Source organism: Pithys albifrons, chromosome 14 (genome assembly GCF_047495875.1).
Source record: "Pithys albifrons albifrons isolate INPA30051 chromosome 14, PitAlb_v1, whole genome shotgun sequence".
NCBI classification, from domain to species: domain Eukaryota; kingdom Metazoa; phylum Chordata; class Aves; order Passeriformes; family Thamnophilidae; genus Pithys; species Pithys albifrons.
This window is the reverse complement of record NC_092471.1, coordinates 254929-396372: the sequence shown is the minus strand read 5'-3', so window position 1 is coordinate 396372 and position 141444 is coordinate 254929. Positions and strand designations below refer to the sequence as shown.

General features: G+C 46.7%; 5 protein-coding genes and 1 long non-coding RNA gene across 17 annotated transcripts in view; 3 read left to right on the top strand and 3 right to left on the bottom strand.

Annotated features, from left to right (window-relative positions):
- LOC139678624 (V-set and immunoglobulin domain-containing protein 4-like) overlaps positions 1–3165 on the top strand; it is a 9591-nt gene extending 6426 nt beyond the window's left edge. For all 3 annotated transcript variants that reach the window (XM_071569592.1, XM_071569590.1, XM_071569591.1), the window contains 2 exons: position 1; positions 1121–3165. The exon at position 1 is cut by the window's left edge and continues 21 nt beyond it. In XM_071569592.1, the coding sequence (XP_071425693.1) occupies position 1; positions 1121–1313 (194 nt within the window). In that variant the 3' untranslated portion in view covers positions 1314–3165. The remainder of the gene's footprint in view (positions 2–1120) is intronic.
- A 4065-nt stretch (positions 3166–7230) lies between these two features.
- Positions 7231–16057, top strand: LOC139678614 (V-set and immunoglobulin domain-containing protein 4-like). 6 transcript variants are annotated; one of them, XR_011699055.1, is made up of 10 exons: positions 7231–7420; positions 8736–9092; positions 9734–10033; positions 10849–10917; positions 11576–11644; positions 12207–12320; positions 12694–12715; positions 13493–13693; positions 13806–14136; positions 15393–16057. XR_011699055.1 is itself a non-coding variant. In XM_071569566.1 (9 exons), exons 1-8 carry the CDS (start codon positions 7366–7368, stop codon positions 13656–13658), a joined length of 1152 nt encoding a protein of 383 aa, XP_071425667.1. In that variant the 5' UTR covers positions 7231–7365; the 3' UTR covers positions 13659–13693; positions 13806–14842. The 6 variants fall into 6 exon arrangements, 4 of the variants coding, with proteins under 4 accessions (XP_071425667.1, XP_071425668.1, XP_071425670.1 ...); XR_011699056.1 differs by lacking the exon at positions 15393–16057 and adding an exon at positions 15356–15370; XM_071569566.1 differs by lacking the exon at positions 15393–16057 and having other exon boundaries at positions 13806–14842.
- Positions 16058–55525: 39468 nt separating this feature from the next.
- On the bottom strand, positions 55526–62246 carry LOC139678581 (uncharacterized). Its single transcript, XR_011699051.1, has 3 exons — positions 62043–62246; positions 61732–61906; positions 55526–56134 (listed from the first exon to the last, which is right to left on the bottom strand). It is a non-coding gene; the product is annotated as an uncharacterized lncRNA (long non-coding RNA).
- LOC139678579 (rho GTPase-activating protein 20-like) lies at positions 57077–74386 on the top strand. Of its 2 annotated transcripts, XM_071569503.1 has the most exons (14): positions 57077–57156; positions 59865–60035; positions 60549–60698; positions 62270–62311; positions 63008–63092; positions 63949–64026; positions 64210–64276; positions 65335–65517; positions 66223–66398; positions 66912–67073; positions 68229–68338; positions 69243–69432; positions 70024–70141; positions 70695–74386. In XM_071569503.1, exons 1-14 carry the CDS (start codon positions 57077–57079, stop codon positions 72437–72439), a joined length of 3357 nt encoding a protein of 1118 aa, XP_071425604.1. In that variant the 3' UTR covers positions 72440–74386. The 2 variants fall into 2 exon arrangements, with proteins under 2 accessions (XP_071425604.1, XP_071425605.1); XM_071569504.1 differs by lacking the exons at positions 57077–57156; positions 59865–60035 and having other exon boundaries at positions 60629–60698; positions 62152–62311.
- Positions 74387–77062: 2676 nt separating this feature from the next.
- On the bottom strand, positions 77063–81233 carry LOC139678435 (adrenodoxin-like). The gene is made up of 4 exons (XM_071569266.1): positions 80797–81233; positions 78614–78738; positions 78068–78197; positions 77063–77807 (listed from the first exon to the last, which is right to left on the bottom strand). Exons 1-4 carry the CDS (start codon positions 80973–80975, stop codon positions 77687–77689), a joined length of 555 nt encoding a protein of 184 aa, XP_071425367.1. The 5' UTR covers positions 80976–81233; the 3' UTR covers positions 77063–77686.
- A 9713-nt stretch (positions 81234–90946) lies between these two features.
- MSN (moesin) lies at positions 90947–129418 on the bottom strand. Of its 4 annotated transcripts, none has more exons than XM_071569810.1 (13): positions 129342–129418; positions 107807–107890; positions 98505–98600; positions 97707–97981; positions 97153–97236; positions 96652–96798; positions 96087–96183; positions 94920–95083; positions 94331–94461; positions 93510–93670; positions 92913–93005; positions 92281–92514; positions 90947–91269 (listed from the first exon to the last, which is right to left on the bottom strand). In XM_071569810.1, exons 2-13 carry the CDS (start codon positions 107867–107869, stop codon positions 91105–91107), a joined length of 1710 nt encoding a protein of 569 aa, XP_071425911.1. In that variant the 5' UTR covers positions 107870–107890; positions 129342–129418; the 3' UTR covers positions 90947–91104. The 4 variants fall into 4 exon arrangements, with proteins under 4 accessions (XP_071425911.1, XP_071425909.1, XP_071425910.1 ...); XM_071569808.1 differs by lacking the exon at positions 129342–129418 and adding an exon at positions 128148–128266; XM_071569809.1 differs by lacking the exon at positions 129342–129418 and adding an exon at positions 113491–113512.
- Between the last annotated feature and the right edge of the window lie 12026 nt (positions 129419–141444).

The window sequence follows — 141444 nt, the reverse complement described above, 5'->3', positions numbered from 1 at the left end:
TGTGAGTATAACTCTTTATCTGACACATTGATGAGTCCCGGGGGGCTGTATCAGAGTGGAAATAAAAAGCACTGCCATGAGCTGTAAGGATGCAAAGCCCCTTAAGCAATCTAGGTGAAGAGATTCACAGGTAGCTCAGTGGCACGTTATAGGATGGCCTGTGGGCTTTCCACAGCAACACAGAATGTGGGAAGAAAGATCTTTTTCTTGGCAATATCAGAATTGTAAAAGTGAGCAGGAGCTGTTTATTAACTCCTTAGCCCAACGAGGGCTATTGAAGAAGATTGCCAAGGATAAACTCCCAGTGCTGTTTCAAATGCAAAGAACAGGAGCTCCCCTTCTAGAGAGCAGAGGCTCCTGATGCACTGCTTATACCTTGATTTATCCCCAAAATATCTTTGGCTGAACAGGCTTCTTCTAACCATATCTGTGGCAGGAAGTTATGGCTATTTCTAAACTCAGGTTTCACATCCTGATCTACCTGTGGGAGTTGCACTGAAAAGCCTGATAATGCAGCCAGGACATACAAGGACAACCACGTCTCTAGATATAAATTAAAGTGCTGCTGACTTGAATGGCACAGTGGGATGTGCAGCAGCATCTGCCTCGGTGCTGGCCTTGTGTGTAAGGCAGCAGGTTAAATAACAGCTGAATCCTGAGCCATGGAACAAATGCTGTGGTGGTATTTCTCCTCAGAGGACTTATCTTCATTTTAAAAATATTAGATATTGTAAACTGTGGGTGTGGGCTACTTTCTGTTCTCAATTTACCATTCCTTTATAATTATATACACACATGTGTATTTTTCCTGCAAAGAGCAGTTGTCTGGTTGTGGCATTGCAAGAAATGGTGGGGTAACCCTTGCGTTGCTTACACAGCTTTGCTGCCTCTCTCTGGAAATTCTCCCTGGGCTGGAAGTTATGCTGCTACAATGCCCAAGGTTCTCCTGCCACAGAAAGCAAAGGACAGAATTCTCTCCTTCAGAATACTGCCATAATCTAATGGCTCAGGTTTACTTGGGTTTGAGTCAGACCACTGTCTTGATCAAAATCCTTATGGCTGGGAGAAGGTTTGTCTGCTTTGGTTGCTATTCTTCTTTCATCTTGCATTTTGATTTCAGCCATAACTCGAGAGCAGCAACTTCTTCAAGACAAGAAAACACAGGGCACTATGAGGAGCCCATCTGCTTCACTGAAAACAGCTACGTGATGGAGCCCATGGAAAACAAAAGCTGTGAAGAAGTACATAAGAATGTGTCTGACTGTGTTGGGAACCCCCAGGAATCTGAGTATGAAGTAGGGGACACTTCCTGAGAACCAAGAGTGCTCTGCAGGTACCTGAAGAGCACCTTCAGCCAGGGAGAATTTATCTTTCTTTTATCTTTGCCTCTGAAAAATAGGTTGGACAAGCAGTGGCTGCTCTTCCTTCACAAAGCCTGCAGTGAAAATGCACACCTCTTCAGGAACTTCAGTTACACACTGCTGTGTAGAACTTCTGATTTTGCTTTCCTTGGTTCCCTTTTGTCACACCTGTCCAAGAAAGTTTTTGAAAGCTGGGGAATGCAGGTCCCAAGCTGGGAGCACTGGGTTAAACTTACTGCTTTATATGGCCAAAAGGACCAGCATTCCCAGCCTTCTTGTGGTGGGAGCAGAGCCAGCACCAAGGATGGCTCAGCACCCATCCCTGTGGGTGAGCAGGGCAGGATGTGGCTGGCCTGGGAATGAAGGTCCTTCTGCCCACCCGATGCTGCACAGGTGATAGAATGTCCTTTTCATGTAACAAAGCCCTTAGAGAACTGCTGAAAAGCAGATTAAAGGCAGGAGAAAGCAGGAATGTGCCACAGCAGGAGCAGCAGTGCCAGTGGTGGGCACGCTCCTGCCCAGCCCCTGTGCTGCCCTCGTGCCCCTGCACAACGAGGCACAGACACAGACACAGCTCGGGGCACTTCTGACACTGCAGCCAAGCACAGTCTTCCTGAGCTCACCTCTCATCTCTCCTTAAATGGAGATTTGGTGTTTGAAAGAAATTAGATACTTTTCCATAAGTTTGTCATGGGATTGTTTATATGTGCCTCACGTATTTTGATGTGTGGACTTCTGCACAACCAGCTCATCTTTAAAGACCAAGAAGCTTTCACAGCTCCTCAGTAGATACTCAGGAGGTACCTGCCTCCCACCTTAAAAGACCTGAAGGGTAGGTTATGAATAATTTCTACTGCCCTGAGAAAAGCTCTCATGGGGGTAGTGCAGAGTTATGGAAGGATCTTTTTATAATGAACAGGTCTCCTGTCCTGTTAAAAGCCATGTGGACAGGTGTAAAACAGGAGGAGTGATGTGAGGGGGAAATTGGTGGCACAGGATGAGTGGGGCCTCAGAAGTGCTGCTCACACCTGGCACAGGTCTCTGCACATCCGCTGAAAAATCAGCAACGTTCAAAGAGAGTGTGAGGTGCTAATGGAAAGATTCCAGACACAAACCAGGATTGCAATACTGTAAATCCCACCATGGAATGCTGCCACTTTATGTATGCATATTGGTCTCACCTTGGAAGAGTTTAGCAGGGCAAGAAAAGTTACAGGAAAAGATTAAGGAGGATAATTATTGGCACAAAACCACATCTGTGCAAATGTGGTCTCTTGGTTAGCTTGGAAAAAAAGAGTAAAAGGACCAAATGAGCAAAGTGTGCTCATGGTGACCAGTGCCAAGAAGGTGAAGGGGATGTTTGTTACAGCTTCTCTGAAAAGAATGCAGAAATTAGTGCAAATTGTCTGGTAACACTTTCAAAAGGCAAGGACAAGCACAGCTTGTATACAACAGAGAAATAAGTGTGGAACATGGTGCTACTCACTCCGGGCTGAGAGACAGAGATCCAATGGAAAACTAGCAGAGTGAATGATACAAAAGTTCTTCAAAATGCACAAACTGCCAGGCACTTATCAGTGACCTTATACTTTCTCCCTGCATTTCCTGTGCAACAAGTTTTATTTCTCCGTGTTAAGAATGTGCTTAAAAATCAAGCACTGGGAAACTTTGACTTCCAAATGGAAAGAGAGGAACATGCGGCAGCTGCTGGGGGTGTCACAGAGGAAACTGCCAACATGTTCTTACTGCAGATGTGGAGCAGCAAATGAAAATCATTAAACTTCAGGACTGCAAAGTTTGCAGATTTTGTTGTACTTCTCTTTGTTTTGCCTATAAAGGTGGTGGAGGGGAGGGTGTGTGTGTGTGAACATCTGTGTGTGTCCGGGAGTGATGGTCCCAGAAGCGTGGAGGTCCCTCTGCAGAGGAATTGCAGAAATCTGCTTGAGTGTAGGGCTGTGCTCTGCCTGTTGTGTCAGGTGAGGTTTGTAGGCTGTAGTCAGCCACAGTGCAGGGAATGGGAGATGGGAGAGTTGCTGGTAAGCCCAGTCTAAGGTTCTGAGCTAATGAAATGGAATGTTGGTGTGTAAAAGCAAATGAGTTCTGTTACAGAGGTTGTAAAAAGCCTGTAGAGACTGACAGTCTGTCTTTCTAAGCAGGAAGATGAGTAGGAGAAGAAAACTTGCAATTGTATTGCAGAGAATTTTCACTGAAAGGGTTTTCCAGAGAACAGTAAAAAGTCACACCTGGGTCAGCATTAATGAGATGATAAATCAACAGTGTTGAAAGTGTCAGGTAAATTGTCTTGTTTTCCTTTAACTGGAGGTGAGACTGAAGGCTTTGGAGCCCTGAAGAAATATTCTTATCCTTTAAAAAAATTTTTAAAATAGGTGTGAGTGTGTGTGCATGTGTTAGGTCAGAGGAGTTGGGAAGGGTATGTGGCTGGTGGTGGAGCACAGCCTGCCCATCTGAGCTCAACCTGATTGTTGTGGCCACACAAGGAGGGACACGGCTCTGGCCACTTGAAATGACTGGGAGTGTTCTTTGTCTGAGGTGTCATGACATGCCCAGAGCTCCAGCATGAGGAGGAGGGAGAGCTGAGGTGAGGTAGAGGTAGAGTTAGAGACAAAGAGCTTCCCCCTGAGGGACAGGGTGGTCAAACCACAGCCCACACACCCCAGGCACTCTTGCTGCTGACACTCCATGGGTGATGGCTCCATGATCCCACAGCTTGCCACAAACTCACTCCATTCCAGCTGCGCTGCAGAGCCGTGGGCAATGCAGCCCTATCCTTGTGAATACACAGCAATGTTACCCTGGCTGGACAGACAGCACCAGGAGCTGGGGGTGTTGAATAGAACTGGTTTAAGGCAAACTTAGGAAACTGAGCAAAAATCCATGAAGTATGGTCTCCATGTGTTCTGTGTCTGCAGGCACTGTGGGACAGCTGGACAGTGCTGGACAGGGGCCAGACCCTGATCAGCAAGGGCTGTCCCTGGGCAGCTGCTGTGCTCCCTGTCCAGCACCTCAGGGCCAGAGGACGAGCTGAAGTCACAGCACATCAGCCTAGACCAGCACTTGTGTTTACCAAACCTGGAGCTCAACCAGCCTCCATGGAGCACTGGGAAGAGCAGCTGGATGCCCTGCAAGGAGCCAGCACTGTGACAGGGATGAGGGAGAGAGAGCACCAGCAGCTGGTACATGTGGCAACTGCAGGGAAAGCACATCTGAATTGCTTTGACAGCTGAGCGTGTGCAGCCCACCTGTGGGACCAGGTAGGAAAGAAGTACTCAAAGGACACCATATATACGGGTCCCTTTCTGGTGTCAGGAAGTGTTTACAAGGATTTGGGTGAGCTAATGGGTAACCCAGAACTGATGTCATTCACCTGGGAATTCCTAGGAAAGAAAGTGATTTTTTTTTCAGAAGGAGTACTTGTACATCATGTTTCTGTCACACAGGCCTTGAGGGTTAATGCTCATTTACACTAATTTCTGTTCCTTCACAAGGTTATGTTTTCATGAATGGTGTGTGTGAAAGAGCTGTAATGTGAATGGCTGGGGATGGTCACACAATCAGCTTCTGTAGGACATCCAAAAAGTACTTACTAAATCACAGTCTGATGAGTCATATTGTGATTTGGCTATGGCTGGACCAAACAAGAATGTCTCAAGTAAAAATTTCATTATTTTTGAGTGCATGTGGTTCAAAAAGAGCACTTTGAGATATTTCTCTTTCAGTTACCTACTTTTTGGGGATTGTCTTAAAGCTGGTACTGAATTTCACCCCCTTGAATGCTATGAATCTCATTTCATCACCAGAAAAATGGTAGCAAACTTCTCTAGCTCCTGGCAGACTTTGTCAGAACCCAAGTGTAAGATGCAGGCTCAGCAGAGGTGGTCCCTATGAGCAGAGTCTGAGGGTCCATCTGTGCTCAGGTTTGGGGACGTGGGGACTTCACTGTGTAACCTCTAATTAGCCCAAGATGGAGTAGCAGAAATTACAGAACAAGGAGTGCCTGAGATGTGACAGTTGAAGAAATGGTACTTGGAGGAGTGTGCTGTCCTCCTGTGTGCGCAGGAAGGTGGGTGCCTGGGGGACAGGGTGCCTTACCCATGGCCCTGCGTGGGACAAACAGCAGGTTCAACCCAGAACAGAGGCACTGGAAGAAAATACTGCATTTTAATAAACCAAGCTGTAATGTCTGAGACACTGAAGGCTTTTTCTTCATGTGTTCAGATTCAAAGCTATGAGGAGTCCCTCTGGAAGGGAAGAAATGGATTGACTGTGTGACTCAGCAAACTAGAAGACTAGCAGCTACATCTCTGTCCAGGGAGAGAAAGATGTAATGTACAGCACATTTGAGGAACTACAGCACTTCATGTCTATTTTAGTTAAATAGTCTTCCTTTTTTATTTTTAATTCTGTATAATTACAGCATCAGGAAGTGTTGCATGTCCGGTTCAGAAATTAGTCCTATCAGCAGTTTTAACTTGGGTTTTCGGTTTGTTCCAAGGCATGTTCCCCAAAATCCAGCTTCTCTTACAGTATTTTGTGTAGGAGACTGTTTCTCAATCATAGCCAGGGTGTGCAAAAGTTGGTTTTAAATCATCTCTATAAAAACAGACTCATACTTCCTTTTTGACTGACATAGCTTGAATTTTAACAAGTGCTTTTTTCTCTGTTTGCTTTTAGGCCCAACTCAAACATTGCTAAAGGCTCCTTGAGGGCAGCGTGGACAGACAGATAGAGGCCATGTGCACTGGTGCTATACCAGGGGCTGCAGCAAAGATGTCAACAAAAGTCAGCAAAAATCAAGTTTCAATGTCTTACACAGACCTGCTCTGCAAGAGTAGGTGCTGCTGTCTTCCTTGGCAGGATGGCAGCTGGTGGTGGCTCTCAGCCTGGAGCTTTGGATGAATTTGTTGTACCAGGTCTTGCTACACCACATTCAGCTTTTTGCTCCAGGTTGCCTCTGCTCACTCCAGGCAACTTCCACTGAAGTCAGCAAGTGCCCCCTGGGTAGGCATGTCTCCACCTGGGACTGAAATGAGCTTACTGACTTCAGGAAAATGAAGATAATCTTCAACTTTCACTGTCACAGCAGAGAGGGAACAAGCCATCACAGACAGACAGGAGCACTTCAGAGGTGGGTCTGAGCTCAGCTGCAAAGTAAATGCTTCAGCCCAAGCAAACAGGTATGTCTTGTGATGGGACAAGGCTGTGGAAAGGCTACCCCACTTACCTTTCCCTCTCAGCTCCAGCAGAAAATTGTTCTCTGTTCTTCAGACACATCTCCTTCCTGCTCAAGGATACTCTTCTCCTGGTGCAGTTGTCAGAACTATAGGCTAAGGTATGACTATTGAACAAATCTCAAAAAGCTGCTCTAGTGACTGATCAAACACCTGTAACAGAATTCCCTAAGTCAGTAGATTTGCTTTTATACATGGTTCTTATCCTCTGTAAATCCTTCTCTTTTTGATAATAATTAGCAAGCCCAGATTAATCCTGTGCATCACACCTATTAGCAGCTCTTGGAAGTACTTCTAAAGGTACCCACAGAACACACTCAGAATGTCCCCTGGATCAAAGTCCCTTGGACACTAGTCAAACGTTACCCCCTTGGCAAACATGATATGAGCTTGCAGAGCATGAAACGTGATCATTTTGCCCATGGACTATTGCAGTAGAAATGTGTGCTGAGATAGTCTGTGATGCTCAAGATGACCCAGCAATGGGCACTTGCAGCACAGAAAGCCAACCGTGTCCTGGGCTGCATGAAAAGAAGCGGGTGGAGACAGGGAGTGGGGCTGGAAAGATCCACATGGCCTTTCTCCTTCCTTTACCCTCCACCTAACTCAGCAGTGAAATGGACTCGTGATGTTTAAGAAAGAGGATCCTAGATGACAAAGGACAGAAGAAAGGGAAGTGTTCTTCATTTGCAGTCTGGTCCCAGGAGCCTGGGGGTCTCTCAGGGAAAGGAAGACAGACCTGCCGTGCTGGGAGAATGGGAGAAGTTGGGCAGATAGTGGTGTTCATGATGACTTTCAGCAGCTGCAACAGTGAGTAAATGTTTCAGTGGATAAGAACAAAAACCAGAGTACTAAGACGGTAGGGAAAATCTTTTGATTTGTAGTGTCTTAATTTTTTTAAATTGAAAGTGTGGAAAGTCTTTAGTTTATTGTAGTAACAATAGAGCCTGAGAATTCACAAGAGTCTCCTTTGGTATTGGATACAACAAGGTGCTTTAGAAATGGAGCAAACGGCATAGTATTGGGTAAGTCAGGTCCCTTGCCCCAAGGCAAGAACGGGACACAATTATTCAGGACTCTTAGAGAGGACTCTCTTGGGTGTGCCAGTTTCCAAAACAGTCCTAGGGAAGCTGGAATATGTATTCTAGTAGAATTTAACAACACATCCCTATCGTTATGCTAGCGTGGCCCTGGGAAGAAGAGGAGCTGTAATTGTGAGACCAGGTGATTCCCCTTTGTCTCTCCTATCTGCTGGCTCTCTGGTTCCATGAGGAGAGCTGAAATAGGAGCCTTGGCTTCAGTTCCCTCTGTCAGTACACCCTCTCTCAGGACTTGTATGACACTGGCAGCAGCAGAGGAAGGTTCTGGAAGACAGGAGAAAGTTGCTTTAACAAGCTGTATTACAGAAGCATAGGGTGGCTCCTGACATATAGAAAAACAGGTTGAAGTACATTCCCCATTTCACCCTCAAAAACCAGTTATGTGGATTTCTGGGATCAGCCTCTCAAGCAACTTCTTGTGAGTTAAAGCTGCTGAACATAACCAGTGCCTTTCTAGGGAGGGGAACAGGGAAAGGGATGAGGGGGTATGAGGAGAGGTGAGCTAAGTCCAATTCGGGTGATTTGCTACTTATAAGAGGCACTTCCCAGAGTTGCTGTGGGATCCATGGGCAGACCACTGTAGAGTCTGGGAGAACGAACAGAGAAAATCTGCCCCCTCTTCTCCTGTACCCACATGAGTGCTTGGCAGGGTGCTGATCTGGTCAGGAACTTTTCTAAGGCAAAAGCAAAAGGATTGGCTTCAGTCCACCATTCCCATTCCAGGTCCAGTACTGCAGAGAATATCCTTAAATGCTCCTACCTGCAAGGAGCCCCTCTGTACCAAGAAGGAATTGAGAAATGGCGAGTGTCCAGAGAGGGACACAATAAAAACAGCCTTGAGGTCAGGGCAGCCATTCACCTCCCCGTGCTTGACGATGTGGGCTGGCTTAGTGGCTCTTGTCTCCAGCTCATCTAAGACACAGCTGCAGGCTGGCTTCCATCTCTGGTGAGTCCAGCCTGTCCTGAGGACAATCCCCTCTTCTGCTGCATTCTGATTTCTTCCCTTCCACTGCTGTTCCCTGCAGCCCTCCTGGATCTGTCTGGTGTCCACTACATCGAGGGCACGTGGATGGGATCCACCACTTTACCATGTACCTACATACCTTCAGAAGGTTTCACAGAGCAAACACTCAGCTGGAGCATAGACCGAGACTCCAGCACCTCCACCATCTTTCGGAGGGATGGTTCTGGTGACCATATCTTGCTGTCTAAGTTCAGAGATCGAGTCAGTGTCCCAAAGCACAGCACAGGAAATGCCTCACTCTTAATTGAGAACCTTGAAATGCCTGACAGCGGACACTACACCTGCCAAGTCACCTGGAGGTCTACAAACAACACCTTCATAACAAGGGAGGTGACCACTACAGTTAAAGTAGTCAAAGGTAAACACCATGGCAAACCCCTGCTCTTGTGGAGTCAGTTAATCCAAAAGCAGGTAGGAGAAGTACTGTCGGTGGGAACAGACTTCCCACCATGCTGTCTACCCCATCCAGGTTGGGGGTTGAGGCGTTCGCCTCCCTTGCTGTGTTAGTTAGCACGTCTCCACTCATGGAGCTGTAGGGATGTGCTGGGGAAGGGGGTCAGTTAATGTACAGCCTCATCTGGGTCTGCTGATGGGCCACTTGAACCAGTGGTGCTTGAGATAAAATCCAGCTCTGGTTTGGGTTCTCTGCAGGCAGCCAGCCAATGTCTCTGTGGTTCTTGTACCAAGTGGGTGTTGTGTGAGCCAAGTTTGCCTTCTCCCCTTCCTGAGCATCCTCAGTATGTGCTACAAATAAGTGCTTTTCTGCAAGGAAGGCACCCACTCAAAAGAGCAGGACTTCGTGAATAGGGCTGCAGGAACGTGGGACAGCTGATGGAGCCTGGTTTAAGGCACAGATGGCTTAAACTCAGTCTGTGCAGGGAAAGAGCCGCTTCCTCCTGAGGAGGCACTGACAGCCAAAGCAAGAACTGCTCTGGTGGGGGGACCTTCCCCAGGACAGCCAGGGCAGCGTGACCTGGGCCTCTCTGCTCTGTCTTCCAGTGGCAGCCACCAAGCCCACCATCAGGGCTGGCCAGCGGGGGCTGACGGTCCCGGCCGGGGCCAGCACCAGCCTGACCTGCGAGGCCAGCGGGTCCCCCCCCATCAGCTACCGCTGGTTCCGCGGCAGCCCGGGCGGCAAAGCCCTGCTCTTGAGCAGCAGCGCCGAGCTGGCGTGGGACAGCCTGCGACCGTCCGACAGCGGCACGTACTTCTGTGAGGCAGCCAACAGGGCTGGGGCCGGAGCAGCGCAGCAGAGCGATGCCGTGGAGCTGACAGTGACAGGGACAGGGACAGGGACAGGTGAGTGTCTGAGCCACAGCGCAGCCAGCACGGCTGGAGCCCTTCTGCAGGGCAGAGGAACAGCATCCCTCTGCTCTGCCCGAAAGGGGGAAACCACAAACACCGGCAGTGCTCCTATCGCTGGCTCCACCTCGTGTCCTTCTTTATTTCCTCTATTCCGTTTCCTCCTCCTCTTGGAGGAACTGCTCTTGCCTGATGCAAAAGAGGGTTTGTATTTCAAACACTTTTTAATTCCTCCGTGGGGTTTTTGAAGTTCTCACTGGCTGGGTAATGCTGCCCACTGCGGTTCAGCGACTTTAGACAAGGAGTCAGGGCTTGGTTTTGAGAACGAGGAATGAGTGCGTGGTAATTCAGGGAGGGAACAAACCAACCTGGCCTTTGCCAGGCAGGCTGCGCTTCACACGTGCCGTGCTCGGACGTGTCCAGGCTCCACACAGTGGTGCCTGATAGGCTGGACTCCACAAGCAATGCCATGATGGATGTGGAGTGGAAAACTTGCAGCTCTCCTTGTCTGGTGAGTTGCCAGCAGAGCTGTGAAGGCCGTGATGGCACAGCCAAGCACAGCAACCACGCAGTGGCCTATGAAAGAGGCAAAGCCTGCTGAGCTGCCGGGGGATGAAGCTCCGGCTGGCACGGGAGCAGGGATCGATGCTGGCCACAGTGGCTGACACTGCTGGCGAGGCAGCCCCGTCCTGTCCGCGGGATGGCGCTCGTTGCTCCCGCTCCTGTCCTGCCTTTGGAGAGATCTGCACCACAGCAGCATCACCAACACGGGCAAACCCTGTGTGAGCCTCTCCCTTTCCCTCCCTTTGCAGATCTGCCCACAACAACAGTGGCCTCGTGGAGAGATGTGGGAACCCCGGGAAGACGCCACCCAACCACAGGTCAGGGAGAGAGGGGTAACATAGATCTGATAGTGACAGGTGAGTCCCCAGGACAGGGCTCCTCATCTCCACGTCAGAAGACCACCAAGGAAGGAGTTCCCTCTTCGATAGCAGGATCAGACACATCCGCTGTATGTGAGCTGTGTCTTGATGGTTACTCAGAGAGCACACACCAGGGGCTGGCAGCCTCCCTGCTTCAGAGTGTGCCTGATAATGGCAGGGGACAAGCAAATGTCCTCTGTGTCTCTCTAGGGACAGAACTGATGGGGTTACAGAGCTTCAGCGGGAGGTCACTTGAGGCAAGAGGCACCACACCTCAGAGTACTTGCGGAGTAGCTGTCGATGGGAAAGCCCCCATGCAGGGGTTTCCCACCTGGGAAGTCACCATAGGAGAGAGGGAGTGAAAGTCTCCTGTGAAAATCTGGCTGAGAGCCAGCAGGACAAAGCCAAGGGGTTCCCAGGCTATGCTGTAGTCAGGCATGAGGCTGCAAGGGACCCCTGGGGCGAGGGCCAGGGAGGAGGGACACATATTGCCCCAGGCTGGTTGGCAGGACGCACAGGATGACTGTGAGTGCAGTGCTGCCAGAGCAGACTCCACTCTCCTGATGTCCAAGGCAGCTCCCAACAAGGTTGCGATGCATCCACCGTTCTCCATTAGCAGATCTGCTCCCAACAATGCTGGTCTCCAGGATGGATACTGCTTCAGAAGGCCCTGCCACGGACACAGGTGAGTGGAGTCTCATGCTGGAAAACACCAGATTTGCACTGCAAGAGTGGGCTGACTAACACCATCCCAGACCAGCGCCAAACACAGCTACTGTGCTTGTGGAGGATCCAGTCACAGGGAACAAACAGCTGGCATGCCAAACACCGGGCATTGTCCAGGCAGGACATACCCTTCTGGCTCCTGCCCACAGGCCTGTTGAGGGGTGTTTGCTGCCTGAACTTTGCTTTGTGTTTCCATCCAGAGATGCCCCATCACTGAAATATTGAAAGACGGGTTGGACTGGGCTTGAAAAAACCTGGTCTAATGGAAGGTGTCCCTGCCCATGGTTGGGGGTGGAGCCGGGTGGGTTTTAAGATCCCTCCCAACCCAAACCATTCTGGGATTCTCTGACTCCGCTGGGAAGTGACTGAGCCCTAAAATGGCCTCGGTCCCACCTTCGGCTCCGCCGCGGGTTTCTTTCGGGTTTAACGCCCGACCGAAGCAGCGGCGGGCAATGCCCGTTCCGTGCCCGCGGATGGGCTGGGCCGTGTCCGCGGCCGCGCCCACAGCGCTGTCCCCGCAGGTGCCGCTCCGGCCGCGCTGCTGGTCGGACCCGCGGCCGCGCTGGCTGGGGCCGCGCTCGGGGCTCTCGGGGCGGCCGCGCTGGGCTGGAGGCGGCGGCGGCGCAGGAAGGACGGTGAGTGGTGGGCACAGCCCCTGCGAGGGCACGGGCGGGGGGGGACACAGACCCTGCAAGGGCACGGGCGGGGGGGACACAGACCCTGCAAGGGCATGGGCGGCGGGGGGACACAGTCCCGAACTGAGGGGACGGGCGGGCGGTGGGCACAGCCCCGGGCCGGGGGCACGGACGGGCGGGCGGTGGGCACAGCCCCGGGCCGAGGGGAAGGGTGGGCAGGCAGAACGGCCCCATTCCCTCATCCCCAACTGGTCCATTCCAGAGAGACCTGTGGTAGACTCACTCCTGAGTGTGGGAACACCTGGAAGCCAGGGTTTGTTTTGTGATACATGAAACAAGTCGATTCACATCTTTGACTTTTTTTTCCTTTCAGAACCACTCTATGAAGTTGCTTTGTGAGTGTAACTTTCTACCTGGCATGTTAAGACTAAGGACTGTACTGGTGTCTGCTCCCGGAAAGCCTCTGTGACCAGTGAAAAGCCAGAGATTTCTTTGCCTTGCAGGGGAAGGATCTGAACCCCTCGGCAGTTTAAATAGGCAGCATGAGGACATTAACACTTGAGCACAGGAGATAGTCAGACTCTGTTCTTTAATGTGATAGGAAAACAGCAGGATACTCTGGGTTCTTTGTCTCTTCTATTCCCACCATTATTTAACAAAGCAAAGGTCAAGAATTCTCATCTCTTCCCTTGCAATAATACATGCCTTTCTCTGTAAGAAACATGCCCCAGTGCTTGGTGGACTACTGCTTCATGCAGTTCCTGTTTGCTTATGATTAAACAAACACATCTTCTGCCCTGTCCTCATCTTAGCCCTCAAACCCTTCATACTGCTTTCCTACTCAAAGGCACGCTTTAACCATCTGTAGCAATTTTTCCCAATTACTCCTGGTAATTACTTTCCAAAGACTAGACTGTCTGCTGGTAAGGTTAGAGTATAACATGATAATGTCATGAGAATTTGTGGTACCAGTGCTAACTCTTTAATGCTTCTGTTTGTGTATGTCATTTTTAGTGTCACTTTCTAGTGTCTTTCAGAGCCTCCCAATCTGTAATATGAATTTTGCTATTCTGCAGATTATGTGGTAGATCTTGTCTCTGACTAAGCTGTAGATGCAGTGCCATCTGCTCCAGTCATCCTGCTCACTCATGTCTGTCCTGTCCCCGTCACAGCACTGCAGGTGTCATGGCGCTGGAGTCTGAGGTGGAAGCCCCTGTTAAGTGTCTACACAAGGAGACATGTTCTAATGCTGAAATATCCAGTGACACTCTCACCATGAAAGACAGGAAAAGCCCTGAGTATGAGAACCTTGTGACTGCAATGGAATCAGAATATTAAATAGAAGGAATTTAGCAGAGTACCAGCTTTTCCATGTGAGTAGCCATTCAGGACTCCTGATACTGAATGATGAACATAACAGGATGAAATCCTTCTTCCTGTTGCTCTTCTGCTCTGATAAATGTTTCATTGCTTTCTTTAACCCAGAGGGGCTGCATAATCTTCTTGAGTTTTGCAAATGAGGCCACCCCTGCTGGAGCAGAAACCCTCAGCTGAGCATTATACCCACTTCTCTATAGCAAGTAATTTCTGAGCAGCCTGAAGGACTGTGGTCAGGAAGAGAGGATCTGAAGGAATGGGAACATGAACATCTTTAGCCTGCAGATCCAGGAGCAGCTGGTGCAATGCTGCCAGCCAGTAACACTGGCAACGGGGTACTTTTCAGTGCATGTTCCTGTTAGGACATCCCAGGCTGCAAGGAACCAGGGACTGTTCTGGAGATGGACATCCTCTGGCTTGTGCAGTTCAGCAAATACTGGTTTGTACATCCTGCTTGTCCTTGAGTCTTTTTTTGTTAGAGCACAGCAAAGGGACCACAGAGGGGAGGTTGATGTTCCAGAAATGTCATTTTTGCTATTAGACTGGAACTCAGTGTGCAGAGGGAGAGGGAATGACTCTCCAAACTGCCACCATAGGTTTTCTCCTGGAAAACCACAACTGATATTGAAGGAAATAATGGCATTTAGTTTTTACAGCGGGGTGGGGGGAGGCAGGGGCATAATAAAAAAATAGAAATTTGAGGCATTTGGATAATGATTAAGGGATCTCTCTGGTTATAACAGTCTGACACCAATTCACTCTCTGGGATGCAAATCAATCTTTATGAGTACTAATGCTGACCTACATTACAGGAATGCTGTGGGTGCTCATGATTGTAAAATGCTATTCCCACCTTCAGCTTCAGCCCATTACCCACAATACACTGTCACTCAGCAGCCTGGTTTGCCTCTTCCTTGTTAATCGTTTGTACCTTGCCTGTGCTGGGATGCTGCTGGCAGAGCTTTGTCCTCCCTGTCTGTCCCTCCAGCCAGCATCCTTCTGTCCTCCAGGCTTGTCAGGGAGTGGGGATGCCACCTGGCTTTACAAAGCAAATGTGTAAGAAGACTTACTGGCTTTCATTAAACCAGTGGGTGCAGCAGAGGGAGCATGAGGAGGCAGCTGAGCTCAGGTCACACACACCCTCCTGCTTGGCCCTGACTTCACCCACATGGCTCTTGTCTCTGCTGCTATGGGTCGCCCCTTCACAGGTCAGCAGCCTGACAGCAGGGTCATGTCACTGTTTGTGGCCTGAGCACTGCAAAAAGCCACACTTTTACCTTTACAGTTCTGAATTACAATGATGGTTCTTCTTCAGGACGTGAGGTGATTATTGGGAATGATCAAAGAGAAAAGTCTACTGTCTTGTGAGGGTTTCACAAACAGTGATGGCTGCACAGGGAGGGCTGTGTGGGGTGCCAGGCTGCTGCACCCTGTGAGGCAGGCAGGGTCCAGCCTGTCCCAGTGGGGCCACAGTAGCCCCCTCCATGCACTGGTCCCTGAGCTCATACATGGGTGCTACTCTCTCAGACCCACCAGCTCCCCTGCCCCAGCTGGTGAGGAGGAGAGCTGAGCAAGGGCAAGAAGCGTGGGGACATTTGGAATGTGTGTGTGGGTCTCTCATGCTTTGCCCCTGGGCTAAGGCAAGTCCCCCCTCGCAGGGGCGTGTTTCCTTTAGCCTCATGTACAACCCCACAGGCAGGCCTGGAGACCCCGCACTGGAGAAGCTGCTGGCATCGCTGATTCCAGGGATAGTGTGGAACAGAGGAACCAGTGGCATGGGCAGCTGCAGCCACACTCATTCAGGGCAGAAGTATGTGGTGCTAGATCAACACTGTGTGGAAAGGGAACTGAAAACTTCTCAGCTTCCCCATCCTCTCCTCAACAGATCCAGGCCAAAACACATGATGGGGCACTCTCTTCCCCCCACCAAGTGCTATCCTCATTCACTTTCAATTAGCCTGATGTTTTGGGCAAGTTTTCATGCTGTTATAAGCTCTGAGCTGCACTCATTGACTATGTAAAAACACAACCTTTCCAACCTGTGATTCCTCCCAGCACTGATCTCCTCTGAGGAGGTCCAGACACCTTCCTCAGAAGACCCAAAGCCTGAGAGAAGCTGCAGAGGAAGAAGGCAGCAGGAGTTAAGAATGGGGGAGCAGATACTCCAGTTGGAGCAGTCCCCATGCACTCCATGTTGTCACTGCCTCTAGTTTGGACAGCAAAAGGCCTTTGGTCACAGCAACAGAACACTGGAAACACAAAAATCTGTCTTCAGTGCTGAGGTGGTTGTCTTTCCCTGCACAGCAAGTGCATGATTATTTTCTTATTTATATTTTTTGCATGTTTGGTAGTAAAACCTGTTGGAAATTAACATTTTTCTTCTGGAAGTCACAGAGTGATTTGCTGTGTTGCATCACCATCAAACCAGAGAACTTCTTTCCTTGCACTGGTCACTCACCCAGTGAGGAGACTCATCTGCTGAGCCCCAGCTCTGTTCCAGCACAGAAGGAAAACCTCAGCTTCTGCTGTGAAACAACACTGCCTCCAAAACACACTGTCTTGAGTGGCCAGCATAGCACCATGAGACTCAGTTCCCTTGGCCTCAGAGCAACTGTAGTGCCATCCCATAGAGGTGACCTGTTGGCTTTGACACCTGCTGGGTTTGCCCCATACTTCAGAGCAGGGAGATGGGAGATGAAGTCCCAGAGAAGTTTGTTCCACTCTAATTTAGTCCTTGTTCTTGTAAGAGAGGAAGAGGTTAACTTTCTTCCTCTTCCCCCCAGCCCCAGAAGGAACTGGGGAGTGGAGGGGAGAGTTATTTAAAAAGCAGAGGGGCAAATTCTACTGAAAGCAAAAACTGGAAATGCACAAGAAAACAAGAATGAAGGACATAAACAAACACTTTGCCAGCTGTGGTGCAGGGGTTTTAGGTCTCTTGAAACCTTGAGGTCTATGTGGCAGCAGGGATTAGGGCTGAGAGATCTGTCTGCTCCATTAGGGATCCACTGGGGACAAAGCAAAGCCTGAAATAATAGACTTTGTTCCCTTTTGATGCTGAGCTCAGTGATAAAGATCAGGGTGATGTCTGAGTCATGAGTAGGTGCTGGAGACCATGGGAGTATGAGTCATAAGGAGTAGGACTGGCTTTGTCCAGAAGTGCACGAGCTATTCAAAAAGCAAAACACAATTTGCTTAGACAATGATATACATCCGTGGGTCCCAGCTTCATATGAACTCCAACTTCTACAAAATATTTACTCACAAATAGTTGCAACAAAAAGCCCCAAAACTTAGGATTCAAGTTTATTAATATTCTCAAATATTGCATGTTTTGTTGGTAGTATTGTCCTAAAAAAAGGCAGCAGGGTCTTGGGAATTTTTATTCATTTCTGAAGTTTCCATGTCAGATACTTTCAGAGTTTGATTTGTCAAACTGGGCTGGGTGCTGCCCACACTCTGACATACCTGAAGCTGCAGATCTGATGTGCTACAAGCCAGTCATTAAAAATACTTGCCAATCATGACATCTTCCAGTGGGATGATTAAATAACAGAAATAGGCAACCTTGCTGCAAGGGCTGACTGGGAATAACCATCCAAAGATAAGGAGTCTTCTCCAAACAGCAATGGACTCCATGGCCTAATTTAAAACAGATTCAGCAAACATGCATTTTTCACTGGCTAATGGGCCAGAGGGAAGTTAATCAGCAGCCTCATTAGTTTGTACTCCAAATAAAAAACGATTCATACATGTGGAAAGAGAAGATTGTTTTATAAGTAGTGCTGCCTTTACCCAAGATGTGACTATGGTTGCCACACAACAGAATGACTAATTAACAGCTGGCTAGTTAATGCTGTGTAGAAGAGCAGAGCATTGTCTTTGGATGCAAAGAACAAGGACCCAGGGCCCAATTCTCTTACTTCACAGTGCAGAGCAGCTGCACCAGCACCTCTTCTGCAGAGATGTACTGGTGGGAGGGATACCCCAACAGACACTTCCAAAACTGGGGCTGAACGGAAACCTGGCAGCACAGGGTCAGTCAGGTGTTCTGGAACAATGGAAGGGGCTGTTCATTACCTCGGTGGGTTTCTGGAGAGGCACAGAGCCTGCAGAGGAAGATCCTGCCCAAGCAGGAGGCTGGACCCTCCCAGGCACGTCGCTCGGCAGTGCCTCACTTGGGGTATTTGACAAACTGACACTCTCACACTGAGTGTCGGACTCAGCTTGTCAAATACACGCAGTGCCACACTGCAGGTCCCAGGGCTCACAGGGTCTTCGCTGGGCGCCAGCCTAAGGGCACAGAGAGGAAAAGAAGCACAGGAGCTGGTGTCAACTTCAGAGGCTTTTTCCAGTTAGCAAAAAACATCATTAACCCTCCCATATTTCCCCCTCTTGGACTCTTCTTTGAGTGAGAGAAAACCACACCAGCAGACGCTGCCTTCTGCTGAGGAAAATATCCACTGAATTAATTGAAAGGTCTGAAAAAGAGATACAGCTCTGCCCTTGGGCATGCACAGAGCGTTTCATCACTGAATCTGTTGGAGGCTCTTCCATTCAGCAAAATACTGTAAGGATTATGACGCTAAAAGAAAACCAAGCTCCACACGAGGAAACAATGAACTTCTTTGGGTGTGAAGAAGAGCTTTCTCTTCTGTTGACAAACTATCCCCCTTCTGCTTCATTTCCAGCAGACATAAAAAGCCTCTTCTGCAATAAGTAGAGCTTTCCACTCTGATAGCTGGCATAATCCAGCCTTTAAGGATGAACAAACATCATATCCACCCCACACACCCCACCTGAACAAAGATCAAAGATGCACAAAATGCAGAAATACACTTAAAGAAAACTAAATAACAAAACATACACAAGAGAAGATGCTGCACAGTATTACTGCATCCTATGTCTTTCTCACATGTTGACTGTTCAGAATTTCAGCCTAAAACCAGATTTTACATTCTGACACAACTCTCTCAGAGAAATCCATCCTGACTCCTGAGCCACACAGCCATTCCGCACAACAGTATTTATCTCCTTTCCTACTCTCCATGGACATGCCCAGATACAGATTTTTAAGCAAGATGTTTTTAGCTTCCTTACCAGTCCCTGGATTTTAATTTCACATGATCAGCAGCACCAGTTTGTGAGAAAGTAGTCACGCTATTTTTTATATCAAAATAAAAACTAAAATGTTACTAATTGTATTTCTGAAGGTAGACCATTAAAGACACAAAAGTAGAATTGGGTGAAGTATATTAACAGCATCATACAGTGGGCAATTCATCAACCACTTCTGCCCCTAGCTTCTTTGACTCTGTTTTATGCAGATGACCATCTAATATCACACACACAGAAACATACCTGGAAAGAGAAAAGTTGTTTCCAGGTGAAAGCACAAAATAAACAACAGTAATGTCAAACGCATTCTCCAAAGCCAGAAGAGTTTAAGAGCAAGGTAACAGCTACAGCTTTAAAGATAAAATCAGTTTCTAGACTGAGTCACTACCTGAGCTTTGCAATTCTTGTATGTCCCCTGTCTTCACCTTCGTCTTCAGTGTGATGTAGACAGGGAGCAGTTCTTTATTCTGACTCCTCATTCCAAATGGAATTCAGCCACGGTAGATAAAAGTACATTGCAATGGGTAAAAGCAACACGTGCATTTCACAAACATAAGAAAATAGTGTTAATGAGCTAATTTAAGATCAGCCTACCAGAGTACAAGTGAACCTGTCATGCCCAAAAGGACTTTCAGCCATATCAAAGAAAGACTGAGCAGGCTCTTCAGCAGGTATCAGTGACCAGACTACCCTCAGCTTCAGTACTGATGTCTACCAGGCAGATCTGGCCTTGAAGGGGAAAGAAGAAAAGAAGACAGCACTGCTTCTGCAATTGCAGCTTAAAACATTCCCCCATTGTGGCTTTCGACGGAGGGGGGACAAACAGCCACTTGAAATGTTGCTGTGAGGGACAGATAAGGGGAGGGAACACAGTGGAGATAATTCTATCAGCAGATGGGAATGGAACTTGCTACTCTACCCATATCAGATCTGAATGAATTTGTCATTGTCAGAGCTTTGGGTTTCAAGCTGAAGTGGGTATTTCCATGTAAAAGCTGTGTTATAAAACTAAGCAATCTACTGTATACCTTGAGGGGAAAACAGAAAGAGTTTTTCTTCCTGCATTCTTCAGTCAGTCCCTTACTGAAGTCAGAAAAGGTCCCCTCCAGGCTGCATATCATCACTCAGGTATTTTTACAAGGCTGTCAGACTGCTCTGCAACTTGTGATGAGAAGAAATGAACAGTAAAATCACTGGACAGATTGAACACTAAACCTAGTAACAGCACACATCAAAGTATGTTTTCACATGCTGAGTAGCAGAGCCCCAGCATGCAGGCTGCAGCCATTTCAAGGCATGCACTTACTGTGCAGGGTTTGAACTGGAATCAAGGCCCTCTCCATTCTCCTCTCAGTGAAAGCCAAATCACAGCCTGAATTGAAAGCAAGAATCTCCATGGATCTGTGGGCAACAGGGTCTGCTGAACCCCTGGTCAGCTGAAGGTTGGGGTGTGCTTCTCTCTGGATCCGGGAGCCTGCAGGCTGTGCTGCTCCATTGCAGGACCTCCCTGTGCACCCAGGGAGCTTTGTCACACACACATCGAAATATCTGCCTCAGGAAGGTCAGTCTCATCTATTTGCTCCAGAAAGTGCAAACCGTAATTCAGCACTTTTCCTCCCAGAGAAATATGCCCCCTTCTAACAAATAAACACGTACTTCCATATCTCGTACCTTGACACCTACCCAGCCCTCCTGCTCTGGCACCACTGAGTCCCTGGTGAGCCCAGCTCTGGGAGCAGCCAAGCTCTCCCTCCCTCTACCCTGCACCACAAGCAATGCCAACACTCTGCATCGTCTCCAGAGGCATGTGGCTCCCACTTGCAGAGCCATTCCCCTCCCCAGGGCTCAAGACCCCAGTCCTGCAGAAGTTTTCCAGAAACAAACCATCCCCTTGGGAGGGCTGGGAAATAGCCCAGCACTGCATTTCTGTGGGAGCAGCTGGACCCACCCCAGCAGCAGACAAGCTCCTGAGGCTCAGGGCTTCCCAGAGTCAGTTCTGTCAGGAGCAGAGGCACTGGCTGGGATCCTGGCTGCCCCACACTGGGGGCACAGAGCCCACTGCACACCCAAGGGCCTGCTGTTCCAACAGCCAGCAAACACATCAGCAAGAGGGTTTCAGGCACAGTTGTGGGACAGCCTTGCAAGGCCAGGAATCAGAAACATTGCAACCAGCACTTCATGGCTCACATCAAAGCCCCCTGGAAGGGCCTGATAAACCCCCCCACGACCTGGTGGCCACCAGCTGCACATGCTCCCTCAGCCCCTGCACTCACCTCAGCCCTGTGGCCCCCACCCCAGCACCCTGAACTCTGCCCCCATGGCTGTTCGTGCACCAGATGCTCAAGGAGGGGAAGAGGGTAAACATTTGTCTGCTGTACTGAAGCCATCGGAACTGAGAACTGGAGCTGAAGAGCGTGCTTGCCCCTGGCTGGAGCAGGATCTCTTCCTGGTTACACTCTCCTCCATCCCACACCTTCCTCTGCTCTTGGTGTGCTGCCTCATCTGTGACTAATTTAGATCCAAATCTCCCACTGCCAGCAGCTCACAGGCAGCACGTGTGTGTGTGAGAGAGGTGGGACAGCAACACACATGCACCCTGGTACCCAGCAGGGCCACAAGGCACTGCCAGTCGTAACTCATCCTCATCAAGGAACTGAGGTCCAGAGCACTGTGCTCCCTGGCTGGGACCAGTGGCATTTACCCCTGAGCTTGCCCTTCCCAAAGCACACCCAGCCAAACACTACTGCATCCCTGAAAGGAGACACCAAAAAGCTCTTCTGGCTCAGGCAGATGCACCCCCAGCACAGAAGGGAGGCAACCCAAACCCGGATGGGACTCAGACCCCCTGAAACACTAAGTGTGACATGGGGTGGCAGGACAGCTTTCTGCATTACCAGGAAAATGGACACCCCATGGGCTTCGGTGCCCCAAAACCCATGGTCCTTAAGGACCTCCTGACTGAGAAACAGCAGGTCACCACTGAAGGATGGAGCCTCCTCTGTCCCCAGCCACCCCTTCCACCCGACGGACATGGAGCTGGCACCTACCATAGTGGCCATCCTGACCTGCTGTGGGCAAGCCCCGGGGGCCGTGCAGGAGCGCGGTGGGGACACAGCCCAGGCACACAGCTCGGTTTTGAAGGGGCTGCTCCTCCTTCGAGAGGAAGCTGCGAATGGGGAAGATAAGGCTGAGGTTAGATAACAGGAAATGTCTGGATGTGAGTGACAACACATCCAGGTTGTGAAAGCAGCCCTCCCCATCCTGCTGTGGGGCACGAGGCTCACGAGCCAGGCGAGAGGAGGCTGGGGGAGGGCGAGCACAGCAGCCTTTGCCCTGTGCAGCCATGGCAGGCTGCTCATGCAGGGTCAGCAGCCACCCCAGCCCGAGGCCACGCAGGGCAGGTCACCAGTGAAGCTGTGAGGAGCCACACCACCTGTTCAAGTCCAGCCACCTCAGGCCACTCATTCCTGGGTCAGGCCCTGCTGCCCCGGCTGCTGAGGGGCCATGCAGAGGGCTGGGAAGGAAAAAACAGCCAGAAGGGCTCTGTCAAGAGACAGGCTCATGCCTGTGCTATGCCCAGAGGGCTGGGTCTCCTACCCTTCTATCTGAGTGAGGGTCAGGGAAGCAGAGCTCTGCTCACAGGGTTGCCATTGCAGGCAGTTGTTCTCCAAAAGCTTCCTTGAAAGGCTTACCTCCCTTTTGCACTCCTGGGGGCAGATGGTCATGCCTCAATTCCCTGGCACATGCAAGGGCAGACAGGCTTTGCTTTTCCAAGGATCCAGCACTGGTTCTGTGCCCCTGCCTGTCCCTCCACACACCCACTGGTATCTGCCAAGGTCCCTGTCCCTCTCTCTGGAGCAGCTCAGCATCCACAATGCCTGTGCAGAAAAATAAACACCAGTGTTTAGTTTAGAGCTGTAACCAAAGCAAGTCCCACTGTTTCTTCCCTTCTGTCCCCACCTGGACAGCCCACAGTATGAGGTGTTCTCAAGTAGCACCCAACATCTCAGTGCTGTTTTCATCCAGCCTGGCAGAAGCCCAAGTGGCCAGAACAGCTCTGGGAACAGAGGCAAGCAAGCTGCCTGTGCCCAGGCCAGAGGCACAGCTGGCCATGCACAAGCCACACTGATTCAAGCAAACAGAGGAATTTTAGAGACATTCCTCATCTCTCTAGGCCAGGATGGTACACAGTGTATTTTGAAAGGCCAGAACTCAAGAAAAATATATCACTCACTGTCTGCACTATCCCAAGCCATCAGAAGTTTACCATCAGCTAGCCATGTAGTACGATGAACACTTGTGAATGTTTTTGTAGGATTGATTTTACCACTCCCAGCACTCAGCTGCTGCCCTTCCTTTCCAGTTTTGCCTCCCTGCTGCTGTCTGGCTCTGCAGCCAAACTCCACGGAGACCCCTCAGCGCTGGTGGCCGGGGCCTGCCCTAGTCCAGCAACTTTCAGTTGCATTATCAGCATGCCTGGGCTGCAGCCACAGACTTTATGTTCTGCAGCTCTGTCCAAATCCCTGATATGGAAAACACTTACTTATGCCTCCAAGTAACTGTGCCCACCGAGTTTCCTGGGAGCGCTCACAAGGTGCTCCAGAGCCTGTGTGCAGACACAGTGAGATCAGCCATCCTGCTACAGTCAAACCCATACCCAGTGCCAGAGGGAGAGTTAGGTAATGAGGAATACAGTTACTATCCAGTTCCTCTTTCATCTGCATGTGTTTTAAAATATGCAGTAAAAGAGGAATAGAAAGGTCTGGGTGGTTTTGCTTTGTTTTTACTTTGGTTTTAATTGGAGGAGAGAAGTAAGTCTGCTCATGTAGCCCATATTTTTTTAATGTATGCCAGCACAAGCTTCAGTCCATGAAGGCTTCCTAGCCAACATGCCACCAGAAACCTGAGACTCGTCAGCTGGAGCAGTGGGAGATCAAGCATAGTCCCCCAGCCAGGACACAGGACACCCTGCTGTGCCCATACCCGATCATGGCCCAGTCCTGTGGGCCCATAGTGATGTCCAGGGTGGATGTATCTCAGGGAAGCTGATTTCCCCTGTACTTTGCAGATGTCACCACACTACCCCACTCTGTGCAACAGCCTTGAAATTACACTCAACATTTCCTAATGAAGCAAGTGTTTTCAGTGCCCTTGCAGGACACAGCTCTGTAGCTTGCTCTGGCAAGAGGAAAAGGGAGGTAGAAGGGGTCACAGACTGCCATCAAATACTGTCTCAGAGACTTCTGCATACTGTTCCCCAAACCATGAAATTTTCTTGGAAAACAACTTGAAAAATAGTGACTAAAATGAGTCACATGGTCCATTTGATTAGCACACATCAAATTCTCTCATATGGTAATTTCAAAATCTTGTATTAGTTACTTGCCCTGAAGGATTAGCAGGTTGGTACTAGACACAGAAAGACCAGGGCTCCTTTAAATACCAGTGCTGCTCTGTGCAGATCTATCAACACAGACATGGAATAAAGAAGGACATGGAACAAAACAGGACATAGAACTGTTGGAACAAGTCCAGAGCAGGGCCACAAAGTTGATAAGAGGACTGGAATACCTCCCCTACAAAGACAGACTGAGAAAGTGGGGGCTGTTCAGCCTGGAGGAGAGAAGGTTGCATGGAGATCTCATAGCACCTTCCAGCATCTGAAGGGGCTACAGGGAAGCTGGAGAGACACTCTTCACCAGGAACTGTAGTGATAGGATAAGGAGTAATGGGTACAAACTGAAAGAGAGGAAATTTAAACTGGATATTAGGAAGAAACTATTTACTGTGAGGGTGGTGAGATACTGGAACAAGTTGCCCAGGGATGTTGTGGGTGCCCCAACCCTGGCAGTGTTCAAGGTCAGGCTGGATAAGGGTTTGAACAACCTGGTCTAGTGGCAAGTGTCCTTGTCCATGGCAGGAGGGGTTGGGACCAGGTGATCTTTAAGGTCCCTTCCAATTCATAACATTCCATGATTCCATGATCCAAACCATCTTAGCCAAGGCCAGGTGATTGCAGCATCTGGCCCTTGGGATGTCAGGAGATTTCACCTTGGGACAGCTCCTTGCACAAATACATTCAAAGCCAATATACTCCTCTTGATGAAGGAATTAAAGCATTATGTTACCAAGTCAGGTCCAACTCTGGTCATCGGTGATTGTCTAAAACTGCCACAACTGGCCAACCTGGGATTTGAGTTGTGTGAACACCTTGCTCTCATTTCCATTGTTTACCTCATTCAGAAAAGAAAAACCAAATCAACACACCACACGGACCTCCCAGTTTTGCTGTCTGTGCCAATGTCCCTTCCTGCCCCCTTTTCAGGCAGGTGTGCAGCAGCAACAGTCGGGGCTGGGCTCCAGCAAACAGAGCTGTTCTGTTCATGGCTGATTATGCATTTGTCACTTTTAGACCTCTGGGTAAGAAAAAAAGAAGTAAAGAGAAACAGAGGAGGGGGGAAAAAAAAGACACCAACCAGGAGCTTCAAAGCTGGTTTTCAGATGGACAGCGGGAGATAAGAAAACCCCACTAACTGTCACAACCACTGAATGACCCCAAAGACATCCTGTACAGCACCCACTATTAATAACAGCATACAGGGAACAGTAGTAGTGTTGGTATTGTAATCCTAAAGAAGCAGCAAAATAGCACCAGCCAAAGGTCAAGCAGCTTCAGGGAGCTCAGATTTATTTTTAATTTTAATGATTATATCTAGATTTTTATATGAGTAGTAGAAAACCACTTATGTTTCTTTCCCAAGTCTGCCATCCCTTTTCAGTCACCTCGTTCACAGGTGCTGAGTAAGAAACCTCGCCTAGAAGTTTTGCCTCAAAATAAGGTTGTATTGCAGTCACATATTTTCTTAATTCCAATCCATCAGTGAAAAATAAAGCCATATTTTCCCGTATTTTCTCCCTCAAAGAACTATCTTTTCTCTCACAGTAATCTTATTATTTGGCTAGACAAAGAGTAAAGCCTTACTCGGGGTGTGAAAGATTGATAGATGTTAGCTAAGAAGGAAATCAGAGGCTATGGAGCTGCTTAATTCCCTGCTGCTATCAATACAGTTATTCCACACCCATTATCCCTGAGAACAGACTCCAACCCTGGATTCATACCCCTTTTTTAACAAGCATTTAAATTATCAAAGAGAGGATTGTGCCAATTCTTTTTCACAGACAACGAAGGCAGAGAGCAACTGCATTGTTGATGTCCATAGCTGTCTTTTACTGAACGAGGTAAATTTCTTTCCTCTGCACATTACTTTCAGAAAACATGTATTAGCCAAGTTTCTCTGCTGCCACTTTCTGGAGATCTTAGCAAGTGAATATCCTGGGTACAAAGCACTCCTGCTCTGCAACTACCCTCTCTGTGCTGTGCTAGGCTCTCTCCTGCATGGGGATAGAGCAGGAAAAGCAACTTTGCAACGGTGCTGCCCGCCCATTGCCCAAGGGGCCAGTGCTGGCAAAAGTAATTGGCAGTCAGGGAAGAAAACCACATACAGCCTTTTGTGTTCAGATACCACTTTTGAAGGCTCCTGAGTCACAGATAAGTAGAAACTGGAACTGCACTAGAGAGATACCCATTGCCCAGTTCTTCCATTCTTCCCTCAGCATCTGCTGCTGGTGAACCCCAAGTGATAGGGTGCCGGGTCAGCCACCCTCTTGTTTGACCCTGGGCAGATGTTCTGCTCTTCAGTTAAGCCTCAGAAACAACTGCAGAAACAACATGGGACCAACAGTACCAGGAACATCTATATACCAAGTCAGTGTGTTTATCAGTCCTCCACTCCACAGGCATCCGCCACAGTGTTGCAGAGAGGTCCCTCAAGCATTGGCTGCTCTCAGACCCTTTGCTTTGCCCTTCTGGGAGGACACAGATGGGCAGTTGTCACTCACCCCCCTTTTAGCACACAGAGGGCATTTCGACAGCACTGCCTCTGCTTGCAGAGTCACTGTGAAAGGGAAGTACGTGACCGCGGGCTCTGGCTCACAGCTCTCCTTCTCTGTTGCTCAACAGTGACAGTTGGGTTTACATCAGCCACCCTCCTCTGTGGCAATGAAGTGTTTCCCCAAGACCACTGTAACAGAACAAAAGGGGTTTGCTGTACAACACACCTCTGCCTCTCAGTCTGTGAGGTACCACCTGCTGGGCCACCCTGTAACCATTGCACCAAATCTCTCCTGTTTGGACACAGAAGACATTGTCCCCAAAAAACACGTGCCATAGCAGGATCACCTTCTTCATCAGACTCCTTCACGGTGGCACAAGAAAAGCCCAAACAGAATTATGTGGGTTGGTACAACTGCCAGCAAATTTGCGAAAGTGGGAACCCTGGTTTTTGTAAGCATTGTCTTGGCTGCTGCAAGGCTTCTCACTCTTCCAAGGAGGAAAACTGTACTTTGAAAGACCACAGTCCTCACAACCTGGGCAGTCTTTTCTCTTCTTCTAGACTCTTAAGAGCTTAGTCAGTAAATCATATGCCTCCACACTACAGCTGAACTGGGACAGATCCAGCAAACAGACCAGAATCTCTCCAATGCCCAGGATCTATTGCCAGCACACCTTTCCTCTTGTATTGGAGCTCCTGAGACATTTTTACACTGGTGAAATCCCACCAGCACACCTCTTCCCTCGGCAGAGCCTCATGTGACATTGCCCAGCAATGCAAACTGAAAGGCCAGTACGTAGAAATTGGGGATTTCTCCCCCCTTCCCAAAGCAGCTGAGTTGCTTGAAATGCCCTACTCAGTCATGTATGAAGCAGAGATTCCTTCAGGCAAGAGCATGGATAAACAAGGAAAGGGACAGGTTTTATTGACCCCGATGGTTTAATTTTATCCCAGGGTATGAATGAGCTTTGAAAACCCCCAGACTAAAGAGTTCAAATGCATAAACAAATGTCTTTTTCCAAAGCAGCTTATGTAACATTGCACAAATCCAACAAGGCATATAAACTATCTTAAGCAGCACTCTAGCCTTATATCCCGCTGGTGAGCTTACACTTGGCACCAAGAGAGAAGAAACTGCCCATCAGAACGCACAGCCCCAGGGAGGTGCAGTGTCAGAGCACTGATTATCTGCTGAGCAGCCCGAAATACCCGCAGGGAAGGGCTCAGGCCACTCATCTGCCTGCCAGGCTGGCAGGGAGAGCTGGCACGTCCCAGCCCTTCCCGCGGCTTCCTGCCCAAGGCCGAGCAAAAGCTGACTCTCAAACCGGAGCAGACAGGACAGCACGAGGCTGAGTCCCTTCTGCAGGCAGGAGCTCCCGGCGCGGAGGGCGGAATGTGCTCCCAGGGCTGCTCCAGCCGCTGTGCGGGGCCGGACACGAGCTCGGGGACTACCCTGCTGGGTCCCATCCTGCCTAGCAGCGCGTTACCTACGCATTTGCAACTTTTACAAAGCCACATTTACAGCTACTGATGCAAGGGAGGGTAGAGGGGCACGAGCGGGAGAGACGTTGTGCTCTCCAAATCACCGGCACGGCGGGGACAGCGAGGCGAGCCCTGGCGCCTACAGCGGGCACCGCGCCGTGCCCGGGGCCGGGCTCGGCACAGTCGGAACGAGCGGAGCGACCCGGCTGCAGCCCTGCCCTGCCCTGCCACCGCCAGGGCCGGGGAACTCTGCCCTGCCCTGCCATCGCCCGGGCCGGGGGACACTGTCCTGCCCTCCCCTGCCACCGCCCGGGCCGGGGGACTCTGCCCTGCCCTCCCCTGCCACCGCCCGGGCCGGGGGACTCTGCCCTGCCCTCCCCTGCCACCGCCCGGGCCGGGGGAACACTGCCCTGCCCTCCCCTGCCACCGCCCGGGCCGGGGGACTCTGCCCTGCCCTCCCCTGCCACCGCCAGGGCCGGGGGACACTGTCCTGCCCTCCCCTGCCACCGCCCAGGGGCGCTGTCGCGCCGCTCCCGCCCTGCACAGCCCGGCCCGACCCAAGGGAGCCCCCGCACGGCCCAGCCCGGCCCGGCCCGGGTTCCGCCGCGGGCGCTGCCGGGGGAGCCGCGTGGGAACATTCCTGCCGGTGCTGGGCTCGCGACCTCTCCGGGGAGAGAGGGCTGCTGGTCAGAACGGGACGAGAACGACTTTCAGGCAGGGGCCTGGGATTTATTTTTAATGGAATTGCCTTCCTGCCAGCCCTGCTGGTACTCGGTATCGCTGTGGCAGCCGCAGCTTTCTGCCCGCAGCCGGTTACGAAAAGAGAACCTCGCAGGGCCTGCCAGAGTCAGAACTGGCGAGAGCAGCCATTGGTTCTTGCCAGCCCCCAAACCACAACTGGCCACACCCGCGTCGCCTTCACCTGCCCCCTGTCACCTGTCCCGCACAGCTCGCAGACACAGCGGGCTCGGGGACTGTCACCTGCCCCCTGTCCCGCACCGCTCCCAGGCTCAGCGGGGCCGGAGCTGGCGCTCCCGGGGCTGTGTGCGCAGGGTGGCAGCCCCTCCATGGCCATCCATGCCCGGGCACAGGCACCGCGTGCTCCTCCTGCACAGGCTCGCAGGGACAACACTTCCCCCCGGCACAACTTGGCATCCTCCAGCCTGACACTCGCCAAGTCCCTCCTGGCTACTTAGCAGTTGCAGTTCCTCAGGTTTTGCAGGTGTTTCCAGCTGGGATGAGCCCTGGGCGGGTTCGAGAGGAGGTGAGGACTGAGCCGAGCCATGGGCAGCTCCCACCCCGGGCAGCGGAGCCAGCCCTGGGACAGCAGCGCTGCGTTTGGCACTGTAAGAGAGTAGGCAGAGGTGCTTGGGCTGGGCTGGGCTGGGCTGGGCTGGGCTGGGAAGCGCCATGGCAGCTGCAAACCACAGTGGGTCAGGGGCAAAAAAAGAGACATCATTACTCTCCGAGGACACCTGAGCTGAATCATCAAGAGCACCTGTACTTCGCAGTGGGAACTGTAGTTCCTATGAGCGGGTGGCCGGGAGAGCCAAGGCTAATGCAGACAGAATGGCAGTGCCTGCTCTGCAGCTGTGTCGCTGTGCCAATGCACTGGCTCCTCCAGCAGACCTGGAGCTCCCTTCGGGGCTCTGGCTCCCACCTCTGAGGTCCCACAAACTTTCCTGCTCACAGCTGCCGAGAGGCTGTTCATCTCCTTTGAGAGGCTCCCAAGTCACACTGCTGGTGGTGCAATTTGCCCATGAAAATGTGATTTGCAGTGTCATTTTCTCAGGGACTGAAATATTTTGTTTCTCTACTCAGGGACACATTTTGTCACTGTAATAAGTTTTGGGCAGATAAATGAAAGTATATTTGCATACCGAGTGGGGCACAGTCCTCCTCAAATTTCCTTTCACTTATTTGATAAAGTTGAAAGGGTTCTTCAGTTTCTTTCCATATGTAACATTTTTCCCTTGCAAAAACATGGGAAGAATAAAACAAATGCATATTTCAGTTACTTTTTTCTTTCAGCTCTTGCATCATGTTCCCATGAGAAAGATAAAAAACATTTCTTACTTCATGTGACCTGACAGTCTGGCATATTTTGTCTTTTAAACCTTTTCACACCTTACACACACAAACACACACTTTACACTTACAGTGTGATCATAGCTTGGGAGAAAGTTTATCTTCCCCTGGTTTTTAGCATTTCACTTCTGATGAAGTCCTGGTTTTAGCCTTTCTTGAGCTTGCCACATGCCAACAGCTTTGGCCAACAGCTTTCCAGACCTGCCACTTGGGTGGACACCTCTCAGCAGCCCTGACCATCAGGCCTTGGCACTAACACAGCACTCTCCTCTCCCTTCCTTTGTGCAGTTCAGCAGACAGATGCAGGGCTGAGGAAGACAGCATGTCTGAAAGGGTCTGCAGTCCTGCAGCCCTGAGAGGCCAGGCAGGGAGCAGGAACCATGGCAGCCATGGGAGCTGCCACCAGGGTGAGCAGGGAGCCCTGCCAGCTCTGGCCAGAGCACAGCCTGCCACTGCTGCTGGCAGCCTGCCCACACTGTGAGAACAGAGGTCTTGGGGACCACTGCAGTGAAAACTCTTTCTAGCAGGAAGAACTTGAAAGACAGACGCTCATAAAACCTTATGTATTTCAGCTGTGTGCCCAATTTAAATGTATTAGCAACAGTCTGACAAGGTCCAGTAAAGGCTGAAGGGGCACAGTGGGACTGCTTCCCATTTTCTTTGGTTCCTGGCTTTAAAGAATGGGTTTTCTTCCAAAGGAAAAGCTTCTTCCCTCCTAACTTGCAGCCCACAGCATGGCACAGCAATGCTCTGAGAAACCTGAATCACAGAGTCAGCTGGACAGCCTGGTACCCACAGCTGGCCACGGTTCAGCTGGTGCTGCCCAGCATGAACAGGTGAGTGGCAATGTGCCTCCATCCCACCTGGCAGCTGGAGAAGGGCAGGGGAGGGCAGCGGTGCCCACCCATCTCAGGCCTGTCCACAGCATGGAGCTGCTCACACAGAGCTGGACATGGCCCGTCCCCATCCCGTGGCTCTCCAGGATCAAACCCAGGCCCTGTGGGGAGCCCCCAGCTCTGCCCACAGCTCCACACAGAACAGGCCATCCCCATTAGGGTCAAACAGCATGAGCTTGGTGGTGTCCACAACGCCCTTGTCTCCAGCATGTGAAGCCTATGTGGTTCTAAGGCATGACTTAATTTTTCATGTGTTATTTTTTCAGTTCAAAGCACATGAAAGAAAACATGTCCTGTGCTGCAATTCTTTCAAGCAGTGTTTGCATAGCATAAAACTGTATGCTTGCCTATGCTGACTATTGGTAATTGTTCCTGATTTATGATACTGTCCAAACAATGTTCAGGCATTATTTAGGAGAGTATTATTAGCAAAGTAAAATAGTGCCAGGGTGCAAGCTAATAATTAAGCAGGACAGACAATGACCATTTCAGTGCTGAAGATCTTAAGCTGGGAATGTTTTGTTCCACAGCGTAGCCATAACGTGGGAATCAATGGAAGCTGGAGGGACATGATTTGGGATCAGTTTATACACTGCTCTGCCAACTGGGATATCCCACAGCATCAGGACTCTTCGTCCTTCCAACACTGCTCTGTTTCTTCCTTTTCAGTGACCATCAGCTGCTATACTGTAATTCAAGCACTGTAATATTTATATCCTTATCTAAAACATCACAAAATCAGTTGTACTATGAAGGTTGTTTTGATACAAAGGAGCAAGAACATTCATGAAGTGTTGCACACTGAGCAGGCATTCAGGCAGGAATGGGATGCAATGAGTGTTCTTGGTCTGCAACAAGCAGAGGATTGTCACGTGGAGAGCAGGAGGCTTTTCTCCAGGGAGAGTGAGAGCATTCAAGCATCACAGGTAGCACTGGTGGTGCCATGCTCAGGGACTGTGGATACTAAAGCATCTCAGGTCAGAGCTGGAGTCACTAACAACTTGAATGTCCTTTTGCATAGTTGCTAGAAGGAGATTGGGACTGTTCTAAACCGCTGTCATTTTCTGCAAGGGGTTTTTACCACCCCAATAAGTGACTGTCCAAGGCAGAAGCCTGTTGAGGGAAACACTTTGATCCCACTTTGGCTGATCCAGTCCCAGTGATGCTTCTAAGGGTGAGACAGTTTTGCAAAACTCCCCCATCCAGTTCGGAGCACTGTGACTAACTCCCCTGCATATAGCCCATTTCCTCACAAGAGCAATCACAGGCTGCAGACAGCAGCCTGGTCTTGGCCCGGTGATGCCCTCAGCACAGCCAGCTCGGTGCAGCAGGTCTGAGGGAGCATTACCATGGGTGTGATACCCTGCCCAGGAATCCTAGTGTCATGAAGTAATTATTTGTAATAACTCAGAGTAACAATTTCCATATGTAGGACTCAAAAACAAGAACTACAGGTCAGGAGATGTTTTTTCCAGCTTGTTAGATGAGAGCAGGTTTTCCATGTCCTTTAAAATAAGATCTGCCCTGTTTTCTAATCCAGTCTCCATCACCCCACCAAAATAAAATCAGCTGCAGACAGATGTGTCAGTGAGCAGAGCTGGAATTTTTGCTAGTGGTTTGGGGTGGATGTGATTTGGCATGAACTGAACTCTCAACACCATGATCATACTTTACTGATTAAGGAACCTGGACAGATGCACTTTTCACTTCCAGTTTAGATGAAAACTTTTACTGTCTCCTCCAGGTTGGCAAGTTTGATGTTCAGGCACTTTCAGGACTGTCCAGAATGTGGAAATTCGTAAACAGAGTGAAACCAAGAGGCAGAAAGAAACTGAGGGCTCCCTAAGAACTTCCATGGAAGAGGTCTGTGTGCTTCCCTGCATGGAGGAACGAGGTCTTTCTTTGCCCATCCCTCAGAGGGCATCTTTGTCCAGCTGGGCAGAAAAAGCCAGGAAGGATAATGCCAAGGAGGTTATTTAGTTGAATGGTGGTATTTTTATTCCTCCACCCCCCCATTCCACCACACACACACACAGGGTCTGGCACACACATATCCTGACGCGAGAAGAAAAGAATTCCCTGCAGGATGTCAGGTCACAGGGTAGGACCTCCAGTGACACCAGGAGCCGGTGTGTCCTTGCCCCCCAGCAGCACCTTCAGCCCTTCCCAGTGCACAGAGCTGTGTCGCCTGCCCCATGCACACACCTCTGTGCCTCAGCACAGCATCACCCTGGCTGTGGCTGGCACAAGTCCTCTGGACCCCAGCCAGTCCACAGGGTTTCTTTCCCCCTCTCTCTGCTGGTGCAAATTGACTTCTGACACCTCCCCCTATGCTTTCATCCTTTAAAGGGTGGAAAGCTGAAGGCCGAAAATCTGGCTTCCATGTGTTCACTTCCATGCCTCCTCTGTGCTCTCCTGCCTGAATAATAAATCAGCTCTGTCAGGGAGGAGTGGGCACTGCATGCAGGCAGGGCAGTGTGTGCGAGCACCTGCACACTCCTGCGTGCCCGGGGTGCCCACCCTGAGCCCAGGGGGAGCAGTGCTGCCCCGGGACTGTGTCCCAGCTCTCTTGGCTCCCCCTCAGCATTTCAGCTCCCTGGGCCTCAGCCATCTTTCTCTGTGGAGGGTTGGTGACAATCCCTGTACCTTGTCACTACCTAGCCCTATGTCTGCAGGAGGCAGCACAAGGAGGAAGGTGACCTGCACGTGCTCCCTTTCCCCCAAGGAAACCAGTGGGTTTCAGTTCTTGTGCTTGGGCTTTTAGTGACAATCCAGATGTGATGGACACAAACACAGCCCCTGACTGACAGAGCTGGATCAGTAACAACTGTGGAACCGGTCACGTATCCAAAGATGCCCCAGTTTCACTACAGCAATATATTTCACTACAGCCACTTCCCAGTGAGTACCAAGGCATCATTTATCCTTTCCATGCCAGAGTGTCATCACTTTGGAATCAAGGTTATGTTTCACTAAAAGCCCCTGACATACTGCAGCACTGATTTCAGTGGATCCTTCAACCTTGGGCAGCATCCCGGATCCTTCTGGGGCAAGGTGCATCTTGTTAACAAAATAAACCAACGCTAAAGGTAAAGAAGGGAGCACTAGGTCTTATGTGCCTTGCAACACATTCCCCTGGCCCTGTATAGAGCTGCCAGCACAGTGGTGAGGGCTGGAGTTGTTGGGGATGAGGAGGAGTAAGGGAAAAACATGGATTTGCTGCAAGGGGACTGAAGAGATCTGTTTTAAACAGTGGACCCCAAATTCTCTTTGGCTTCTCATGAGTGGATGGTGGTGGGGAGCCAAAGTGTTCCCAGCTAATGAGTGGCAGAGGAGCTCCTCATGGGGAAGTTGTGAGTAAAGAGCTTAGAGACACTGCTGGAAATCTCCTCTAGTGCAGCGTGGTCCTGTAAGCTGCAGCTTATCGCCATACAGAAATGCTCTGTGCCTCCAAGTTTGCTTTTCTAAGGAAGAAATTGATTATATGGGCAGGATCTTGCATATGATCTTATTTCTGTGGATTTGTTTGTTTGTTTTTTCATATACCCCTCCGAAGATTTACTTTTTGGGGGTCAGTTCCTTGAAATCCAAAAGCTGGTGTTGTTTCTCTGATTGCGCTGGAGCTGTTCTGCCTGTGACTTGTGTAACACAAGCTGGTGGTCTCAGATGGCCACCACTGGTCCTCTCCAGCCCTTTTGCCATCACCCTTAACAAGGAGATAATGAGTATTATCACCCATGAAGACACTCCCATTTCATTCTGATCCCCATTATACTTACAGAGTTTTTCAGACAAGATGGATGTCACAGGAAAGTGTGTGCTGGAATACTCCTTGTTGAAGCTGCTGTGCCAGGTTTGTTCTGGCAGGGCAGAGCTGAGCACAGCAGAGCAGAGAGGGGCTTTTTCACAGCCCTTGAGCAGCAAAGGGCAACTTGCTACCACATTTCCAAGCCCGAGTGTGCCTCTTCCTCTGGGACCACAGGCAGGGGCAGCACTCTACAAGCAGGAGCAATTTTGGGTGAAGACTTGGCTCTCCCACACTGTCCATGTGGCTGCTCCCAGCAGGACCACTTCCACTACAAATGTGCTATTGCAGGGAACAGACGGCAGCTGGGTGGGGCTGCAGAGGCTGTCTGGGCAATCAAAGGCAATGCCTCTGTTCTGCATATGCTCTGAGAGGGGGAAAGTGTCTGTGCACAGGGGAGGGAATGCTGTGCGAGACAGGGTCTGGAGGGCATGAAAACCAGAGCAAAAGAAAGTATTTGAGAGAGAGTGGGTGGGTGGATGGTGTCAAGGGAGTGAGAATGAGACAAAAGAGGCTGTATATGGCCATGTGAGAGGATTACAAAGAGGAAATGGGAGGCAGAATGTCTGTGGGTGGCATGGAGAAGGGTGCACTGCGCTGTCCAACAGAACACCCCATCCCAGATGCTCTGACCACCTTTCCAACCCCATTGACTACACCCTTATTTTATGCTGTTAACACTTTATATCCGATGTCCTTTCCTGAAGCACAAAATTTGTGGCATTGGAGTCTGGGTAGGGTGCCAAGGTTCAGCAAGAGCTGTCCATCACTTCAAGCAAATAAACAGTGCATCTTTTCAAAGCTCCCTTGAGCACACACAGAGGCTTCAGAGTTGCTGTAACACTGGGCTTGAGAGTCATTAGACAATAACATCTACAGAAATATTTCTCCTGATTTTTGGTTCAATCCTGAGCCATTTTCTTCTTACCAAATGTATTCATACATACCAGTGTTACCACAGGGAAAAAAGCTTTGTCCTTCATTGCAGTAGTCTTCCACCCATACTCCTCCCTAGAAGTTTGACACTTTGCAGGTCAAAGTTTTATTCTTCTGCATTAAAAACAAACAAACAAAAACAAACAAACAAAAAAACAAAAACAAAACCAAAACACCAACAAAATGCTTGGTTTAGAGACTGCCTGACGCATGTGGCTTAGACCAACCTGCAGCTGACCTGCAATACCCTGACGTTTGAGACTGGACCCCACTCTAAGCCAGCTTCCTGAAAAGCAGTTAACATAGGTCAAAGAGACTGATAAATAAAATTAACCTCTTTGAAGACAAAACAGAGAAAAAAAATCAAACTTGTTAATAAATACCCTGGTTTGCAAAGGATTTCAGTTTGTTCCTTTGATGGATTATAATTGCCCTGGATCAGCTTCAAATAGGAAGCAAAATGGTAAAAAAAGACAGAAGGAGCCTTCAAAAATCCTGAACACTGAGCCTAGGTGGGGATCTCACGGCATTAATGACCTCAGAGGTGTGTTTGGCTTGGTTCAGATCCACAGAACTGCCTCTTGCCAAGGATATTTTAAGCAGGCCAGAACCAACTGCAAACACACCCATCCAAAAGCACACACTGCAGCTGCGCAGTCACAAACACACATGATGTGTCTCATGGACATTCCTCATGGCAAAGATGGGCTCTGCAGCCACAGTCAGCCTGTTGTTGCTGTTCATCACACAGCTCAGGTGCCCCCAGCCACAGCTCACAGGTGAGTGAACTCAGTGGAGACAAGCCCACCAGTTGTAACCTGTGCAGTGCAATACACCTGTCTCCTGTGGAGGTCCTGGATTCCAGAGGGGGGTTTGACTTTAAATCAGTTTTGAGTAAGTCATCTGAATTTTGCTGTGCTCCTCATAATTAATCCACTTTAAATGGGAAAGAAGGTGCTTGTGAGGGTCCACTTTTCCAGGATGAACATTGTGCAGCCATGGCTGTTTGATGGATGTTGCTCAGAACTGCTCCCAGCAATGACTGCAAGGAGCACACAGGTTGCTCTTATAGGAAGCCCTCAGTGCTCTGCCTGCCCAACATTCTTGGTGCTCAACACAGGCACTAAATCTTTTCACAAGCCACTGTGCATTCCTCTCCAAACACACACAGGATGCACTGACCATCTCCTTTTCCAAAAGCTAAATCATGTACTCAGGATCAAGACTGGAAGCTGACAAGAAGAACGGCCCTGTCTGCGTAGGCAGATTGCTGCCATGGCAAAAACTCACACTCTCAAAAGCACATATTTTCCCATAGATGGTCAGTCACTAAGAACCAGCAATCACGAGCTGATAGAGGCATAGGGAAGAGCTCTAATGTTCATTAGTGAAGAGGGAGCAGCTCTGTGACATGCTTGGACTGCAGGACAAAATTATGGGTGACTTGGGGTCCACAGCCAGCATGCAGGGCTTGGGACTTACACCTGCCCTTGAAGGACACTGAGCAAGAAAAGACCATTTTTAGCACATTCAGGTTTTCACCAGTTCCTGAATGTCCAGACTAAGCAGTGCACACCTCTGACTCCAGCCTCTCTTGGGCACTGACAGCATCTGACAGGATCCCCTGAGCTAAATAAACCACCTCTGAGGAGCTAGAACGTACCAGCATACTCTAACAACCACAGCAATTCCTTTCTAAACTATTTTAGAAAATGCACAGCTCTAATGACCTGTTTAAACTATTTTTCAAAAGCTCTGGACATAGTGTGTGTTGAAAAGGCTCCCTGAGCCTGCCAACATTCAGAGTGTATTCTCTCAAAATGACCCTGTTCCAGTGTACTGTGACAGCAGATACCAGACACCACCAAGGTCAGGTTGCACAGCAACATCCACTGTCATCCTGAGTTTGCTTCCATTCAGTATTTGACCTCAAATTTCCCATGATTGGTCTCTCTTAAAAGAGGTTGTTTTGTTTCAAACCTGGGAAGAGAATCCCAGCAGATATCTTCAAGTTCAAGGAAAGTGAAAAGAAACAAACTTGAGTCCCCAGTATGCAATCTTCCCCTCTGTACAAATACCTTTTTCAACAGGCCTCCATCAAGGTGAGCTGAAAGGCAGAGCTCAGTACCAGGTCTGGAACAAGTACTGAATCCAAGGCCACTAAATCTCTGGCTGCAATGATATTACATTGCAGTGAGACAGGAGGATAGTGGAACCCTGAGGTAAATTGTGCTCAACAGTTTCCCCTGAGCGTGCTTTGGGGCTCTGCTCGAGTTTTGTGATGGATGTTACCAAGGCTTACTCTCCTCCATTATAAAGGGGGAGTCATTGCCGCTTCAGCAATTCTGCTGGGATAGTTTGCATGAAGAAGACTTCAATGTCAGCTCACAAAGCAGAATCCTCAGAAGACCCGGCCTTTTTTTCAGGAAAAAAGGAAGTCACAAGTCTCCCAGCACCCCTGGAACTCCTGCCTTTCGGCTGCCTCAACTAGACCCAGTGTGTGAGAGCAGAGTGCTGGGGAGGTGCTCCTTTCATCTGGAAATCAAGCGTTGAGCCATAATCTTCTATTCTACCTGAGACAGAGCAGTGCCAATGTAAAGAGACGTTCCTGCCCTTTCAAACCAGATTTGTGTTGAGCTCTTTCCAGGCAGCCCATGACAAGAACTGGCACAGGAAGAGAGCCTTCTTCACGCCATCATTGTTAAAGTTCTAAATACCTGTTCTCCAGCTCTTTCCTTTTCCTTTTTCTCACATCTCTGAAAAACTGTTTAGAAAATACAGCTTTGCTAATCCAGTGGCTTTCTCCTCTGAGTCTCCAGGACTCTAAGTAAAAAACAGAAGGAAGGCAAAACCTAATTATCACATTGATTAAAATCATGGCCTAGTCTCACTGGGCTTACTCATGTGATCAAAGTTTTATTGAACGAGGGGAACAGGGGGCAACCAAGGAGTTATACCCCACCAATTTCAGTGCATCATGGATTTTTGCATGGGTATTTACAGCTACCCTTACAATTACATGAAGGTTTAACACCACTGGAACTGTCTGGTTTAGTGTGCATGGAAATGCAAAAATGAGATTCCAAAAGCAGCAACATCTTGGCCAAATAGCAGGAGTGAGGTGTATTTGTAATCCTGCTTGCTTGATGAATAGCATGGCAAAACACGCCGGGTGTTTGTATTGCAAACAGGAGCACAACCCGAGCTAGAGGTGGCTTTAAAAGATCTTTATATTCTCTGCTTGTGTCCACACTAGGAAGAGGGTTGGGAGGTTGGGGTAGTGTACTTGTGAGAGAACATTGTGTTGTAAACACATTTTTCTCCTGGCCTAGCAGCAAAACTATGTGCCACCCCACTCTAATGAATACAAGCAGTGAAGGAACCTGTTTCTGACTGGGAAAAAAACCTTTCACAAAGAAGCAAGTCAACTATGAGAGGTGAAAACTCCTCAGGCTGAGGGTAAGAAAGGGCAGTGACTGGCAACAGTGGTATGGGAAGTGCACACCTGACCTAGTGATTTAGAGGACTGTGGCAAGAATTGCTGTTACAAAACTGACTTTTTGCCCTGAGGAAGGAAAGAAAAAGAAGTATCTGTCATTTAGAAACATATTCCTTGTAGTAGCCATCATAGTCTTCAGACATGTCAAATCATTGTGTAGAAATCCTTCTGGTATTTTCAGCCCAGAATGAAGCTACAGCAGACAAAGGAACCAGGCAAACAGGATGTCAGTGAGTCTTGGTCAAAGGAAGCACCATGTAAATCAGGCAAAGGAGGACACAGTGCCTGTGGAATGTATTCCTTCTATAGCAGGGGCTCGTTCAACCTTTGCTTGAGAACAAGATCCAGCCTGGGCAACGGTGTGAAATGACATTATGTAGGGAGGATGTGATGGGATAGCCTTCACACATCAAAGGTTATCTGCTGAATTCATGGCAGAGGAACACAGATTTTTTTTTACAGATCTGATCCATGTCCCAGCTAACCTAATTTCCTGCTCTCAGACACAGCCCATGACTTAATGCTTGAAAGGAAGGAGGGTCCTCCCTGGCCTCAGCTTACTGACAGAACAGTGCCAGACTTGTTGAAGTATCATAGCTGATCCTTACACTTGTTCAACAAATGTCTAATTAGAGCTTCTGTACATCAGAGCTTTACAAGAGCAGGTAGCAGTGTCAGCAGCATGGCAAGCCCTGAGTCATGCTGACTGTCTGCAGTTCTGCAGCACAGAAAACAAACCCAGGTTCACGTGAAGTATTTGTTGCTCCCATGTGTTGGATCTTTCAAATAGTTTCTCTGCACTATCAAATAACAACTCCAAAAAGTAAAACAAGCTGTCCTGTTGAAAAATTTCCTCCTGTTGAGCCCTGGCCTGTCTGTTTGAGTGGCTCTGTTGGATGGAGACCTTATTACTGCTGCTCGTTCAAGGGCGTCATGGAGATCTGACAGCAGCAAAGCTTCCAGCCCTGTCCCATAAATAAGGGGAGTCTTTCAAGTCCTTCTCTACCTGCACAGGAGGATGAGGACTGCACTATGGTCCGGAACAAACCCACAACCAGCAAAGGAAGCAAGTGCATCGGGGCAGATTCCTTGGCCTATTCTTCATCCTTTAATGTAGATGGAGCCAGAGGTGTGGAATTGAGTCCCTCTGTGATGCATCTCATGGGACAATACACAGTTTGAATTTCTCCAAAGCACAGTGATTTGGAATAACAGTTGTAAAGGAATTTATCCTGAATGCCCTTTTAAAAACAAATTCCAAAAGATGCAGCTTTTTTTCTTTTTTTTGGGGGGGGGTGCTGGTTTTTTGGGTTGTTTTATTTTTATTAAGAGCCTTTAAGGGCTACGGTTGGAACAAGTTGGTTTTGATCTGCTTACAAATGGGCTTCCCTGTCAGAAAAAGCTGTTTCGGGGGAGCACTGACATTCAGTGCCCCCTTGAAAGACAGCAGGGACCTAAAGACCATTGATGCTGTCAAATTTCCAAGACTCAATTCCTCCCTATAATATCCAGGCTTGCAGCCAATTTGGCTGACTCGGAGCAGTTGTAGCTTTACAACATGCTTGATGTGTATTCACATTTCAAAAAGGAAAAAACAACAAACCCAGCATTGCAGAGTGATTCAGAAAGATACACAGATGACGGAGTGGAGTAACAAAGTCACAAGCAAAGCCAACACAAGCAGAGATGACCTTTCCAAATCCCATATTGCTAATTCTGCTCCTTGGAAAGAGTGCCTGGACATTTGTACCCCAGCCCAATACAACTATTTCCTTTTTCCATCTCTGATCCCCCACATGGCTGCTGTGATACCATAAAACAAACTAGTTTGAGAACAAAGCAGGCTATTTATGATTCCTTTCTCATGAAGATTCACTGTTCTGAAACTGATCGGCGTGGGTGTTTCTTGCACAGGACGCAAAGGGGAGGGAAGAGGATCCTCTGCCTAAGTTCACTTAAAAACTTAGGGGAAATGTTCCCTTTGTTACTGACACATTTTGCTGATCTATAACACACAGATATCCTAAAATCCCTTGACCATGCAGTGGACATAAAGGAAAACAGCTGAACTCCACCAAACTACCAGTGGGTGTGTAATAAACTTAGAGGCTCTAAAGAACTTTTATTTAGTATAATAAGTGTTGTTAAATTCAGAGGAACTTGCAACTGCAGAGGAATTTTTTTTCCTCATAGATTAGGAAAGAGGTACTTTGGAAAGAAAAGATTAAGGAATTTCATCTGGGGAGTTCCTTTGGAAAAGGCTGTGCCATTTTAATTATTGTATTGTTGCTGCAACAGTGAGCAGATTGTGGACATGAGACATGGAAAAATAGGGGTGAAAAGCACTAATAAGCACCAGTCTTGTCTCCAGTCTTAAATTTGTCTGTCCCGTTGATACCTTTTTGCTCACAGGAAATGCCTCCTGAGGGTATATCCCAGGAGAATGAGAGCTGATGGGAAGGGGCTGCATAGTTTGTAAATACTCCATGACTACGTGTGGGGAGGCGAGGGAGACTGTCTGCTTTACTTTGTCTTCTCAAAGACAAACCACACACACACGGGTACAGGGGCTGCTCTTTAATTTCCCCAAAGCATCTCTTGGGTATCTTATATTCAAAAGCATTATTAAGGGTTTTATAGAGACAGAGGAGAGGAGATATAATTCCTGAAATATCACAACTTGTCAAATCTTGTGTGCAGGGAGAAAAGAGAGATCAAACCACAGAGTACTTGGTGGCAAATACCACATTTGTCATATTTCTTTATAGTTTTTTAAAATCTGTTGACACTCCAAGACAGTCTGTGTGACTGACATGTGGTGCACTTTTGTTTCTTTAATGTTTCCATTTATTTAATGCTTTAACTACTTGTTTGCAGGACTGAACCTATAACATGAATGGGAACGAAATATCTTAGCATGGATTAGAGTACATATTTCTTCATCTATTCCTTTCAAGACAGGATTTTATAGGACACATATTTCTCAAAGTGACAGAACGGTGAGAGTCTGTCCCTGGTATTCATGTTGGAACAGCCTCCCAAGGGGATTCTTTGTCAACACAAACAGACTTCCCAAGGACACAAAATTTCCCTGCCATGCAGATGGAGTATTTTTTAAAAGAAACTTCCTACACAACAACAACTAAAACCTATAAATGAGGGGGGGCAGGGAAGGGATGCACTTGGGCCACTATTGCTTTTCCTATCTTTTCCATGATAACTGGTCCCAGAAGCCTCAGCCCCCCGCAGAGCCGTGCGGGCAGACCCCACTTTCGGCAGCCTCAGTAGTGGGGCACACCAGGCGCTCGGGCACTCTCGGAGGGCACTCACACACCACTCCGCTCTGGCAGGGAAGGCATAAATTCCCATCACGGGAGCCTTCAAAGTCTGGGAGAGCGAAACAGTGCTCAGGCGCCCTGGCGAGCAGGAACAGCAGCCTTACGGAACACGCGGGCCAGGCTGTTCCGAGTGCCGCCAGTGCGGGCTCTGCCACCGCATAGCCCGGGGAATCCATCGTGTCTTCCAGCGCTGCTTTCCGGGTGGCTCTTCCGGTCCGCCTTCTGGGCTTTGCTCTCGGGCAGCGCCCACCGTGCCGTGGGGACACCGTGAGCTGGGGCCGCTCAGCCTGGAGCGCAGGCGGCCCCGGGAGTCCCCGGAGCCCCCTCGGCTGCTCGAAGCGGCTCTTGGGCGGCTCTGTCGCTCCGTCCGCCGCCGCCAAGCTCGGGGCGGCGACACCGACGGCGACGGCGACACCGACAGACAGACACCGACACCGACACCGACACCGACACCGACACCGACACCGACACCGCCCAGCCCCACCCCGCCCCGACACCGCCCCGACACCGCCCCGCGCCCCGCCCCGCCCCGACACCGCCCCGCGGCCGCTCTGCTGCCAGCTCCGAGCGCTGCGGACGCTGCCGTCCGGGGCCACCACGAGCCACTGGCCACGGGCCACCAGTCACCTGCCACGGGCCACTGACCACTGGCCATGGGCCGCGCCGCGCCCCGGCCATGACCGCGCCTCGAGCTGCGCCGCGGGCTCCGCGCTGGGCCAGGCAAGTACCGAGCGCGGAGGGCTCGCCGCTCTCCGGGGTGGCGGCTCCGAGGGCCGCGGCTCTTGGCGCCGGGACCGCGGGAGGGTTCGTGGGGGCGGATCGGGGGGCACCGGACGGTCCCCTCCTGCGGGGCCCGGTGTGTGCGGGTTCGGACGGGAATCGCCGGCGGCTCGGGGAGCGCCGGCGCTGAGGCGTGTTTGCAGAGTCGCTGCTGGTCCAGCAGAGCTGTCGGGGGCGTGTTACCGCGCGCTTGTGTCGGGACAGAGCGACCGGCGCGGGACCCATCGCAGCCCCTTTGGCCCCCGGAGCAGCCGCGGCCGCCGCTGGGCGCGGGTCGCGGCCGGGCAGGGGTGCCAGGGCTGCACGGAACTGCAGCTGCCTCTCGGTGCCCAACCAACCAAACAGCAGAATGTCGTATTAACATAGGGTTAGCCCGAAATAATGGAAAATAAGAGCGACAACTGTGAACAGTATTCAAAACGCCAGTTGAAATTCCCAAATGAATCATCCAATACAAACAGTAGATGAGTGGAAAAATTTTCTTTGCAGGGAGTTTCCACTGGAATAAATAGCAACTTCTGTTAAAAAAATAACTTGAAGCTGGTTGTAGTATTACAGTGCTTGCCGGGGGGTGGAGGGTACCACAGGCAGCGTGACGGTTCGTGACAGCTTTTGCTGACTGTTCTTTAGAACCACTTGCAGTTTTTACCTGCGGTCCCTACCTCAGACAGAGGTGGCTGGTTTTCCCTTTACCTTCTCACCTTCTTCTATATTTAGGACATTCCTTAATGTTCTTTTTCCTAGGCAGACCCCGGCCTGCCGATGCCTTTGTGTAACCCAGACAGAGTGTTGCTGCGATGTGCCAACTCCATGTTACCTGCAGAGATGGAGAATGAGGGCCTTTAACAGTATGTTCTTTGTCGCAGCATCACAGCCAGTTGCTCGCTCACACTGCCAGGGCAGCAGGGCCATGGACTCCTGCTTCTGCAGGAGCATGGAGCTCTAAGTGGATTGTGTTCCCCAGGATGCACAAAGCATGACCAGGCACTGCACCTCAGCCTTTCAGTGACATCTTTGAGTACCTGGTAATCAGTTTGTCCAGCATGACTTTCAACTAATTAAGCCACTGGTACTTATGTATAAATGGCAGTGTTCCTGGTCATGGCACAGCTGCCAGTGACTTGGTGAGACCTGGCACAGCTCATGCCCAGCCACAGGGGCCCCTGGGCTGGTGCTTTACAGTGAACAGCTAAAGAGAATTAAAGTATTTAGTCTGTGAGCAAGAGAAATGGTGGTCAGGAGGTAGTTTTGATATGCATAGACCTTTTAAACCTGCCCCTGAGCCTGCAGCTAAGCAGTTTTCTGTAAGATCTCACTGCCTGCACAGGCAGTAGCTTGGCTACAGCCTATTTATTTAACGCCCTCTAGTGAGGTTTTAAAAATTAACAGAGATTTCTTTCATGAGAAAAATAGTAGATTTCATTGGTTTAAAAAGATACACATTTTCTAAGACTCATCTACTTCAGGGAATCCCTCTCAAACGCAATACTGTACTTTGGATGGGTGCATAGCCTAATTTTGGATAGGCATCTCTGCCCATGGATACATACTGATAGTCTCTGCCTCCCCTGCAGACTCTGGATGCTCAGTGAAGGTATTTGCATCAACAGCACTGCACACAGTTCTTTTCCTCTGACCTGTCTTTAAGTGCTCCTGTATTTAGGGTTTTGGCTGAACCTGTGTGTAGATTGCTTGCCATGGCTCTGGTCTAGGCAAGTGTGGCATTCACAGAAGTGATCGTTTATGCTTCTTGGTGCTCCACCTTTGCTCATAATAACTCATCTGGGCTGGCCTCAGACTTGGGAAGTGGCCTTGTCTTTGCAGAGGAACTCACTCCAGGAGCTGGAACTCTTCTGTTGTAACCAAGGGATGCGACTCGATCATCTGTGTGGTCAGACTCATTTTTACTTCATAGGTGTGGGCAATGATGAGGGATGGACCATGGATATGGTTTGTCTTAATTAGCCAGAAGATGTAGTGGATGCCTTTTCTTCATGACCAGCCATTAGGGATCTCAGATCCTCTCCTACTTGTAGTACATAAGATTCTGATTTGCAGCCCCATTGCAGAGAGGCTTCTTGTGGACTCTTTCCTTGTCCCTCATGGACAGCATTATATCAGCACACCATCCTCCATCCCTCTGTCTGCCAGAGGGTCACCACCTCTCTGTCACATCAGCACCCTCACAAACACCCATGAACTCCTGTGTTTGTTCTGTTCACCTTCATTCATGTACTACTCACTCCTCCAGCCTTGCCGGTGACACTGTCACAGCAAGAGCCCCCAGCAGATCTGAATATAGGCACCTCTGAGGACATCCACAGCAGCACTCGGCCACTCAGGCTGTTGCTCACTTGCATCCTGCATCACCTGTGAATGGTCACACTCATGTCACACTGTACCTGTCTCACATGAAAACCCCCAGCCACCTCCAGAGCACTGGCAGTGTCACCCATTTGGCAGCGCTGCTCAGGGGACAGCCTGTGGTGTCTGACTGGGAGCTGCATGCAGAGGTCACCCAGGGGTGGTACTAAAGCATGGTGCACGCCTCATCTACATGGATTTCCTGTCTTTCCTAAGACAGGAAATCTGCCTTGCCACCTCCCCACCTCTTGGTGTGCTGCTGGTGAGGGACTGGCATCCCTTCAAGGTGTTATCTGTCTGGTCTGTGGCAGCAATATGATTGCTGACACCTCATAGAGCAAACAGCAAATCTGCTAACAGCATCTTCTCCATTTCAGAGGTTGGGGGTGTGGCAGTCACTGTGGTTTAAAACAAAACTAAAAAGCAATAAAACCCACTTCTTCCACTTCTTCCTGAGAGATCTTAGAGCTGTGGGAAGAAGGACTGGCACAGGGATGGGTGCTCAGTGCCCATGCACTGGGGATCAGCCCCTCTTTGCTGGTCTGCACAGTGCTGCCCTCCTCGTGTTCCCTCAAAGCAAATGACACAACAGATAAGGACATGAAAGTTTCCAAAATCAGGCACTCAGTTAGCACCTCCGAAAACAGGCAGGGTGGAGTCCAGTTTGTAAGCTGAGAGAGAAACTGAAGCAAAACAGAATGTTTTTGTGATTTAAAACTTATTTTTCATAGTTCCTGTTGACAGTTTATTTTGGTTAGAAGGTATGTGCCACATTTATTCAGAAATTTATAACCCGAAGAGCTTTGTGCGTGTGTGTGTGTATGCAGATAGGTATGTGCACGTGTCCTTGTCTAGGAATTGCACGTGAAGAGCTACTATGCAGCCTCAGGAAAATTTTCTACTTGAAAATTAGTAAAACTAGTAGGGGCTAACAGCTAAATAATGGCAAATATAAATTCCATCTATGTAACTATTCTGTAAATGTTACTGGACAATTGTTTTCTGCTCTGAACACCTCAAAACTGGAAAAATTCTATCAACTTATAAAGTAATTTACTAAAGACTCAGAAAAATACTCATAATTGCAGGTATTAGTTTACACATAAATGTGTATTAAGCCCAAATGATGCATTAGGGACAGATTAGGAAGCCTTTGGGGTTGCCTGTACTCCACAGTATCTCCTGTATTTGGCCTAGTTTCAGCTGATAGAGTTTTCACACTAGTTCCTATAGAGTTAAGACAAAAGTGAAAAAGAAATACCAGGAGAAATGAAGGCAGGGAATAATATATAAATCAGAACAAATGTCTTTAAATGGAATGTTTCTCGGAGTTTCCCATCGCCTGCCCCTTCAGGCTGCACCAGAAATGGAGGCACAGAGAACAGCATCTCCAAAAAGCCCTGTGGCCACTCGCCAGGGGCCTCTGGGGCAGGTGAACCTCTGTGTGTCTGTGCTGCCCCTCTGCCATGCAGATCCAACCTCTGTGGCCCAGCCTGTGCCCTTGCATGGGGCATGAGGGGTGGTTGTGCTGCTTCAGCCTTTGTCCAGTTCCCAGGGGATGACATACCCACTCTCACCACCCCCATCCTTTGCAGAGCACTGATACTTTTTTCCTGCCTTCAGGGGAGCAAGGATTTCTGCCTTCCTTGTTTCTTTTTCTTGGCTCTGAATTTCTGCAGTGGCTTGCAGCAGTTGCTCCTGTGGAACAATTACAACATCCTTGTGTAAGAACTTTACATGCATAGTTTGATACCACTGCTGGCCTTTTTCCACCTCTCAGGCCGTCAGAGAACTGGGACATATTCCTTAAGGCCACACAGCTTGACTTACATTGGTTTATAGCGAGAGCTTTTTCGTATAACAATGTGCACATTTCTGTTAGCATTACTTGGGAAACTATGCCCTGGCCTTCAGGTTATTTGAGCTCCTCATCCTCCATGACAGCTTCCCTTCTCTTTCACAGCCCACTGGCAGGTCTTCAGTCTGTTTTTTCAGACCCCTCCTTTGCACCTCCTGTTTCACAGGGGTTCAGCTCACATAATGCTGCGCCCTCCTACCTTCCCTTTCTTGACCTTTGCTCAACTGCTGAGCAATGTGTCTCCCTTGGCCTCTGTCACTGCTTAACCCTTAACGTTTTCCTGCAACTCCAAAAACTGACAAAAAAGTGGAATTGTTTAAGCCAAAATCTACTTTTATTTGCCAAACTTTAGACTTTCAGCTCCCTTGAAATTCATTGTGTTTTGATCCTTATTTGAAGCTGGGATGTCTATTTTTCATTTAAATCAACTGCAGAATTCTGTGGAATTGAATCCTGCAATTCAGCACAAACCTACTCTGGGTTTTGAGGAGTTTGACAGTGAATGCTACTATGAGTGTGCCTGTGCTAACACTGACAGGCAGATGAGCAGGCAGCAGAAAGAGGAAAATGCCTTTCATGGTGTGAGTGCTAGCAGAGATGCTCTTGATTAACTCATTTTTCAGCCAGCCAGCTCTGAGAATACCATTTAACAACCCCGAGTCTGTATAATGCTAACAGGATGCTTCTAAGGCATAAAGGGATTAATGTTCAGCTCTAATGAAATCCAGATGCACAGAGCTGTCTTTTTTCAAAGTTCTTCCCATGGCCAAGCTGCAAATAAAATGATTTAATCATTGTAAATAGTTGAAAAACACCATCACTCATCATGAAGCATCTGTTCACTTGGTACTTAAGCTCACAGGCACAGGAGGCTGCTGGCAGTGGTCTGGTGGCAGGGCCAGTGTCACCCTCTGCCTGTGACAGCATCAGTCACATGTGGTAACACAGCACTCTCTGGGGAGCACAATTTATGCACATGTTTGCATTAGGGCTGGGGGAAGCTGGCAGGGAAACAAGCCTCCTTCTATGCCTGAGCAAAAGCCAAGGCAGGTCTAAAGGTCGTGAGTCTCTGGTCAGTCTCCCAGGGTGTTTGGGCCACTGGCACCTTGGCAGCTCAGCCCTGGGTGTGTGTCCAGGAGAGCCAAGGACTTGTACCAGTGTCAGTGGAGCTGTGCAGGCTGCTCAGGGGACCTGGAGGGGACAGTAAGCAGGTCTGCAGATGACACAACACTCAGAGGAGCTGTTGACTCCCTCAAAGGCAGGGAGGCCCTGAAGAGGGAGCTCAACAAAACAGAGGGCTGGGAAATCACCACCCATATGAAGTTCAACAAGGGAAAGTGCTGGATTCTGCCCCTGGGGTGGGGCAATCCCAGATGCACAAACAGACTGGGAATGAGATGCTGGAAAGCAGTGCCAGGAAAGGGACCTGGGGGTCCTGGTACATGGCCAGTTGGACATGAGTCAGCAGTGCCCTGGCAGCCAGGAGGGACATCCCTGCCCTGGGGGGCATCAGGCCCAGCATCACAGGCAAGGGTTGTCCTGCTCGGCTTTGCTCTGCACTGGGGCAGCCTCACCTGCAATGTTGGTGGCAATATTGGGGCACAATATAAGGAAGATATTGAGCCATTAGAGAGTATCAAAGGAGGGCAACAAGGATGGGGAAGGGCCTTGAAGAGAAGCGTGTGAGGAGCAGCTGAGGGCACTTGGTGTATTCAGTGGGAGAAGAGGTGACTGGGGGGTACCTCACTGCAGGTACAACTTCCTCATGGGGGGAAGAGGAAGAGGAGACACTGATCTCTTTTCTGTGGTGACCAGTGACAGAATCTGAGGCAATGGCCTGAAGTTGTGCCAGGGAAGATTTAGATTAGATATCAGGAAAAGGTTCATCCCCCAGAGGCTGGCTGGGCACTGAACAGGCTCCCCAGGGCAGTGGGCATGGCCCCAAGGCTGCCAGAGGAACATTTGGATGATAATCTCAGGCACAAGGAGTGACTCTTGGGGTTGGTCCTCTGCAGGGCTGGAAGTTGGACTAGATGATCCTTGTGGGTCCCTTCCAACTTGGCGTGTTTTGTGATTCTGTGATTTCTGCCTCAGAAACTGTGGTTTGTACTTGCTCGTGCAGTTTATATTTCCCTATATTGCACAGCAAGCGTGGGTGTTCTGCAGCTCAGGCACTGGGTGTTAATCTGGGCCCCAGCAGGGGCTGGACCACCCTACACCTGCTCAGAGGCCCCACGTGGAAAGGCTGAAGTAATTCTGCAGCTGAGCAGACCCAGCTGTCTACAAGTTTTTAATTTTTAATATGGTACAAGGAGGGGGTTTGAACCAAGAGTGGGATGGGAAAGGGGTTATTTTAAAGACACTAAGGAATGTGTTACATTTTTCTGTTCCTCAGGCTTGGCTGCTCTGCAAGTTTTTCATTTTGCCAAAGCTCAATTCAGTGAACTCTTTATTTGCATTTTTAAAGGAAGAGCATGATTCTTAATTTACTTTGGCCTCCATTATGAATTTTGATACTGTGAAACCCAGCAAGTTCCCTTCCAATGTTATATATACAACTTCACAACAGAAACTTCTACCCCAAAGTACGAGCCTAAATTAAATGGATTAAAGGGCTTTATAAAAGTGTGCCCCCACTGATTTCCCATGTGAGTAATAATCTATAGCTGTGTCATGGATGCAGTGCTCATCATTGGAGCTTGCTGCAGCTTGAGGCCAGAGGTCAGAGATGTGTAGAGGTTTTCTTTAGAGCAATAAAGGCAAGAATTCCCTGTGAGACATTTCTAGGGTAGCTTTCAGCCTTGGCTCAAAGGAAGGCAAGGAATGAGGAAGGAGTCCTGCTCCAAAATTGTATCAAAACATGTAGGGGGAATCTGTTGCAGTGGTTTTTCATCATGGGAAGAAGCACTGCAGGAAAATCCCAAGAGATGACAGCTGTATGGTCTAATCAATTGTTAGCAGATATTTCAAATTTACTTGGTTGCAACAAAACCTCTGGACCTCAAAGAAAAGGTCAGGAAATTTTACAAAACAAGGTTTTGGTTTTTCCCACTGCTTTCGACCTCCCTTGTCAGTAACTAGAAAGGGTGAAGGAAGCACTTCTTTCTACAGCTGTTTGTGTCTTGACAGGTCAAATGCATGAAGTACAGAAGTATTTATGAATAAAGACCCATATTTTTTGATCTCTTCAGTTTCCATCTATTAGTGATATGCTATGCTGACAACAGAGAAGAAACTTGCATTTGTGTTGCTCAAAAGTTTTTCTGATTGATATTAATACAAAAAATACTTTGTCCAAATGTACCCTTCAGATGCTCAGAGCCTGATTCTGCTGCAGATGATGGCTAAGAATCATCCTCACCAGTAGTAAACATTTTTCTTGCAGTGCTTTTTTTCGCTTGTCTCAGAATACATAAACAACCCCCTCCTGCTGAACCTTAAGATCTGTAGAGAAAAGAATACCTGTGGATGTTCTCAGCATCAGCTGCCTACAATTTTCACAGATTCTGTCCACCAACACCATGTCAGGAATGAGGCTTAGAAATAGCAGATTTTTTTTTTATTCTTATGCTCAAGTTTTCACTTCTCTGTCCAGTACTGGGGCTGCAGTGAGGGAGCACAGAGCTGCAGGTGGCACTTTGTTTCTTACAGAAGCACAGCTGATGGATGAGAGCTGTGGCCTTGTCTTCCTGCTTAAAGCTCTTGGGCCCCTTTTCAGGTGAGTGACAGCTGAGAGTTCCTCTCTGCTCTGGAACCCCAGGCAGTGCCGTGGCATGGGACCAAACCCTCGTTCTGGTCTCCAGGGCATGGGCATTGCTGGGGGAGGACAAGGCAAGGCTGTGTTCAGTAGCCAGAAACACAGTCCCAAGCCATGGTAAGTTCCAAATGTCCTTATTTGGGTTCCAGCCCAGTGCCACTGAAGAACATCCCCATCACATCAGCTGTCCAGAAAGGCTTCTGGCAGGAAGGCTGGTGCTCTGTGCAGTGGCTGTCCCCTCCGTGCTTTGCAGGACATCCTCCCTTGTTGCTGTTGACTATTGGCCTTGCTCCCTGCTTCCATGGAAGGTGCAGGTAATCCATGGAAGCAGGGAGAAAAAGTGGTATGGAACGGAACAGTGTGAATCAGGCTAATCCCCATCTGCCTTGCTTTCCACCAAGTGGAAAATGCACTTGGCCTTTGGCAGATGAGAATTGTTTCTCCCAATCCTGTTTATATGGAACACTTTAAAATAAACCGGCAGGGCTACATTTCTTGGAAGGAAAAGGAAATGTTTCAAAGTGTGTCCTTGCAAACTGATTTACTGCCACCAGGCTTTGCATATTTTAAGAAATGTTTTTTAGTTAGATTGGAGCTGCGTTTTAGCAGTAAGGGAGAGGGAAGCAGATAGTGAAACATGACAGGAAGATGAAGCTGTGTAAAATGGCTCAGATAAATATTTACACCTATTTCTTAGCTCTGAGTTCACATCAAACCATGGTTCATACAGAGCATGGTTTTTGGAGGGCCTACTGCATTTTGGAGCCTTGTCTCTGTTGGGTCATGCTGGCCTGCCCACCTGGCAGTGATCTGGAAGGAAACAGGTTAGCAATGCCTAGTGCCAGTCACCGTCACAGCAGCATCTCCTGCTGTAGAAAGCTTCTTCATAGAATCACAGAATGGGTAAATCAGGAAGGGACCTCAGTAGGTCATCTGGTCATTCTCCTTGCTCAAGAAAGGTCATCCCAGAACTCATTGCACAGGATTGTGTACAGACAGTTCTGGAATATGTCCACTGAGGGACACTTCATTAAGAAACTTCTGTAGGAATGCCTCTGCTAATGTAAACTCATTATGGTATTGAACTGCAGTAGTTGTTTTCACATGGATGGATCCAAGCTCAAGCAATCAGTTAATTGTTTCTGTATTCTCAGCTGAGCTCTGAAGTATTTTTTTGAATGTTGCCTGAGAGCTAAATGTGTCACATTTATTCAGTAACTTTTGCCCTGTTCCAGTAGACCACTGAAAACTGCCCAGTTAATTAATAGCAGTTGATAAGCTATCTGCTCTGACACCACACACTGATATGTGATCAGAATATTTGTAGGAAGAGAGTGTTTCACAAGATCCATCTGAGAATGAGAACAATGTTGATGTTACTGGCTCTGAACAATCTGGGATGCTTCAAATAATCGAAGATAGTGTGGCCCATGTTTAACTCTGACTGTGTCTTTGGCAACATAAGCCTCCCTAACAGATGAGGATGTCATTATGGAATGGACACAGAGTCCACATTTATAAAAATTGGGGTGTTTTTTTTAGAGAGATGTACCCTTTCACCATCTTTGCAGCTAGAGTGAACTGGTTGTCTAACAAGGGGAGACTGGCACTGACGGCCAAATGTTCCACATCATAAAAGAGTAACAGAACCTGGCAGCTAAGAACACTGGGAGCAACAACTTTCTCCTGTAGGTGTGAGGTGGTGCGGCAGCCCCACCCTGACTTCTGCGGTGGAAGAAAGCTCAGCGTGGTTTTAAAGAAACAACGTATCAGTGTTTCTGAAACAAATATTTCAGTTTAGGTTTTGCAGAAAAATAGCACTATTAACCAATTTTGTTTTCGTTTCTGAATGGGAAGTAAACTAAACAGCAGCATTCCAGTGCCATGGGCATTGCAAACTTTGACCAGCTATTGGCAGAAGGAAAATCCACCATGTGCTAAGCAGGTGCCATTATTTTTCAACTCCATCCCACCTTAACTATCTCAAGAATAACATTCAAGTGCAGAAGTCAGTGGGGGGAAAACAATCCACTGCTGCTGGCCAGCTGAGCCAGTAGCATAGACCATACATGGTTTTGGAATGAGGGGCATTAGACTTACAACATCCCCAGTGCCAAGAAATACACAGCTAAAATCAGCAGCTCAGAGATGAGTAACGCACAAACATGATCCAGAGCATTGCAAGTGTTCAAGCACTTCCAGAGTACGCTGGGTGAGTGAGCATCTGTTTCCATGGCACCAAAACAGCACAGAGATCATGCCATGTCCTTTGGTGGTTCTCCAATTCCATGCCCAATGAATGTGAGCAGAGCTGACCTTCACCAACAGCACTCCCTGGCTCCAGCATGGGGGAAGCCCCATGAGGTCCCCTCCTTCATCCAGAAGCAATGCTCATGGGCAAGAGCTGCCCGGTGCTGGTGGCAGACAGGTGAGACTGACTGAGTGCCACCAGCCACCCCCCCAGAGCCAGCGAGCTCTGCTCGAGCCCAGCCCTCAGGCAGGAGGACGAGAGGGACCAGCGTCAGACAGAGGTCTTGTGGTGCTTCTTCTGTGTAGTGAGATGGGAGGGGGTTTTGCAAGAAACCATAAAACTGTGGAGCGTAGAAACAGGCAGGATTCAGAGTGCCTTTACATGACACTGGAAGACTCTTCTTGTCCAGCAGTCTCTTAAGGAAATATCACTTACATGAGCTGGCCCAGACACACTGAAATTGTTTAAAATAGGGTACACAGTTAGGTTCTCCCAAGCAGGGAGGGAGCACATGAGCAACTGTTTTACTTTGAATGGCTACTGAAACCAAAAGTGGAACAACTTATTATTCATCTATTAAATATGCAAATTAAGTATGTGAACTGTGAAATTGTGCCAATTAGTTGTGTCATGTTCCCCCAATAAGATGATAGTTTTAGAATGGCCAAAATGATTGCCTTAACTACAGTGATGGGATTTTACCATCTCAGTAATGTTCTGCTGAAGGAATGTGACAAACTGCTGTCAAAGAGACTTTGTCTGAGGGCTTGGAAAGCCATTTTTTGGTTTGCTTGGAGTCTGTTTGTGGTCAGGCTGGACCTCTGGACAGCCCATGATCTCAGCATTTTATTTGGAGAGAGAAAGTATGGGGAGTACCTTGTGTCCTGTAGTCACAGCATTTCACTGGAAACCCCTAGTTCTGTCTTTCTGAGACTTCCAGGAGTAGCCCAATGCCTGCTGGAAGCAGTGCTGGGGAACAGGCCCTCAGATCCCTAAGGAAAGGTACAGTGTGTGGGCAAAGGCAAGGTTTGGAAGGTATCACTGCCACCATTCAGATGCAGTCTGAAACTCTTCCCAGTGGTCAGAAGAAATCTACCAGCACCAACTCCCTGAAATTTACTCTGGGTAAAATGTCCTCCCACACTACACTTCTGTAATGTATGTCATTGGTACCACTTTGTACCACAGAAGAGAGGAGTTCTGGAGTGGCCAAAATGATTGCCTTACCTGGAGTAAGGTATTATGTGCTGTGGGATTCTTTGGCACAGAAGGTACCATGAGTTTATTCCAATGCCATTCCAGCAGTTGCTGCAGTGCCCCTGACACTGAGGTGCCTCACCTGCTCTCTCCATCAGTGCCCTTTGCTGTTCACACCCAGGCCACACCACCCTCACTTCCCACCCTGAGATACCACATGACCGGTACTAGGCTGCATGATGTTTGTAGGAACATTTTATCCTATTAGGGCACTCTGAAAGCCAGATGTTCTGTTTTAGTAGGGACTCTCCTTTTTTTCAAACAAGCATTTTAGGGCTGATGTTATTTTTACTCAGTTCTCCTTGTGAAGACAGACTTTTGCTTGGCAATGTCATATTAGGGCATGAGGGAGAGACTGCATCCATCTGTCTCTGTCTATGGATAAACCCATACCCAAGGAACCTGCTCAGGGAGTGCTACTGACGTTGCAAAGCTGAATGTTCATACATTAGAAAATTGCTTTATTAAATTACACTTGCAAGCCCACTCTAGCTTTGAGTTACATAATCATACACCCTTTTTCACAAGGTCGTCTGTGCTTTGAAGGGCTCTGTTGGACCTGATCAGGCAAGAGTCAGGAGTCTGCCTTGTAGAACACTCTTGCTGTAGGATTGCCACATCTTTTGTTGCAGAAGTCAAAAGGCATTTTGTAGACTAAGTGGAAGGTGATGAGAGTGACTCTTTCCTGGCAGCTGGACTCCATGCCAGAGTCTGCCATGGATTTCCTTTCTTAACTGTTTTAAATCACTTACATCAACTTTTAAGTGGTTGGTAATGCCCACTTTGTAACTTCTGGGCTTTCTCACACAACTCCCTGCAGGCAGACCTGCAGCCATGCTGAGACTCTGCAGATCCAAGGAGGGTTGGCAGGAGCAGGTGCTTCAAACTGGCCCCAGCCAGCTTTCCAGGCTGCTCTGTACGCTCAGTACAATGTGGTGACCACCTGTCATGTAAATTCATTTATATCACTTTATTCTTGGCCTTTCCATCATTGATATGAGGATACCTTCCTCTGATCTTGTAAGAATGTTAATGTGGTAATAAGATAATGAGCTGTGATAGTGTTGTGTCCCTCAGAGATGACACCACGGAGCTCCTACAGAGTATTTCAGCACAGACCTTGAAACGTAACAAAAAGTAACAGTTAACAAAAGGAACACGCTTTCTCTGTAGGATCTCTCCTTCCTCAAACCAAAATTCCTGGTTTCTTTTATTTTTAGGATTTTTTATATTTTTATGCATTCAGAAATCAGAAGATCAGTAATTCTCAGCATGCTTTAAACTTCCTGGCACTTAAAACTCTAACAAAAGCAAATGCTGAAATTAGAAATGAACCATGAAACAGATTTTCCCATGCTTACTAATCAAGAGCCACTAATGTTAGGATTTCTCACTGAGGCTAAAATCTGCTGTCTTTCTCCAGACAAAATTCATGTAATAAAAAAAAGGAGACCTGTGACCTCTGTATATGTTGAGCTGGATGGTTATCATGTCTAACTGTCAAGTCTCACAGTCACCCCACTTCTGTATTATACAAGACTTGGTGGCTGTGGCTGTTAAAGGACACAAGTGTCTTGAGGTTAAGCTGCCAGGAGAGGGACCTAATAACAGCCTGTTTGCTGAATCTGTAAGTCATGCAAAATAAAAGTAGAGAAAAATCTACCATTCCTCCAGCCCATAAAATATGACTCCCTACAGTATTATTTGCTGTTCATAACTTTGTCCAGTCCAGTTTTAAATTGAGTTTCTATACCTTTCCTTAACAAACTATTCCATGGCATGTGTGTTTGGAAGTTTTTCCTCACCTTCATACTTTGGGGTTTTTATCTGCTTATTCTTGTCATTACTTTGAGACTTGGCTGTGAAAACATAAATGTGAGAGTTGACAAGTGTTTTAATAATCAGGAAGGGGAGGGAACTGTCTGACAGCACAGATCATGGCTTTCAGTGCTGAGGTTTCCTGGGTATTAGCTAGATGAAAGGAGAACTTGTAGAGTGCAATGAGCAGGTCTGCTTCCAAGGTAGCCAGGCTGACTGGAATGTCTTTCTGTCTTGCAGAAGATGAAGCCCATAGTCCAGAGAAGACGATCTACCCCATCTGCCATTTCTAAAGCTCTTGGCAAGTCAAAGTCCCCTTCCAGGTAGAAGAACTACCTTTCTGACTCCTGTTACCATCTTTCTGCCTATATGGACTGAAATCAAACTCGTTTTCAAATTCATTTAACAATGTAGAGGGCAGTTTGATTCTGCAGCAGGGGCAGACAGGGGCAGATGGAGAGGGACAAGGCACCAGACAGACACAGTGGGACACGGGACGTGGGCTGGGGCAACATTTGCCACCTCACATACCAGGACTGAGGAGCATCCTGGTGTTTCACGACAGCATTTCCCCACCTGGCCACCCCCAGGTTACTCACTGCCAAAGCTCTCTGCAGCCCCTGCTCCATCTGCTGGACTGCCAGTGGGAGGGCTGGCCCTGAGGTTTGGCCCTGGCTCAGATACAGGTACCTTTTGAAGGTGAGGGGGCTGGAGCTGCCTCTGGAGATGGAGGGAGCACGGGGAGCCCTGCCCAGGCTCTGCCAGCCCTGCGTGGAATGGCATCGGCTCAGGAGGTTTGCTGGGAGAGCTGTGGGATGCAGCTGTGCTCCAGGACAGCCACATCCCTGTCAGAGCACAGCAGCTTTCGTTACTGCAGCTCAGGCAGTGCAAAGCTCCCTCCCGTGTCTGCAGCTCTGTCAAGTCTCTGCCAGCGCTTTGCTCCTGCAGGTGTGAAGCACCAGCAGTGTCAGCAGAGTCAGGGGCCCCTGTGCCAGACACACACCCCTCTGCTGAAACACAAAGTGCTAGCCCTTAGCTGAGCTCAGTCCTACAGTGGGAGCTGAGTTCTTCTTGACATCATCCTTTCCTCCTCCTGCAGCACCATGTTACTGCTGAAGACAGATAAGGGAATATCACAGTTCTTTCTGCCTTACTCTGATAGGAATCTTACAAATAACATTTCCTGAGGGATTTGTTTAGTTTGATGTTTTTCTTTCTTTGAAAGAAAGAGATAATAAAGCTGAACTGATTGACATTTTGTTCTGGACCAGAATGTCCCTTCTGTATCACACCATCAGTGATTGATGCACAGCACACCCTGCTTCTATGGGGGTCACTCTTGTAGGAGCAGGGTTGATTTTCTTTGGGTTATCTTTTGATTAAGTTACATGGCTTCTTTGTCATTCCTCCTACCCCATCTAAATTGCACTAGGAGAAAAAAAGATAAAGAAGAGAAACAAATTCTTGACTTTATTTGGCTGGAGAATATCCTTGTGAGGGAGGGAAGCTTTAAATATTTCTTATGATGAATTGCTATGAAGGGAGCTGGTCCAGTGCCATCTTTGCTTAGGCCACCAGAGTATTAGTGTGATTTTTTTTCTCTATTTTGTTGTGTTTACAAAGCTGTGTAACTCCTCCAGCTTTAGGAAATCCACTGCTGAGACTGTGAGATGCTGTGGCTCCACTGCTCAGCTGATGGACATAGAGACCTTTTAATATCACATTTAAAGGTAATTTAGCTTCTCACCTGTAGCCCCACAATTGCATTGGCCCAGGATTCACTTGTTAGTGGCTGTGAAGCAGTGAGGAGGGAAGAGGGAATTTCTGTTTGCCAGAGTGCAGGTGTTCCCTGTGCCTGAAAGATGATTTTAGAAAAGCAGCTACTGACTGACTTTAACCTCACTCCTGTGAAATCAAATGAGCTCAGTTATGAGGCCAGTGGAAACTGAGTTAAGATCAACAATGTCAAGAATACTACCCTTACAGCTCATGTGTTTTTTCATTTGTTTGTGTAGACACTGCCCTCAGTTTAGAGCAGTATTGCTGAGGGGTGGAGGGAAGACAAGTATCTCTTTCACATCATCCTTGCCTTCAGGCAAGATACACATTTTTGTCTATATGTAGAGACAGGAGGATTTGTGGGGTTTTTTCTCTCTACATAAATCTAAGGCCATGTCTCAGAGGTTCACTAATTAAGTCAGGGTCAGGCACACGAACTCACTGTCCAAACAAGAATGAGCAAAGAGCTACTCCTTCTTCATGCAGCACATCCCACCTTCTGAGACCCAGAAATGGTGGTGGGAGCTGTTGTGCTGCCAGCACTATTGACCTGAACCCAGAGCAGCGTTGAGGAGGTGTTCTTTGGGGATGCTGAGGTGCAAGATCATACTTGGCAGAGCTCTTTCTGCTGGGGACAGCATAGGGAGAGGGTTTGGTTCAATTCTTATGATGGCTTGTTGACTGAAGTCAACATGCAAAAACCCTCATGGATTTTTGGAAATGGTCAGCACCTACATGAATCTCCGTGGAAACAAGAGGCTGGATGGCAGCCAGGCAAGCCAGGATCAGATGTCTGGACTTAGATGAGCACATGCAGTTCATTTTTTTGTGCTGTAGCCCTTGCACTGAGAAACAGTTCAGTCTGGATGGAAAACGTGCAGAAAGAACAGTTCCCCCCATGCCTGTCTGAGCCGTGCCACAAGTATGGGCTTTCCATTGTCACGTCATAGCTCACACACACATGCAGGAAATAAATATTTTACCTGTGTGAGAAATTACTCAAAAATTACTGTTTTGGCAGCTTAACCTCACGAGATTTGGTGTGGGTATTTAGGCAGTTTTCCATCTGTCTGAGGTTGGCAAATTAATTGGGCAGGGACAGGCAAATGCAGGTCATACAAGAGAGCAGTAGGGACAGTGCTGGGAAAAGCATGGTGCTGATGGGCTGCTCAAAACCAGACACCTGTGTCTAATCACAAACCCTTCTGAGAAAACCTTCTGAGAAATTCTTGTGATTTTTTTACTCCTCCAGGGAAACTACCCTTTCCTCTTCCCATTCTGACAATGGGGTGCCAAGTGGGGTGTTCAGCAGCCCAGGCTCCACCTTCATCCTGGAGGAGCGAGTGCAGCTGACTGTGGGCCTGCAGACCCAGGAGAGACACCTGATCTTGTTCAGCGATGTGGTGGTCATTGCTAAGTCCAAGTAAGAGGAATTCACACACTCCTTTTCCCCAGTACATGCTCTTGTGCTCAGCCCACATCACATGGTGGAACTCTTGGAGCTGTCCAGTGCAGGGCCAGGAGCTGGACTCAGTGGTCCTTGTGGGTCACTTCCAACCCAGGAGATTCTGAGTCTATGAGGTTCTAATCTATTTGTGAAGCAACTGGCAGCCTTCAAAACAATGCTTCTTAAAAAATGTAGATCTAAAATGTGGTATCTCTGCCTTCCACCTTCAGAAATTTTTCTCAACCAAGCACATAATGTTTCACTCCATTTTCCTGAAGGAAAGGGTTGTCTAATCAGTTTTTCCCTTTCCCTTATGAGGTTGCTTGAAGGGCAAGAGGCAGAAGGACAAAACTGACTCCTGGTCTAACTCCTTCTGCCACATATAAATTAACATCTGTCACTGCATCAGTGTGACTGGAACAGGCACCACCAAACTCTGGAGGTCTAGGTGTTAGGATATGGCCTAAGGAATTTATAATTTCACTGCAGATCCTCCTCCAGCCTGAAGCTGAAAAAGCAAGTGCATCTGAGCGAAGTGTGGATCGGCTCCTGCCTCAGTGAAGTGACAGAGAAAAAGATGAGTCCTGAGAATTCATTTGTCATTGGCTGGCCTACCATCAACTATGTTGTCACCTTCAGGTATCTTATCAGACAGCAGACCTCCCACTGCATCCCAGTAGCTGCCCAGGTCTCCCATGTGTCAAGTGAAACAATGACTGAGGCTGTAGGACCCGAACTCTACCACTGCCCTTTTCCCTGTTGAATAAAGGACTTGCACTCACATTAGGTAGTATGGTAAAAACTGAGAAGCTGGAGACAGTCACCTTAGAAAGATATCTGCAGGTTTCTCCCTAAGAGCCTTTTAGAGGACCAACCTTGCAAATGTTGTTATAGGAAGGGCTAACCCAGGTGCACAGCATTCTGGAACATCATGACCAAATCTGCTCTAGCAAACCAGCCTGAGCTACCAGATAACTATAAGCATGTTGTTCCAGCAACTGCCAGCCACTGTCTCTGTAGGAGATTAGTCCTAGCTTGAGAATTTTTCATTATGAAGGATAGGTTAGTTATCAGTGAAAAATGGCAGGTGGCCTTGTGCCAGGATTGAATACTTTACCACCCCTGGTGTGGCACAGGCAGCTCCTGGGCAAACCTTCCTCCTGCACCCTTTTGCCAGGGTGTCCCAACCCACAGTAGTGGACTATAAAATGGAAAGGTACTTCAAGGTGGGTCTGCACAAGTAGCACCATCCGAAGCTTGCTCACCCCTTGCTAACCCCAAAAATAGAAATGCAGGAGGGCATGGAGCAGGCTAGAGAGTAGCCCATTTGTATCCAAATGCCATCTCAAGGGCGGTCCCAATGTTAAGCCTGAGCTAATAAGGCTTTCCCAAAAGGAGGTGACCTTTTTATTACCTGGAGCTCAGTCCAGTCTGGCTAAATGGAATCTAGATCTCGTATATCACAGGGAACTCAGGTCACTGCTTGCTCAGGGATTAGTTTTTCAACTTTCCTTTTGTAGACCAGAGAGGTCAGCAGTCTTCAAGGGTCACTCTGTCCTCAGGGGTTCTGTGGGCACAGCTGGGAAGTGCTGATCTGGCCCAATGCTTTTTCATCTGTGGGGCAGCTGCCTTGGTGGAAAAAGAAATAGGAAGCATGTCATGGTTTTCATACCTGCTGTCTCATCATTTCCAAGGACTGAGGTGATGGTCTTGCCCAGGTGATGCATTCCTGATGAGGGCTCATGTTCCGACATGCAAGCTCCTGTTTCTGTCTTAGCCCAAATAAAACAGCAGTTCCATTTCCTTCTCTCTGAGGCCTGAGTAACCTGTACTGGCAGCTGAAGCTTCTAGGAAGAGCAGACGTTGGGAAGGAAATATGAACAGAAAGAAAATAGCAATTAAAGGTCCCTACAAAAATAACAAGAGCCCACAATATAACTCCAACTTCACAGAAAGTTATTTATCCCTCATCTGAACACTCACCAGGCTGACAGGAAATGTGGTCCAGTGTGTTGCTGGGATTTTTTTGTGACTATTATTGTTACTTGTTAAAATAGGACAGAATAAGGAAAGGACTGTGCTTTTGTTCCAGGGCTTTGCAGGAAGGAACTTTGACTTGCAGCTATATATAAATGAAATTGGGTAGAGTTTCCAAAAGCTGTTACCCACTCAGCACTTGTTTGATGATCTGCCTCCCTTTTTGTCTTCAGCTCAGCTGATGTGAAGAAACGATGGCTGTCAGCGTTACTGAGGTAAGTGACCCTCCTTCCATCTCCTCCTGGGTGGTTCTTCTGGGGCCCTCAGGCAATTTTCAATGCTGGGTATCAAACAGCACTCTGATTTTCGCTACATTAAATGTCTAACTACTGCTCGAAAAGTCCACCTTTGAAATCTGAACATAGTGTTAACATTTGGGAGAAAATGGGATCCACCAGAAGATGATATTGTTGGAGCATCTTTTTTCCTTTGGAGCTGGAGGTTGACTTTGGTAATCACTGTGGAAGTGTCGCAAGTGTTCGTGATGCTTCAGATGTTTTCTGATTTGGACTAGAGTTTGTATTTTGTGGCATCTACAGACTGCTGCATTTTCTTTTTCCTGTTATGTTTTATGTGTTGTTTCCACTAACACCCAGACACAAGTATTTTTATAGGTACAGAGAGGGAAAGAAGTCTCCTGATTTATGGACAACAGTAGTGATCCTGAGGGAACACTGAAGGTGTTATGCAGGACACATCTCCCTGCATATGGGAGTGTTGCTAGTCTTTGAGCTCCACGTGGATATAGAAGCCAGTGGGAGCATGTGACCCCACTATGAACATTACATTCATATATATCATAATTAATCTGTATTTATTACAGTATCGAGGAGGATGTCCCATCCAATTTTAGGGTCCTTCTCAAGTTTGGTTGGGAAATTATATTCCTTCCCCTTTTCTTTGACTTTCAGGCATATCAATGAGGTAAAACGGAATGAATTTGTGAAGAATCTGACTCTTCAGATTTTTGTGTTGGATGACGACAACTGTTCTTCTGTAAGTGAAGCTCAGAACCTGCTCATCAGATCAAGACTACACAGGGGTCAGTGGGGTAGGGGCGAGAAGGCAGGACTGCACTGCTATTCCTGTTTCAATTTCAAGTCCCAGATAAAAAGGTTTAGAGGGTGTGCATCTGGGTATCTGCATCCTTCCCACTGGAAGCCCACTGGGAAAGTTTTGGTTTGAGAAACCAGGAGGTAGCCAAACCCTTACCAAGAGCACTTAAGATCATTCTTGGCCTCTGGCTTGTTTTCTCTTTTCCTTCTGCTTCACTTCAAAATCTTTGATGGCTTGTGGCTGAGTGCTCAGTCAATTCCTATTTTCAGTGCTCTTAAGTTAAGGAAGTCACTGGTATGTTTTCCTGAACTCATTTATTGGAATATGTCCCAGTCTAGAATACATTTCTTGGCTTCATGCAAAGCTTGGTGGGTCATATTTGCCTCCTGGGTACTCTCCTCCCAAAGAGCAACCCCAGACACTCGTGGTTTATGAGTGTTGTTCCATGTTCACCCTTCTGAGTGACAGTGACATTGTGATCAGGTAAACACTGATGTGATCAAACACGGTGTCTCAGTGCCACCCACCTTCTGTGATTTCTGCTGGATGAAATCTTTGGATAGTGCAATAGATCCATGATAGAAGAAACAGTGGAGAACAGCTTTCACACTGTAGAGCCATCACCCTTTCTGGTGTAGTTCACATTACTACAGCTTTCTCAACTGTGACCATTTAGTAAAGGCAGTCATTAGACAGAGGAGTGACATTTTCCCCAGATTTTCAAGCTACAGGAAAGTGCAACCAAACTTCACCCCTTTGTATTAGCTTCCTGTATTTTCTCTGTTTGCCTTTCTAGACTACTGCAGTTAATGTGTCCAATGTGGAAACTGCAGAGAGTGTGATGAAGAAGACCCTTCTACAGCTTGGGCTCCCTGTAAGTGGCAAATTGCCAGATCTTAGCTAAGGAAACTGGCAATACCTGATTTACAGGACAGTGTGGATGTTGAAAAGTCTAGATTTGCTGTTTGTTGCTTTTTGAGTGGAAGGCAGCCTCGTGGACTCTCACCCTGGGCCCTTTCAACTAATATTTTTCTCTTCTCTGTTCCTCGCCCACCAGGGCAGGACCAGTGAACACCACCTCTGGGTGGTCTCAGGAGAAGATGAGCCTGCTTACCCTCTCATTGGTAAGAACTCTCCCATCTTCCCTCAATTCTAATACCAAAGGAACCAGTGATAAATGATATTGGGGTATGTGGCAGAGAAACATCACAAACATTCCACCCTTTGGTTAAAGAAGCAATGGTGGTGAAACTGTTGCTGATGTGAGATGACATCAAGTTCCTGTGAGATGTGACTTGGCTTTTGTGGTCTCAACATCCCCATTTAATGAAAGCATGGTGACATCTTTGAAGATCTTCACACTTACTTTCCTTTTCCAAGCAAATCTGTGCATTTCTGGGTGCGAGGCCATGACACTTTTCAGCAGATGCTCCAAATAAATGGGAGATCTTTAGGCTGGCCTAAGAAATTCCATCTGTGCAGCAGATGTGATGCAGGGGTAGGACATGCCTCAAAGCCCAATCCAGTCCCCATGGCTGCTGGTATGAGCTTGCAGGGCTACAGGTTTACAGGCTGGTCATACTCTCTTGCTCAGCTTTGCAGGCTTCTCTCACAGGCAGAGCATGATGTTGGGGGCAGCCTCAGCCCACCTTCGTTGCTGGTGATAGAGATGTCCACTTTTGTCCATCAGACCCTTTGCCTTTGGGCTCTGTCAGAAGCCAAACAAATTGTTGTAGTCAGGTGATCACTCAGCAAGAATACAGTAAGTCCAGAGGAAAGCACTTTGGCAGCTGAAGGAAGAAATTTTAGATGGTCCATTTGTAACATATAAGCATCTAGTTAGGAAACCAACATGTTCATCCTACTTTTTGGTGGTTATTTGGTTTTCCTTGCACTTCAGTTTGCAATAGTGCTTTGTTCCAGAGTGTTCTGGAGAGCTGCTAATAAGGAATGACTGGCCAGGTTTAACTGGATGAACTTATTTGTAAAGCAGTGATCAGATGTGTGTGTGGATGTGCCCTGGCCTCTTCAGTTCACACATGGAAGTTTCAAGTAATGTTTTTTTAGAGGCCAAGCTGCAGTGGGAGGCACTGGATGTGGCTGCTTCCTCCTACCCAGATTTGGAGCTGTTTTCACATAGCTCTACATCTTTGCTTGCTCTTTACACAACTCTGCTCAGCAGGGCACGAACATCCCTTCAGTATCGCACTGAGCTGTCTCCGGGACTCTGCTGACCAGCAACAAAGAATCAACAATAACACCCTCCTGGCTGATGGGACAGAGACTTCCCTCCTTCTCCCAAAGGAAAAGCAGTGTCAATTTGTCCTGAAACCCAGACTCCAAGCTCCAGTGCAGCTGAGGAGAGGTAGGGTCTGCAGGAGTGTGTTACAGTCCAGCAGAGATTTTGCTGCTTTCCATGTCAGTGCCAAACTCTTCCTGGCATCATACACATATCCCAGTTGCTCTCATACCTGACAGAAAGATGAAATTTGTCTTCACAAATGTTCAGATTAGCTTTTAATTGCAAGTCATTATCATAGAATCACAAAATATGCTGAGTTGGAAGGGCTCCATCAGGATCATCAACTCCTGGCCCTGCACAGGATGCCCTAACAGTCTCATGCTGTCCCTGAGGGTGTTCCAACGGTCCTTGAGCTTTGTCAGACTTGGTACTGTGCCCACTGCCCTAAGCAGCCTGTTCCAGTGCTAAACCACCCTCTGGGGGAAGAACCTTTTCCTGATATCCAACCTAAACCTCCCCTGACTCACTTTCATGCTGTTTCCTCAAGTCCTGTCACTGGTCATGAGAGTGAAGAAATTCCCACACTGCACAGACAGCAAGGCTCCCTGGAGAATGGTGGTTGAGTGAGAGTTTTTCTGATGGTTGAGAGCTGAACAAGGGGTTTCACTGCTGTATGTTGTCTGACCATCCCCATTAAGAGTGCAGTTAGTAAACAGGGGAGGGTAGAAAGTCCTTGTTTTGCTGTGGACTCTGCCTCCATTGTCGATCATTCACTGGGCAGCAGGAGGGACAGACGGGCACGTAACAAAGTTGTGTGTTTTCCTTCAGAGCCGCTGCAGAAGCACAGCAAGAGGAAGAAGTCCCTGATTGGCTGGGCCCTGCGCCGCAGCGCCAGCGCTCCCACGGGCAGTGCCCCTGCACACTCACCCACCGCCCCACGGAAGCTCTTTGGCCTGTCCCTCACCTCTGTCTGTCCTGACGGGATCCTTCCCAAGCCAATCATGGTAAGGAGCAGCCTGGACTATTTGGCCTGACAGAAACTTGACATGTTTAGCCCAGAATTTAAAACCACTTGCAGTGTCTATGAGGATTGAATGGGGAAGAGGACCATCTTTTGCTTGTGTTTCAGATTCAGCTCAGTAACAAGGGCAGGAACATCCTTCTCTTGGGCAATCCACATCACTTCATTCACATATATCTGTCCTGTTCCAGGTCATCACTGGCTGACAAGGGGCAGTGTCAGTGAATTCTGCCATTCTACATAGCATAGACCTCATTCACTGTAAGAGTGCCCTGGTCTCACACTTACCACAGGATAAGTGTATCCACATGAACTGTACCTGCAAGTTGGCTGTTGGGTTGTTGTCCCTGGTTAAATCAGGACAAATGTCATGTATTGTTCTCTTCCCCTTACTGACTAGGTCTTACACTAATTATGTTACAACACATGAAGTGTAATATACACAAACAAGAGGGTAAAGTGTTAGGCTCTTAAGTACAACTGGGCTTTCTCTTAGGATATGCTGCTCCTGTTGTACCATGAAGGTCCCTCTACTAGGGGCATTTTCAGACGTTCAGCCAATGCCAAGACTTGCAAGGAGTTGAAAGAGAAGTTGAACTCTGGAGATGACGTTCAGGTGGATGGAGAGTCAGTCTTTGTGGCTGCAGCTGTCATCACGGTATGTTTGGCCAAGTAACTCAGCTGTCTGGGCTAATGGTACCTTCCTTCTTCAAGGAAGCAATATGAGTCTTTATGAGTAAGGAAGATTTCAGGGGAACAGAAAGCATTTTCCAGCAAGGTACATTCTCAGCTGATGGCTCGGTCCATCAGTGTGCACAAAGGTGTCTGCCTGACACAGTGGCACTTGTGTTCACATGCAGACGTGCACAGTGGCCCTCAGGACAGGGCTGCATTTTGTACCTCCCTGGAACAAAGCACCTCGAGCAGGAAATACAATGATGCCCACCTGCAAGACAGTCATGGTGTCTGTACAGTGCCAGAGAACATGTCAGAGCCCACACTCAGCAGTGCAGATGCTGCCCTGACATGTGCATGAAGCCCTTGGGTGGCAGCTGCAGAGATGCTCTTTGTCATTTCTGAATGCAGAGAAGAGGCTGCAGGAGGTTTGTAAGGACTCATGCCATTTGAGGGCAACTGCTCTGCAAACCCCCAGACAGCTCAAAGGACCTGTCCTGTGCTCTCTGGACCCCAAGCCTTTATCCTCTGAGCAGCCAGCAAGCAAGAGGGAAAGCAGCTTCTAAACCTAAGCCAGAGGGGTTGTGGCATTAGGGGGATGAAGCCTGTGGTAAGACCCATGTTTTAGTAAGAAAAAGCCTACCTTTCACACTGGCAATTAAATTGCTCAGAATAACTTGGGCATCAAATAGATCAAAAACCATCCCTGTCTCATTTTCTTGTTGGCCTGGTTCAAAAAGCTGTTGTCTGGGAGGATATTCATACACTTTCTGATGCAAGACATACACTGAGTTTTTAAATAGTCCCCTGAATAAAACCAGCAGTCCTTCTAGCTGAGAAATGTTTCAGGGAGATCTGTGCACAGCCTCAGGGCTGAGTCCTCTGCTGCAGTGGAGATCAGTCCTGCTGTGAAGAAGGGGCAGAACAGGAGGGCTGCCTATTCACTCTTCAGTGCTGCCATGGGAGAACTTGAGGAGGACAGCTTGATGGGTATTGGGAGGGGAGGATAAACGTGTTTGTGTCATGTCTTGTTTTATCTTGTGCTTAATATGAATAAACAATGACTGTATGCATTGTGAAACTGAAATCAGGAATTCAAAACTGACCAGACTGCTCTGCATATATATATTTAATTTAGGATTTTCTCCGAAATATACCTGACAGTGTTCTATCCTCAGACATGCACGGACTGTGGATGGAAGCTGTGGACAAGGAAAATCGGGCACATAAGATTGAAGCTATCAAAAGGTTCGTAAAAGCCTTTGTAAAAGCTTCTTTTGGTGGGAAAAGGGGGACTATACAGCCCTAAGAATAGCCTTCATCTTCTAGGAGACTCCTGGCAATGCTCCGGGCCACAGTGGACCTACTGCTGATGGCCACTGTCACTGATCAGGACATTTTCCTTTTAGTGGTCTTTTATGAACATCATTAACATTTCTTACCCTAGAGAAGTGATTATGAAATTGTTTTCTGATGACCAGTTCAAATTAGCAGAACCAGTAAACTGAAAAAGCACAATAATTCAGCCACCAGGAGTAATCAAAGTTAGCAGAATTAGATCCTTAATGACAGTAACTTTTTCCTTATGTGAACAAAATGGCACTGATCATCACATTGGCAGTTAGAAGAAACAGCCCTGTCAAGGTGGTGACTGAGACCTTGGAAACAACTTTACTGCCTTTAAACAGCTGCCCTGAGCAAGAGCAGCTCAGCTGCCTCCTGTGGGATATCCACTATATTCAACTATGACTTAACTCAGTTTTTGAATCTCACCACTTGCCTCCTTCCTCTGTAGTGTCCATAGCACAGGACACAGCAGTGCTGCTGGGCTTGGAACTGTGCATGCCTCCTCTGGGTGGGCCCCATCTTGCTAAGCCATTGTGGGCTCTTTCCCTCACATGCTCTAGACCTGAGACCCTTGTCCCTGCAGCTCTGGGACCAGAGGAAGAAGGCAATGTGGATGCAGAGTTGTGGTTCTCACATGAGTTGATGGAGAGGAGTGTCACAGTTTCACCTTATTATAAAATGTGAATGTCTCAGACTGGGTGCAAAGGGGCAGAACAGGGCAAGAGTTTTGAGAAACAACTTCTGGTATTTGAAGAGCAGATGTATGTGAACAGCACTTTTTTCCTTTGTTCTGCCCCCTGAATAGTCTTGTCAACCAGCTTCCTGAGGCTAACCTCATCTTACTCAGACACCTCTTTGGAGTCCTCCATCATATTGAGCAGAATTCTGGTGTGAATCAGATGAATGCCTTTAACCTGGCTCTTTGCATAGCACCCAATATGCTGTGGCTACCAAGTCCTACTGGGCCTGAAGAGGAGAGCCAGTCTACAAAGAAGGTAATCTTGCATAGGCTCAGGCTCACATGCAAAGTCTCCCCCGTCCACTGTATTTTGTAGGCTAAAGGAAGGCCGAGTGTCAGTGACAGAGATGGCTGCGTGGCATCCAGGCCTTGTCCTTTTCCCTGTGCAGCTGTGCCCACACTGGGAGGAGTGTTTAGCTTCTCAGGCTATCCAGGGTGGAAAGGGAAGCAGTTGTTGCTTTTACCAGATGAACCTCCTATCTTGTCAAGCAAGCACAAAAAAACTGGAGCATCTGAAGTTGGATACTGCTACTTGGGTTGGGACAAAGTAAGCAGTGAGCATGACAGTGCCCCAGAGGGGAGCAGTGATTGCTTGTAGCTTATGAGGTGTCAGCAATAGTAACAAAAATTGTAGAACATGCTGTCTCTGGTTCACAGTACAGTTCACATAGCTCAGATTCTTGCCTCAGGTATAGTTCATACAGACACATTGCCACATTATTAACAGCTTCTTGAGGAAACTGTATCTTTGTCAAAAGAAAAGGAACAATCTGGGAATTATTTTACTTGCTGTAAATGCCTTGCTCCATTTTCATGAAACTAAACCTGTGAATTCCTGTTTTGCCAGGTGGCCTTGTTAGTGCAGTTCCTGATTGAAAACTCAGGGGAGATTTTTGGGGGTGATATTGCTTCCTTGTTTCAAAGACCTGACAAAAAGAAGTCCAGAAACTCAGCAGAATCTCTGGGTAAGTTGGTCAGTTTATATCTTCCAGAAACATTTAATAAAATCTTTTAAAAGGTAAAGTCCTCATGCAAAAGAGTTTGCTTTACCTTCATGTCTCTTCTAAGGAAAAGCATTGAAAACCAGTTGGATTTGGTTTTCCCTTTACCTCTCAAGCATAGGCAGAAAGAAATGGCAAAGCAGAGGGACAAGGTGCAGAACCTCGAATGTGTCCCTGGGCATGGTTGTCGCTCCCTGGGGATGCTGTTCAACCTGCTCCAGCCACTGCAGGAATTCAGTGTAGCCTTAGCACTGTCGTGTCCCAGCCATCTTTTTTTTCCAGGTTAGGTCTGTAAAGATAAACCACATGCTTGAATGGAAAGAGATACTTGAATGTTAGCTGTCCTAGGAATACAGGCCAGTGCTGAAACTTAGGTCATCAAGCCAGAATTTTTTATTATTCCCAGTGAAAATAATAGCTCATCTGTGTTTGTCCATGGGCTTGATACAATTTCCCTGCCTTGGTTGTAAAGTACTATATATATATGCAACAAATTAATTTGTGTCCTCTGCCCCAGGCACAGGCTTTGCTCAGCATGATGATTCCTCTGATGAGCTGGAGTTTTCCACTTGTGATCCAAAGGGGCCAAAGCACCACCTGGAACCTGAAACAGATGCCATTTTTGAACAGCCCAGCAGCTTGTTCCTGAATGAGGATCAGGAAGACTGGGACTTGTTCAGCGAGATCACAGCCTGCTGCCAAAGCAAAGCCCAGCTGAATGCCAGTGCAGACAGCTGTGACCTCCTGGAGGACGAGGGCTCTTTCTGCTCCGTGGGTTCCCTGCACTCGCTCAGCACAGCCCGGGACCGCTGCTCGTCCGAGCCCAGCGTCTGCCTCCACTCCCAGGGGCCCGCCCAGGGCCACGAGCCTGTGGCTCGCCAGTCCAGCTGCGATGCCACCATCGTGCACAGCCACACAGACTACATCCACAGGCTCAGGCAGCTGCAAGTGGAGACCCACAAGCTGATTGATGAAGGCCTAAACCCTGGGGTTAATAAGGCCAGGCAGAACTTGTGGCAGTCATCTCAGACCAGCTCCAAGGTGAAGCAACTCAGCCTGCAGAAGTCCAGCCTGTCCAACAGGTCCAGCTTCTCCAGTCTGTCCTCTACTACCACCTCCCCATCTGCTTCCTCACTCAGCTCCTTAGACAGTGCTTTTTCCTACTGCTCAGAGTCATCAGCCATTAGTTCCATAGATGTTTCACCTCAGCCATTCCTGTTTGGTCCTTCTGCCAGGCTCCATGCTGTGTCCCCCAAGGTTGCCGAGAGGTCCACAAAAGAGCAGCACAAATCCCTCACGTCTCCGGTGCCTTTACATCCATGTGACCTGGACAGTTGCCCCGAGTATGAACACAAGGCTGGAGAGAGCAGTCATTGCTCTGGAGAGAGGAAAAGTTTTCCATCTGTCAGCAGAGCTGCTGTGGGAAGCCCACCCCCTGACATGGACTGGGAAGAAGAGGAGACACAACTGAGCTGTGCAGTAGGTCACAGCCTAGGGCTCCCGAGCCAGGATTATACCAAAGAATTTGAACAAAACTCTGAATTAGCAGCTGCCAGCCCATCCAGCCAGACATCCTCACAGGTCAGCCACCAGCAGCAGAGGGAGAAGGCAGTGAAGAACATAGAAATCAAAAGCATTGATGCTTGCCCACTGAGCCAGGAAAGCCTGAAGCGCACCAAGATAACTTTTTATGTGGCCCCAGATAAAGAAAGCTCTTGGGGGCCTCCAGTGGGAGAGAGGAAAGAGGAGAGATCTGTGGCAAACATCAGAAGCAGTGACTTGCCCAGCAGCAGCAGTGAGCAGAGCCTGGGCAAGAGTTTGCAGACTGTGAGAGTCCACATCCCCCAGACACTTTTCTATGGGCAGAACACCCCACTTGTTCTGCAGTCCATCTCCAGGTGCTGCCAACATGAACCAAAGGTCCCACCCCCAGAGGCCCAGCACGGAGAGAGCTCCCAAAGTGCCTTCATGCCTGAGGAGCTGGAGAGCCACCCAGTGGGGATGGCGCAGGCGCCAACCCAGAGCCAGGGCTGCAACGTGTTCAGCCACACCATCCGCATCATCCTCCCTGCCTCCATCCGAAACACCATCAGGGAGTATTTCCAGCACGGGGAAACCGAGCCCTGTCCCCCGATGGAGGTGGAAGCAGTGGAGAATGAACTCCTCCAGAGCAGGGGGGAGTGGCTCAGGAGCCAACCGCTGGCAGACGTGGCTGCAGAGCAGCGTGACACAGTGGCCTTTGCCGAAGAGACATTCGTGTAGAGCGATGGATGTGAAGGAACAAAGTGGTTTTTTGTGTATGTGCAACAGAAAATACTCTGTAATATATGATCAGGGTGTGAAGAATTTAGCAGGCTACATGGGACAAGAAGTGTAAAGTGACACTAATATATATGTAATGTTGGGGTTCAATACTCATTTTGGTAGGGAGGGTGGGGACAGGGGGGCTATTCTTGTGTTTTCTTTATGCCCTTTTTCAGTGGAAGAAACTTCACTGGCTGAGTGCGTAGTGGGCTGAATGGCATCAGACTCTCCCTGAATTAGGGAGAGGCCTGTACAGGGCCTGACTCAATTTCTTTTTATAGCAGGAAGGGAGAAACTGCTTTATTTTCTCCAGTCAGCCGCTAATGTGTGTGGATGACCAGAGAACTGGGACAGCTCGAGCTCCATCAGAATTAGTTAAAAATGTTTACTCTTGCACAAACCCCACAATTATTCACTGTTCATCACCACTGTTTATCCAAAGAAAGATCCTTCACCTCTGTTCCAGAAGTCACTGCTGCTTTGCTCTGTTTGTCTGTTGTCCCCCAGGGTCTAGCTCAAAGCCCACGTCCATTACTGGTGGACCTACTTGGGTTCCAAAAACACCAACTGCAGAACAGAGTCTAAAGACCAGCATTCACTGACAGACATCATGTGTAACATTTTAACGCCAGGATTGCTTTTTTCCCCAATTAATTGTGCATTGATTCTTTCATTCCTTCTCCAAAACTAGCATTTGACAGAGACACAGTTACTATAAAGGATTTTAACACTGTCACTTTGACAGGGCTATGAATGTTCTTCAGTGTCCTCTGGGAGTAGCTGGTCCTTTCAGTCCTAGCGAAAGGTGACGTTATTTTTCTGTAAAAGATGGTGCCCCTTTCCAGAGGCAGTATGGATGGGGCAACTAATCAAATTCCTAGTTATGCTGAGAGGGACTTGAGCAGGACTTGGCTTTAGTGTGAGGTCAAGGAGTTGTGGAAGTTGTCAGCAATGTTGTCAAGTGGATGCTGAAGCAAAGTCCCATCTGGCCAGAAAGTTGTCAGTCCATACTCTGAGACTGTCCAGGCTTCAACAGCACCAATGCTGGCTCAGAAAAGCACTGAGTGAGTTCCCACCCAGCAGAGTACGTGGCCGAGTGTGCTCCAGCAGAACTAAGTTTGGAGAAGTTCCAGGCAGGGACACGCTAAGCAGGCTGCTGGTGGAGCCCACCAAAGAGGCACAGCCAGTGGACTCCTGGATCATCCCCTAAGTCCACTCAAAGGCAAGCTCAGAAGCACCACAGCCATAACACACAATGCTGCCAGCTGAGCTCTAAAAAGTTGCTGAGAACACCACATTAGTTCGATAAGTGTTAAGAAAACAATGGGAAAAGTCTCAAAGGTTAAAAGGTTCAGGATGGTTCCTTTGAAAGTTACTTAGGGTACAGTGAATGGCTGAAGGACAAGAGTACATAAATCCTAGTGACTGAAAGGTAGTGCCCTGCAAGCTGCTGAGTGTCTGCAAATAGCCAGAGCTAGAGGTGCTTGACAACTGCCACCGTTCAGTCCTTGCACAGAGGGGAAAGCCACTGCTGCAAAATGATCTAGGAGGTGTCAGATCCCTTCACTCGTCTGCCAGGTGCCTGTGAGGGTCAGTGACAGGAACGTGGCCCAGCACTCCAAATTCACACCATCAAACACTGAGGCACGGGAGCCAGGGGGAAGCCCAGAGCCCATTCCACAGTGTGTAGGGTTTGTTTTGTTATGTGCAGTGTGTTTAACTCTCAGATATGGCGCTCTCTGTCTCTGATCACCTCTGTGGCCCTAGTATAATGAAAGGTGTGCATATAATCGTAACACAAACCCCTCACCACCATCAATTTCCTCACACATGAACAGCAATAAGGCATTCACAGTCTTTTTTCCAGAGCTGCAGTTGTAACTATTTCAATAAAGGACACACAAGCTGTTATTGTGGTGCTGTTGTCACCTTTTGTTCCCTTGCTCTTGCCCCTGTCCCCACTGTGTCAGGGTGTTGGTGTTTGCAAGCACCCAGCTCTGCTGTGAAAGGCACTCCCCTCCCAGCTGAGCTCTGCCAGGCTGGCCACACCAACAAGGAACCCTCTGCCAGCACAGTAGCTCAGGCATCACTCCTGTCTTTTCAAGAAAGTGAAACAGCACTAAATGTTATACAAAAAGTCTGCCTGTTGTTGGAAGAAAGATTATTCTAAACATGCTAACAGATTGTGAACTGGCTCAGTGGTTGCACTCAGGTCAAAGAAAGAAGACCTGGACCAAATGCAGACTAAGAGCTCACAATTTCTGTCACTTGAAAGAATTACAAGCAAGTTAGAAAGAAATAGAAACACTGAGACAAGTGGGGCAAAACACACATTTTTCCTTGCCTCATTTTAGGCTGCCTAATATGGGCACACTTCCCTGGTTAGCTGCTCTAACCAAGCCCTCTAGTAATCGTATTTCTATATTTAAAACAAAACAAAATCCTGCAAAACGTAGCACAAACCACAGTTCTGGGCATGGAAACATGCAACACTCCTTTTCCATGACCCAGGCAATAATGCAGCTCTGAGAGACAAGTCTTATAAAAGTTCCCCAGCAGTCAACTTGCTTATAACAAGAAATACCAAATACACAAACGGTTGGTTGGCTTTCTGCCCCAGCAAAGCCACGTTTTCCCTTAATGTACAGCCCTGAGACACAGATAGGTTTCCCTTCTTTCTCTGCTCTTTTTTAGATCAAAGAGGTTTAGACCAAATTGGCCTCACACATAGTGAAAAACCCACTCACTGCCCCACTGGAGACAGTCACTCAGAAAGTCCTGTTTTATGGTCGCCATCCAGGAAGGGAGGAGCCTTCAGGGCCTATTCCCAGTACAGACCAAAGCCAAACAAGTCCAGCTCATTTGCCTTGAAGAGAAATTACTCACACAGTTCAGCCTTTTCTCATTTGTGCTCAGCATGTATGATTTGTCTTCTTATCCTGCAGGCTGACAGAAACATGATGAAGTGCCCAATCCTTCTCAATCAATTCTCAAGTCTTCTCAGTCCTGATTCTGACATTCCAACAGTGAGTTCTCCCCCATCAGTTGCAGGTAGCAACTTTGTGCAGAGGCCTCTTTGCTATCCTCTGGCACCTTTGCAGGACAGACGACCCCACCAAAGACTCGTGTGGGCTACTTTGACCTTCTGCACATCAGAGCTAACAGCTTGTCCTAGAAACTCTTTCTTCAGAGGTCACCCACATTCTGAGGACAAACACAAATCATTCAAGCCTTCTGAGCCAGCAGCTGCTCCCTCCCTTGCCCTGCTGCCCTGTGGGTGCAGAAAGCTGGCAGGTCCAGCAGCAGCCTGGGCTCCGGCTCCCACTGGGGTGGGGGCTGAGGAGTGGCACTTCCAGCTCCAGGTCACCCTGGCTATGCAAGGGGACAGTGGCAGCAGCAGGAGTGGGGAAAGACTTGAAGTGGTACTCAAAGTGGTGAGTTTACTGCTTTCATTTCATCCATTTTTATTCTATGTTTTATTACAGTAAACCTGGGACAAGGTGGAGGAGAAGAGGTTTGAGAGAAATAGGCAGAGTTTACTGATACAGAACAAAGCAAAGGGCTACCCTGGGGAAGGATTGGCCTTGCCCTGGCATATGTGAAATGCCAGTCACAAGCCTCTGAAACTCTAATACATCATCACATCAGCAATCCCAGAACAGGGCTGGGACCCTACAAAAAATCCACCCTGCTGCCATCCCTCCTACAGCACCTGGTTCTGGCCCATGCCAGGAACTCTACCCTGCAGGTTAGCCTTTTGCTAAGAATGGAATTCTGACACAGAGAAAATTATTTTTGCATGAAGAACCAGAGAGGAAATCAGAGCCTATTGTGGGGATTTAGAAAGTGTCCCTCACCAGCTGAGCCGGTGCCCAGCAGGGCCCCTGGCAAGGGCAGCGGCGGGGCTGGTGCCAGGCTATGCCTCACACATTCCAGAGAATCAAAGCCCTGGAACCACCGAGTGTCCTGAACAGGGAGGGCCCAGCAGGATCATCAGTCCAGCTCCTGGCCCTGCACAGGACAACACAACAATCCCATCCTGGCTCCGTCCCATTGTCCAAACATTCCTGGAGCTCTGGCACGTTTGGGGCCATGACCACTGCCCTGGGGAGCCCGTTCAGTGCCCACCACCCTTTTCCTAATATCTAACCTAAACCTCCCCTGAAACAGCTCCAGCCATTCCTTCGAGTCCTGTCACTGGTCATGAGAGTGAAGAGATCAGTACCTGCCCCTCAAGAGGATGTCGAAGACCCCAATGAAGTCTGATCTCAGTCTCCTCCAGCTGAACAAACCAAGTGACTTCAGCCACTTCTATGGCCCCTCCACACCCTTCACCATCCTCAGAGCCCTGCTCTGGACACTCTCTACTACATTAATGCCTTTTTTATATTGTGGTGCCCAAAACTGCACACAGGACTCCAGGTGAGTCCACAACAATGTAGAGCAGAGCAGGACAATCAACTGCCTTTGACCAACCAGTGATGCTGTGCTTAATGCACCCCAAATTTCCATCCAACTCACTCTATTCCAGCCAGGCTTGTGGTACTAGAAAAGCACATCTCGTAGGCCTAAAAGCCTCTTTATTAGAATTTTATTTGACATGTACTGTAGAACAGCAATGGGAAAATTTAACATTTGGAGATAGTGACTGACCCCCACACAGAACAATTCAGGGACCTGTAACAACTCAAGTTTACAGAAGTGCTTCCCACTTACAGGAACAGTCAGCATGCAAATGTTATCAAAGTCATGTCACCAACATCATCAAACCCATTAGTACAGTGACCTGTGAACAGCTATCTCTTCTTAAGCTTCCCATACTGGGAAAAATCTGCTCTATATATAAAGAGCCAAGCCTTGCAAAATTCTCAGCAGTTTCTCATAATGGAATTCTTAAAACCCAAAGGAGAGGGTGAGTCACATACAGTACAGATGTTTACTGACACTCACCCAGGGAAATATAAAGCCATACACTTTAGTCCAGTTGCTTTCAGCAGAGCATTTAAGCACTTAAAACATGTACCAAATACCCTATTAAGCATTAAACTTTGTTTAAATAAGAGATTTGCCAAACAGACATTTTATACTGAATCAGGTCTCTATGTTCTACTGCAAGCCATCCACAAAAAGCAATAGTGTCAACCAAAAGCAAAGTACCCTGCCCCACCTAAATGAGGATGTGAGCTGTGCAGGAGTCATTTTCAGTTATGTTTTGCTTTGCTTTCCAACCTCCAGCTGCCTCCTAATGTCTGACACATCCATGGGGACCCGCACTGTTAGGCCATCCATTGACTTCTTAACACGCACCTGGCAGCCAAGGCGTGATCTGAGAAGAAAACATGAAGTGAGGCTCATTTGTTTCCCCAGAAAAGGGAGAAAATCCCCTCCCACACTAGGATGTCTGGTCCAAGATGGGTTTTCACTAAAGGTGCTATTAAAGATCTCCTGTGCCCTAAGAGAATGCAGCTCACAAGGCACCACTGTAATACAGAACAAGCCCTGTCCCCTTGGAAAGAGGTGCCATGTGCTGGGAACACGCCTCAGAGGCCTGAGGATCTGCTGTGACCAGCAGGGAGCCACCCTTACGTTTCTGTGAGTCCATACGCCAAGTCCAGCATGTCCAGCTCTTCATCTGAGATGGCATCGAGCTTTTGGAAGGTGTCCTTGTCAAAGATGAGGTGACAGGTGGAACAGGCTAGTGTCCCTTCGCATGCACCTGGTGGAGAAAAGAGCAAATCAGGAAAAACAACAGAGTGAGAGAGACCATCTTCAGAAACAGCATGAGAAAAGCTCCTTCAGCAGATCTGGAACACATCAAAAGAGATGCCAGAAAACACCACAGATGGATGCAGGTTTCAGCCTGCCTTTTCTCTGGGAGGATCACAGTCAGTTTTCCAACTTTCAAATTTCACATCAGCTCTAACAGCCAAACACACTGATAGAGGTTGCTGGAATGCCAGTGGTGACTGTGGAGTCACACTGCCATGTCAGCATGATGAGCAAGCAGCTTTTGGAAAGGGAAGTTTGCTTTATGCTCTCAGCAGAACAGTGGCATATGTACAGTTATTTGCATCATTCCCAAGTCTCCACTGGTCCTTAGAGCACACACACATATTCTTCTGCAACACCTACCAAATCCATCAATGGCCAAGTTTTGATTGACTACCACTTCCAGCAAACTCTCCCCTTCTTTGGCTGTGGTCGTAAGTCGCTCTCCATCCCGATTTATAAAATGCACCGTCACCTGACCTGAGGAGCTGTAAGACAAGTTTGCAAAAATCAGGAGTCCACCCTTTCCTGCACACCCACAGTTAAGATCTTGTGGCTGAGCACTAGAAATATGGCATGTGAAGCAAAACATGCATACAAACACTTTCTCCAAGGATTACACCATGAACCTCAGAAATTATTCAAATTATCAGTTCTCAGTGGCAGGCAAGTCTGAGTTGCCCCAAAATATTTCCCACTTTATCAAACATCCCTCAGAATAAATGTCTATCTGCACATGAAAAAGTGCAGGTGCTCTGCACCCACTGCCTCTGCTTGGGCAGGCTGACAAAAGAAGTGTGTTAGGCAGGCAAAGCATTTGCAAGTCCTGGGCCTGGGATGTTAATCCTGGCTACAGTGATGTAATAACAAGCAAAGTGCTCAGTATCAGGTACTAATACTGCAAGAAGGGCTGTTGTCATTCATGTTTTGTTTCCCCTTCCCAAAAGGATTACTTACGACTGTTCCTATTCTAATGCTTTTTCTTCCATGAAGTGCCCAATCCATTCCTGAACTCCATGACACAGAGCCTTCTTGTGACAAGACATGGCTATCACCAGCTTACAGAGCTCCCAGGCTGAGTAAAATCTCAAACTTTCTGTGACACTGAAAACTAGTGAAGGGGTTTCAAGGAAGTGGTTCTTCTCCCTGTCAATGTTTTCCCTATAAGATACTTTTCAAGGCCATACAAAGCAGCAAGATGCCTCCATGTTCTGCCAGAGAGAACTTCATAGTCAACAAACCAAATGGAAAGAAATCATTAGGATCATGAGCTGTCATAAATCCCACCAAGCAGGGTTATCAGTATGACTTTTCTGTGAGGTCATATAGCAAAATTGTTTATTGTATTTTCTGCGTGTTGGTTAGAACTTTTGCTCAATGCCCAGCAGATTAGTCTGACCCAGATGGTGCTCGTCCAGGAGATCTATAAATTTCTTTTGTTTTGCAATCTCCTTCTGAACTATCTCTAAAGAACAGAGAGCGGAAAGGCTGGCAGGGAGTCTGCAGCAGTTCCTCTGTGGAAATACAGAGGAGTGTGACGTGCCAGGCAACCCCTCATCAGCCTTCAGCACAGGAGCCAGTTGGCTTCTGCCCTCTGAAGATTTCTGTCTTGAGGAATGCCCAGCCTTCCCGGACTCCTCTGCCTCTCAGGGCTGCCTCCTGAGGGACTCTGCCAGCCAGGCCCCTCCACTCAACCAGCTCTGCCCTTTCAGGTGACCAGCCAGGAGCCCTCCACCCTGGCAGGGACCAGATGCATTTACAGGCCATTCCGAACTCGTGCTTCTGAGGAATTTTTGCCATAGAGCTCGACACAAGCTCCGTGTTCGTGACAGACCATGCATCCCATACCTAGCAGTCCAGCAAAGCCCAGCACAAGTCCCTGGTGCCAGAGCCAGGCAGGACACTGGAGCCTTGGTCCTGCACAGGCCATTGTACCCAGAGTCATCCCCAGCAGCCAAGCACCGAGCCAGATTCTCCACCTCCCTGCCCTCAACAGGCACCAGCTTGGCCACAGCCCATGAGTCTGCAGACACAGCCCCCTCCTGGCTCTGCCCCTACAGCAGGGGAACCAGAAACCCAAGAGAACCTGCAATTCCCAGAGTAACCCAGTGGTCCTCCTAGCTCTCCCACAGCAGGAACACAGCAGGCTGGTGGCCTGGCTGCCCAGCACACCTTGCCCACTGACCCCCTTCTCAGAAGATGGTGTCTAGGCCCCAGGGGCCAAAGGATTCTTATATCACGTTGTCACTGTCATGAGCTGGATCCAGGCCGCTGGCTGTGACCCTCCCAGCTCTGGGGCAGGGCAGGGAGCAACACCTCTCAGACAGGTCCCCACAGCTCCAGGACAGGGAGCAGCACCCCTTGGACCAGGTCCTGGCAGCACCTTTCTCCTCTAAGCATCTGCTCTCCACAGGTGGTGGCCTCGTCCACCACCTCCCACAGGCTGTGGCTGTGCTGGCCTCTCTCCTCTCCCTTTTGCCAGGCAAGGCAGGGGGTGCATGTCTGTCCCTTCAGACACAGCAAAGCAGGGCCAGCATCAGACTCACCTTGATTCCCTGGGGGTGTCCTGCAGCCTGTGTGTGGAGCTGAAGTCTCTTCCTGACCCCCACTTTGCTAGGCTGTGATGCTGGTCAGTCACCCCACCAGGATAAATAAAGCGAATTTTGCTGACATTCAGTCCACTTCGCAAAGGGTGCATGAGCCCCAGGATGCCTCGAGCTATCATGCTGCTTTGGGTCCCTGTGTCTCCCGGGCTGTTCGTTGCAAGGACAGCCAGATTAAAGACCTATAAGTAGAGCTGAGAGGGAGAAAAAAAAAGGAAAGAAAGAAAAAAATAAAAAAGTAGGACAGCCTCCCTGGGGGTGGAGGGAGGGAGGAAGGAGGGGAAGCAGGAAGGAAGGATGGACAAAAGGACTGTGCTTGGACCTTGCTACAGCCCAGCTCATCAGGGCATGGGTGAAGCACAGTAACATGAACACCACCTCTCTACATACCAGTCCCTGAGCAATGATCACTTTGTTCTGCATTAGACTTCCCTTTTAGGAACCAGAACAAAATCCAGTTTCAGAGGCAATATTCATTGTAATGTCTAATCATACAAGGGGTTATGAGCTGAGGGCTGGAAGAGGGCATCTGGAGTGCTAATGGTTGCTGCCTAGAGGACAGGGGCAGGCCAGTTCCTACAGCAATGGGACTTCTGAATTCTGCTCTTGACATGATAGCACCCAGCCACATCATTCCCTTCCCCAGTACTGCAGGGTCCCACCTCTAAAATGTGAATATTGACTTACTTCACATGATGGTGGTGAGAAGCAGCCACTTGATTCATTTGCCAAACTCTCTGCTGAAAAGTACCATAAAGGCACAAATAGGTATCATTCATTTCACACTAACTGATACTCCAGGCTAGTACACCTTCTGTAGAAGAAAATTCTTATTTATTCTCAGAAACATCATCACTGGTTTAGTCTACCCCACTCCACAGTAAATCAATTTGCCTGAGAGGACTCAAAATACAGAAACAAAGACTGTTTCTGTGGAGTTTGGGAACAGCTCTCATCTCAAGAGCCTGAATTGTCCCCAGTACCAAATTAACAGCTCATCATGCTTGGATATCTGCTTTAATCAAGTTTTTTAATGCATTAACATATTAGTAGCCAGTATAAGCAAAACCCTTAAATACTGGACTCTCTAATCAATCCGTACAGGGGAAACAAACTATAGCATGAGAACAGGATAGAAAATGTACCCCTCAACACATATACAGACACAGTGGATTCATAATTCTGAAGATAACTGGAAAGTTTTGGCTTTTCACCCCAAAATGAAAATTTTCCACCCAAAGCTTTCAGGCTGGAAGGGGATGCTTGAGTTTGCTGAAAAAAGCATCGAAGTCATTAAGGAATAGAAGTATTTTCCACAAGCTGGGAGGGAAATACATTCTTCAGTCCAGTAGTTTCAAAGGCAAGTGTTCAAGCATTCAAACACTTCTCAGCTGCAGTGGAGAGAAACCCATGGGCAACGCGAAAAGGATTAAAGAAATGTCTTTCTTCTGAGGAAATCGCGTTTCTAGAATTACCTGTCACTCTGCAACTGGTAGAGCAGCACGCAATTCTTTCTTTCCTCTTACTCAGGGCAGGCTGGGCAGTTGTGTTCCCATAACATGACATACACACACAGAAGGAACACACAAGGCTTGGCTGTGGAGGGACATGAGCCAAGATAATGTGGAGTTGTATTTGCAGGGCATCACTCACCAAAGCCTCACTTCTTCTGAACGTGGGTGACACTCAGCTCAGTATGGTAAGCTTGTCCACAGGCACTCACATTCTCACAGCACCCTCATGCCAGTCCCAGCTCATCCCACAACTGTTCGGTGTGTTTTCCTGCTGCAGGATTAGCCCCTCAGGTTTCATTCAGGCCAGCAGCTCTGAGCACACAGTGGGATGAACCACTGAGTATCACTAGGATTTTAGTCCAAAGTGCTACCCCAGGTCTAGTCAGTGAGAGATGCCACCTACGGAAAGGCATATCCCTCAGCAGCAGGGCAGTGGCACAATGCCAAAGCAGCAGGCATGGCTGCACATCATATGGCCCAAGCCATGCCCAGAATCATTGGGACTTTGCAATTCCACCTCTCAAAACCAGCTGATGTAAAAAAAAATCTTCATTTCAAATCACTTGTGGAATGTCCTTGGTAGGCTTCCCTGCCCATCTTGCCTGTATCCCAGAGCAGAGCTGGCAGTGAGGTCAGTGGTCTGTTCTAACCAGTGCCCCTGCTCTGTGGCCCTCACACTCAGGTAAGTTTTTGCAGGTGGTTTGCTCTCTCCTACAAGCTGCCCTGAATACTTCAGCCTTCAAACCCAAATTCCTGGACTGCATTTCACCCCTGAATTCAAAACCATTCTGTGTAGCCTCTGCAGCTGAGAGATTCTGACCAGTTCTGCCTTCATTTTTCAGGCACTACAGAGATGCAGCAGCCAGTTCAGCTCTGACTCTGTCATTTCCATGGAAGGAAAGCAAGGCTTGCCAAGAGAGACGCAAGGAATGGGGCCACAGCACATACAAACAAACCACAAAGCATCTTATCTCTCCAGCAAACCTTGAATTGAGACATAGACTGGATATATGCACAGCAGTTCCCACAGCAAGGACATTTGTGTGTTTGCTGGTGCTGACCTCTAACCTTGCCAGAAACTCTGAGCACAACAAGTGACAGGTCAATGCCATCTGATGGAGAAGAGGCCAATGGATAGAAGTCAGGTTTAAGCAGGGAGATGAGGTGCAGCAAAGGGGACTACTGTCCCCTGGTGAAAGTAAGAACAATCCCACTGCAGCAGGAGAGAATCAGGCCCTTATGGATTTTGGATAGCCTGCTCTAAGGTTTTAAATGCTGAGAAAAGGCAGAAGCAAGATCTCCTTTCCCCTCCATTCTATTTGGCAGCAAGCCTAGAATTAAATTCAGCCTTTCCAGAGTAAACTAGTGTCCATTTAGCCCAGGACACAAAAATAGAAAGCTTTGCAAATAACCACTCCTCTCACAAAAACCCCACCAACAAAAAACAACCCAATCAACTAACAAAACCAAATAAGCAAAAATTCCAGTGCTTTGAAAAAATTTCTTGAAGTGTTGCTTAACAGGTCAGCACATACTTTGTGAGCAGGCCAGACACAGCTGAAGATAGTCTTTAGCTCTGTTTCACATAAGGTTTGGCAGAAGCTAAGTTCCCAGCAGACCACATGGGCACATTTCCTCCCCTCCTCAGTCTCATGTCACCAGGCCATGCTCTGTCAGTGCAGTGGCTGTGCCTGTATGTCCAGCCATGTGTTGGCACATGCTGCAAAGGAAGTGGTTTTCTTGCTTGAAACACATTGTCCAGTACCTTCTGCCCCACACACCAAATAACTTGGCACTCCTCCCCCAGTCTACAGACACTCATGCAAATGTCCAAAACACGTCTGAGCTGCCATTAACTTCACCTCATCACCGACTTCTGTACAAGAAGTAAACACCAAAATCAGCAGTGCCCTGATCCAACCAGAAGTTACACAACAGCTTTGCAGCCCTCCACAGCCACAAGCACACTTGGACTTTGGAGATTCTTCCTCTGACTACTGTTAAGAGTTTCTTGCCAGCAAGCAGAGCTGCTCTGGCTCAGTCACTGCCCCTTTCTATTTAGCTAGAGGTAGCAGCAAGTCCATGCTGTTCCCATGAGTGAAGTCTCAGGGACTGTAGACAGAGCAGCAGGCACATAGACCCAGGAATAATGAAGGTTTCCAGAAGACAGCCTTCACTAATTGGAAAATCAAGAACAACCTTACTCCTCCCCTCTTACTGAGCCCACTCCTTCACAAATAGTCCTGCAGGGAAGCAGATACAGGCTGCTTGCTCACACAGAACTAAAGGACTGAACAAAACCAAAATCCCTCTTCCCCTTAGGTCTGACTAAACCCATAACAACCCATCAACCACCTTTCCTGTTCCAGAGCAAGTTCCTGATAAAAGTGAACAGGACAATTTGTGCTGGTTTGACTGTCTTCAAGCCCACAAGCCCAGGGACAGAGTGCTGCTGCTGCCTCAAAGCAATGCACTGAGCACAGGTCCAGGATAAACTGTTCAGTGGGCTCAGGTCACAGACACTGCATCAGAGGCTGGGGGCTTGTGGGGAAGACTGTAAACGTGCCTCAGTTTCTCTATCTCTCAAATAAGATCTCTCAAATCTACTGTTTTCCTGTTCTGACCTTTCTCTAGATGTTCAGCAACCTTCTGACAATGACACAAACAAAAGGAGCAAGGACCAGATTTTTTACATTGGAAGCAGGAGGGCAGAATTGCAATTAGAGATGGGCTAACACTACAACAAGCAAGCACAACAAGGGCTTCTGGACAGCAGCCACTTCCAGCAACACAGCTGCTGCCTGGCTGGGTGAAGGCCACTAAGAAGTTACAGTGCCCCAGCTAAGACCTTCACTTGCAGATGTTTCTCCTTCAAGCATCCAGTCAAGGATGCTTCAAAGAGAGATGAGAGTGCAATGCTGCTGTATGTATGGTACAGACAGTCTTTGCCATAACCTCCCAGCTAAAACATAGTGTATCTCCTACCCCCTTCAGTCAATCTTGATGACTCAAGATCAACCCTGGCTTGCATTTCTTTAAAGGATGATGCACAGCCACAGGGAATAGCAATCAGGGGTGCTTGTAATTTTTCAACTAGCTCAGCTCACCAGAAAGCTGTGTATCAACATCTGCTCAGAGCAAGTGCATTCTGGCCAGCAGATGGAGTACAGTCCCTTCCAGGAGCATCAGTTTTACTTTCTGCATTTTCAGCACTACTCCTCCTTGAACGTCTTCTCCTCATTCCACCCTTCACTTTTTGCTATAGTCACCTCATCCTGCCATCTATCCTGAAAAACTCCATCTTAAAATTACTAGTAATGTTCAGACACCCACCATCTGGCACTAGATGTTCATTTAGTCATTGTTCAGACATGGGGACCTGCTCCCTTGTCTACAAACCACACTTAGAGCTGCAAACCTGCAAGACAAAAAAACAGCCTCAGCATAACATTTCATGCATAGAAGCCCAGATGCTTTTTCACAGAATGCCTTGAGTTGGAAGTGACCTTAAAGATGATCTAGTCCAAATCCCCTGGCCACTGGCAGAGATGCCACTTCTAGGGCAGATTGCTTAGGGCCTCATCAAACCGGGCCTTGAGTATTTCTACAGATGGGGCATTTTCCTTACAGATAAGCTCTTATTCTGCAAGTGAGACATTTACATCGTATGTGGCATCAAGTTGCCTACGGGTATGGAGCAGTTCTACGTTGACATCAGTCACAGATGAACTCCACTGTTCTCTGCCAGTTGTCACCTGTTCTGATTACACCCTGCTATAACATGTCTGTATGTTACAGATATGGCTTGGCATGGCCAAGACTGAGTTATGCATATCTGCAAGGCTGGCATGGAATACAACAGTCCCATTGATTACACAGTGCAGAGAAGCCATACCTCAGGTGTTCTACACTTTCTCACTGGAGACAGTCAGCCTTTGCAGATGTTTAAGCTGCTGCCATACAACTGCCTAAAATTATCACACCTTACTTGTACATTGCATTATCAAGCTTTGGATGTTGGAGAAATGCTTATGCTTCCTCCAAACATATTAGCCTGAGCAAGCAACCAATAAGCTCCTCATCTACCTAGAGAAGTCCCTGCAGGACTTGTCTGCATCAAAATAAATCAGAATTTGGAGACCACACCCTTGCAGTTCCCTGCCTTAGAAAGAGCAAACAAGAGAAGAAAGAAGCAATTAGTCTTATTTCCTCAGTTACTGTGTCCTGCTCAGAGTCAGCATATCTTAGGCTAGTTGCATTAGTCCACCAAACAAACTGACTTCAATGAAAATTTTACACTTTGGCTTTTCTTTGAAGTTGTTAGTAAATTGCACTGTTTAATAAAGCAACACTGCAGAGCCTGCAAAAAGACAGTGTTTCTGGTCCCCTTCTCTTCTAAGAGCCTTTTATGCATTATTCTGCCCCTGCTCTACAGACAAAAGCAGATGGGGTCCAACATGCATAGGTATAGCTTAAACTGGACCTGAAACGTATCACAGACTAGCAAATCCAACAGAAGCTGTCCACACAAACTAGAGGTTAAATACAGATTTCTGATTCTAAACTACAAAACAGCTGACAACAGACTAGGAGAATAGGGTCGTTTGGATTTTAACAACATGGTCCCCTACAGAAGCAGCCTTGAGCCTTTAATGCTTTGCACTTTCCAAAGACAAACTGAATACAGATATACCTAAATGGAGACTTACTAAGCCTCTTAAGTCTCTCAGGTACTGCCCATTAAGAAGCAAGGGCAACAGAAAAAACCATGACCCCTACTTGTGAGATTAACCTTTCCAGAACAGTGCAATCCTCAAATGAAGGCTGCAGTAGCACTGAAGGAGACATGCAATTCCTCCAGTGTTCAGATTCTTTGAATCCTGGAAGGAAGAAAAAAAAAATCAAAAAAACCCAAGCACAAAACCACAACTCACCTATAGAAATCGGATCCAAGCCATGTCCAGTGGCGATCACAGAAGTCCCTATTGCTCCACACTTCACGTTTTGTTTATAGACAATTTCAGGCTTCTCCCCCAGCACCAGATCTCTGAGCACTAACATGTTCCAAAGAAATCTCCACCTTATCCTGCAGTGCAACACCATGAGGCAAAAGTTCTGCAAGGCCACTCTTCACAATCACAGAGCAAGATCACACAGTTCATCAGCAGAAGGCGGGCAGCAGCCCTGCTCTGCCACTGCCAGAGCCACTCCTGGGAAGCACAGGGAGAGACAGCCACGGCAGGACAGCTGCAAAGCAAACTGTGCTGAAACCCCCAGCACAGGCTGATGGCAGGACAGGCCCTGCATAATGTTGGAGTAGCAGCAGCACCAGGGCCCAGCCATCCTCTGCACACTGACCTGGGGGTGGAGACACATTTGGCACAGTGGGTGCTCACAACCAGCAGCTTCTCCATCTCCATCCAACCTGGCCATTTGCAAGTTCATTTATACTCAGTGCCTCCACAAAGAAATGTGAACTCCAGCATAGGTCCCAGTCAGACAGCTCAAAGGGATGGGGAGAGGGAAAGGGTTGTTATTCAAGCAGTTGCTTTGCAAGGTGCAAGTAAGAGCTCCTTATTTCCAAGAGCTACCAGGCTGACCTCTGAACACCACAGGGCAGACCTGCTCAGCTGACAGACCCCACACTAGGCTCAATACAAGCCTTAAGTAACCAGCCAGACACAATCTGCTGAATTTCTCTAAACTTTATTGGCACTTCAGGAAGAACAAGGTATAGATTTAAACAACTCCTCTGAACAGGAAAAAATGCCTTAATATCAAAGTTCTCTCTGTAGATAAGCACATGGACTCATGAATTACTTCACAACCTTAAGGAATTGATGTTTTATTATAATCCAGAAAAAACAATGGTCAAAAACCTTCAATATAATTTACAGCAACATAAAATAAGAAAAAATAAGGCAGGCAAACGTTTGATAAAGTACTTCCCTCCCCCCCATCCCCAAGAGGAGTAGTTATCCAATTAAACTGGAATATGGAGAGGAAGGAGAACTATTCACTATATTCTAACAAATAAAAAATGTGTCTACAGATCTCACCATAATACTGAAAGCTTCTTAGTTTTCTTGCAAAATATCATTTCTTTACAATACAGTATACATTTCCATGAGAAGGAGGACCATAAACATATCCTCCATCCCTTGACTAATATTTTCTAATTGTGCATAGCTAGAAGTATTGAAATCAAATATCATTAGATACCACTGGAATATAACACTGGTTAAGAAGGCAGGGCTGAAATAACTACAAAGAGTTAGGTGGACTCACTGGCACAAGCTGTTCTATTCCTATACTGGACCGTATGGAATTAGAATGTTTGAAAAACCCCTACAAACAGAAGTCATATCAACATCATAATACATGAGTTCAGCAGTGTTGTGTGACCCATCAAAGCAGAAAAGGTTTATTGGCTTATTATTTGAACACACACTCCAGGCACCATACATCAGCTTGCTAGGAAATTGTTAAAACGTAATAAAGGCTTTTCTCCCCCCAAATGCATCAACAGTCGCCATGGACAGAGCAGAAGTGCTGAGAACCAGCTTTAAAGCACCAAAACAGAAGTGTAAAGATTGTCCATTCCCCAGTAATGAGACTCACAGAGAGTGAGTGCAATCACCTTCAGTACAGAAATATACAAATCAGTTCTGACAATTTACTGTAATCTTTCATTTGTGGCTTTCAAAGTACTGAGGGATGTGTTCTTGGCCAACACAAGGCTCACCATGTCACGTGCCCCCCAAAAGCACAGTGTGTCCAGCAGAGAGCAGGGGGCTCCCCCATGACACACCTAGATCTTTAGGAGCACAGCTTAGCAAGTTGCTTCTAACACAGGTCAGTTGGTCTTTGTATGGATCTCCACACAGACTTGCATTGCTTCCAAAATACAAAATAATACAGCACTGGTGAGGTTGTTTCCAGCAACCCAAGGAATTCCTGGGGAAATACTGCAGTTTGTTAACACTATCACAAATATTTCTTTTTTGGCACAGTCCCCCTTTACCCTTTCCCATACAGCAGGGAGCTGAAAATGTTCCAGCTTTCAGGCATTTCCCTTCTATCACCATTAGCAGTGACATCAGACAAAGGGAGACTCCACAAAACTGAGCAAGGCACAAGATTTGGGATGATACTAGGCAAGAAAATAAATCACAGGCTAACCTGGTGACTTCCTTTAGGGACAGGTTAATCCAAGGAAGGTGAAGCAAAGGAGGACTTCACTTTGGGTGGAATCCATTATTAAGAGGCCTCTCCTGAAGGTTAACAGTTCCTTTTACCATGGACGAAGGCAAAAGCTGATTCGGCCCTGAGCATACATGGCTATTTCCTACCCATGAACGGCTGGGAGGATTCTGGGTAGCTACAGCATGGACAGCTTGGGTGATAGAGGTGATGCTTAGGACAGTAACTGGCACAAGCAGCTCTCAGGACCAGTCTCACAATCACTTGTGTCCCATTTCTAAGAGATAGCGCCTTCTGTTCTCAAAGCTACAACAGGGCAAAGCATCATTCTGGGGAAGGAAAAGTACTTGAGCCACAGATGTGGCAGAACACTAGTGAGGATTAAGGCATCAGCTGGGCAAGAGTCTCAGGATCCTCTCCCCTCAAATGCTGCTTGAAGCTGGGAAGACAGATGCAGTCTTGTACATGACCCCAATACGAGAGCAGTTTTTGGTCCCCAGCTGCTGATCACTTTTTATGATTGCATCTAGTTTAAACTAAAGGCATCTGAGCTACAGCAGATCCATACACAGTCATAAGGCACTGACGACTATGTGCTAAAAAGGCCTCTTATGGAAAAACCTGAAATCCTGTTCACATCACTAGAAAAGTATTGGTTCAGCAAGGGAAAACACAGCTATTGGAATTTTAGCCTTTTACGTTTCTACCTCCCACTTCAGGTTTTCATTGGCAAAACAAAAAAGGAAGGCTATGTACTTCAGCTATTTCTGCCTCACTGGTTACATTCAAGTCAGACAAATGATGGTGAACAAAGCCATTTACCAGAGACAAAAAGCAGGGAATTTGAGGCTCCAAACCACACTGCATCAGTGGAAATATTACAAATGCCTCCTCATAATTAAGAAATTCAAAGTTCCATCATCAAACAACAAAAGGTAATACCAGCAGGAACACCACAGAATCTGTTTGGTCTGCTTATGTTTGTAGGACAAAAGCTTTGGTTTCCTAGAAAGAAACTCCGTATTTTACCTCCAACCCTTCTTCCTAACCCCCTGTCTCCCCTTCTCAACTACATGATTCAGACCCTGCATTAAGTCAGAAATTCATACCCTGGCTATTGAGCTTAATCCTGAAACTTGTGCAGTTTAGTAGAAAGACACAGTGTCAGACTGTCAGGTCTTGACTGCACATAATGCAGCACAAGTACCTGCTGGCCTCCCCACCCACAAGGGAAGGAACAGCAACACAGCCACCTCAGTGAGCAACACCAAACCCTAAGAAGTGAGATTTAACCCCAAGTGAAACAATTTTAGATTAGCCCAAATACACGCTTGCTTTCCCAAGCCAGCCCAGGAAGATGTAAATACTATTCTTTCTTCTGTTGCTTAACTCCAGCATTTGCCCAAAACTTGGTAAAAAAGACCATGGTGACTCTTCTGTAGTGGTTCCAGCATAGCACAATTATGAGCAAATGATGGGAGAGGATGGGAAAGAGGGGAGAAGAGAGTGCAGGGCAGCAGGTGCAGGGAAGAGTTTACATGGACTCAAACTCATCAATGCGCTGCTTGGTGTTACCCTGCCGAATCTGACGGAGGGTCTTGTACTTGTCTCGGCCCAGACGCATGTTCTCAGCATGGATCATGTCATTTGCTGTCTTCTTGGTTTCATCCCGAGCATTTGCCAGCTCTGAGGAAAGAGCCTTCAGAGAAAGGGAAACAGACAGCAACAGGTTAACACAAGCCAGAGACTCAAAGCTGGACAAGGAGCTTTCTTCTGATCCTCCTGAAGACTCAGTATCAATTGAGACAGGAAACAGACAAACCAAGCATATTCAGTTCTGGATAACCTGCTCTAGCTGACTTTGCTTGAGCAAGGAAGTAGGACTAGATGACCGTTTGAAGGCCCCTCCATCCTAAACAGTTCCATTATTTTCTGGAAGCTGTTAATATTTCTTCCTAACATTTGAAGGTAGAAAACATCAGGCAATCTGTCATCCTACAAGCACAGGAAGAAGGACTGTCTTCCAATGTGTGTACTTTAGAATAGTCAAGTGGAGAGACCCCTAAAGACAACAGGCACATCTTGCAGAATCTGAGAAATTACTGACTTTCTACCAGAAAAGAAACTTGCTGCAGAAGATAAAGGGCACACCTGTCCCTCTGTATAACCATCACAGCACAATGGAGAACAAGCAAAGCCTGATGCAAGTTAGGCAGCACAACAAAATGCTTGGAATTGAACACCAGAACGGCGGAGTTCCTTACAAGCAGTACAGCAATACTGCTCTCTTCATGCTGAGCTCTAGTGGGCTACTCCCGGGTTTTAGCAATGCAACGCAGACACAAGAGTTAAAGACAGCTTTTGAAAGGAACCGGACCAAGTTCTTTGATTCGTTACAGCCAGGGCTATAAACAGCTGTCAAATGGCTGGCAATACTCACACAAAGCACACTAGGTCGGACAGATAGTGCTTCTTGGCACTGCTTCAAAATACTTCACTACTTCCAGGGAAATGGAAGTCAAGTGACAGGAGACAAGATCTGCCTTTCTACTCAATGGTTAAGCAGCTATTCTGGCAAGATCATGATCCTCTCTTCCCCACTTCTCCCTTTATTTTTTTAAATAACAGTAATACCTCCCAGCTGCAAGTAATGCAGACAAAAACAGAAGCAGCACTCAGACACTCACACTCTCTGCTGCCACCTTCTTACCTTCAGATGTTTCTGGACCCGCTCATTCTTCTCTGCCTCAGTGGTGCGCTCCTCCTCACTGCGGTCCTTGATGGTGGCCTCCGACCGCAGCTCAGCACTGGCCTCTGCTGCATTCTCATCCTGCTCATCATCATGCTCGTTCTCAGAGTGCATGGGTTCAGTGACGTGAGGGGTGCTCATGGCAGTCTTCAACTCCTCTTTGGTCTTCTCTAGGTCCTCCTGCACCATCTGTGCCTGCAGTAGGGCATGCCACATTGAGTCAGTCAATATAGTCCTGAGCGCCTGAGGCTTTTCACAGAAGCAGCACTTGGTGTTACAGGAAACCTTGCACTCAGAAAAGGTATGTTCCAAAGCTACTCAGCCACCATGATTTGCAAAGGTTTCTCCTGGGTAACACTTCAAAGATTCAAAGAATGGTTATGATAAATGGTCTAATTAGTCACAATATTGCTACATGGAGTAAGAATAAGGCACTCATTCCACCAAGAAAACCAAAGCTGGGTATTTACAACACCCTCAAGCTTGCAGATGTTCAGTCTAGTTGGAATCTAGTGCAGTAGTTTAGGTCACAACTCAGAATGAAGAGAGCAATTCCACAAAAAGTACTTCCATTTGCTCAGATTATGCTTTACCTTCTGCTGCCACTCCTGGGCTTCGCTTTCTTTCTTCTGCCTAGCCAGCTCCAGCTGTGTGATCCTAGCTGTGAGTTCTGCCATCTCACAAGCCTGCAGAAGAAAGGCTTTTAGTGAGAACGAAACCCAAGGCAGTTGCTAAATGAAGCATTTAGTCCAAGTCCTGAATAAAACCCCTAGACCTAGCATCTTTCCAGTAGGAAGAAAGCCTTCCCATTAACTTCAGTTCCACCAATACCTCCATGATGAAAAACTAAAAAAGCTTTGCATTTCATTTCAGGTTGGAGTTCTTTTGGTTGCTGGTTTTATCTTCTCCTCCAAGCAGAGGTACAGAACTCAATTCTTTGAATCCAAACCAGGGAAAGCAATTAGTGAGCTCTACACTAGTATCATTACATACAAAAAAGGACAAAAAGCACTACAAATCTACTGTACAAATACACTTGTATTTACATATATGATCTGGCTGAGGCCAAATATTAAAGCATCTAAGAATACAGTGCTTCCTCACTATATTCATAGCCTGATTTGCTTCAAGAGCTTAGACGCCTCCCCTTTCACTATCCTCCATATTTAATTTTCAGCTCACCGACTTACCAGCTGTTCCTGGGTCTTTTTTTGATCATGGGATGCTTTCAGTAGGGCCTCCTTTGCCTCTTCTGCTTCCCTACGTTCTTTAGCCAGTTTTTCTGCTTCCTCCAGAGCTCGTTTTCTCTCCTGTTCCAGCTCCATAGCTCTGCGGGTCTGTTCTTCCAGTTCTGAAAGAATAGGGGAGCACATTTCAAGACAGATCAAGTAAAGAATGGCAGTAAAAGAGGAAAACGCTCCCATGCCTACCTGGACAAGGGATTTCCTTCAGAGGAACAGGGAAAAGAAAGATGCAAGCAACTGTCCCCTTCCCTATCCTTCATACTGTAACTGGAGCTGAAAGACTAAGAGTCAAGCCTGTTCCAAGCCCACCTGATTTGTGGGGAAGCACTCATCCCAAAATTACATCCCCTTAAGGGCAAAGAAGCATCCAGCATTTCACCTGGGCAACACCACAGTAACGTTGGCCAAGCAATTAGATAGTAATCACAACACAGTACTGCCTGGCATGACCCCTGCAACACTTTTTGCCTCCTCCTCCTCCAGATATCCTGGGATAAAGCTTCCAGCCTGCACAGGAGCAAGAGCAAGGTACTCCCTCTATCGGAGAGGCATCCTGGCTGCTGCCTAATTCTTCATTGCAAATCCTTTATCAGCAACTGCACATAGAGGACTTAAATTCAGTTTCAGGAGGCTAAACCAGGACCATAACACCAGTTAGCACATAATACTGGAGACACACATGGCTCAGAGATGCTCGTAGCTGTACTGTTTGAACCCTTCTTACTCAGACTGTGTATCTAAGGAAATACTGCAAGATTTCATATTACCTTGCTGAGCTTTCTTGGTCTGCTCCTCAATTTGCTTGAGTCTCTCCATTAGCTCCTCCTTCTCACGTTCAATCTTCTCCTTTTCCTTTTCTGCCAACTCCCTCTTCTTCTTCTCATTCTCCAGCAGGGCTCTAGTGGTAGGAAGTCATAATGCAATTTCAAACTATCACCCAGATTGGTGCACTTCCTTGCAAAGCCATGAGCCCCCAAAAGATGTGCACTACACTACTCAGATGATGAGTTTTATCCCAGTTATGCCCCTTTATAGAAGGGCAAAAATAAAAACCTCTGCTGGCATTCATCTCAACAGTAAGTTCATAACAGCAGTGTTACGAAGGAAATCTCCATATATCAAGATATGTATGAGTCCCATCAAATGGGCAAACAAATCTTTAACTCCAAGAAAGTAATGAGAGCCACATTTGTGATGAGTGCCATTACCATCAACCCATTAGATCTACTAATGCAGAAAATCAATCTGCTCTACTTCTGGCTCAAGCAGATTAAGGCACTGCCAGCTATTTATCTAGCAGGTGATGCTACTTGTGCAGCAATCGATCAAGCCCAGGTTACTCAGAGCCCTACCAACCTCTCCATCTGTTTCTGATGCTTCTCTTCCCGAGCCTGTGCTTTCATCTGCTGCACTTCAATGGTGTCTGGTTTACGTCTGCGCATGTAGAGCTCATGGTTCCCCATGCAAAGGGCCAAGATTCGTTTGTTAATCCGTAACCGAGGGGCATAGAATACAAAGTCCTTGGGACAAGAAAAAGGGAGCATTAGACCTGTTCTTTCATCCTAGGCCCACCGTGTATGCAATATGCTCCAAAGCCCAGAGCCTTCTAGAATGGCTAGCCAGCTGTCCTTAGCATTGTCTAAATCATTCCTGGGAGCAGTTAGACACTTTCCTTTCATGAGTGGATTTCAACCTAACAAACACACACTGGGCAGAAGCATCCAGTGTATCATTCCAGTGTGCTGGGCTTCACCGTGACACATCTCCAGTGCCAAGCACACAGCAACAGGGTCACCGTCCCAGGGCTGGTTCACCAGGCACACCAAGACTGTGGCTTCTCCCACCTTTCTACCCACTTATTTATTCAGTGCCTGGTCACCCACATCAACTGTAACATCTTGTCTTATGCCAGAAAGGGTGTTAAAAATTACGACCAATGGATAATAACTTTGTTCTGTTAAAAAGGAGCAAAAGCATCAGAGAAATGCTTACAAGCAGCAATGCAACAAGAATGCCAAGGAGAACAGAAGGTACTGGCTAGTGCAAAGCATTTACATTCAATTTAAATTTGCAAGGAAAAGAAACTCCACCATACCCTACAAAATGACATAAAGCTTCTGTCTCAAGTAAGGTGCAAACCTGCCAAAGACCACCCCACACACTACTAAAGCCAACAAGCTGCAATGGAACCATTCATCACTAACAGAAGTGCTTCAGATCCCTAACTGTATTAATCAGAGAATCTGAACAGCCTTAGAACCAGAAACCCTAAGCAAAGAGCTTCTCCCTGCACTGACTTTAACAGCTGAAGCTTATACTGAATAAATTTCTACCCTCCTAGCCAGAAACAAGTCACAGCTATCACCTTACTGCCACTATACTCATCCCGTGCATACTGCCCTGAACAGATTTCCCTGCTTAGATCAGCTTGGATGCTATTGATGAAAAGAATCTGTGCAAAAAAATAAAACAGAAATTGTTCCACTAAGAAGCTGGAAGTTTAATGTGAATGTTGCTTCTTACTGGTGCTTTCTTGTCAATAGGCTTGATAACAAATTTCTTGTCATTAAATGAGATATTTCGGATCTCACTCCAAGGGAATCCAATTTTTGGTGTTAGCCTGCAAAAAGGGGAAAGAAAAAGAAAAGAGAGCCCGAAGTTATTCAAAATTCTCAACTTAGAATATAAAGCTCAAAATTCTACCAAATCTGCCCCTGTATTTCAGTGCTCCTATGTTGACTGAAGTCAGCAAACAAAACTAGTCATGCAGACGAACTAGAAACACAAAAAAGCAAGATAGAAAAACTGCTTCTTGTTTTTTGAAATGGAAAACAGAACTGGAGAATACATCTACAGCAGGAAGATTAGGGATGCAGGTAAAAGTAGCTTGGTAAGATTTGCCACTTTCTTGTATTTGTTGGTCCAAAGAAGCACACTTTATAGATTATACTGTCAATGTCAAAAGCACAGCCAAGAATCATACAGAAATCGTGGAGTTGAAAGACTTGAATTCCAGAAGAGATTCATTTTGAATGCTTTCATATTAGAAAGGAGTTGAAGGCAATGATGAAGAGAGAGTGTTTATTACCTATCATTCTGCTCATAAATGTTGAGTCCAAGGGCATCTACACCTAGCCAGAGTTCAGAGCCCTTCTTGTTCTTAATGCTGAAGTAGTTCACACCATACATTTCCAGGTCCTGTGCAATTTTCAGGTACTCCAAGACAGCATCTTCTCTGCAGCACGTAAAAAGAAAGCAGAAATTCTTTTTTGAGTCTATAAGCCATTAGAGTAAGAAGATGCTATCTTCCTACAGGGACAGAGCAGCAAAAAGCCAGCAAAGGTACTAAGCATCACACTAGTAGAGAAACACAAAACTGTGCAAGTTCGGTCTTGTTTTACTAAGAACAGCCAGCTGATGTGGACCAGCAAGAGCAGAAGCACGTGAACCCAGTTATTCTCAGCAAAATAACCTGAAGAATGTTAACTGATCCTGAAGCAAACCACAGGATTTTGTAAGCATTCATACGTTACACACTAATATGTATCACGCTACTTTCAATACAGCAGTTTCACACTGTATCAGTTACCTAATCATTCCTCGATGTTCCTCATGCCACACTTGGATCCTCTCCTCCCACTGGTCCTTGTTAAGCTTGTGCTGCTCCAAAACCCTAAAAACAGTACGCAGGATGTTGAAGACCAAGCACTGCAGTTATGTATGAACACAGTCACATCACTCTATAATAATGCTTCATTAAATGCTCCATTGGCATTCCAGTTGCCCCACAAAGATATTCCAGCAAATACAGTTTTATTATAAGACTAGATAGGGACAAAATGGTCAGTATTAAGACTTCTGACAAATGACAAGTTTTATTCAGTTGTACTTCTTCTTGTAGCATATTTTTTCATTTCGGAGCTTCTCTCACTAATTCTGATTAGAGTTTCAGAGTAGCAATAGGATGTTTAAGATTAAAACTTCTAATTAAATGTATACTAATCTAAAGTCTCAGAGGCACCAGGCTATAATTTATCAAATCAATTGAAACACCTCCTACACTTAAAAAAAACAAAACAAAACAAAAAAAAATCCCAAACCCTTTAAAGCAGGGAAGGTCTAAGACTATCCAGGTTCACTTACCTCTGTGGGAGCAGCTTGTCACTAGCAAGGTAGCCAGATTTGTGCACCTCTTTGTTGAAGTCTCCATATTTGGACTGGACAGCATATGAAGCCAGAAGGACGGCTGTTTCTGGAGGACAATAAATGTCATCATTCAGAATTGCCTCCTTCACTTGAAGGAAGAAAAGCCGCTGTGTGATATCCTGAATCAACTCTTCTGCCACATCTTCAGGGTAGAACTTGGCACGGAATTTGAAAAGCAGGGGGCTTTCTTTGCGGACATCCTGTGCTGTCACCTGGAACAGAGTTAGCAGATTTTATAGCCGAAATACAAAGTGAAAGGGAGCAGGTTTACAAACAAGACAAGCACGCATTAGAAAAAACTTTCTCCTTTCCTATGAAGACATGAATGGGCAGAAAAGCAAGGATTGTTCAATTACTTACTGCTAAACACCTTACCACTTCTCCCCACAGGGGTACAAGCCAGTATTTATGGCCAGTGCAAGGTAAGTTACTTTCCAGGTTTCTCTCCAACTAAGATGCTCACAAGAGCACCACACTATCATGTTAGCAGGAAGGTTAACAGATCTGGAGAGGTGACAAACAGAACCAGATGCAGGAGGACCAAGTGAGATCCCTGACCCCTTATAACTTGTGGAGGGGTTATGTAGACAACACACCACCAAGTCGCTAATCTTGCAGTACTTCAGGTACATGGATAGGCAAGAACAGAACCCTGACAGAAGTACAAAGACTTAATCTGCCCCTGTGCTCCCAGAGAAGTGAGTAAGAACAAGTGAAAGCTTGGAGCAAACATACCTTTTTGTTCAATTTCAACCACGTTGAGAAGCCCTTGGTGTCCTGATACTGAAGTCCAAAAAACCAGACCTCTCGCAGACCAATTGTCTTGACAACCTGGAAGAAAGACAATCAGCAAAAGCTCCAGACAAACTGATCTCACCAATGGCTGAGGACATGTTAGAGACAACTTCAGGCAAACACAGTCAGTGCCCTGGCCTTCTGCCTCCCCTGCTGCAGTGTACATTGAGGTGATTTGGCATCTGAGGGATCTCAAGTAGGAAGTGTACCATATTCTCTCTTCCTCAACTCTTGAAGGCTTGTTGCTGTTTCTGAACAACAGCTTGGACATTACTTTCTTCAGCTATTTGCAAGCCAACATGTATGGTCAAAATACAATGCAACAGCTCTGGCACGTTGAGTAATTGCCAGGAATCAGGAACACAGCTCCATTTTCAGATATAACCCACACTTATCATGCAAATGTGCTATTTCTGGGCAAGTCATGAATCAGTTTGCTAGGCTGTGCCCCCCTAGGCAGTGCTACATTAAGATTTGTATTCTACTCCATCAGTAGCTGTGGACAGGCCCCTCATGCAGCTCTTTACTGCGTGGCACCATTAAGAGGAACTGCAGTGGGTAAATTGATAAGCTACCCCTTGTGTCAGGACAAAGAGCCAGCACAGACATTAACTACATCATCATGTAAGCTCTCTCTGCAGTTACCTCCCTAGCACACCAGCCGTACTATGTATGTAAGAGATATGAAGGCTTTACAGACATACTGTAACAAGAGACAAGAGCCTCATGGTGGGGCAAGATGACTGCAGTATGGTGCTACTGTCAATAAAAAGGAGGGAAGTTTCTCTGCAAAGCCTGTTCACCGGCACAAGGCCACCCTCTGTGGCCTGGGTGTAGCAAGTCTACACAATGAAGTTCCCCCACATCCCTTCAGAAGACCCAGGAGTTGTTTTCAAACCACCAAATAAGGCACTTACTCGTCACCTTCATTACTGGATAAGGAAGGGGAAGGGAGAAGATAACTCTCCTTAGGTCAGCATGGTTCCTAAGGTATGACACTGTCAGCTGTTTTTATGCATCATCCAACTCAGGCTTGCTCAGAGCTTCCCCTTTTCAAAAGGCCTAACAACTATATGCAGGGAACAAGCCTTGCCCTTTGAAAACCAGCTGCCAGGTCAGTTGATATAATTTTGTATTGCCCTAACCCATGTTTTATGATTCTCCCTAAATGCCCACTTCCTTTTAAATTACTTCTTCTTGAATCCTAAGGATCCACTCTGTTCCCTTCTGATGTGATCTCTAGCTTTGGCAAGACAGAACACCAAGGATGTAGGTTCCCCACAAACACATCACTAGTTAGATTGTTCAGGGCTCGGATTAGACATTTCTTCTGGCCTTCCACAAGCAGTATGAGAGCCTTTGTTTCTTTCAGGCCCAAAACCCATTTGCAGTTTTCAGCAGAAGCATGCCATTAGTTGCACATACAGAGACAAAATCTACAAAAGGTCACGCAGTCTATGTGCATCATCCCACTGCGGTCCCTGAAATTTTTCAGCCTGTCCTTGCTTGAACATGAACTGGAGAGCTGGGCTACAGCCTCTGCAGACTCAAAGGAATGTGGGGCATATAAACTTTCATTTCTGCATATCACACAGCAGGACGCACACAGCTAACAAGGCTTTTGGAGAAGAATCAGAATTTGCTGTGTACATTGGAAGCAAGTGGTACAAGGACAGGAGGAAAGACTGTCCTAGAGACCAAGGATAGCTCTGTTCTTGGCAACATTAACATATGAATGGGATAGCAGCTCTACACTCCACTGCATGTGTCTGCTTTCCTCCCTTTCCCGTGCCAGCAGTTCGTGCCTGGGAATTCAACAGGCTGGACTGCCAGCAGGAACTGAAAGGCACCACACTGCAGCACTGCACAAAAGGACTTTTATTCCACAGCAGAAGCCTGCACAGCAAAAGCAGAGACAACAATGAGCTGGGCAAAGGAGAGGGGAGACAGCACAGCACACATCACACTCCCAAGCTGCCACTGAACCAAGACTGGGAGAATAGTCCTCCCCTCTTCCCTCCTCAGCTTTAGGAGGTTATTTAGTTCCATTTAGCAAGAGCAAAAACATGAAGAAACAGCTTTCTACAGCTGCAAGGAGTCTGGCTGGCAGTTAACAGCATAATTGTGTCTGGGGGTGTACAAGCATTCAGAGCTCTAATGAACTGTGAGATGTTCAGAAAAGCAAACAGCTACTGGCAGTGGCTGAAGAAGGGCTGGCACACAGGATGGGAGAATAGAGAGTACTGTTTAACACAGACCACAATACTTAAAATACCTTAAGTCTACACTCTCATCTGGAGAGTAACATCTTTCCTCCCTGCCAGGGTGAGCATTAAGTCAGTCCCTGGGTCATTTTTAGCCTGCAGGATCAGGCTCAGTCTACAACTGTCATGTAGTGTCAAAATCCAGCTGTCCCATAAAACCTTGACCAACTACACTAACACTCTTCATCAAGCAGTACCTTTAGCTTAAAATTCTACTTAATAAGCTAAACTGCCATAGGGAAAAAGGTGCATTTGTGGTGATTCACTTCACCTTCTACAGACAGCCTAACCATGCACTAGTAGGGTTTATTTACTTATGTTCAGAGAAGAAACACAAGGTATTTCAAGTAACCTTTTCCCTCTCTTGTCCATACTCCATGTTTTCCAGGTCTGCATGACAATTTCTGTCCTTCCCCTCAGCACTCATCCACCTCCCGCCAAACCATATTCTTGCCATTGGGTGCTGCTCCACAGCAGAAGATGGAGCCATATGCAGCCTCTTACATGTAGATTTTAGCATCAAGAGGACCGCTGTCATTCTCAGCCCAGGAAATACACCACCACACTGGCTAACAAGTGCAGATCCTGCATCAAAGCACTATCTACACATGAGTAAGACCTCAAGCAGAGGAGAAAGACATTCCACCCAGACCAAGGCCAAATCACCTCAGGCTATACCACAGCACAACTATCTTGAATGTTGTCCTAGTTAAAGATCGGGTGGGTTGCTCTCCCTTTCCTTGAAAAGTACGCCAAGTGCCTCTGAGAGAAAACTACCAGTAAACCTTATTGCTGGAGGAGCTCTGAACTGAAACTGGTGCTACACCTGCAGTTTCATATGCCATAGTCAAAAACACCTTAGAACATGCTCTTTCAGGTATCCAAACTTAACATGCAAGATAGGCTCCACCTACAGCCACAATTACTCAACTGTTTCCTTTCACTTAGCTGATGGATATACTTCTAACTTTTCCTTTCAAAGTGCTAAAATGCCAGAGTGCTAAATAACAGGATCTTTGAGTTTTTGAACTTATTACAGTTTGCTGTTGACCTCCTTAGCAACAAGCAGTTCATGTTTGGTTGGACTAATGCTTTTCTAAAAGTCAGTAAGTTTCCATATGTTCCTGTGCAATTTGAGACATTTTCATACTACTCACCACAAGCCTTTGTTACAGGAACAAGAGTTCTGCGGTTTGCTGGAGGAACCAGCCACTGTCCCAAGACTTAGTGCTTTCTACCACGAGACTCCCTTAGTAAGTGGTTCAGTGCTTACATCTACTGGAACAAGTGCTTCACAGCCATTTCCTATGTGTTTAAACACTACTAGGTAAGGCCTTGCCAAGGCTAAAGGCTTCTCGACAGTCTCCCTCCCCACAAAGCTTAGTTTCCAGGTCATGAGACACCAGCCCCTTCTATTCCAAACACAGTTCAACTCAGCTGGAGTTACCCAAAAGCTGCGAGGGATTTAGTGAGCCTGTTCCATAAACTTTAGCAACTATGAAACTAAGTCTGACAAACTGGTACTCTACAAAACCATCAAATTCATTGCAGCAGATGAGTTAAGCAAGAAGGGAACTGCTAAGCATTACCAAGGTTCCCAGCTGCACAACTACCTCAGTGGCCACGCAGCCAGAAAAGCAATGCAAGGCAAGCCAGGGCAGGGCACATGAACTCAATCTTAGGAGATCTGCCTCTTCAAGAAATCTGAAAGACCTTTAAAAATCAAAAAGAAAAGAAAACACAGTAAAAAAAATGACACACACACACTCCAGTACGTGTAAGACTCAACACTGAACATAAAATACAGCACCATGACCAGGTTTAAAGCATGCAGAGATACTTATTGTTATAATGTTAACCTATAGCTGAGCACACTTTTCTATTACAAGCTTAGTTTTTACCCCAGAAGCTCACAAAAATGAGGAAAAGCCTCTTAGGAAGGTTAACCACATGCTTTTAAAGGCTTTAAGTGACAGATATTAAAGCTTTTCTCATGTCATATTTTCCTTAACCTTGTGACTTGGTTTCATGGCTCTTAAGGGGACAGTGAGCACACTTAAGGTGATTGGATGCTTCTGTTCACTCTAAAGGCTTGCTCTGGAATAGCATGTTGAAGCCACCATCTTCTGCACTTTTCAAAGTCTAACAGTGAGCACTGGAAGGACTGAGGTTTACATGGTCAGCTATAGCCTTTGAGCTCTAAGCACGTCACTGAAAAGTACATCTGTTCTGAAGCTGGAGAAATAGAGTTCATCTTAGGTTGGGGAAGGAAGTACTGACTGAACAGTTGAGTAACCACAACTCATTATGGGGAAGATCGTGATGAAGGGTCTGTCAAAAGGGTAGAGATCCCCACCCACTGGCTGTATTCACCACCCAACAGACCTAGCACAGAAGATAAGAGTCCTCCACCAGAGCATGGAAGGAACAAGGGGCTGTGAAGGGAATGAAAGAACAAGGCTTCAGCAGGATCCAAGGTCAGAAGTGACTACAAAGCATTTGAGAAGCTGCCTCATACAGCAGATGGGGAGTGTGTTCTCACACCACGGAAGTGAAAGCAGTTGAGGATTCTGTGACCAGTGTACACGCACTGCTCCATCAGCAGAGCAGTGTCAGCTGCAGCAGCCACTAAGTCAGGGCATTTCCAGGAAGGCTTGCCAGGCACATGTACAACACTTGGGCGAGCAAATTAGTCACATCTCTCCCTGTCCAAGGTACAGGCAAGCCCCTCCTTGCTCCACAACAGGCCAAAATATCACTGATTTAAGCTAGAAGCAATTTACTCAAAAAAAGGATGTTTGAGAGGAAAAAGATTGGAGGAACACAACTTCAAAGTCATCCGCAGAAATAAGTGACTAAGAAGCTTCACCAGAGAAAAGGTTAAATCTTTCATGTGTAAGGACATATATAATGCAAAGCACTGCTTTGGTTTACACACTAGTCCCCAAACTCGCTGCACTTCAGTCTGATACAGAAAAGGGTCCAAGGAGGAAAAAAGGCAGGTATCATTGTTGCAGTGCCTGTGCTCTGTATCCCCAGGAAAGCAGCATTTCAAGGTACCTGGGAAGTAATGAGGCAGAGGCCATCCTCAAGGTCCTCTTTTAGTCCATTACTGGCAGCTGAGGAATAGGAGCAAAGTTACTGTTCTTGCTAGTGAGTCGGTAAGGGCTGGAGTTCAGCAGCTGGTGTTAGGAGGTACATAAGCAAAGCTGCAAAACACAGACAGCACAAACCTCCTGCCTCAATTAATCCAGGTTTTGTCCGTGCGCACAAGCCTAAGCTATTTGAGCTGAAGCTGCAAAGTTACAAGCCTAGGAAATAGGAAGAACACTAGTATAAATCATGTTACTGCATGGTATGCATATCAGCTCAGTGGTATTGCTACAGCCAGACACTCTGGGGCAGGAACTACTCCCTACAAAGCAGTGAAGCACCTTCATTGTTCCGTCACTGCAAAAATTCACTTTGGAATTTAACCAAGTGGGAAAGAGGAAGACAGGAACACTTCTACCTCAAGCCCATTCACCTGTTATTACTATGGCACTTTAGACTCAAACTGTTCCTTCTCATTAAACTAATACCTAGCTACAAACTTTCAAAAAGTCTTCTGAATCCTATTTGGAGTGGGTCAGAATTGTCTGTAGCAAAATGAATATATTCATCTACCTTTATACACAACAGGTGGAAATAAATACTGCCTAAATGTTACTAACAAAGCTAGGGGATTACACTGAGGTAGCCATGCAGCTAGAAAGCTTGGTAATGCTTATGATCTTCCTTCTTGCTTAACTCAGAACACACAGCTCAAAGTGAAAGGGCACCCCAGGGCAAAAACATGCTGGGTATCTTGGAATTTTTCTGGAAAAGAGTCAAAAGTCAGGTTTCACACCAGAAGCTCGATGTGCTGCAACAGCAAAACTGTAAGTCTGCTTTGTACAGGAACTCTTGCTTCCCCAAAAGACCATTGATAGAAGCAGCTCCTTTTTCAGAACCAGCATCATGCAGAAACTAGACTATCAAATCCAGGAGCACAACATAGCTTTAAGGAGGTAGAAAATAAAGAGACACAGTTTGGTTCTTACACACCCTGTCATGGAACCCCAGACCATGTAAGGACAGAAACTGAGGCAGAGTGAACAGATGAACAGCCAGAGAGTAGTCACTGCTTAGTTCCTGTTCACAGTGTCAAGCAGGAACAAGGTCACTGGACTGTCCCTTTACAGGAACCAATACACACAGACAGCACAGTCATATGAAACATACTGGATATATGACAGATGACATTACATTCAAAGCTTCATCCCTATCCTAAAGGGAGCAAGTTTAGTATTTACTGTCAGCTCACCAGAGGCTCTCAGGTATTGGTATTCATGGTATGGTTTGGTATTCAGTTAGTTTTTTATGCAAAGATCAATCTGTTTGAGCAGGTCCATATGCAACAAGTACTTGCTTTCCTTTATGTGTAAACTCTCTTTTGCAAAAGAAAAGCTTTGAATTTTCCATCTAGGAGGGGAAATAATACACAACAGACTGTCATCGGTTTTTTTATCTGCATTTAAAGACCAGATGAAATATTTTCCATTGTGTCAGGAGCTGAATGGCTAAATCTTTTGCAGTAAGTTCTCTTAACTGTAAGAGGCTAATGATGAGACTGCAGGGCAGCAACAGAAGCTGGGATCAGGCTCCCTCGACTCACATAGCAGTAGCACTCAAAATTCCTTATTCATGCTCAAGGGGAAAGACCTAGGATGTCCCCACATCTACTGCACACTCCCTACCTTACTGCTCACAAGGTGCAAGCCCTGGCAGAGGGCCAGTTCTTCTACTACCACTACAGCAGGTACCACCACCACCACCTACCACTGCTGTGACTAGTCATTGAGTCAAAGTCTGGACATCTGCCACTGCTGAAGCTCTAGGATATTCAATTCAGTATCAGCCCTACAGGAGAAAACACCACTACCTCCACAAAGAACTCTCTTCCAGGCAGTAGAAAACAGCTTAATTCTCATTCCAGAGAGTATAATACATGGACAATATAAAGAGATGGTATTAACCAGACCTTTTCAGAAATAGCAAATGTTTAAAACTAGCTTCAGACACCTTTTTCTCCATTGTACTTCCTCTTCCAATTCCACCTACAATCCAATTTAGCTGAAGTAAACACTACCTCACTTATATTAGCAATTGACAAACTCAGTTCTGCAACACCATTTGTTTTCTCCCCTGGCAAAATGTTTACTATGGAAAAGCAAAGCAAACCTTCTGTTTAGACAGGTGCTGTGTGAAACACACTGCAGGGAGGACAGCTGAGAGCATGACACAAAGGAGTGAAATCAATTACCAAGACACGAAGAGCTGCCATACTGGACACATGCTTCTCAGAGAGAAGCTGATGAAGCCCACATCTGCCACAAGAATGTCAGTTTGCAGCAGAAGCCACAGATAACCTAGTACTGACTGAAAATATGTGCAGCTAAAAATATTACTGACTTTAATAGTATTCCTTCTTAGCACCTGGTGGTTTACTTAGATAATACTGGAAGTCAGACACTGAAAAAAAATCATGGGAAGCATCGACATGAAGAACACCCCTTTAAAAAAAAAAACAGTTCATTTTTTTATGAACTTGAGTGTATGTCGTGATGAAGGGTCTGTCAAAAGGGTTCACTGGCAAATGCTCTCATGAACTAAACATGGCAGAATTCCATGTCACACACATGGATTCAGGACAGAATTCAGCTCTCACTTCTATCAATTAAAACCTGTCAAGTCTGAGAACATACAGGGCTAAAATATGCAGGAGCTACTACATCATAACACAAAATCAGCTGAGAGCTACACTGCAATTCAGAACTTTCTTGAAAGCCTTTCTACTTTTCCCATTATGAAAGGATGCTCTTTTAGTAAAGCCTAGGATCTCATTTAATTCCCTTCATTTCAGGGCTGGGCTGCAAAGAGCAATATATCTAGTGTCAAATCACTCAGCTGAGTACAAAGAGAAAGTAGGAGTTTGTGGTTAGAGATCAAAACTCACCAAAAAAACCCACCCCACTTAAATTATGTTTGCTGGCCTCAAATGAAATAGCAGACTTGTATGGGTGGTAAGTCCTTAATTTTCTCTCTTCCTTATGATAGGTACTATGAAGAGCTGGCCCCAGAACACTTAAAAGTACTGAGCCACACCCACATCTGACATATCTGCTCTGGCAGTTCCCTCATCTTGTCATTAGTCCAAGATTCCTTTTACATTTCTTTAAGCTATGAACTTACTGCTCAGATTTTCCTCCAGGGAGCAAATACATGGTCTTCAGCACTACAGCAGAGAAATAAAGTGGAGTTTCAAAGTTTCAGCCTCTGCAACTTATAATGCCTTTGTTCTGCTGCTCCAGCTTTGGGCTGCACATGCCTCTCTGCTTCTGTCTGGGCCAAAGCAGGAGGAAATTTGCCCAAGCAGTGAAAGCACGGCAAAGGCTGAGGCCCCCTGTGCAGGCAGCCCAACACAGTGCACGGCTTTGCTGCTCTGAAGACTCCCCCAGCGCCTGATGGAGTACAGAGTAACACTTCACCTGCACTTACAGGTTGCAGCATCATCTGCATCATCTCCTGTTTTAGAGACCAACTACTCTTTGGAATCAATTACACAATGCTTGCGAGAATAGCCTACTAAGTCCCCCACAAGACTTTCCATACTAATTAAGACTACAGACATATATTGCTTTCCAATTACTATTATTTGAGTCATAGCACCAATGCAGTTCACTAGAAGTAAGAAAAGCTCCTAACACATTATTGAAGATTAAAAAAATGTAGTAAGTTTGGAAAAAAAGTACGATTTCTTACTATGCTGGGTTCTTTTGAAATTATTATATGTAGTGACACGCAATCTTTGAAGTCATTTAGGAATTGTTTGCTGTTGCCTCAATAGAATTATCGTGTCTGTATCAATTGTATATCTTCTGCAGCCTCATTACTTACCTGATCAAAGAGTTGCTTCCCTGTAGTGTTGGGCTGGATGGCAAACTCCAGCTCAGCATCCATGGTGGTAACACGCACACTGATCTGCAAGACAGCAAAATGCATCATTACAACACATGCTTGAAGTGATGCTACCCAACAATGAAAACCAGCATCTACCTAAGAACAGCAACCAGCTCTCAAGCCTCCGGGAACTTCACTGCCAGCAATCACAAAGTTGCCTGCTCTCCTACCATGGTGCTCCCAGTTTTCCTGTAGAATACAGCTTTCCTGTTTTGCAGTGTGTTTATCCTCTCTGTTCCTAAAAGTATTCACGTGTACTAACACACATGAGACATTTACAGCTTATGAAGTCTTTCTGACATCCTTCACAAAAACAGATATTCCAAAACTTGGTACACACAAATAGACATCCAACCCTTCCATTTGAAGGATGAATGTCAAGGAAGTCCCCAGAAGCATTAACAGCTCAGGCTGCTACAGAAGACTAGTCAGCACTAACAGTACTCTTTCAGTCATCATGGGTATTTGGAGAAATAAGGCACAATCCCTGCCATACTCCCAGGGCTGTGAGTATGAAGCAGACAGGATGCAAGGATGCTCTCACATGCTAAGACAGAAAGGCTGCATGCTGAACTAACATAAGCACTAGTATGTGTGAACAGTTCACATAGCAGTAGAACTGCCTACTGCTTTCTGATCCTTTCAGGAAGGTGCACTGCAGAACTGGTTTAGGTGTCATTTAATATTACATGCCTTTTAATACTGCAGCCAAGATTTCATGACAATATTAGCCTCAGATGCAAGATCATGAATAGTGTTCCAGAAGAAGCATTATATGATGCACTATTCTGACACGAATGTCTCACCATCACATTTTCACATGTGAAATGAACGTGTGGCAAGGGACTGCAGCAAGGGAGTTTGCAGGTTCATCTCACAGAGGCAGGAAGACCTACACATACCTTTCACTTCCCATGAAGCAAATTAAACAGCAGAGGCATTTCACCTCAAATGCTAGTGCAAAACATTGCCAATTCCATTCAAAGCTGATAATTACTGTAAAACATGATTTAGAGTCTTGGGGTTAGACAGGAGCACTCCTGCCTGAAGGCAGATACCTTAACTTTAGGCCAGGCAAAGTGAGCACACCAAGCTGTCCGAGAATACAATTTCATTTTCTTGTCTATCAATTGTAAAAGGTAAAGACATTTCTCAATTTATGAACACAACAGTGCGATCTAAAATATATTTCCAGCAAAGCAAATTTTCAAGGCTTGAAGCTGTACAGATGAGATACTCATGGTACACCAAACCACAGCACACAGGTTTTGCATTAACAGTTCTCAACTCTTAAAGCAAGGCCAACAGCCATTTACCTCAGATCAATAAATCCTAATTTCTTTGCTCTTCATCTCAATCAATCAATCAATCAATCAATCAATCAATCAATCAATCAATCAATCCTCTTAGCACACTCCACTGGCTTACCACTGGTGAAAGGTGGAGGGAATTACGCTGTGAACAGTTTTAAGAACAACTCAAAGTCACATTTAGACCATAAGCTGATCACATGACACTAGAGACCAAAAAAGCAAGAGTAAGCAGAGAAATATTCAGGGTGCCACACAATATCAATGTGATCATAGCTATCTCTGGTCCCTGTATTTCTATCAAGCACAGGGACAGATTTCACATTTTGTTTACTAAGAAAACAGCAGCAGACTCCAATAGAGCTACAACCAGGGTTTTTCTCCCCATAAGTGAGAAGCATTCTGCTAGTTAAGTCTAGGTAAGTGCTGAAAGAGACTGCTAACTACATCAGAATATTTTTTGAGGTTTCCCAAAATGCCTACTTCAGACTAGGCACACCACTACTCTGTATTTGATGAAACTAAAGGTTACGTTGTTTTAAGTTTAGCCAAAAAGTTTGTAACGTAGGCTTACCACAGGAAACCTGAAGTCAACATAAGTTGCAGTTGTAGTTGTTGCATGCACAAAAGAATGCTGTTTAGACATTACTAGAACAAAGACATCATGAACAAGCAGATCAGGAATAAGCTGGTTTTGAAGCCCTCTAAATCTCCTGACACAATGAAGTCAAACTAAGAAAAAAGCATCCCACAGAAGTAGCAAGTAAAGAACAAATGACCTAAGCACAAGAAAGAGGCTTTATCTAAAATTAGTAATTTTCAAGAGCATGCAGTTTGCTTCGCTGGGTGTACAACTTCCCAAAATTATACTCCTCAAATCCTAGACCTTGACAATGGGCTCATTTCACAGTGCTTTGGTGAAACAAGAATCCATTCACTTCCTAGAAGGGCCGAACGTTCCCCAAAACTGCTTTGCTCCTTACATTTGGAACCAGTCTCTTTCAGCAGAAAGAGTGCTGGGCTGTATCTCTGACTCACCCAGCACCCACCACAAAAGCAAAATACTCTTTTTGCTCCACTATTTATGGATAAAGCACAGTAGCTACTCTTACCTGGTACTATCTGCACAGGTGACTGAGGGCCAAATATGTGAGCACAGAGAAAGCACCAGAAAACAGAACTGAAACATTTGTGGCAGCTCTTTGTAACTTGTGCCCAAATAGCTCTTAGAGCTATTTAGAGGAAATCAGACCTTAAAAATTTAAATAAAGTTGCTCAGTAACTACCCCTATAATTTAAGCAGAATATTTATTAAGACACATATTTGTTAGCACAGTGAAATACCATGCTGGAAATGGCAAAGTTCCTTCACTTACTAACTTCAAAGCTCTTAAGCCATCTGAGCCAGTATCTCTTTCAGTCAGTACATTCAATAGGAAGAGATACACTTCTGCAGCCCTAGCAGAAGCAGCCTGTGCTCAAGATGAGCAGCAACCCAAGGTTTAGGAACAGCAACGTTTTGAATGGGTCTGCACTTGCAGCTTCAGCCTGATCTAAGCCAGCAGAAGCTGCGACACCACAGGAAGCAGCTTGTGCTTTGGAGGACACACCCGGCAGTGCTGCTTCCCCAGGCTGAGCAGCTTTAACACGTTCAAGAGCACACTGCTGGGAACTGGCAGGACAATCAGCTGGGCAGAGCAGGTCCTGGGCTGTGACAGGGACATGTTAACCACCACCTGTGTGGCAATTTAATTCTTGGCTGAGAAATCAGTTTGCTACAAAACTGAGCTTTGTTAATGGCACACACGTTTTTTTTCCCATGTGCTACCAAAACCAGGGGTGGTGTGGATTTTCCACTTCACAACAACTGGACTAAAAGTGAGAGGTTTCTACCATTTCAGGTGTTGGGATGCACTGATCTTACTGTGCTCTGCCTATGGCTCAGACAAGCTAGGAGACAGATTGCTATAATCTCTACCAGACAAGTACCTGCCAGGCACTGCATGTTTACCTTCATCCTTCTCTTTCATTTAAAGTCTCACTTTAAGTAAAACTACTTTACTGAGGCATTCACAGCCAAGTACTGACCAACACAGATATTACACACAGCAATAAAAATGCTATAGCAAAACCAAGCCAACATTATCCAGTCCCGTTGAAATTTAGACTAGTTTGCTTTGTTCCTTAAGAGTTATCCTGCCAAAGCAATTAAAACCATGTGTCTATCTAGTTTGCCACCAGTCCTTAGTCTAAGAAAACCCTCAAGATTCATTAGCATTAAGCTTTTGTATTTCTAAACCATCTAAAGAGGTTTTCCCAGGTTTGAGGGCTGGCGTAACCATCAGCATGCTTATAATTGGGGTTGCAAACAGAACAAAATGCTTCTCAGTAAGATATTTGACTTGGACTGCTGAGCATACACAAATTTAGTTCCATCAGTCCAGACAGGTAAGGTGCACACCACTGAGAATCATGCAAGAAAAAGACATTGCTGACTGGTGATTAGTCTACAGTGGCAGCAGTCAACCCTAAGTATACTACACTCCTATTCCAAAATTTATTGTGAACTTTTGTCTTACACTTTCAACACGCAGGAGGTGTTTTCAGAAGACTTGATGGATTTCACCAACAGATTTACCAAAAATAATATCCTAAAGCTGTAATTTATACTCGAACCCTTTTTCAAAACAATTCATTGAATATTTTCATCAAAGCATTTATAATGTACTCACTCCTGCATCCAAGCATTTGCAACTCTCTAAATTCTGCTTAATCTTTAACTATCTTAAACTAGTTTTATTCTAGCAGGCAGCCTTTAAATAGTATTCTTTGTCTTTTCATCATTTTTTTCCATACAAACATCTAGTAACACCATATGAAAGGCTTCCAGAGGCCATTTTGCACATTACAAGAACAGTCAAGTATCACATTTCAACAGGCAAATTTACACTCATCAAGCTCAAAGAATAGCCCACATTTAACCAATTCACCTCAAAACAGCTACAGGAAAGAGCTAGAAAACTAGCAACTCCTCCACTTCTCTAGGTAGGTATGACCATAGTTCTACCAGTCTAAGCTCAGCTAAAACTTGCTAGCAAAGCATATAAAAGAGCTTCCTGCTGACAAGGACAGTCTTGTGGTGAGTGTGATTCCTCCTGCACGTACAGTACCTCTTGCATGGAAGAGACACTCTTCCAGCCCCAGAGCAGCTGCAGCCAAACAAAGCTCCCTTTGACCAGCACAAGTTTCCAGAAGCTACAAGCTGCCACCATCACCACCACCACACTCCTGTCATTGTGTTCAGCAGTCTACAAGAGAGAGACTTAATTGACAGTGATACCAAGCACCTATCTAGCATTTTTTCAGATATGTTAATATTGCCCATAGACCTTGAAGTCTCACTTTCTGTCCCACTGAGATTCCAAATAAATTTTACCAGTAACAGTTATTGTCAGGTATTTTATAGGTCTCTGAGTGAGCCCCACTAATAATGTGCCACAACAGCTTCCTAAAATGAAAATGTGTAGCTGCATAGAACAGACAAACAGGAAAGAGTGACACCATCACGCTCGGTAACGGATGTGTTGCTTGTCCTGAATCTCCAGCACACTGAGCAGTGAGAGAGAACAGACAATTCTGTTTGTCATAACTTAAGACAGGAATAGAGGACTAGGAAATTCATGTCCGAATAGTAAGTACAGTCAGTACCAGAGTATCAACCTCTACAAAACCCTGACCCACATCTCCTTTCCTCCCTACATTTCCCAACCACAAGGAAGCTGTGATACCTTGCTGGGCTGTAGTTTTCAAGCTTCAGATATTCCTGCTTCGCAGGCTCAAGTCACCAAGTGGAGAAAGTGGCATAGGGAAAACTCATACTTTATTGCAAATTTGGCTGTTACAGACAGAATCAAGTTCAATTACAAGAAATTCCAGACCAGTTTACCAGCAGTTGCTGCATATAAAGACCAGATCAATACCATCCATCAAGTCCAAGAGGTCTGATCAGAGAAGGATATCAAATCCAGCTGGACCTGTATGAACTCAAGAATCTCCTAATACACCACAATAATCTAAAAACCTCCCCAGTTCTGGCTTTCAGCAAGATTAAAAAGTATTGTTCTCCTGTTCCTCAGAACATGCAAGTAAATTCTAGACTATGAATGCTCCCGAGTGCTGTACTTCCCTTCCCACTGTGCTGGTCAGCCAACACACCCTGCAGACAGCAGAGCATGAGTGCACTGCGCTTTGCAGTGCCTCGGAGGGGCAGCACAGGTGCTGCCCCACACCTCCAGCACCCACCATACTCACGGACATCTGGCTCCTTCTCCAGTGCAAGCGTCCCCCGAAACAGCCCTGGGTCCTCTGTGTCAGGGGGAGGCTGCAATCAGGGGTCATGTGAAAGTGCTTGCAGTTTCTCAAGGGATTACACTTAATTAACCAGGTCCCCTTTCAGCAGTCTTAAAGGGGCCTTTTCATACAAGCTCATCGGGCAATAGAATAGCAGCAGTGACACCACACTGCAGCCTCCAGAAAGAGGTTAACCCTCCCAGCTGCTCCTGGGAGCTTCCCAGCTCTCTCCACTGGGGACACAGTGCTTCTCATTTGACTGGATGGCACGTGGCTTTCTTTTGGTACCTAAGTAAAGCCTGTAGCAGGAACTTAATCTTTAAAGCATCCCTAATGATTTTAGTGCAGAGCCTGAAGACAGAGTTGACGTTAATGAAAAATTGAGCTACTTTGCACATACATATCTTAGCCATTTAATGTTAAGATTAAAATGGACATAAGCAAAGATCATTATCTGAAATCATTTTACCAGATACAACACTCTCATAATTGCTGTAAGAGGTCAGCATTTGAAGTAAAAATTAATTTTAAAAAGTTAAATCACTTGAATTGCAGCATGGTTATCATACAGCAGCAAGTTGGCTGAATGGTAGCCTGAAGAAAAGTGGCAAAAGGCACCACTGACTGCCACCCCAGGACAGGCAGTTCTGCTGGCTCTGGGGCAGCCCGAAGCTGTGGAAGGTGCTGGCCATGCCCAGCTCTGGCAGCACAAGGTGGTCTGCAGCAGGGAAGGGGCAGCTGCTCAGTTTCACAGCCCTGCTCTCATGTGAACACCTGCAAGCCCAGTAAGGGAAGAATTCCATAAAATCTAGCTAGATTTGTGCTCACACAGTCTCATTCCTTCCCCGTGAAGGAGCAGGACAGGCAAGCCAGCCTGGATCCAGAAGCTGCTGTGGAGCCACGCCTGAGCAAAGCCACACTAGAGCTTTGACCTCACCACCAGCAACTGCTCTGAGTCCCCAAGCAAGGCAAGATGGCTCATGTGGGCAGCAAACCACATCACCCACAGTTTGAAGAACCATGCTGCCCAGGACAGCAGGAGGAAGCGAGCCAGAGCAGCAGCCAGCAAGACTGAGAAAGTTCACAGCTTTGAGGAGTCTGCTTGTACAAACTTGACAGGGAAAGGGTGGAGGCAGCAGCACCCAGGCAGATGGACCCTGTGACAAGCAAAGCATTTGGCACCTCACTACAGCAGAGATAAGTGCAGAGAGCACTTTGCCCACAGCTCCCAGCAAAGCTCACCTTCACAGCACCTCAGACTGAGATGGGGCAGGGGGGAAACCTAGTTACAGTACATTGGTCATTAAAAAGATACCCTGCCCCATGTGAAGCTTAGAAGAGCAGAGAATTTCTGCTTTACCTAAAGAAGGGGTTCAAAATAAGCCAATCCTGTGTCCACTTCAACTTCATTTTCTCTAAGAGTTTTCTGACAGGGTTTATAGCAGGTACTGCATTGCATGCAGTGTTTGAAAGAGCCAATCCCTATTCTTGAAAAGGGTGAGAAGAAGAGACTGACTGAGGTGACTAAACATCTCATACAAAACATAATGCTAGAGCAGTCGGTTTCAAAAGATGCGACCAAGTGATTTATTCTAATACAAACCCTGTCATACTGCAGTATGGGCAGAGCCCCAAGTACATGTTTGGCTGTTAATCTCAAAATTTGTTTGGCTCTTAATCTCCTGTGTTAATCTGTACTGCTCATCTTGCAATGCTGATAAGGAAAATAAAATTCTTCCATATAGCAAGTGGTAATCAGCAATGCTCCCAATTAAAAAAAAAAAAATCAGTTTGCCTGAAGGCACTTGCTGCCATTGAAAAGGTAATGCCTACAGGGCAGAGCAACACAGCAGTTTTGTGTTATTTTTCTGGTACTCAAGAACAAGTAAGGAGAAGCCATAGGTACCTTTGTGTTTAAATGCTCCTTGGCAAGTGATCAATACCTGGTATTCAGAGGGGCCTGAGCAGAGGATCACCAAATGGAGTCCAAGGGGATCATCCTTGCAGGATGTGTCCATCAGTCCAGAGATCAGTTACTCCTATCTAGTCAGACTCTACTTCAGACACCCTTATATAAACTAGGGCTTCCTTTTTTTCTCTCAAGTGGTGGAGAATCAGATGTAATACTTGCACGGAAAGTCTCTTTAAAAAATGAGGTCTCCTTCAAACCACGTTCAGAGAGTTCAGGCTTCAAAAAAGCTTATTCCTCATGCAAAGGGTCTGTCATTTGCAGTCGCCTTCCAATGATGCCTTCCCTCACCCACCCTGTCCCAGATTTGCAAGCTTTCTCGTCATCAGTGTTTCAGAGCTCCAGAGACACTTCCCCTGGTTAGCAGCAGCAAGCAAACACTCAGAATGTGCAAGCAGAGCCAAGCAAAACCAGGGTGTGCCAATGCTACTTCATAGGGTTGGAGAATTCTGCATTTTAGAACTCTGGAGGTATCATTTTAACCAATTTAATCAGTGATCTGACCTGGGTAGGCAACCTTTGCAGAAGTTAATAGTTCTATATAAAAAGATTACTACAAAGCTATTAATTCAACACAATAACTAAAGGCAGGGAATTCCCCTACCCCCTACATGGCTTCCAAAATCATTAATGACATGTTTCCAAGTTAGAGCTGCTTGAATGTAATTCCTTTCTTCTCAACCATTCACAGCCTACATGTGGTGATTGAACCCCATGCCTGTCAGCAGCCTGCCACCCTCTTAAGAGGGCAAACAAGTTTCAGTTTGAGAAAAGGAGATGAAAGATGAGAGTACTAAGTCAGGAGAAGCAGACAAGGGTGGATCCCCATTTAGTCAAGTTCAGATACTTGTATGCCACTCATTACACAACTTACTCCCAACCTTGTGCAATGGATCAATTCCTCTACTTTTGCCATTTCCGTTTTCAGAAATAGATTCTCCACGCACCTCCCTTTGCTTTCCTGTAGCTGTTCCAAGTCATTAACGTTGCCATTTTCTATTTCTTTAGAGCTAGTTTGAAGAAGCCCTTGAAATAACTATTTTTGTACCTGTTGTTTGAGTGACTTAGAGAGAACATCCTTTACTAGTCAAAACCCAGAGGGAAATTAAAATATCGTAGGGCAAAAAACTGACCCATTTTCCACAACATCTAGATGAGGAGGCAAAACTTGAAGCAAAATCTAGCCATATGCAGTTGCCATAACTCAACTTTTATGATCTGTGTAGCTTTGAGGTTTGTTCTAGTTTGTGCTTTGTAAACGCAATTTTTCTGTGCCCTTAGAAGGTGCTTTTCTCTGAAAAAACAGTACACACCTACTATGGCCTCTGCACACTAATAGTAGGGTTGGCAGCTGTACTTCACGTGTCACAGCTTAACTATATCCCGTGCTAAAGCTCTTGGACCTGAGAGCAGCTCAAAGGGCAGTGGCCGTGCCTGAATGGCAGCACTGGGATAGGTGACATTCCTCAGGCTGCTCCGTGCGCCTCCAGGCCATCCCACTCACAGCTTACAAACAAACATTTCGTGTGCTCTCCCTCCTTCCACTGCACACCACACAAGGGTGTTACAATCGTAGCTGTGACTCTAGGAACTTGACCAACAAAACAGCACTCGCTGCCACCACCACCAGAAGCACATCAGATTTTCTGAGAAGACTCTTAAAAGGCAACTTTCCCCCACCTCTAATCTTGTGCTAGTCAAGTTCTTCCCTCCTCTCAGTACTGTTTAACAGTTGCAAAGACTCAGTTTGAGGGGCAGTCAAGAGAAATAGCCAGGACATATTTCCAAATAGCCAAGGAGCTTCCCAAACCTAGCACCCAGTGGATGTCTGCCAAAATCACAAGCAGCTACTTTGCTGCAAGGGGCTCAAAACTAGATTGAGACAGGATGTTAACAAGACAAGTGTGAGCTGCATAGAGGCATCACATGTACAGTAAGTACTTGAGATTCACGAGCTAATAGACTAAATACTCAGTCCCCATGTACAGGTCTTGAATGCAGTTAAGAATTGTTTTAGAGGTAATGTGGAATTAAGGGCAAATAAAATAGTTATGCTCTGACACTCTTCTTACCATTAAAGACACTTTCCACAGGGAAGAAAGCAGGAACATGACTGCTGTGACTAAGCTCTTCCTTCTAAAGAACTCATGCCTGGATAAAAAGTCAGAGCATGCTTATCTGCTTCATATGCTTCTCTCTGTCCTTCAACCAAGAGACTCCCAGCCGTTTAGCTCTGGTAAAGAGAGGGGAGCTGAACACGAGGCTGCCTGTTCCAGATACCCAGAGCACTGCCTGGGTGTGGCACGTCAAGTTCTTGGACAACTCACAACCCTCACTGAAAATCTGAACAATAGCCAGACTTCCAGGAGCTAGAACACAGTCTTACTGTGGGATCTGACTGCCCAGACTATGAGCCATCCCTCCAAATTTAACTGCAGGCACAGCCAAGTGTGAAGTAAAGCTGTTTCATCATCCTGTGATTTTCAGTTTTATCATTTCCAGCATGCTAGACAAATCCTGCCACTTCCTTTTGGTACAGGGTCTCATTTAGGCTGGCTGCATTTTTCTATCTATTTAGGTCATAGTTCCCTAAAACGCAGGATTTCTTTTCCTCCACTTTTTAGTATTCAGTTTCCCCACCCACATTTGCTTCCCTCACCACCAGCTTATCTTAGGTTTTAAATAGCTCTGCTGGGACTGTCCATAGTTTATAAAAGACCAGCTTGTGATTGCTGAAGTACCCTTTGTTATTTTATTTCCATCTAGTTGAAGCGTTTGGGCTTCCCTAACATAGACAAGAGTAGTTACAACAGTATGACACAGTACCCGTGTCCCCAGAGGCTCCTGAGGAGGCGCAGGACTGCAAGGCAGCTGCAGAGAGCAGGCAGTGCCAGCACAGGCAGTGTGTGCACCCACCACCCAGAGAGCTCTCCTAATCACTTCTCTGCGTTCACGTTCATACTCCACAATAATGCCACAAGCAGGAACAAAGAACGAATCCGGGTGGGAATAACTCATCCATTATTTTCTCCAGCAGAACCATTTCGTTGGTCCTGTTCACTATATTTACACAGGGGCACTGCTACTGTCTACAGAAAGAGGGAAGGGCAAGATGGCTTTTTGGGTATAGCTGGACAAAATGGACCAAGCTATTGAACCGGTTCTTATTCCTCACTCCCAGGCATTACCTGCTTTATCCCCTCCAGACCCATCATTTTTTAATCTTTCAAGGTGTTCTCACAAAGTCTAATTTAAAAAGTTACAGCTACCCGAATGTAACTTGCATCTGGTGGACTTAAAGGCTGTAGCTGTCACTACTGCTTTACAGAGAGATAGAGTCACAGTTTAAGAAACAGAATAAAGCCTCAGAGTTCCAGTGACTAATACAGTAGCAAGGTGCTCCCAGTTTGCTACACGGCTGCACGTTTGCAAACTCTGCTACAAGCCAAGAAGCAGCCACCAAACGCACCAGTAACATGCTGCCTCAGGACCCAGCACCATCTTCTGGCCCACTCTAACTTCATGGGGGAAAGTGTTTTAGAACACCACCTGAACATAACCACATGTCCAGCACAGATCAACTGTACCAGCCATCCAACCAGGTAAGATGTAATCAAAACTCACTGAGCTTGTACTAAGAGTTCCTTAAAAACAGGTTTGCTTTTGATAATTTCCAATCATACTTGACTTGCTCTTTTACTTTCTCCATGCCACTCCAGAAGATGAAATTAAGACCTTTCAGGCCCCTACACAATACTTCTAAATTCCAGTACTTTCCAAGTTATCTTTCTTAAGAACTATTGCCCCACTGTAACAAAAACATGACCCTGAACAATCCAATGTAACTCAGAAAATGATCCAACTTCAAAATCGGCATTGCTCGGAGCATGGGATTGGACCACGTGACTTCTGGGCTTGTCTCCAGGCTTAATTTTTAAGTAATTCTACAAGATAGCAGAGGTTATGGGTGGCAGCCCTGCAACATGTAGAATGCTTGTAGCAGAAACTGGCACCTTGTATCAAGTGGACAAGGGCAATTTCCTTAAGTGATTTCCAGGTTCAACATTTAGACCCTTTATCCTTCTCTGTTATGGACTGTTTTTATGCAGCCAAACATGCCGATAACCCAAACTCTTAAGTGGTCTTCCTAAAATTGCAGGTCAAAACTCAGAAACACAACTGGGTAGTAGGAAGAGAAATAGCCAGATGCTGAGAACATCTCCTAAGTCAACACACATGCAAAATACAACTTACAAAAGCAAACCCACTAGACTAAGCAGAGGCAGGGAGTCTGAAAAGCAACCTTCTGCCAAGAGCATTCACGGGTCACCTTGAGAGCTTAGCTCTTACCCAGACCTGCTGTGTTAGGGTTGCTTTTTGTTATGTTTTCATTTTTATCCACATGCTAAGGTACAGCAGCAAAGGGTTTGCAGGCATGAATTCAGCTTTGATCGAAGGCTGGGGGTCCTTCAACGTTCCTGCACGCAGATACCTCATCCCTCACTGCACGCCTCCAGAACGCTGGGAGCAGGAAAAGCTACTAACTACTCTTGCTGAGGTTGTTGTGGAAAAGGATAGACCTACATGAATTCAACTAATAACCCATCTTTCTCTAAGGGAATGGCAGACCAGTGAAATCACTTTGTTTATAAGACTGTCTGAATCCCCTCAGATCCCAATTACTTCCCAATCCTTCCAAACTGCCAAATCAAAGCCACCCTTAAAATATTGTAAAAGCATTTCACGGGAAAGTCCTCTATGTGAAACTTTTCTGAGTTTGAAGCAATTTGCACACAGTAATTTGGGAAAAGACAAGGAAAAACTTGACAGCAACACAGCACACATTACAAGGGGTTCTACAGAGAAAAAAAGAGACACTCATCAAATGGGTTTTTTGGCAATATGAAAGACACATCCAAAGCTTAGCCATGGGAGAAATAGCTGGTCACCTCCTTCACATAAGACATTTAATGGCAGAGGAGACTTTACACTGAGGCGAATCAAGTACAGAGCAAGCAACAAAGCTTAGGTATTGAATTTGTCAGAACCTGAAACAGCAAAGGAGCAGGGCAGTCTTCTGTCAGATTTCTACTTGATCATTTATCATTTGTGTGAACAAACACTAAGATAGCTTTGTATTTCCTGTGTACGATGCTGAAGCAAGCACTGTTCAGGACACCTCTTCAGTTGATTGGTCTGATCTTTTAGCAATTTGGAAGTTACTTAGTCCTCTCCATCCGCTGTGTTTTTTGACAGATTCTAAACACCACTACAGTGATACATTCTTACAGCTGCAGAGGCTGACATGTATCCTCATTCGAAAAAGATCTCCAGCCTAAACTGCTGGGTGTGCAAAGGGAGCTCAACACGAACATAACACATTGCATTGCAGCTTGCAGTCACCCTTCAACCTGAGATGTTAGTAACAAACCACAGAGCAAGATAAAAGAGAAAAACCGAACTCGGGGGTTTTGAGATTTAACGTGCCTCTGCTGTGAACACCACACCCAGGTCTACAGCACAGAAGACTCCAGTAGCTACAGATTTCACACAGCCCCAAACACTCACAGCAGCAAGTCGTTAAAAGACAAATAAGAAAATTCTGAGTGTTCAGGAACTTGCTGCTCCCCAATTTGTCATGGCTGGGTCAGAATACCATCACTTTCCAGGTTCAGTACATTATGTCATCACTTGGCTTTTTTAAATACCAACTTCAGCTAATAGGGGCTCCTAGATTGCTTTTGGGAGCAAAGGACTAACATTACAGCAACAAGAAAAGCATGTCATGTCAGAGCTCCAGGAAAGAGTAAGTTACAGTCCACCTTCTGTAACACAGTCAGCACAACAGAGCTGCAGGATGGAGGACTAGACACACTGCTTGCACAAATATTTTCGTGGTTTAGTGATAAAGCATACTGCAGTGTAGAACAAGAACATTCTTCGAGCCTTACACAGCAACCATAGACTCAGAGTTTTCTGATATTTTAAGTAATACTAGCCTTTTCTGACCCCATTATTCAAGATACTAATTACTGTAAGAGTTTTTGAGGCAGCTCACAAAATGAGCAGTCATGTCCAACAGTTCATACAGCAGCTTCTGGTTCTCTAGGAGACTGAGGATATGGCTAGAATATAATCATTTTACCGGTCCCTGCTTCCTATATTTCAGCAAAGCAAACAAGTTCACATGTTGAGTGCTCCTTAGTGAAAAATACAGATATGGTAACAAAAATCCAGTTGATGACACAGCACATTTTCAGAAATAGAAAAAATCTAGGTTTCTCAGCTTGAGGTAAGCTCAGATCCTGATTTTTCCCTGAGGATGACTGTAGCCACAGAACACTGAATACAGTCAGACACATCTCAGCTCAAGTTTTCATTACCTACCCAATAAAACAAATGAAGTTAACCAGTCGCTTTTTCAGAAGTGGTTTTAAGTTTCCTCAATATATAGATACATGTAGGGTCAAATGAAATAACTAGATGCTGGCAGAATAGTTATTGATGCTTAAGCTTTTGATTTCATCTCACAGAGCACAGACATTTCTCAATATCTGGATGTAACATATAGTAATTACAAACAATAAATGAGAAAAGCAACACCCTTCTCATGCATTACACTGTCTCCATTAATTAACACTGTCAAAACTTGGAGAAATATATGAATATAATGAGTAATATAACCTAGTGCCATCTCTAAAGGACAACTCTCATGGTTTTGAAAACAAAACACACACAAACCACATACACCAAAACAAACATGTCACAATTTTGTACCTTGTTATTGCTTAGACACGGAGTATTCATTCTATTGTCTCAGCTGCACTCTGCTACAACACAAGCAAGTTTCTTTCAACCCATCCAGCCTTCCAGGCAATTTTGCTTTCTCGAAGGTCTGTTTTAGTGGTCAGATACTAAGTAGATTAACCAAGTAATTGGGCACTATGGAAAGGCATTTAAAGGACATCAAAGGCCTTTCTTTAAAGGACAATGCAATCAGCAGGCACAGTCACCATGGGCTCATGAAGGGAAAGTCCTAATTTGATATCCTTGTCACCCACCAAATGGATGAAGGAAAGGTGGCCGATGCAGTTTTTTGGTATTTCAGGAAAGCTTTTGATACTGTCCCTCACAGCATCCTTCTGGCCAAGTTGTCCAGTTGCGAGCTGAGGAGGCTCAAGGTGTGCTGGAAGGAGAACCAGCGGCAGCAGCTCAGAGGGCTGCAGGGAATGGTGCTGCATCGGCCTGGCAGCCCGGCACCAGCTGTGCCCCTCAGGGCTCCCCAGCAGGGCCAGGGCTGTTTACTACTTTTACTGGGGATCGAGGTGCAGGAGATGGAAGTACTATGCAAATTCCCACAGTTCCCAAAGACCCCTAAGGACACGCAAGCAATTAACTAGCTGCTTATTGTGGCTCTTAATTTACATCAGTAAATTGCCCTGGATTATGCCCGGCCAGAGGGAGATTTCCTCTCCTCCAATAATGTGTCTTCAGCAGCAAAGACTCCTCCCCGTAGCTGGTTTCTCGTATAACCACTTAGCAGACAGACAAACGAGACACAGCGATGGGGGGAAAACAGGGATCAGTGGAGTTGAGATCTTGGAACTCTTTACAAGCAGACCGTGCTGTAGTCCTCAAACCAGTGATTAAGCACAGATAACAGCTTTATTGTGCAAATTCAGGGAGGCCCTCTCCTGCACAGAAAGGGGGGGGGGGGACAAAAAAAAAGAAAGAAGCCAGCCAAATAAGGTTGTTTGAGCTGCCCGAAGCCAGGAAAGAGTCCAGGAGATGACGCAGCTAGAGGAAGCTTTTAGTCAGCTTCCTTCATACCCTGGAGCAGAGCCAGAGCTACCTCTCTCTCCAGAGGGGCTTCTTCGGGGAGTGGCCATTGATCAGCAAGGACATGCCCAACCCAGCAGCCTGGAGGGTCCCTGCCCCTGCACACCAGGTGGCACAAACAGAAGGTATTTGAATCCTGCAGTTTCAGTTCATCAGCCATCTTTCAAACAGCTGCCGAGGACTTACGGAGCTCTCTGCAGCAGGATTTCATTTCTGACTAGACACTACACACAAAAAAAACCTGAAACAAATTTCCTCTACAGGCAGTGATGCCATTTCCTGTCAAAACCAAGAGTCCATATTAAGACATCTTATGAACCACCCTCATGAGAAAAGCAAGAATTGTAATTAACCTCCAGGGATGATTAATCAGATAAGGTAGGATTACCCAAGGAAAGGGCTGCAAGCCCTTGAAGGTTCTAAAGAGATACTGCCTATAACAGTTATAGTGACAGGATATTTGCAAGGAGCGAGTGATGATAAGCCCCTTATATAAGGCTGTTTCCCATAGGATTCTTACAACAGAAGCAGCAGACCTAAAGCTCTCTTTGGGCCCCTTTTATTGGGTGCATCTCTCCCCCGAGCTTCTCATTCAGTTGTCTCTGGCAACAGAGCAAGAGATCAAAAATAAAGGAGTCAACTAACATGTTTAATTTAGAACTCTGGTATGAAAAGCATTCTTAAACTCAATATCGTTACCTTGAAGTTTTATAAACCGGATCATGACTATCAATTCAGATCAGGCACTTGGAACAATTCTTGCTCACTCCAGCGTAAAACCACTATAACTGATGCTTTCTGTACAACATTGCCAGTCAGGTGCAGGGCTTGCCATAAGAAGGGAAAGAAAGGTTATATCAGGATGTAAAAATAAAGTGAATGCTAGTTTAGCATCAATGGTATACTTTAAAATCTCTGTTTAACTTTTACATTGAGGTCTTAAAAGTACCAAACAGAAGCTTTTGCTCACTGTTAGGCTTAATTGCTTTATCTGACATGAGGCAAAACTTTACTATTCTTGCAGAACTTAGGAACCAATCTGATGGATACACTGTGGTGTAAAGGCCTTTTCGGTTTTGAAAAATACCATGCTAGGTATCAAGCTACAGGTAATTCATTGCATACCAGTTCACTAGTTTACCTGGTTCCACTGTACACTCAGCATCATTTACCTATTGTTGCTTCTGAAGTTCAAAGGCATCTGACATTCATCAACAGGGGAAACACAAACTTCTGTATAAAGCAAAGTATTTGGGAGCACTCATACAACACCTCTTTAAAACAAGTCATACATCTGATAAATAGTAGAGGAAGCATATGATGGATTGAGTTTGCCTAACAAGCTAACATATATGTCAAACTAAAGCTGTCTAACTTTGATTAGCACTGCTAAACTTCCCAAGTTATACTGAGGGAGGGAAAGGAGGCAACTTAACACCAAAGGATCAGTCCTGAGATAAGACAGAAGGCACCTAGAATGCTTCTAGAGCTCCTTCATATCCAGACCCTTGGCCCTGAGAGAGAAGTGCCCATCCATTAAAGTCACAGTTTTCATCACTCTATCCTTCACCTTCAAGACCCCAGGCAAATTCTACACAGGGGGAAAAAAATCACCCAAACAAGTGTAGGACTCTGCTCATAGTTGACATCTTACTGCAGCTACACACAAGAAACTAATTACCCAGTGGGTTCTCCTGCTATCTAACTCAGTCTTTCAGTTACCTTTCTTCTAACCAGAACCTTGCAGTTCTAAACAAAGGAGTTAAGCTTCAGGGACCTCTGGAGTCCAGCTGGGAATTAGGGCCATCAATTCAAATTACTGACAGGGTCCCTGAAGGCCCTAATAGCTATTGCTATGCTGAGTTTTAGGAAGCATTAAGGAAAAAGGCAACAGTCCAAACTTTGTCATATCTTAGTTTGATGCTCTCTGTATGCACAAGATTAGCTTTGATTAAAATCACTTCTCTATAATGAGTAAAGACTCTACTACCTAAAAGAGAACTGCTCAAGTCCTAGTGACAGGACAGTTGAATGGACACCTTACATATGATTAATGATCACATTTCAAATTGAGTGGCCTATCCATTCATATAGCCACAAAGTAGGTACATGCACAGCCAAAATAGTCCATGAATCCTGATACAGAACTCTTGCTTTTTCTAATAGCTAAAAATAAAGTAGCAGCCTATTAAATAGGCATGATTGGTATTAAAAAAAAAAAAAAGAAAGGTCACTTTCCCTCCCACTCCTGCAACTAAGATGCGTTTTTTAATAACTAAAGTTGAAGGGATTAACTATGGGGCGAAGACTAGCCAGCAGCATGACAGCTGATTCACTTCTAACAGGATTTGAAACAATGGGACTTCCAGCACTGATCAGCCTGAAGTGACTCAGGGAGAGACCAGAGCACCAGACAGTTCAGGGCAAGCTCGGAGCCCTCCTCATGGCAAAGAAAGACTGTTCACAACTGGGGCAGAGATTTTCCAGAGCTGGACAACAGCTTACAAGATGTGTTTTAGCATTCCACTACTTCCACCCTTTGCAATATAAAGTGGGGTGGGGGGATTATGTGCCCTCTCTGGTGCTTGCTTTACCTGTTCACACTTCACAAACTTTTCTCAACACAAAAAATTTCAACCACAGTTGGTTGCTTAACTGTAAGATCTCTCCAGATAAAAGAGTGAAGCTTTCCTGTTAAAAGCATGACAGGATCAACAGACTGATCCATAAACCCTCTAGTCGTGCAGACATTACAAGTCACAACAGCAAATCACATGCACTAGTTCAAAGGTTACCAGAGTTAATCTTGCATTCTTATTAATAGTGCTACATAGCATAGTGCCACTCGCAGCAAATCTCTCGTAATGAAATGGAAATCTCTAGCTAGATGTGTTAACATTTGGCCTCGCTTGAAGAGGAGGAGTAGAGACTGAGAACTCAACAGCTTTTGCTGCTCAAGCCACACAGCAGCATGTTTCTGTAAGCCTGGTGAGATGAATGATAAGAGCTACCAGTTCAGACACAAATGTTTTTCCTGTCCAGCCAGAACTGTTCCCTGGAACGTTTCCTCCATCTGTCTTCTTCACAATGGATTTATTTTTGTGATGAAGCCCACATATAACTGTATCTAACTGCCCAGGTTCCATGCACATTTGACCTTGACTTTTTTCCTTGACTGAGGAACGCTATTTGCATTTTCTGTTTTGTTAATTAAGCAGCTATTAACAAATCTTAAGCTAGTACAGTCGTAGTCATGTTTATCTCGCATGAAGAACTGATTACACAGTTATGCCAGCATATCCTGTTCCTGCAAACCCCAGATCAAGAAGTAATGTTTAAAGTATTTCAGTTGGGTCTGCACCCAGAGCAGATGGGGCAGGAAACGAAGGCTGATAGAGCAGGAGGCCTGCGGCTCTGTGCTCCAACAGGCACAGGCACCAGAGCTGCTGTCTGCAGAATCTGCAGCGTGCAACACACAGCATTACAGCAAACGGCTTGCATTTCTCTATCTGCTCCAGTTTTGAACAGCTCCGAAAGCAGAACTGCTCTGCCAGACCCAGAAAGCAGCAGTGAGAGGAGGCACCCAGCGCAGGGTGTGTCCGCAGAGGCCGCAGCGGGCGCCTCCCGGCCAGCCCCTGCCACTCGCTCGGGACTTCCTCGCCCATTCACTCGAAAAGTCACTCGGCAGGATCTCTGGCTAAAAAGGCTCAACTCAACTGCTTTTTACACAGAAGTACCCTAACCTGTGCTCCTTCTGTTAATCTTACTGAATTTGTTGCCTGTATTTTCAGTTTTTAAGCAAGTAAATCTTTATTAATCCTTGCTGATGTTTGAAGAAAGGCCTTCCTAAAGTTTCAGAAAATACTGTCTTAACCTTGAAGTACTTTGAGTTTGATATCCTTTATGACACTGATGTTTAAATAACCATCTTCATCTAGCTATTGTCTCAGAGAGATGGCATTTAAAACATCGGGAAAAGTAGAAGTCAGTCAAAATGGCATTTCATATCATTTTTAAAGTAATAAAATTAAACTATTTAGAAAAAAGAAAATCAGGGTGGATTCCATTTCAATTGGTATTTGCGTAAGGGTGGGGTTTTGCTTAGGATCTTTTTCTCTCTCCTCTATGTAAACCACAGACTCTTGGCTTAAACATTTGATGTTCTTAGGCCATTTCAGATCCCTCCAGTGAGGAAACATCCAGAGACTTCCAGCCTGCTCCTTCCTGTTTTATCAATGAAGGGCTGGGACCAATTTCTACTTTAACCAGGGGAAACTAAATGGAAAAACCCCACGCTCCTTATTAGTCACCGAACTCTTGCTGTGAAGAGAGTCAAGTACGGACTTGACCGGACTTTATGAAGTACCAAAATCTCTCCAGCCAAGAAATACCTCGAGTCAAGCTGGGGCAAGGCTCCCTGGCAACTCAAACTGCCTAATTACAAGTTGTGAAAACCGCAGCTTCCCTCCGCGAAGCACACGAGGCGGCCCTGCCTTGGGCAGCTCCCCCGGGGCTGGGGTCGCCTGTCCCCGCCGGGCCGGGCCGGGCGCGCCCCGACCGACATTTTGGGCGCGGGAGCGGCCCCGCCAAGCGCGGGCCGTGCGGGCCCCTCGGGGCGGCAGCGAGCGGCGCGGAGCGCCAGATGGAGGGGGAGCGGCGGCTCCGCTGCCCGGCACCGCCGCCCGGCCCTCGCCGCTTCCCCCGGCACCGCCGCCACCGCCCGGGACCGGCCGAGCTAGGCGGGAGAAGCTCCTGGGCCGCTCCCGCCCGGGCCCCGCCGCGGCGCTTCCGCTCTGCCCCCCGCACCCACCGTTTTCGGCATCTTCCCGGCGGGTTGGACACGCGGCCTCTGGTCTTGCGCCGCTGAGATCGGACCACACTGCGCGCAGCTCCTAACGGGACTCCACTCCGCGCCGCGCCGCGCCCCGCCCCGCCAGACCCCGCCCCGGCATCGCTCCCGCAGCCTCCGCCCCGCTCCCGTCCGCCCGGCCCCGCCCGTGGGCCGCAGCCCCCGCCCCGCCAGACCCCGCCCCGGCATCGCTCCCGCAGCCTCCGCCCCGCTCCCGTCCGCCCGGCCCCGCCCGTGGGCCGCAGCCCCCGCCCCGCCAGACCCCGCCCCGCCCGGCCCCGCTCCCGCAGCCCCCGCCCCTGGGCCGCAGCCCCCGCCCCGCCCGGCCTCGCTCCCGCAGCCTCCGCCCCGCCCGGCCTCGCTCCCGCAGCCTCCGCCCCGCTCCTGTCCCGCCCCGCCCCGCCCGTGGGCCGCAGCCCCCGCCCCGCCCGGCCTCGCTCTCGCCCGGCCCCGGGCAACCCCGCCCGGCCCCGCTCCCGCAGCCCCCGCTCCTGCCGCCCCCGCTCCCCGCCCCCCCCCGTTCCCGCTCCCCCCCGTTCCCGCTCCCCCCCGCTCCCGCTCCCCCCCGTTCCCGCTCCCCCCCGTTCCCGCTCCCCCCCGTTCCCCGCTCCCCCCCGTTCCCCGCTCCCCCCCGTTCCCGCTCCCCCCCGCTCCCCGCTCCCCCCCGCTCCCCGCTCCCCCCCGTTCCCCGCTCCCCCCCGTTCCCGCTCCCCCCCGCTCCCTGCTCCCCCCCGCTCCCCGCTCCCCCCCGTTCCCCCTCCCCGTTCCCCGCTCCCCCCCGTTCCCCGCTCCCCCCCGTTCCCCGCTCCCCCCCGTTCCCCGCTCCCCCCCGCTCCCTGCTCCCCCCCGCTCCCCGCTCCCCCCGCTCCCCCCCGTTCCCGCTCCCCCCCGTTCCCGCTCCCCCCCGTTCCCGCTCCCCCCCGTTCCCGCAGCCCCGGCCCCGCTCCGCCCCGCCGGGCCCGGCACAGCCCCGCGGAGAAGAAGACGCCGAGGGCTTTCAGCGGCCCGGGGCCGGTGTGGGGCGAGCCCCGGCCGCTGAGGTTTATGCGCAGATCAGTGTCACGGGGACTTCTGGTCCTTGATAAAAGCACTACTTAAGAAAATAATGCTATTTTTTGGCGATTGCACTGCTCAAAGAAAGGCTATAGCACTGACCTGTGACCGACCCTGGCGTGGTCCTGCGGGTGCATCCTCGGCCCTCGGTGCGGCACGTGTTCTGTACGAGGTTTTCACAGCTGGCCCTTTGACTTTAAAACACACTTCCAGCTGTAGGTGCTTCAAAAGCCCGGGGAACTGTGGGTCCCTGAAGCTTGTCCAGCAAGCCACCCCTGGTCTTCAAGGCTTCTTCAAGGCCACCACAGAACAGAAAGGAGGAATCAAATTAATGGATGAAAATAGTTGGAGGACCAGCGGCAGGCCACCAGCCAAAGTTTCCCCTGCTGCCTGTGTCTTGCAACTGCTGTTACGGGGAAATCAAGGCCCAGCATTTTCATGGGGATTTAAAGATGCCATCTCATCTCATTTGGGACTTAGAACTGTCAAACAGTGAATCAAGCCCTGTTTTCCCTCAGGAAAAAAATCATTCATTTTAAAATTAACAACTCACATCCAGAAGAAGGAAATGGAATATTTTCAATAAATGTCTTAATTTTAAAGGAAAATAGAAACATTTTTTCTTCACTTTGTGTCCTCTTGTCAAATCTGCTAAACATGTTTAGTCTTTGAGCCACCTTGGTTGATGGACAGCCTATGCAGGCTAGCTGTGCTTCATACCTAGTTTTTTTTTCCCCTCAGCATCCCAAATAAATGAAGATTGTGTTAATTTAAGATATAAATTGAGATATGAAACAGGAAGAAAGCAAGCCAAGCTCTACTAAGCAACTCAGTATTCTGATGGGATTAATATTAAACTGAGGTATCTTGGGAATTGACATTAAATTCATAATAACACTTTGTACATGATTAAAAATTGTAGTTCATTCAAAATACCTCAAAATGCCTTGTAAATACCCGTAATTAAATCCTCAGAGTCTGCAGAAGTTTCTCCATTTTTCCCAGGGATTAATATTGTTGCAAATGTATATATAATATAATACAAATAATTTTTAAGCTTATAAAATGTTTCGATTTGTTTTTCAATGTTATGTTTCCTCACCATGCAGCATTACAGAAGCAAGAGAAAATCCAGAATAGTTTTCAGCCTATAAAAGAGAAAACTGAAGTTTGTAAGAAACAAGGCCTTGCTTCACCCTGAAGTAAATCAAGAGTAATAAAACTATTCCTGTGCCTACCTGGCAGGAGATGGAAATGGGGTCCATGAGCTTTCTTTGCTTCAGCTGAATATACAGGTTTCACTTGAACTCCAATCTCTATGCTGTGTCTACGTAGGAAAAAAAACATCAGTATAATTGGATTGATGTAAACCAGTATAACTTTTCTGCACAGGAAGTCACAAGGTGCCTAAGAGCCTGTTTTACAAGATTTTCTTCCAATTCTGGCTCATTTTTATGTTGAGACTTTCTTAGACTGGATCCAACAAGACTGCTCCATGACAGAAGACATCCGGAATAGTAAAGTCACTTGTTTGTGATTTTTTGGCAGGTTTGGATCCAGGAATGTTATGTGTGAGCTTTCTTTCTGAATTCAGGTGACCCTATGAAGACTTCTTCCATGCTAACAACACATATGATGGGGAGAGCCCGATTCTGCTTTTATTTGGACTTCCATTCCAATGTTCCTTCATAAGACTGAGGTAAATGTTTGAAGAAGTTCATTATTCTTTTTCACAAAATGGTAAGACTTCACATGATAAAAGTCTAGCTGTTTCCTTGCCAGATTTAGGGTGCCACAGTTTATCCAGGGACCTAATGTTTTCTTCACAGTGCTGATGATAGGAGCCATGATGCAGATGGAGCCTCGTGCCAATGAAACAATCAGATCCAAAGTAACTGTACTGGCACTCAGAGTGTGTCAGGCATTGGCCACGTGTGCAGAAAGTCATAAACCCTGTGCCAACAGTCTCAGACAGTCTGACGGGTCGAGACAAAGCAAAGCAAATTCTACAGCATAACAGACATTTCTTTCTCACCCCCACCACTTCTCTTGTCCTTCTTCCCTAATACTCTCAGCAGTAGACAAACAAAATACCATTCATGCCACATTGAAAGACAAGGGTTCCCTGTGACAGCCACATGAGACTCTATGCTTCTCTTCTTCTCCTTCTTCCTGTTCCCTTCCCCTTCCTCCTTCCGTGTTGAGGTGGAGGACATATGAAAAATGAACTACCTGGTGCTCCAGCCACAGTACTATGAGGACTTCCTGCCGCGAAATGCTGCACCAAGACCTCACCTCCCCCAGACCTCTGTCCTTTGCCAGGTGGTGAGCAGGGTGGTGTCATCCAGCAGCTTTGCTGAGCCCTCCCTGCATGGCTATGTGTGAGAACAACCACATCAGTGGATTCCTTGAGAGCCAAAGGTAGGGGTTATCCCTCCTCCTGATTTCAGAACAAGATTCCAAGGGGTAAAAGTATCAGCTGACTAAAGATCCTCCTTGTGGGAGGCTGGAGAAATGAGTAACATTACCCAGGGCCTCAAAAATGCTGTTATTTCCAGGCTGCTCATATCCCAAATAATATTAAAGTATTTCAGAATTAGATTAGACCAGGATGACATTAAACATTTTCCTGGGAGGAGGTCTGGTATTTCACTGGGGATTTGTTGGTCTCGGCTTCATTTATATCCAACCTTCTGTAGCACTTTCTTTTAAGCAGAAAAAGCAGGTAAATGATTTGGTTTGACGTACTAGAATTATTTAGCATGCACACTTAAACAAGGGGCTGTCTCATCAGCATATCATTTTTTTGACTGATGCTGGTTAACTTGAGCTCCCCTTTGCATAGCTGTGGCAGAAGATAGAGGCCAAATTCATACTAGAGCTGTATTTCAGAGGGCTGAAATTTAGTTTAATTCAAATAAGTAAAGGGAGGCACAAAATGAAATTGTTGCCATAGTATGAGAACTACACCTTCATCACACAGTTGTCCTGGATTGAGTCTATTTCAAATTAACCAGTCCTGTTTGAACAGCAGCTAAACTTCTTTCTCCTGCTCTAACTGCTTTCCTCCTGCTCAAACATTAATGCCTACAGGTTCACAGTGAGACATCTCCAATAATAATCTTGGATCATTTTAGTGTTTGATTGTATTTAGTGGTAAAAAGCATCTTCTTACTCAAAGAAACAAACAAAATCACTCTTTCCATTCACCCTTGTCTCTTTAACACCTTTATACCCTGAACATCAAGGTAGTCTTTTGTAGTGATTCTTAAGCTGGAAGGATGAGAGAAGTAAAGGGAGTGGAGAGCACACCACATCCAGAAAGGCACGATTTCAAAAGGCTGGAAATATTTCCATTACCATGCAACTGCAGTGACAGGGTAGAAGCTGATGGGCCACTGGATGTGTGACCCCATTTATCTGATCTCATTTCCACCTCACAGAATGGATCTCATTACACTGTAGCATCCCAGCTCCTGGCTTGTCCATTGACCGTGGCAGAAATAGCTGGCACTGCCTGGAAATTTCAGGGATTTGAGTCTGCCAAATGCTCTGGTTCCTAGTTCCTCATTTCCTCCAGCATAAAAATCCCCCACTGTCAATGACACCCCTGCAAGGTACATGGGAGAAAGCAGTACTAGGAACAATGAGTCACTGTACATCCCACACCACTCATCTCTCCCTGTGTATCTGGGAATATGCTGGTTTTGTGCAGGGGGAGACTAAAGAAGAGAGTTCCAAACCAGACAAAAGGTGTGCAATGTATGTAATGACCATATGAAAAAGTATTGTAGAACAAGCCATCTGCTAGATTTGTCTCTTCTTTGGTTATTCTTTCTATATACCACATGGGAGCAAAAGCTCATGTGTTGCTGGCTTTCTACCCCTTGTACTGCTTGCAGCAATGTGGGGAACAAAGGGAAACCCAATAGCTATTCTGGGACCTCACTCCAAATACCTACAACCCAAATAAAAGATAACAGTACTAGCAACAACAAAAAAATTAATGGTAGGATGTTCTGCCAGTGTGGATGAAAGGTACCAGAACAGAAACGCTCTTAAATCTGTGCAGAATTGGAATAATGTAAACTCTGGAGACTGACTAGCACCTTCTCCTTAGAGAGCAAGGAGGTGGGATAAGTCTCACTGGTCTGTTCCACCTCGAACTAGTAAAGAAAAATTATTGCTGTGGGTGGTGGGGGGAATTAAGATAGGGCTTTCAGTTTTAGAAAAATGCTTCTAATTTGAAAATTAACTCCACTGGTATTTATTCCAATAGCTTTGCTCATGGGATGTGTACCCAAAAGGAAACATTTACTCATATGTATTTTTCAGAGGCCATTAAGCATTTACAGTAGTCAGGGTCAGCTAAAAACATACTGGAAACGGGGAACTAGAGGTAAATTAGTACATTACCCACTGCATTTTACCCCCATGGCATGTTCAGTGAACTCTCCTGTCTGACCATTCAGGAGCCACTCTGGCAGTCACACTGCCACCACCAGAGACTTGAACTTCTGGGACCAAAAGCGCCTTCGCAGCCCCAGTGACTTGACAGTGGCCCCACTTGATTCCCTACACACCCCACTCTCAGACAGTCAGACAAGTTTTCCGTACCAGCTCGACCCCAGGTTTCCCATAGCAGAGTTTCAGACCTCTCCTTCCTTTAAGTAATTTTATCATCATGCAACAACAGAGTAATAGTTCTATGTGGTGACCCCGAGGAGGGACCCTGAACAAAGGACTCCCTGGGCTTTTATACCTTCTCAGTCTGTGCTGAGATAGCCTGGGGTCTTCCTGCTGAGCTCTTGGCTCCTGCTGTGTCTCGGAAGGGCCTCAGTAATATAGTAAGATTGGCCGTCTTCAAGGGGACTGACAAAATTGTTATAAAGAGGGAAAACTGGCCCATGTTTCCAGGTAGTGGCATATATAATGTGGAAGATGATCTCAGCACTAACTGTTTCAGACAAATGATCTTTTACCAGTTCTTTCCATTTAAACCTTGGCTCCATTCATTTTGCCTGAGACTTAGATCTATTTTTGGAAACCTTAAAAATATACAGGCAGTTGCCAGCCATTTTTATTCCCATGCCAGAACATTTTATACTGAAGACATTACTCTTGGCTCTTGCTCAGATGGCAGTTTTTTTCCAGGTGAACACCAAACCCTGACCCATGACAATGTTGTCTAGATAAGTATTGCATCTCTTTTTGGGCTAGAACATGAAGTAGACTCAAACACGGAACTTTACTGTGCAGGAGCTGCCTAGAACAAGAGTCTGTTCTGGGAACGTTGATGCTACCTCTCCCACCCAGCTGATACAGTCAGGAGTAAAGGGAATTCCCTTCCACCCTGTTAACACAGCTTGGTGTGATCTGCAGTCAGGGTTGCATGACTGAGACAGGGCATCCCTGGGCAAGCCTAACTCTACACACACTCTGCACCAGCTTTTCTTCTGCCTGTGGCAGAACACAATGATGCACCACACAGCACACACCACCTGGCCCAGTTTGACACAGACATGACAGATGGCATAATTTATTTTTCTTCGGTTTTTACTAAAGACAGGGCATCTCTGATCAAAAAATGCAGAGAATTAAGGCATTTAGGGTACTTGTCCCAGCAGAGTGAGTGGGTTATAACAAAAGAGAAATGCATAGGTGGGCAGATAGATAAACAGACAGACTGATTGATGGATCACAGATCAATAGGTAGCTACATAGATATATAGATACATACTGTGTTCTTGGCTGTTCTCAGTCAAAGAAGTTGCTGCCTTCAGCAACAGACACAGTAGCAGACAGTCCCAGTTAGGTTGTTCTGTTTCAGGATAATACTTCTATCTTCATAAGCAACACACACTTTTAAAACACAGCCATAACTTTTTTATTTGTCTTACATTTTTTTTCTCTCACTTAACCCATTTCTATTTCTTTGTTCTTAAGAAAAGAAAATCTCCTGAGTTAAAATGACGAGAATAAAAGAGCCCATTTTCAGAACTACTTTTTCAAGTCCAAACACATATTTTGAGAAGATTCCCAAGCCCAGGAGTCTTGCCCCTTCCCCACTCTACACATTCCCTGCATTTCCCCAAAAATCAGTCCCCAGCACAATGTGTTTGCTTGTGTTTGGAGTTGATTTGCTCCAGAGAGGTTTTCAGTCTTACAGAGAAACTGGGGTAGGCTCCATCCTGCACTTTGACATGCAAATATTGTCACTGCCACCAAAGACAGTGAAGGACAGAATTAGAAACTGAACTCACATTGCATAGTGCTCCCTGTGCACTGTCTGACCTCAGCATTTCATTTCCTGCACTGTGGTCGGCACTGTCAGACATGATGAAGCTGGATAGTTAACTTCACTTTAAAGACAGAAATATGTACTGGGTGGCTTCTTGAAAGTCCATTCCTGTTTTCTATTTAACCCTATTGCTTGATGCATTTGTCAGAGCTGAATGCTTTCAGAAGCACAGTAAGTATAGGAATAGGAAGGTGTAGGTAGGGCAGAGTAGCAAGGTGTAGCATGGCATAGAAGCAAACTTGTTCATATGAGTGGTGAACATGTCCTCATGTCAGTATTTACAATGACAATACAGTCAAGATTTCAGGCAATGTCAATTCAGTAAATATTTCATTTCAGCAACACTGACAACTAGAGCCACTCCCATATTAACCAATACAAAGTTATTAACAACCACCTGCACAGCCTGACTAGGTAATTCAGTCTTTCTTTGAACAAAATTTAAACCCTGTATGGTCCCACTATAATATGCAAAAATTGTGAAGTACATCACCACACTTCCCTGTATTTCATTAATCCATCTCTGGGCTGATGTCTTCTCTCTGAGAAAATGGATTTCTTTGAAAGAATGACTCATTAATCTAAAGAGGAATTATGACAAGTTGTTCTGTCTTGCCTCAGTTTCCCCAGGGAATGCTTAATTACTGGGATGCTGATAGTGTTAATTAACTGTTGCAATGTACTCTAAGGGCCAAAGGCAAAGAAAGATTATGGCATTACTCAGCTTCCCAGGATTCATTTGGTATTATGAGTATTCTGAGGGATTGACAGGGAATCTGCCTTATTCAGACCTATTTTTTATCTTATTAGTCAAACCACTGGTCCCTGAGGAACTGAGATGTGGGGAATCTTATGGTGAGAAAGAATTAAAAACACTGCTAAGGACCTGCAGGAATCACAAGAAGAGATTTCACACTCCAGATGTTTGCCCAAGCTCTTGGATGCAGGAAGCTAAATCCTTTGTCCCAGCACTGCTGCTATGAGAAAATGAATGGGGAACATAAAGCCTGTTTCTCTGGACAAATAAAAGACACAAGACAAGAAGAAGAAAATTGATACTGATTTTTGAGGGGATGGCATACAAGTTTTGACTAGCTCCTTGTATTTCAGAATGCAAGTAGTGTTACTTCAACTGCACATTTCTGCACAGTTGAAGTTCAGTCCACCTAAGCCTGATGTCTGGTATCAATATTGTGCAACAGGACAAAGGGATGCCAAAGCAATGCAGTGCTCACCACTTACAAACTCCATTCCCCGTGTGAAAGCCTTGGGCCTGGCCTTTTAGTCCTTTTTATTCCTGCCAGAAGATCCTGTTCCTTAGACACATAAAAAACTTGTCAAAAAACCAGTGTCCACTTACTTTTCTGGGTTGCTGAGCCGTTGATCTCACAAGATATTCTTTGGCCTTGGATGAGGGCACATTTCTCTCATGGGTGCGGAAAAGAACAGTGGCTGGCAGACATACAGGCTTGCTGACACCTACTACAAACAGACTGAAATTAGGAAGCTGCTTTATCCACCACAAACAACCTCAGGCTTTTTCCTCCTTTCCATGAAGACGCAGATGATTTTGAATTAATTGAAATGGTCTATTTGGGAGGGATCCCTGTACCACATGACACATCACATACCCTGCTTCTTAGGATTAAAATGTAGCAGACATCCTCTTCCCTTGCCCCAACACCTACCTGGGCTAAACTCCTCTGTGAGTGCCTCAAGGCCACACCCCACCCTGCTCCTGCCCAGGGTCTCTGCATGCCCACAGCAGACCAAAACAAAACTACACCAATAAGCTACAAAGCTGAAAAATCAACACCATCCCTGTGTTTCTCTCAGGTTAATTCACATGGACCGTTTTCTTGGGCACTGGCGTTAATTTTACAACTGTCTGCCTGCCATGCAAATTTTGCCTATTGACTTCAGGGAACACAGAAGGCCAAGAGTGAGGACAGAATATATGTTCAGATTACCTGAATCTATGCTAAACTATAGATGGGAAGTGTGTCAGTTTCCCTCCAGCTTAATTTTCTGGCAATTTTCATTTTCTAGAATTTGGAGGAAGTAGACCAACAAAATACAAATAAGATATTTATTTCCTTTTAGGAGGTTTCTTTTCACACAAGCTGTGTTTCTATGAACATTAACACTGGACCTACACAGTTCTGGATTACTGACAGTAAACTTTTCATCTGAAGCAGGACATTTGTGTCTGACTAACTAGGACATTTTGAGTTTTTCTATCTTTGTGCTTTAATGCTAGCATACTTCAGCAGAGATGAGACTTGATCTGGCATAAATCTGTAGACACATGAACAGGTATGATCTGTCTTCCTGGGACAAACAAGTTCAGTAATGTTTTTTTAATAAATTTGAACCAGAAGAAAGAGTCACCCCTGGGCTGGCTCCTTGTATCACTAGGTCAATGTGTTTGTGGGCTGATACTTAGAGTCTTAAATCTAGATTTACTGCCCTGTTGAAGAATTGCTCTTCCACTTTATCTTCCACTTTGTTTTTTCTTAGCTTTCCTCAGTAAATTGAGTCAAGTTTTCCAGGATGATTCTCCCCGGCTATAAGTAGATAATCCTGTACAAACCAGTGGGAATCAAGTACACTTTGCGCCTCTCCCAAACTTCTTATCATAACCTAAACTTCCACAATTTCTACTTGGACATCTTTACCTATCTTCTCTGTACACCACTTCATATTTGTCATAATAAATGAAGTATTCTCATAAATCCCAATGATACAACACCACAGTACTATGGCATTTTTATCTGTGTCAGACCCAGGAAACATCATGCCATAAATCCGAAATGGGAAATATTTAGCATCAAAGAGTACCTATGTCAGAAATCACCTGAGAAATCCTGGCCTGCAGAGCACTGGAGTAGCCTGGACCAAATGAAGAGCAGCCTCATGCAGGTGGGTTATCCCTGTGCTCTGGGAATGAAACGGGACTCAGCACATGACCCAAACTTCCTCCTGCACAAACATGGATCAATATCCTAGAAACACACCACCCAGCATCTCAGAGGAATAGCTGCACCCAGCAAAGCCCAGCTTCCCATCCCTCAACCCCAGAGCTGTGATCACCCACCCTCTGCCAGGTCTCACCCTGCTGCAGGCTCCTCTGCCATCATTCAGGCCACAAGTTTTCATAGGACTCGGCAAAAATCCCAGAGATGGAATAACGGCACTCTGGATCTGGAAAATCCAGTGCTTAGAAAAAGGATCTCCTTCTGCCCCATCTTGCCAAGCTCACCCGAAAACCTCAGCCTCCACACAACACACAGAATAGCAGAAGGGAGTCCAAGGCCTACACACCCCACAGCTGTGTCAAAAGTGCATGAGCAGTTTGCTGTCCTGGTGCCTGCTCACAGTCCAGCTGGGCACAAACAAACACGCAGGGTCCTGATGCTGCCACCAGGACCTGCCCTTGGCATCACTGGGTGCAGAGTCCTGTGTGTAAATTCAAGTTCATTTCAATTTCCAGTGGGGCACCCCCAGCACTGGGAATGAAGAGCAAACTACTTAATGAGAGATAATCATCTTGTATATATAGCTTTGAGAACAGCTTAGCATGGTAAAGAATTGAATGGCTTGGTTCTCCTGTCCAAAAATAGCTCACAGGGAACAGTCCACTTTTGTATTCCAGTAAGTCTAAGTGAGAGCAAAATCAGCAAAACTTACATGATTGTTATTTTTTATTCAGTAAACTGCAAGACCATTCTGTTTCTTTTTAATGTCAGGCCCAAATGCACTTTATTTATTATACTTGTTTGTGTTTTTCCCTAGGCTGAGTTTCTTCAAAGTTTTCAGGTCTACTTTATGGTAAAATTAATCTAGTTTTCCGATACTATTTGGAGGCATAGGATTGATTTAAAACCAGATTAAGACAATACATTCTGTTCTGTAAAGTGCTGGTTCATTTAATCTGTGTCTCATTTTTCTTAGCTATAACATGAAAACACTAATTTCTCATGTTTCAATAACAAAAAGTTACACTGTAATTACTGGAGTTTGCCAGGCAGTTGGAAGGTGTGCAAGGGAGGGTATGGGTCCAAACGATTACAGATATAGCGCTGTATTTATGAAGTTTGTTCCCTTGTTTAGGAAAACCCCCAAATTTTGCAGATATCCCACTGTGGTCTATCTGAAAGTCAGACCAATGAGGTTGTAGCTAAAGAATATACTGTGAAATCAGCCTAGTTATTATTCTTGTCAGAAAAGTTATGAGAGCCCATCTCCATGACCTGACTCAGTTCTTCCTTACAGTGGTGGAGACTGAGTGCAGTGATTCAGGATTAACTATAACAAATCTGACTTGTTGGGTCAAATTTCAGGATAGTTCATGTATCCAAGCTCCAAAGAACTTGCTCTTCACTTTCTGGGAAATGATTTAATGCTCAGAAAAGGAGGAATAACATTTCACTGGCAACTCTGCTATATTGAGGGCTAGCTTCACCTTTCAAAATTATCAGATTAATTTCATATTGAACTGTTTTATATAATCCACAGCTTTTGATTTACCTGCCTTGTTTGTAGAGGGATTTGGGGTGAAAGTGGGTATTATAAAAAATTAGACATCTGTTAATGAACTGATGTGATTTGGGTGGGGGGCTTCCCTGTGTTTGTCCTCAACTAGGAACATTCATGTATTTCAGCTCTGCCTCTAAAGTAGTCATGGTTCAAGATATCAATATTTCATGAGGCATAAAAGGCTCCCCTTTAGGAAAAGTAAAAGCAGTTTTTCTTGTTTGTGAAATTTCCACGTTGCCAAGAACAAGAAAGCTTTCAGAACACTCTCTTTGCTGCTTGCACTGCCTTATAGGGTCTGAATCCCATGGATTCACGTTGGGGGCGGGCCAGGAATACTGACTTTTCCTCCTTTTGGGTGATTCTGGGAGGCCCGCAAATGATGTCATGCTACATTTTAGGCTACAATAACAGGAAATCATCAAGTGTTTACACTGGCAGACTGGGCTGTGATGTGATTTTCCTCCTTTTCCTCTCTGCCCCCCCACCCACCTCGCCCCTGCCATTGACTTCCTTGATATATCTGCTTCCTCTGATTAAAATTATACAAGGTGACAACACTGAAGGAGGAAAAAAGGAAAGTGGGGAAGGGAGACAGAAAGGCATATTTTACAAAAAAGATCGTTCCACTCAAATCACTGGGAGAGAGAACAATCCTCCTCCTCTGGCTCCTCACACACTGTGTTAGTGCAGCAGTCCAGACACGTCAGAAACTGGCCTGCTGAGGAACTGGAGGATGAACCGCTCCCAGCTGAGACATAAAAAAGAAACTCTCCCCTCCCTAGCACAGATGAGTCACAGAAAAGATCTCCCTGGCAAAGTTTGGCTTCTAAACTTTCCTGCCACACAGGCACATCCAAAAATACATGGCATGGGCTGATGGACTCCAAGGAGGAGGAGGCCACACTTCCAGGGTTTGGGTCAGAGGAATGATGGAAGTGACCTGTACCCAGAGCCTGCACCACAATCTGTAGCAAGCATCAGTTTTCAGTTAGAGGTGAGTGAAGGTGCTGAGGTTGGACTGGGCTTCAGGCACTACTTGGACCAGGAATGCACAGTAGGAGTGTTTGCTATTCTGTCCTTTCCAACTTGCTAATACAAAGGGAAGAAGGAGGAAGATGTAAGGAGGTATCCAGAAGACAAGGGATTCCAGGGAGGTAAAACAGACTAATTATCTTAGGATGTTCATGTTTCCTTGAAGAGAACAGCATGACTATATCCTTCCAGCTCCTTGCTATGGCACTGGGCTAGCAGAGTGCACACAAGCAGCTCTACACTGGGGGACACTGAGGAGTATCTGGCAGAGGCTAACTCTAGAACAGATAAGCAGGGGTTTGGAGCCTAAGGAGGATGTGTGAAGAGACAGGT

Excerpts from the sequence above, each read along its gene's own strand:
- LOC139678435 (XM_071569266.1), bottom strand. The coding sequence starts at position 80,975 with ATGATAGCTCGAGGCATCCTGGGGCTCATGCACCCTTTGCGAAGTGGA. Across the intron at positions 78,739-80,796 it reads GACACCCCCAGGGAATCAAG|CTCCTCAGGTCAGGTGACGG; the intron begins GTGAGTCTGATG and ends CTTGTCTTACAG. Across the intron at positions 77,808-78,067 it reads GCGTATGGACTCACAGAAAC|ATCACGCCTTGGCTGCCAGG; the intron begins GTAAGGGTGGCT and ends TTTTCTTCTCAG.
- MSN (XM_071569807.1), bottom strand. Across the intron at positions 97,982-98,504 it reads GGTTGAAATTGAACAAAAAG|GTGACAGCACAGGATGTCCG; the intron begins GTATGTTTGCTC and ends ACTCTGTTCCAG. Across the intron at positions 93,006-93,509 it reads AAAAGACCCAGGAACAGCTG|GCTTGTGAGATGGCAGAACT; the intron begins GTAAGTCGGTGA and ends TTTCTTCTGCAG.
- LOC139678579 (XM_071569503.1), top strand. The coding sequence starts at position 57,077 with ATGAAGCCCATAGTCCAGAGAAGACGATCTACCCCATCTGCCATTTCT. Across the intron at positions 63,093-63,948 it reads ATGACGACAACTGTTCTTCT|ACTACTGCAGTTAATGTGTC; the intron begins GTAAGTGAAGCT and ends TTGCCTTTCTAG. Across the intron at positions 64,277-65,334 it reads GCCTGCTTACCCTCTCATTG|GGCACGAACATCCCTTCAGT; the intron begins GTAAGAACTCTC and ends TCTGCTCAGCAG.
- LOC139678614 (XM_071569566.1), top strand. The coding sequence starts at position 7,366 with ATGGGAGAAGTTGGGCAGATAGTGGTGTTCATGATGACTTTCAGCAGC. Across the intron at positions 9,093-9,733 it reads TACAGTTAAAGTAGTCAAAG|TGGCAGCCACCAAGCCCACC; the intron begins GTAAACACCATG and ends TCTGTCTTCCAG. Across the intron at positions 10,034-10,848 it reads AGGGACAGGGACAGGGACAG|ATCTGCCCACAACAACAGTG; the intron begins GTGAGTGTCTGA and ends CTCCCTTTGCAG.